Here is a 142,767-nt window from a genome sequence, read left to right as displayed (position 1 = left end):
AAAAAAAAAATACTGTTTTAATTGAGGTTGTACAACATTTGTAGAATATTTTTATGGAGAATTTTTTATATTACAAAATCAATTCTTCCCATAGCACTCCATTTATTCCCTTCCTCTGCCCCCTTGTCTTCAGACTAGGTTAAGGCATGCATTTTGTGGTTAGTGTTCCTTGTGTCACTACGTGATGCATCTTAGGTGCATGTGAATGAATCTGTGTATATACAAAGCTGAACCACATACACATACCCTTCAGTATAATGAATGTACCATATGATGGGGGAATGCTCCTCTCCCCACCCCACTGAGCGATTTTTTAACTGAGAGTGGATGTTATTTTGTCCAAAGGCTCATTAATAACCTATGGTAATGGCCATATAGCTTTTTCTTTTGACTTATCAATATGGAGAATTAATTAGACCTTCAGGGTTAGTTAAGCCAACCTCTATAACTTGGATAAAACTCAATTGTCCATGGTGTAGTCTTCCTTCAATATACAATTTCTATTTACTAATTTTTTAAAAAAAATTTATATCACTATTCCAAACACAATCTGTACTTTTCTCTTTATTCAATGATACCCATGTTATTCTTTGTAAGAAATGTGAAATGTATTTTGCTTAAATCCAATAAACACCACTTTGAAATTAATGTCACTGGTTTTTAAGCCCTGAAGAATAAAACTTCTCTACAGTTGGGCCCTAAGAGTCAAGTTGAAAATGAGATTACTTCTGCTGAAGATCATAACTCCTAACTGGGCCACAATATCCATTTAAAATGTGCATTATAGAATCTATTCTCAGAAATGTCAACTCTCCTTTGATGACTACTGTGATAAAATTACCTTTCTCTAGTCATTCTTGTGCACATACACAAACTGGCAAACATCCCAATAACAGAAGCCTGTGATCGAAAGACTACCTGCAGGCTTGGGCTACATGAATGCAGCAGATTTAATCACAGTTCCTAAAACATAATTCATGAGGGACAAACCTGAAGTTTACTGCTATGTACAGACAGACACAGGGCTTCTCAGGTGGCTCAGTGGTAAGGAATCCACCTGCCAATGCAGGAGACTCAAGAGACGCAAGTTTGATCCCCCGGTTGGGAAGATCCCCTGGAGAAGGAAATGGCAACCCACTCCAGTATTCTTGCCTGGAAAATCCTGTGGACAGAGGAGCCTGGCAGGCTCCAGTTCATGGGGTCACAGAAGAGTCGGACACGACTGAGCGACTGAGCACACACACAGACGGATATAACCTGTTTAAACAAACAAGGCTTGGGGTCACACCTGGGCCTGTGACCTGTGTCCAAGCCACACACATGGGAGGAGGAAGACGTAGGAAGCCTGTCCATGGTTTGCAGGACATCTGTTCCCAGGATGGCCAAATGGGCCAACAAGTGGTCATTAGAACAACCCTGCAAGCATTTTATGCCTCTAATTTTATTTGATTCCTGATTTCTCAGTTTACTATTTTATGTGCTGCCCCATGATCCCTGCTTGCTGGCAGGCCATACTGCGAGTGAAGGGGGAAGGAAAATGTTCAGAAAGCGGGGAAGGGAAACAGCTCCTGGAAAACCAGAGGATTTTCAGAGCTTTCTGGGCCCCTAGGGTGAGAAAACATCAAAGAAGGGTGAAGGGGCAGGTCCTTTTCACATCCCCTCCATCACAGAAGTTTTGAGTACCTTCACCTTGTGATTGTCTGAACAACCAGGGTCCTTATCATCTAAATGGAAGTTTATACACCTGTGCACCGAAATATGCACATGAGTGACACCCTTGGAGGCAGATTCCAGAACCCAGTCCTGCTTTCAGAAGAAAGGAGCCACGTGTAACAGCTGGATGCCAATTTATGATACCCCGACCTAGGGGTCAGCAGGCTCATCTAGACTGGACAGCATTCCTGACACACAGAAACAGTGTGAGGTGATATATATTTATTGTTCTAAGACATTAATTTTCTCAATAATTTGTTATGAAGCAGCAGTTAACTAGTACAGGCTGTTCAAGGGAGAGCAGGCCCACTAGGTCACCTGTAAGGGGAACGGGGCTGGTGGGGTGGTGAAGCTAGCCTGACCTAGGCAGGTGGAGTACACCTGGGGTCAGGGGAAACAGACAAGCAGGCTGACGTCACAAGGACACGGGCCACACGTGTGAGAGAAGCAGGGGCTCAGCCAGAGCTAGAGTCTTACTTGAGAACACGTGGACAGAGGGCGGGCTGCTCAGTGCAGCCTCAGAAAGAGCAGGAACTTTTACACAAAGAAGAAACCACTTGGAAGATGGACTAAGTAAGACCTAGTGGAGAGGTCATGACCCCACCCCTGACCTTGGTGCTCACAGAAATGGCTCTGACAGTAAATAAAAGCGGACCTCACATGGCATGACTGTGTACACACAGGTCTCATCCTTAACATCTCCAGACCCTTCCCATGATAACTTAAGAGCCTTGATCAAGAGTCTCTTCTAAGGAAAAGAACTTTTGTGTCCCGATTCTTATAATACTTGGTAAACAAGCATGGTTTGCTCCATGCTCATTTATTCAGGAAAAGTCACTTTCTTAGTCTTTTGGAATAAAATCGTATCTATCTTTGATGCTTCTCAGGACCACAAGCTACCTTTTTATTTCTTTATTCTTCTTACAGTCTCATGGCTTCCAGGCCTTTGGGAACCTGGCACTCCAGGGACATGTGGGCCCGGCCTCTCTCTGGGCTGAGAAACAGCACACTCACCTGAGATTCACGGTGAGATGTACTGTCCTCCCTGAGTCCATCAGCACACGGAGGACCCCACCTCTGCCACTCGGCCGCCAGGCCGCGGTGCTCTCATCAGCCTCCTGGGCCATCACAGAACCTGCCACCCCTCTGTCCCTCCAGGCTCTGAGAAGGCATCTTCCCCAGAACCCCCAGCCCCCACCTCCCTGCAGATACACCAACAATACTGTCCCCATCCTACACACCAACTTCAGTTGCTTCGATGGTTTTCACACCTGCAACTTTCCACTTTTCATTTCCACAAAAAGGTCTGAATTGTCTCCTGTTGCCGGAGGCCTGCTCCAGCTGGTCCAGGGGTTTCCTCAGGAAGGACGGCGTGGGCGAGGCGAATGAGAAGACACAGCAAGTCTTAGCGTCTCATAGTGTCTCCTGACTTTATTGTTTTCAAGACAGCTTTTATATCTTTAGTTGTACATAGAAACAAATGTGAAGTGTAGAGTCATGCCAAATCAGCTCAAGGGGTCAGCAGTTTTTGACCCTTATCGGAACCAGGATACTGTTTTGCATATCTTAGTTACAAAAGTTTCAAGTTGTTTACATCATCTTCTGGAGTGGAGGCCTGCTAACATCTTGTGACTCTTTACTGATAAGGATTGATCAGCCAAAACACTTTTGTATCAGGCACGGAGCGTATTAGAGTTACATTTTTTAAAGAATACAGGCACAGCAGATTATGACAAAGAAAGAATTCATCAACAGAAAGTTTCAAAGTAAAACCTGTTTCCTGTAATCTATCTTTTGCCTTGAGCTTAAGGAAAAAGAATATGGTCCCATAAAGTCATGGTATAGCAAGCTGAAACAATGTAGCGTAAAGGTCAGTTCTTAGCAAAAATCACCAGCTAAATTAACAATTGTCTTATTATTTGTATTAAAGCTAAACTTCTATTTATATAAATCTCTAACTATTATGCTTTCATTATATAGGCTAAATACGTTAAGAGCAAAAACATAGTGAGTAAATATAGACTAAGTAACAGTTTCATAAAGCAATATTTCTTATATTTCCTAATAAGCCTTTTTTCCTATGAAGGGCTCTGTGCCCATTGGGGCTTTCTGTGCGGAGGCTCTCAATACTGTTTTATTGTTAAGGAGCAGTCATACACATTAGCTCCAAAGGCACAGGCACACTTGTTAAACAGACTAAAATGCTAGCAAGGGAAGTTTAGATTAAAATACTCTATATCCTAGATAATCTAATAGGGTGCCACCGTCAGGGGCTATGTCGATTAAAGTTTTCAGATTGATCTATTTGGGAAGAGATCAGGAAAGGCCTTCTACTTAAGTCACAGAAAATAAGAAGAGGTTTATTAGAAAGACAGATATCATTTTTAAGGTGAGCGCTGAGGCAGCCTTCCGAGAATCCCTGAGGCCTGAGTTGCTCTGCTCGTCAGGTCTTCTCCTCATGACTCTGTCATGGGTGGGATCTCGTGACCTGGCTCCCGGCATCCTGTGACCAAGGCACCTTAAAGACCATAAAACTTGGCTATACTTCCCAGAAAGGGAAAGGGGAAATGTATTTTCATTCCTTTGTGAATGACTCCACAACAACGAAAAAGGATGAGCCGCTAATTTATCAGTAATACGGTACGGTTCTTTTTGTCATTCTGTACAGTGAATGTTTACTAGACTGCATTCCCATCTCCTCTCTTCCTAAAAATTGCAAGAATGTGCATCTTCTTGGTAACGTGTTAATAAGAGAAAAATATTAGTACGAGTGTGCATGTCCTAGCACACACTTTAGGTAGGTTTTAAAATGAAGCCAGGATTTACAAGTTACTGCCTAGGTGCAGCCTGGCGCAGACAGAAAAAACACCTGGTGCCTCCTGAGTAATTCACTATTAATACGGCAATAAAATCTGTTCAAACGTTGAGATGAAGCTTGGGTCATATGGTTAGCATCCACTCATCTTAAAATGAAGGAGGAGGAGAGAGTGGGGGAGAAGGGGGAGGGGAGGAGATTGCTACTGCATTCATTGTCCACTGGCCTTTGTAACCACCAGCCGCCTTGCTCTCAGCAACTCTTTCCTTAACTAAGGTAACACCCTGGAGAGGTCACAACATTTTGATTCCTATCATCTCTTTCACTTGCACTTTGCCACTGGACACAACAGAGGTTTTCTTTAATTTTAGATCATGACATATTTAGACACCAGAAGTACAGATATTCATGTCACAGACACAACAATGCCAAGCTGTATCGAATGTGACTGTTTTTCCACATTCCCATCATTCCTCTGTTCCAGAAATAGGACACAATCCAAGCCCCTGTTCTTTCCCCCCACCCAGCTCCCTGAAATTTTTCTCTGCGTCTCACCCTTTCCTTCTGCTGTGTCGTGGTCCCGGTCCTGGGGACTGTCTTATACACTCCAGAGAACACAGCTCCTGTCCTCTCCAAGGGTTAAGGGTGGTCTGGGATGTGGAAACTGCCGCAGGTCTGACTGTTCAGTGGGGGTTCTTTCAGTCAAATCCCTGTCTCAGCGCTGGTCCGCTCCAGCAACACCAAGACTTGCCAATTACGACGATGTTCAGGGTGGGGCCAGGTGCCTCCAATTCCAGTCTTTCTGTAATTCTGAACAAATCACTGCTTCCCCAAGGCACCTCCTCCTGCAGGCACTTAACTTCCCAATTTAATGTTAGCCCATTCATCTGTGTATTAGCCATTTCCCAGACATTCTGTCCATTTCTAGAATCTTCTACTGTCTTCTCTCCCAACTCTTTTCCTTCTAGGTCTTTACTATTATCTTAAGGGTTTTAGTAAGAAGAAGACATAAACACTTTTGTTTTTACCAGCCCCCCCGCCCCCACACCCACCTCAAGGCATTGAAACAGCCCAGGCATGTGCCTGTTTTCAAGGACTGATTAGAAAGGACCACAACTGCCTGTAAAGGAAACTTTAAGAGCAGCCCTTTCTAAGTGTTCCACCATCAGAAAAAAATTTCTTTAAAAGCAAATATCTCCCAATAAAAATGTTTTAAAGTTTTTAAAAAATAAAACATTTTTATAAAGAAAAGAAAAAATGTATCTAGATAAGAACATGCATCGACTAGAACAATATTATCCAGACAAAGGAAGAAGTGGCCCTTCATTTCCAAAGTTACTGCACCAGGAGTTTTTGTGTAATTGTTTTCTGCCCCTTCTATTTGACTCTGCTGCCTGACCTTGGAACAGAAAAGCTTTCTGTTTTGTTCCTTGAAAGTTCAAAATATTAGAATATGTTACAATGTGATGTTACAGAATAAGTAATGAGACATTGTTTTACAAGTGTAAGAGAGTTCAGACTTGTCCTGAACAATATCTGTTCGACTATCTATTTATTCCATCAACAGATACTTGCCAGATGGTGAGGATGTGCGCAGCCCTGGACTGAGTGCTCAACACTGCACTGTGTGTAAGATTCAGGCTCTGGTGTGTTCATGTCTATTTCATATCTATTTAATCCTGCGGTAGACTCTGTCCTGCACACTCACAAAGTCATACCATAATTTTTAATTAATAAATTGAAGTGAGAGATCAGTGGGGCTCTCCACTCCATTTGACAGGTGCCTTAATTTCTAAATAGTTACTGGATATTTTAGGATAATGGCTGTCTGAGGAGGCCTTACAGATAGCTGGGAAGAGAAGAGAAGCGAAAAGCCAAGGAGAAAAGGAAAGATATTCCCATCCGAATGCAGAGTTCCAAAGAATAGCAAGGAGAGATAAGAAAGTCTTCCTCAGCAATCAGTGCAAAGAAATAGAGGAAAACAACAGATTGGGAAAGACTGGAGATCTCTTCAAGAAAATTAGAGATACCAAAGGAACATTTCCTGCAAAGATAGGCTCGATAAAGGACAGAAATGGTATGGACCTAACAGAAGCAGAAGATATTAAGAAGAGGTGGCAAGAACACACAGAAGAACTGTACAAAAAAGATCTTCACGACCCAGATAATCACGATGGTGTGATCACTCACCTAGAGCCAAACATCCTGGAATGTGAAGTCAAGTGGGCCTTAGAAAGCATCACTACGAACAAAAATAGTAGAGGTGATGGAATTCCAGTTGAGATATTTCAAATCCTCAAAGGTGGTGCTGTGAAAGTGCTGCACTCTATATGCCAGCAAATTTGGAAAACTCAGCAGTGGCCACAGGACTGGAAAAGGTCAGTTTTCATTGCAATGCCAAAGAATGCTCAAACTACCGCACAATTGCACTCATCTCACACACTAGTAAAGTAATGCTCAAAATTCTCCAAGCCAGTCTTCAGCAATATGTGAACCGTGAACTTCCAGATGTTCAAGCCGGTTTTAGAAAAGGCAGAGGAACCAGAGATCAAATTGCCAATATCCGCTGGTCATTGAAAAAGCAAGAGAGTACCAGAAAAACGTCTGTTTCTGCTTTATTGACTATGCCAAAGCCTTTGACTATGTGGATCACAATAAACTGTGGACAATTCTGAAAGAGATGGGAATACCAGGCCATCTGACCTGTCTCTTGAGAAACCTGTATGCAGGTCAGGAAGCAACAGTTAGAACTGGACATGGAACAACAGACTGGTTCCAAATAGGAAAAGGAGGACGTCAAGGCTGTATATTGTCACCCTGCTTATTTAACTTATATGCAGAGTACATGATGAGAAACGCTGGGCTGGAAGAAACACAAGCTGGAATCAAGATTGCTGGGAGAAATATCAATAACCTCAGATATGCAGATGACACCACCCTTATGGCAGAAAGTGAAGAAGAACTAAAGAGCCTCTTGATGAAAGTGAAAGAGGAGAGTGAAAAAGTTGGCTTAAAGCTCAATGTTCAGAAAACTAAGATCATGGCATCTGGTCCTATCACTTCATGGGAAATAGATGGGGAAACAGTGGAAACAGTGTCAGACTTTATGTTTTTGGGCTCCAAAATCACTGCTGATGGTGATTGCCGCCATGAAATTAAAAGACGCTTACTCCTTCGAAGGAAGGTTATGGCCAACCTAGATAGCAGATTCAAAAGCAGAGACATTACTTTGCCAACAAAAGTCTGTCTAGTCAAGGCTATGGTTTTTCCGGTGGTCATGTATGGATGTGAGAGTTGGATGGTGAAGAAAGCTGAGCGCCACAGAATTGATGCTTTTGAACTGTGGTGTTGGAGAAGACTCTTGAGAGTCCCTTGGACTGCAAGAAGATCCAATCAGTCCATCCTAAAAGAGATCAATCCTGGCTGTTCTTTGGAAGGACTGATGTTGAAGATGAAACTCCAATACTTTGGCCACCTCATGTGGAGAGTTGACTCATTGGTAAAGACCCTAATGTTGGGTAGGATTGGGGGCAGGAGGAGAAGGGGACGACAGAGGATGAGATATTTGGATGGCATCACTGACTCGATGGACATGGGTTTGGGTAGACTCCAGGAGTTGGTGATGGACAGAGAGGTCTGGCGTGCTGCAATTCATGGGGTCGCAGAGAGTCGGACACGACTGAGTGACTGAACTGAACTGAACCATGTGACTAAGTTAAATGCACAGAGCAGATTATAGTCAGAAGAGCCTTCCTTAAGAGTGTTGCTTTTTCTCCTTAGATTCACACATTGCACATTTTAATTGATTGAGAATATGTTTAAAAGATAGGTGGTGAATTCCAGTCACAAGGTCAGAGAGTAGAGGAACACGTGTAAGTCCCATGTTTTTTAGATCCATAAATATAGTTCCCTCTACACCTAGAGCCTTTAATTTCTAAGAACCCAGCCCTCAGTGCTGGGCTGCTGGAATCCCTGGCCAGGGCCGTCTGCGGAAACATGAGTTCAGTTACCAAATACAGCTGAGTGGAGGACGAGGACAGATGGGATCTGAGGCCACAGTTGCCTCAAAGTGACCACGGACCAAGCAGTGTGTCACGAAGAGACGAGGCCACCTCCGCTCCTCCGGCAAAGAAGAAACGCTCCTCTGAGATCCATCACCTTTGGCGAGATCCTCGAGGAGCCAAGGATTGAAAAGGTCTGTAAAATGTGTCTTAATGTACTAACTAGTAACGCAATATTTTTAAACTCTTTATTAAATGCTAAAAACATTATAGTCATTTTCCAGAAGATATAGCACTGTTTAGAAGATGTCTCGATTTCTCTTTTATTTGGAGAGAAAAAGGAATGGGAATTCTGTACTTGTCTCAAGAACAGAGACCATATAAGATTCACCTGCAGGCTTTGTTTCTACCTATGCTGTCAGAGAGCTGCCTTGTCTGTAATAATCTTAAACTAAATTGGTGCTATTCATTCCACAAGGATCAAATGTAACGATGGAGCCAACATTTATCAAGTCTGTGTCTGTGTTTTGTTTTACAGAAAGTAAGAATGCTGTTAATTTGAAACTTGCCTATACTTAAGCTAACTACAAATGGCTTCAAATGGTATAGTTTAGGTTGTAGTAACATTTTAAGTTGTTAATTTCACTTTCAGAGAACTTTTTAAATTTTGAGAGTAAAGGCAGACATTTTAAATTCTATCTATGCACAAAGGTTGCCTTTTTTTTTTTTAAAGATAAAGCTTATCAAGGGAAACTATAGTACAGTCAAATTTAAGCTTTACAGTAAAATTTTATATCATGTTGTTGTAAGTTAGACCTGAAATTGTCTGGAATCCAATAGATGAGGTTGATACAGAACGATTTCAGGCTCGTGTTACTTTTTCAACATTTGCTAAAAATACTAATTACCTTCCAGTATGAATAACGTGTCCACACCCAGAGCCCATTGCCTGACAATATAACACTGACCAAGTTCCCTCAATCATGAATGTGCAGAAATGACATCCTTATTACAGGGTAGATAAGCTTTCCAATATACTTTTTCCTCAAAGACAGAACCCACCTCCATTACTCAGATTTTAAACATCAGAGTCTATCTGACAAATTATTACAAATAGCCCATCCCTATGTGTGCTCAGTGGGGTCTAACTCTTTGGGACCCCAGGGACTGAAGCCCACCAGGCTCCTCTGTCCATGGGATTCTCCAGGCAAGTATACTGGAGTGGGTTGTCATTCCCGCCTCCATTATGAACAGCAGACAAGGCCTAAGAGAGTCATTAAGGCAATATGTGCTCTGTGAATACATGATTACATTTTCCTAGAACACAGATCTGTCCTTCTGCATTCCCACGTCTAGTATGACTTAGGGTCCCCATCTCAGCTCTGTCCAAACCACGGTGTGTTGCTAAAGCTGAAAGAGTCAGAGCATACTTAACAGTAGAAGAGAAATCTGGATTACATGGGACAGTTACAATCACTCTGATTTCTTTACCTCATTTTTTTTAATGTAGAGGGTAGAATTAGTCAAGATTCAAAATAAATCTGACACATACTTAAAGAGATAGCAGCTGAAATCTCCAAGGCCAAGACAAGAGCCTGCACTTCACTGATACATGTGTGTGTGGGTGTGTGTGACATCAAAGGGAACTGTGATATCTGAGCTCTAGCCAGTAACTCAGACATCTGGAGGCGATGGCCATGCCCCAGTTAAATTCCAGTAGAGCAGCTCCCACAGATTCAATACGGTGAATAAGATGATATCTGAAGAGGAACCAGTAACTGCAAACACTTCCTCAGGAAACACTTCATATAACTCTTGTGGGCATGAAATCAGCTGTTATGTTATGTCTCTCAAATTAAGATACAATCTACTGTCTGGGAGCATTTAAAGCTGGAGAAAAAATATGCCATGCCTCCCTGTGACCTCAACCTTCTTAAAGATTAGACAAGAGTGGAATCCACATGTGTTTATTGAGAAATAGTTGATAAAATTGTTGTGCATTTTTTTGCATCAAACAGGATTTAATAAAGTTTTCATATTTGCCTTTTGTCCTGTAGGGCCCTTGGTAAAAAGAATATTACAAAGAAAGGAAGGAAGGAAGGGAGGATTGATTTTAAAATGATGATCACATAGCTGATTCACTTTGTTGTACAGCAGAAACTAACACAACATTGTGAAGCAATTATGTGCAGAGGTGTGTGTGCACTCAGTCGTGTCCAACCCTTGGCGACCCCACGGACTATAGCCCATAAGGCTCCTCTGTCCAAGGGATTTTCCAGGCAAGAATACTGGAGTGCGTTGCCATTTCCTTCTCCAGGGGATCCTCCTGACCCAGGGATGGAACCTGCATCTCTTACGTCTCCTGCATTGGTAGGCAGATTCTTTACCACTTAGCGCCACGTGGGAAGCCCCAATAAAATAAAAACTTCTTTAAATACTTGGAGAAATTAAAAAACAAATAACTGATGATTAAGAGGACAACTGAGGTAACATAAACACACTTTGTTTAACCCTTCATGAAGTGTGGACAGCCTCTTTTGGAAGAGCTGCACCCTGAGGAGGAAGGCGCGAAGCTTTACAGGAAAAGAACAGGGAAGAGAAAAGTGGAAATAACTTGATTGGCTGGGGTTGTAGAGTCACTGTTGTTTGGGGTGAGACAAGCAAGGAGATAAATTGGGAAGCCAGCGCTGGCCTGGCTTGGGGCTGGCTGGCCGCATGCTAATATTTCAAGCAGATTGTCCCTGGTAGCTCAGCTGATAAAGAATCTGCCTGCAATGCAGGAGACCTGGTTCGATTCCTGGGTCAGGAAGTTCCCCTGGCGAAGAGATAGGCTACCAACTCCAGTAGTCTTGGGCTTCCCTGGTGGCTCAGATGGCAAAGAACCCAATGCAGGAGATATTAGAGACATGGATTTGATTCCTGGGTCGGGAAGATCCTCTGGAGAAGGGAATGGAAACCCTCTCCAGTATTCTTGCCTGGGAAATCCCATGGACAGAGGAGCCTGGCGGAATACAGTCCATGGCGTCGCAGACAGTTGGACACGACTGAGTGACTAAGGAGAGAGTGTCCTTAAGGACACAGAAGTTCCCCACGGTTCGGTTTGCTGACATGGGCCCCAGGCAGGAGCAGCTCTTTAGGTTATGTTGCACCTAACCTAAAAAAGTTAATTCAACAGAAGGAAGAAATTTCATATAGAAACTGCATGTGCTTCCAAAACAAGAAAAAAAGTGTTTTAAAGCTTTTTCAAATTTGGTTGTTATAGTTTGGGGTTTATTTTTAAACATTTTTAGTCCTGAATCTTTGTACCAATAGTTTTTAATACTTTTAGTCATTGTTGAAATAGGAAAATAAACAGAAAGCAAAATGCTAAATTAAATATTGAAATCACTCCGAATTTTCACTCCCACCCCAAAGAAAACAGCAACCAAAGATTCCCCTAACTGCATGACTCCTTACCCACCACAGACGTAATCGGCGTCCACTGCCTGGTTCCCAATCTTGCAACCTCCCTGTGTATTTATATCTAAGTATATATGCACTTTTAAATGCCCTGTGAGATGTTGCCGCCATTGTCTGCACTCTCTTAAGGACCTGGCCCCTGTGGTTCAGAATACTGAGTGATCCCTGCTGCCTGTCAATCTTTTTCTAACATCAAAGACTTTTCCCCTTCAAAATTGTAGTAGCTTATCGATACCTGCACACTATTCCATAAACTACTGCAAAAGTGCCCCCTTTATCTAAATTATTCAAGTAAACATCCGTAATGTGCTCACCGGGAAAAGACCATGTGGCAGTTCCATGCAGGTTTCAACTGTAAGTCTCCTTTTTCTTGCTGGTTCAACTTTGGCCAAACAATTGGGTGTTTTTATGCCATAGGTTGGATAATCAAAATAATCAAAAGAAAAACAGTGTTTACCCTATTATTCTCAGGATCCAATTGTTCACTACAGATTCTCCTGGACTTACATGGGGCTCCCTCCCGGCACACCCATCCCAAGTTGAAAATGCCTTGAATACACCTCACTTACCTACCAGCCCAGCCCACCTTCATTCCTAACCAGGGCTCTTGGCCTCCTTAATCAATAGAAATTGATCAGAGGCCTGAGGAGAAATTCAGACAAGGCTTTACTAGGGCCTCTGCTGCAGTAGCAGGGATCAAGAACAAACAACAGGTTCCCTTGCTCCCTTGCTCCCTAAGGGGGGGTGGTCAAGCTGCTCCGTTATACGGGGTGAGGGTAGTGGTGTGTCCAGGGGTCGAGCTGGAAGGGTGCCTGAGGTGGTTTGCCCACCCCTCTGGTGTTGGTGTCTGCAGAGGGCATGTGCAGTACCTGCTTTTGTTTCAAATGCTTCAGAAGTGGCAGTTGGGCTTTATGGTGTCTTTGTATCTTGCCATCCATAACTTAGGGCTTCCCAGGTAGCACTAGTGGTAAAGAACCTGCCTTCCAATGTAGGAGATGTAAGAGAAGTGGGTTCCGTCCCTGGGTCAGGAAGATCCCCTGGAGGAGGGCAAGGCAACCCACTCCAGTATTCTTGCCTGGAGAATTCCATGGACGGAGGAGCCTGGTGGGCTATGGTTCATAAGGTCATAAAGAGTCAGACATGACTGAGTGACTGAGCATTCACGTCCATAACTTGCCCCACCCCCACCCGCTCATGCAGTTATTTTGAGGCCCTTATAGCTTGTTTGTGTTTTGTTGCTGGAGGAGACGATTGTCCAGGGGCAAGCACTGCAGCAGAGGGTCCCAGGGTCCGGCCTGTCTCAGCTTCGGTGCCAAGAGCACTGCCATCAGCCTGCAGTTGGACAAAACCATCTAACACAAAGCCTGCTTTTCAAGAAAGTGTTGATAATTTTGTAAGTGATTGACTAGTGAACTGACAGTGAAAAGCAGAGGAGTTGTCTGGGTCCAGAAGGGTTGTAAGTATATCAGTTGTGCACCCTCATGATCATGGGGCTGTCTGGGCACAGTGGCCACTTCCCAGCATCTCCAGGGATTATGTCACTGGCCTGGGGAAAGAAACAAGTTCAAAATCCCAAGTACAATTTCTACTGAAGGCCTATCACTTTCATAGCACTGTAAAGCTGATTTGGCCAACCACTGCAAGTCGGATCACCAGTATGGGAAAGCCTTCAGCTCAAATCTTGGAAATGACATTCCTTGGGAAGGCGAGCTTTTATTGTGTGCAACTGAATTCTTCTCCCTCCAAGACTCTGTTGCTTCTCATGAGGTGCTTTGTCTCCCTCAACCTCTCAGTCAGGGAATTTTTTTATCAATACATTTCAACAGCCAATGTGCCTTGCCTCTGGAGACGGTGCAGGGGGTGTCCACAAGTGTTTCCTGACCCACAAAATAGAGGGTTATCCTGGATAGCATAGATCTTGTTTTCAGATAATTATCCCCCAAGGTCAGCAACTCTAAACACAAATGTTATTCATAAGGTTAAAATCTATCTTTCTGTCTTTTCTATTAGTTGTATATTCATCTGTGAATCATATACATTTATATGTCTATTACATATTGAGGAACTCAAAAATAAATGTTTTCCCAAACACCAAGACAGCAATGCTGAGACAATTTAAGAAGATAAAAATTGCTTATGTCAGAATGTGATATGCATAAGAAATATTAAACGTTCAGTGAAAACTTACTTATAGGCTCTATATTTCATAGTGGAATATGGGTCCAAAAGACCAGACAATGTGAACTTAGGGAGAATTTGTGCACCATAAAATTAACAGTGAGAAATAATCTATAAATTGAGTGGCATGAAATTCCTTAAGAATGGATGAAATATGCACAGGGATGTAACGACACAGGTGACCGTGGGGGTTAGCATCCGACAGCAATGCTTCCTTGGGATACACCAGATGTGGACAGCTGCCTGCCGAAGGTCAAGACAGACAGGCAGCTATGATGCCTCCTAGTATTTTCAGACCCTCCCAAAACTCTGCTTTACCAAATGTTTGTTCATGGCTGAGAGTTTGGCATCACATGTGACTATCATCATCACCGGCTGGAGGAGGGCGCCTGCAGCCCCTCCACTGCACAGGTCAAGAGTCTGAAGCACCACTGGCCTGAGGTGTCCTCCTGCTGTCACTGTCTCCCCCTCCCACTCACAGTGGGAACAGCCACGGTCTGTGGACACCAAGGGCAGCCTGCAAACACCCATCCACCCCGTCCCACTTCACTTGTTCCCTAACAACTTTGAAAGATGATCTGAGGGATAAAACCACATTACAATTTCCCAAGATCAACTAACAAAAGATTGACGACCAAACCAAGCCTAAGAAAGCAGAACCTGACATTTTCTGTTTCCTAGTTTTTGCCTGTGTGTCCAGTCACGCAATCATGTCTGACTCTTTGCAAGCCCATAGACTGTAGCCCCCCAGGCCCCTCTGTCCATGGAATTCTCCAGGCAAGAATACTGGAGTGGGTTGCCATTCCCTCCTCCAGGGGATCTTCCCAACCCAGTGATTGAACTTGGGTCTCCTGCATTGCAGGCAGATTCTTTACTGTCTGAGCCAACAGTGGAGCCCTTCCACTTTGTATTTTTCCCTATTAAAATGGCAGCTCCTTAGGGCAGAAAAGCCCCCTTTCCTCACGGCTGTGTCGCCAGCCTGCAAAAGAGGCATGTAGTAGGCACTCAAGAGAATCATTGCTGATGAATAAGAAATTAAGACAGAAACATGCTTTGACTAAAAACATTTGTATTTCTATGACTCAGAATTTAACTCTGAACTTGCTGGGACCCATGATGAAGGGTATCAACATTCACAGAATTTCCCTCATCTAATAGTAGAGATGCCAGAAAAGGAGCGTCTGTCTGGTTCTGAATATTTTCACAACAAACTTTTCTTGATGGTAATGAAAACCACAAAAATCACTGTCTCTATAGTTAAGGCTTTTGTTTCAGACCTACCACTTTCGTTTTTGTACAGTAACACCTATATATATTTTGTGTGTACTCATTAATGGCTATGAACACGCAACACTGATGACTTTATCAAGTCCTTCTCAGAAAGCAGAGCCCAGGCGTTGAGTGACCACTGATAAGACAGGTGACAAACCCAGGCAAAGAGCAGAACGCCTCCTCACTGAAGAGATCCCAGCCCGGGGAGGAGCGTGGGGCCAGGGGCTGAGAGCAAGAGGAGGTCACAGACAGGTCTGCATCTGCCGTGGCCATGTGGCTCCCTCTCCCGTCAAATCCCACTCAGGACTCAAACCCAGCTCAAACACCAGGTTGGTTCTTCCTCAACTGCCATGATCGTGACCCACACCCTGCCAGATGTCCGCCACACAGAGGCTGTCACACACTTGCTTTCCTGACCTTCACGGGGCTCTTAACTCATAGTTCAATAAAAGGAGTGTATAGAAAAATACCTGCAAAGACGCTTGTTGTTGAGTCCCTCAGTCATGTCCTGACTCTTTGCAACCGTGGGGACCGTAGTCCTCCAGGCTCCTCTATCCATGGGATTCTCAGCATACTGGAGTGGGTTGCCACTGCCTTCTCCAGGGGATCTTCCTATCACAGGGATCAAACCTGTAAGTCCTGCATTGGCAGGTGGACTCTTTACCACTGAGCCACCAGGGAAGCCCTCAGAAGAAGGAGTGAATTTGGTTGACTGGGCAGTCACCAACAAAAAGTGAAATTAAGTACAGTTTTCAAGGAGCTGGAGTTGGAAACACAGAACAGACAGGAAGGGCAAAGAAGCTGCATGTGCAGAGCGAGGGGATATGGAAGAGCCCCGCAGTTCACAGCAGCGAGTGGACAGCCGGACCTGTCCGGGGACGTGGGGCCTGAGACCCGAGAATCCACGTTTCACTGACCATCCCGGAGTGCGCACGGAGCCTGCCTCCTACATGTGGACCTCCTCTTACCGGGGCGGGGGCCCCACTGGGGGAAAAGGAGCAAAGGAGTGACACGGCCAAACTTGCATGATTTCTCCCACCGTCAGATCTCCTGGGGCAACAGCCATCATCGCGTCCTTCCCTCCTCCTCTTTGGGTTTCTCTGACCTTGTCTACTCCCTCTTCCTGGATCAAGGTTCCTGACAGAGGAGGAACCTTGCCTGGCTCATCTTCTTCTTTGTGTAGTGAGTGAGGAACAAACAGTTGTCAACAGAATTCATGCCCGCCTCTCACTCCGGGAAAGGCGGAGTGACCAAAACCGGCAGGAGACGGTTCTCCCCCTGAGGCGGCTGGACCCACAGGCTCTCAAGGAAAACAAGCGACTAAACCACTGACAGGGAAGACACGAAGGAGAGGGAGGGGAAGCGGAGGGAACTTGAGGAGATTCTGCTTCCCTCAGAGAGGAGAACAGAGGCGGGCAGAGACGTACAGATGTGCGGGAGCCTCACCCAGACTTGCCCGCCATCACGCTGCCGGCCGCAGCGGACACTCACCTCGCGCCCTCTTGACTTGCTTTTCAGTGAGCTGCATTTTCTTTCCGTGTTTTCCCGCATAAAGTCGCTTTATTTTGATTCGCAGTAAACCAAGGGGGAGAGAAGAGGTGGCTCCAGGTCAGTGTGTCGACTCCGCGCGGGGCCCCGAGTCTCGGGCGGCCTGGGCCGGGGAGAGCCGTCCGGCCTGCGCAGCGAGCACTGCGGCTGCTCACGCGGGGCGGGGCCCCTCACCGTCCTGCCCCAACACTTGCCCGACAGCCGGTGGGGCCCTCCGAGGGCCAGCAGCGTCCGTCACCATTAGCGGCGTGCTCAGGGCTGCCCGTGCCCGGCTCTGTTACACCTCTTCTGCCCGTCCTCCCTGTGACCTCTCAGCCCCTGACCGAGCTGTGCACTCCAACGTCTACCAGCCTGGGCACGTGTGCGTCTCCGTCCTCCACCCCAGAGCGGGCGCGGCCCTCGGAGCGGTGCGACCCCACACAGAAAGCACACCGGGTCCAGGTCCGGCCGCTTGAGCACCACCTCCCTCCTCCGCGAGCCCAACACCACTTCACCCGCCAACTCCTCCACAACGTAGTGGACGCAGGAGGAGGGAAAAGGCAAGGGCCGTGAGCACACGCCATCATCTGAAAGCAGGCCCGGAGTCGCAGGTGTGAAGGGACCCAGGCCGGTCAGTGAGCAACCCTCAGTGGCCCATTCAGCCAACCGTCAGGGGAGGTGGTCGTCAGGCTGAGCAGTGAGCTAAGAGGCGGATCTGGTCTTCTCTCCCAGCCTCAGGCCAGCAGGTGAGCTGGGGGCCCAGAAACAGTCTGGGGGCTGTGTCCTGAGGGCTCCGGAGCCTCAGCAAAGCCGCTGCTGGCCAAGCCCAGGCCCCCAGGTGGCAGCAACCCTCCCCCCATCCCCGCCTCTGTGATCTGATGGCATCGCCCATCTGCATGGGACCTGCCCCCACTGTCTGGGCGTCCTGAGGAGCCTGAGGGCCAGCTGGGTCCTAGGTGCCCGGCTCCCTCAGCCGTGACTGCTGGACAGGTCTGGGGACCTGGCCCTGAGGAACCACCGGCTGAGCTCTGCCTTCTCTTGGCCAGGACTGGGACATGGGAGGGTGACAGCTGTGCCTGGGGACCTGGCCTTTCTTGTCAGATCAGAGAGGAATGTTGCTTTGGTGGAGATTGACAAGAGCATTGTGAGGGTGCTCTGCCTCAAAAACAGAGGCTCTGACACCAAGACATTCGCCACAACTCACCACACCCTCCTTCCCCTTTCCAAGATATGGGCTCTGCTGAGAACTTTTGGAGTTTGGAGTTTTTAAGGCAGAAGCCACGCGTCACCTTACAGGACCTGCAATAAACCTTTCTCTGCTCCAAACTTCAAACGTTTTATGTTTTTCTGCCTCATTGTGGGTCAGGCACAGGGATCACAGAAGGGGCTCTTGACATGCCTTGAAGTAGCTGCCCCTGTAGTAGGTGTTGGGGGTCCTGAAGATGCCCACCTCCCAGTTGTAGGTCACCCTCATCCACCAGGGCACCGAGAGGCCCACCCCAGCTCCTCCTGCAGCTCCTTGAGTGGCAGCAGCAGCGCCTCCTGCGAGCTGGGCACCTGCCCCCTCCGTGTGCCCCCAGCACTCGTGGTGTGTTGCATTTTCTGTGTCTTCTCACCAACACACAATTGCCAGAAGCACTGTGGGGAATAAGCCATGAAACCTCAGGACTATAATGGAGATGTCTGCAGTTGTATGTCTTTGCTTACAGCCTCTTAATTTGGGGGTTGGTTGAATAACACTGAAATCTCTGAGGCATACTTCTCTGGTGAGTTTGGGACACGTAGAAACCGCTCCTTCCATCCACCCCATTATGAGCGCTTTCCTGAGTCCTGTGCATGTTTTAGCAGCAATATTGGGGTCACAGATGAAACCTGGACCATATATGCCCTCCTGCTATTATTTTCTCTTTCATTCTGCAAGCAGTTTATAAGCGACACCTGATTCAGACAACTGGATCCCGTCAGATGGCACCTCTTTAAAACCACAAGTGTTGAGACAAACAGTGTGGGCTCTGGGGTCATCATATGTGGTGGAGTCTTGGCTCCCCCCTCAGTTTTTTTCTTTCTAAACCGGGGCTGCCAGTTTTGAGGTCTTCTGTTTGGGGTGTTGGTTTTTTTTAATTTTTTTTTTTTTTTTTTTAGCTGCACTGGGTCTTCGTTGCGGTGCTTCAGCTTCTCATTGCGGTGGCTTCTCCCGTTGAGGAGTACTGACTCTAGGGCACGAGGGCTTCAGTAGCTGCAGCACGTGTGATCAGTAACTGTGGCTCCCGGACTCTAGAGCACAGGCTCAATAGTTACAGTGAACGGGATTAGTTGCTTCTCAGCATCTGGGATCTTCCCAGATCAGGGATCATCGAAACTGTGTCCCCTGCATTGGCAGGTCGATTCTTAACCAGTGAGGCACCAAGGAAGCCCTAGTTATGCGGTTTTTAAGGGAAATAATCTGTATAATGGCTGTTGGTAAATGTCTCTCCCATGCTGAGCAGTCCAGTGATTATCTGCCCCTTTATGTGGAAGTTTGCTGACTAGAGCACAGCTGTCCCTCTGCACCTGAAATTTAGTAATCGATTTTCAGCTCTGCCTTGAATTAACTAATGAATGAATGAATGAATGTGAATGCACCTACGGACACACCAGGAAAGGAAGAGGTGAAAAGGCTTCAAAAATTTCATCAAAAACTAAACACTAATGAAAACAAATCAAAGTGCATTTTGTGGTTTAGGGTGACATAAGCAGAGTCAGATTTGCTTAAAATATCAACACACTACTATTCTCATAACATCAAAGAAATTAGATCTGTAAGAGAGGTGGGTGGGGGGATGGAGGGAGGCCTGAGAGGCAGAAGCCCTGGACCCCCTCACAGCACCAATGGCAGGGTCAGCCTCCTGAATTATTGAAAGAGCTTTAGTGAGATGCTAGGGCTTCCCCAAGGCGCCAGTTGTAAAGAATCCTCCTTCCAATGCAGGAGATGTGGATTTCATCCCTGCATTGGGAAGCTCCCCTGGAGGAGGGCATGGCAACCCACTCTGGTATTCTTGCCTGGAGAATCCCATGGACAGAGGAGCCTGTCAGGCTGTAGTCCACAGGGTCACAAAGAGTCAAACATGACTGAAGCGACTTGCACAGCACAGCACAGTGAGATGCTTAGTGTTCACTCAGGGGCAAATAGCAAATTAAAATAATGAACAAGGAACTTCCCTGAGGGTCCAGTGGTTAGGACTCTGGGCTTTCACTGCAGGCCGTGCAGGTTCTGTCCCTGGTTCCGGAAGTAAGATCCCACAAACCAGAGAGTCAAATAAATAAAAACAGAATTTAAAAAATTAGGAAAACGGTCAATGATAAACACAGGTATGCTTGACGCTTCTTCCAATTTATAGAGGAAAATGATTTTAAAAGTATGTTTTCCCCTTAATGTTTCTCCCCACTTGTGAATGAGTAGTACCGTGGTCACAGGCGTGCACGCGCGTGCGCGCCCCCCCCCCCCAAACACAGTCGTTCCTACTAACGCAGGTGTGTCTCCTGTCCTTCAGAGCCTGTGTTCAAGACACCGGCCTTCCTGCGGAAGCGGACCGAGTGCATGAGCGCCTCTCGACTGTGTCCGAGACGTCCTCCCACGACTCCTTCTACGACTCGCTCTCGGACCTGCTGGAGGACGGCGAGAATGCGGCCTTCTTGCCGGGGCTGTCGGCCTTCCTCAGCCAGGAGGAGATCCACAGGAGTCTGGACCTGGCCCGCAGAGCCATAGCCAGCTCGGAGACGGACGACTGCGCCTGCGAGGAGGTCCCGCGGCGCTGCAGCCCCTCTCCCAGGAGCCGCCGGAAGCCGCCGGCCCCTCTGGAGGCCCGATCGGGCGAGCGTGCGTCCCTAGGGACACCTGGGGACCGCAGGCGGGCACCTGCCGCGCCTCCGCCAGCGGAGCAAGCCGAGCGCATCTCCTCTCCCGCGTCGCGGAGGAAGCCCGGAGTCTCGCCCCTGCTGGCCAGGCCCAGCTACATCCGGAGCCTGCGCAAGGCTGGGAAGTAGGGGGCCAAGGCCCCCGGCGCCAGCGCCAAGCCCAGGGCCGCGCGCCCTGGAAGGGCCGGCCCCCACAGCCCGCTGAAAGACAAGGCGGCCACCCTCATCGAGGAGCTGACCTCCATCTTCCGAGAAGCCGCCAAGCCCAGAATCAGGAGCCCCGACGGGGAGTCTTCGTCTCCGGACAGCGGGTACCTGTCCCCTAAGAACCAGTCTTCAGACCCGAGGAGCGCCTCGGCCAGCCGGAGCCCCACCCGGGACCAACATGACCTGGAGGCCGGGGCCAGGCCCCCGACGCCCGGGCATCACCCCACCCGGAACCAGCAGGACGTGGAGGCCGGGGCCAGGCGCCTGGCACCTGGGCATCACCTCCCGGTGGCCAAGGATGTGGCCCAGCCCAGCCGCAGCCCCTCGTCCCCATCGCCCCCCAGCGCCTGCCACCCCCAGCTGCTCCCCGGTTCATCCAGAAGCTGCGGAGCCAAGAAGTAGCAGAAGGTAGTCGGGTCTACCTGGAATGCAGAGTCGCTGGGAACCCACCTCCTCGGGTCAGGTAGGACTCTGGTTGCAGAGATGCGATGCTTTGCATGGACTTCCACTTGCACTTTAGTGTGAGAGAAGAGATTTCTGTTACAAGTCAAGGGCTTGGCTCCCCAAGCGCACAGAAGCAAGCATTATGGCCCTGGCTTTTGAGGGAAGGAAAAGCTCCATTGCTAGTTGGACCAGCAGGGAGACAGGAGGCAAGGCTCAAATCCGGTTCTCGATCCAGGGATCAGGGTGCAACTTAAGGTTTTAGGAAATTTCAAGCTTGGAAGCTGCCTTGATGATAGTCCACAGTTAGCACCTCGTGCTGGAGCCGGGTTGTCCTCACTGAGGGGACTCCTGACTTTGTAAAGCGCAAGTGTGGCAGCTTCTCTATGCTCCTATATCTGCAGACTGAAAATGCTGGGTTTGTGGTCATCCTGAAGATGGCTAGGGAGCAGGGGGGTGGGGGGGCCCATCTTGTACTTGCCCAGCGCTGTCTCCCTACAATAACTGCAGGTTTCCTCAATACACCTATGTAAGGAGCCCTGTCCTTTTAAGCTAGGTGATGTTTTACGTGCTTTTTCGTTGTTCGTTCCTCAGTCTCGAGGGAAGTAGGGGGAGAGGGCCTCTGCTAGCTGCTTCCTGCTGATGAAGGACGTGGGTTTGTATAAGAGGAATGAAATTGTTTTGCACTTACCTATCAATATTTGCGAGTCTCACCTTAAACTCTGAAGTCTCAGGCAATCATCCTGTGAGTCTGGGGGTGGGGGGTGGGGCTCTTTAAATGTACGAGGTGGACAATGAGGACAGAATTTGATGAGTAAGAGGATTAACCCTGAGATACACAGAACTATGGCTCCTAACTTTAACAGTCCTTCAAAACAGACCTTATTTCTTTGGGAATCCATGAAAACCTGTTTTTAACATTTTAGTGATTGAATTTGAATTTGTGTAGGCCTGTACCAGACTCTTAAGTCAAAATCGTCTGCTTTTGAGATGCTACTGTCTTCTCGTCTTGGCCAGGTGGAGCCTTAGCTGTCTGTTTCCTTTTGAAGAGTTACTTAAAGTACCTGGGAGTGGGGCAGCCAGGGTGTGACTACTTTTAGCTTTCCTGGAGGATGTATAACCAGGAGGATTTCACATGCCTGCACGGGTTCTCACTGTATGGGTTTGTCCGAGTTTGAGGAGGATGCGGTCCTGGGGCTTGTGCAGTGCAAGGGGATGTCCGTGGGAAACCCTAAAGGGCTAGACACGTATTTATGTATAGAAGACAAGATGGCACTGAGAAGCTGTACACATTTTATCAAATTTAATGCTGTTACCACATGAGACCTTCAGGAAGATCTCCCGTAGAACATTGCATACAGGCTAAATAGGAGCTTGTTTTTAGGGGCCACTCTGACCCTCAGCAGGGGAGCTGGTCAGACCTTATCCCAGGTTACTCTGGTTTCTTGGCTTGTCTTGGTGACTGTCTTTTTGAAGGAATGATTCATTGTTTCCCTATGGACTGAGGTCTCCAAGAACTATGAACTTCATCATGTTCCAAGGGCCTTGACACCTTTGAGTCACCTCAGCTATGAGAGCTCCTCTGTTGTCACTTTGAATCGGAAGAGGCAACCCCAGACAAGGTATTATTTCTTGGAGGAAGGCCTTTGTTACTGCAGAAGCTTTCTCTGTCCTATGCGGAAAAGCTTTGCCACCGTGATGGCATCACCGGCATCTAGACATATCTACAGTGTCCCTGGCACTTGATGCAACAGTGAAGTCTATTTAGCAACCATCCCCTGGTTCTGTCCTGCGGGCATGCATCCCTTCTATCATCAGGGTGGCCCAGTTTTAGGATTGTTTCTGGTGCAGATCAGCAATTTGGATTACCTTTCGGATGCTCATTTGCATTTATGGACGAACAATGAACTGCTGGAGTCCATGACATGTCTCAGCCCTCCCATCATGGGTTCCTTGGTGTAGATGAGTAATAATTCTGTCCATTAAATGTTTGGGATAAACTCTTCATAAACCCAGCCTCTGTGGCTGTTCGTCCTGATCGCCATCTAAGTCCCCAGAGTCTGCATGAACTCCCCGTGCATCTGCTCTCTGGATGATCGATTTCCAGATCCGAGGCTACAACAAGGATGGTCCACACTCAGAATTAGTGATAGGGTCTCTGGATCTGGGTCTTTGGTTCTGGACGCTTGTTGTGCCACCGAGTCCACCTAATTATTTCCTTTAGTTAAGTGATGATCCGTTTTGGGTGACCCAGGCAGCACGCACTGGCTACTCTTCCTGGCATTTTAACAGCATTTATTAATAATAAGGCTGGTGTCTCCTCTGTGTGTTCCACTTCTCTCCTTCCTGACATCAGTGGGCCTCTCTTTCCAGGTGGCGCCATGCACACATACAACAGAGAAGGCAGACTTGGAGTCAGTGTGTGTGGTCACTGTCTCTTAGCTCCTAGGCTCAGGGTGTGATGAGGGCAGTGAGCTCTGGGCAGATGGACCCAGATGATGGCTTCTGCTTCCAGGGATTCCTGATGACCTACATCTGCACACACACCCTTGTTTGTGAAACTGGTCCCATCCGTGAGTATTTCTAAAGGCTGACCAGCCAGGTCAGGTCTTCAGGTATTTGTATACAATTGAGAGCAGGCTCTCCGTTGTCCTGGGGAGCAGAGTGGCTGGGCTTAGAGTAGATACTGCCTGTGAGGTGACGTTTAGGATGTCAAGTGGTGTGCCCTGGTATCTGCCCCATCTGCCCGAAGTAAGCCCGCATCTCCTGTTCTGTGCTAGTAAAAGCAGTGCATGATGTGGGTGGGGTGTGCTGAGGGTTCATTTTTCAGCCTCTTGTGAAAGGCTGCAATCACAGCCCAGAGGCAAACTGGCAATCCTTGATGTAGCTGCGCAATTATTTAAAAAAGTACGCTACAGGCTTCTGATGGTATCTAAGTGTTGAGTTAGCTCCAAGACTCACGCCCTGTCTTTGATGCACAAAATACCTGGACAACCAAATGCTGGGCTCTTAGAAGTTTCTCCTTGGTGGTGTGGAACACATTATGACAGCTCAGAGTCCAGCTTCATGGTTTATTGTCATTTCCTTTAAGGGCCTCATGTTTGTGTTTGGCCGAGTCCAAGACCAGGAGTCCAAAGACGACAATACTCAGCCGTTCCTAAAAATCCTCACAACCGCCTTCTGGTGGTGGCTGCCGTCACCCTAGTTAATGCCTCTCTTCCACCTGGCAGTAAATTTCTTTGTCCTTTTGATACTTCAAACCCTAACTAATTTAGAGTTGGTTGAGAAATTGTGTGCTCTTCCCTTGCAAACTTTATCTAATTGTATTTTGGTCTTAAGCTTCCTTAGTTCTGCTAGCAGTTATTGAGTCACATACTGGAGTAAGACTCCTTCATTTAACTGGAAATCCCTGAAGTCCACGGTGAAAGCTTCCCTGCAGATGGGGGAGGTGTTCTTACATCCTGTGGGAGTTCCATCCTGCAGTGTCGTTGTTTCCCATCAGTCTCGGGATCGTCCCATTCAAAGGCAACGCCCCAGGACTCAGGACTTAGCGGTATTCAGTAAAAGGCATCTTTTTTCAAGTCCAGAACTATAAACCAGCAAAAGTCTCCAGATACAGTTGTAAGGAACATCTACGGATTTGACATCACCACATTATTTCCTCTACAATTTGGTTAATAGCCTTCAAATCCTGAAAAGAGCAGTTACCTCTGATCCTGCGTTTTTGTATGGATGGGATGGAAGTGTTACATGAAGATCAATAAGGCCTGAATAATTGATATTTTAAGAAGGTGATTGTCAGAGGCTTTACACCTTCCTTCATGTGCCTCTTTAGATGCCTGTTGCTTTATATTTGGACTTCCTTGATGGCTCATAGGGTAAAGAATCCGCCTGCAATTCAGGAGACCTGGGTTCAATTCCTGGGTTGGAAGCTCCCCTGGAGAAGGGAATGCTTACCCACTCCAGTATTCTTGCCTGGGAAATCCCATGGACAGAGGAGCCTGGTGGATTACAGTTCATGGGGCGGCAAAGAGTAAGACATGACTGAATGACTGATACTTACTTACTTACTTACTTACTTAAATTTGGAACCTTGTCCCCTGGACAGAGTGTTATTGCTACTGGGGCAGCTGTCTTGGCTCTTTCTGGCCTTCCATCATTCCAAACATCGCTCTTAGCTTTTGCAGAATTTGTTCAGGACATCTAGGTGAGGCTTGGTCTTCCAACTGTAAAGGTGAAGCTTGGAGGGCAGAGGCTTGACCTGGGAGTGCACTTAATGTTCCCAACAAAGGGACAGGGCATCGGGGCAGGTCCAGCTGGGTGTTCCACATCCCCATCAGTATATCGTCTGTCAGCCTTCAGCCCTCTCAGGGAAGATGGGGAGTTCCCCTGGGCCCTTGCTGTACTCCCTGGATCTCAGTCAAGCTGTTTTGTTCAGGACCCCTGTTGAGGTCTGGTTATTAAACATTTCTTGATGATGGTTCAGCCTTGCTCAATCCCCTTGGGTCACTGGGGTGCCTTCTGGGTCAGCTCCAGGCGTGGTCCATGCCTCCCAAGTCCTGATTGGACGATTTGGTTGTGATCCAGGCTGCTGCTGCTAAGTCGCTGCAGTCACGTCCGACTCTGTGCAACCCCATAGATAGCAGCCCTCCAGGCTCCCCTGTCCCTGGGATTCTCCAGGCAAGAACACTACAGTGGGCTGCCATTTCCTTCTCCAATGCATGCATGCATACTACGTTGCTTCAGTCGTGTCTGACTCTGTGCAACCCTATAGACAACAGCCCTCCAGGCTCCTCTGTCCCTAGGCTTCTCCAGGCAAGAACACTGTAGTGGGTTGCCATTGCCTTCTCCCGTGTGATTCAGGCAGGCTTCCCTAATACCATCCTGTGCTTCTCCACAGGAGGGTGTTCATGAAGGCCTGCATGCAGCCCAGTTAAGGTGATGACGAGCAAAACATGTAAAGAGATTCTCTGTTTTCTGAGGGTCACCTCAGTAAGATGGCTTATTATTTCTCCAATTCAATCAGTTCAAGCTGAAACTTGTGTTGGCCTTGGTCATCTAAGCCTTCTGGGACCTGCCCTAATAGAAATGGCCTGCCTGGGGTAGAGTGCTCCCTGGTGGGAACGGGGAGGCAAGAGTGTTCCTTTATGATGATTGGATAAGGGCAGCCCTAGGAGGGTTGTTGGCACCGTCTGCACTGCTCACAGGAAGACACCCTTCATGGGCGGGGGAGCCATGCAAGGGGCTGCTGGAGGGGCGTCTGGATGTAGTCGGTCATTGTCAGGCTTTGACTCGATGGACACAGGCTTTTTCTGAGGTTCTTCCCGCTGAACCACAATCTTACATCTCTTCTGCAAATTCTTATTCCAATATAAAGGCATAAATGATTGTATGATGGGATTAACCCCATTTTTCCTCTCGCTAACAAAACAGGTCTAATTTTAAAATAGTATCATAGATCATAGACCCATTCTCTGGCCATTTTCCCTGAGATTCCACCTAATACCAGGGCCAGGCAGTGTTACAGAGAAAATAATTTTCTTCTTTTCCATTGGCTTATAGCTAAACATTGACCAGTTCTGCAAGAATACATGCCAAGGGACTACAGTCAGCTGTGCTATGAACATTCCCCATTTGAAAGGTTGTTCTCAGGATGACTGGAGCAAAAGGATCCCACGGAGGTGTCTTGGGTGGAAATTCCTCTCTCCCAGGCACAGGGCATGTTCTTCTGGGATGGACTCCTGTGAAACCACTACAGGTCACGGGGGCAACGACTGGCAGTCAGGGAGCAGTGTCTTCTGTCTCCTGAGTCGGAAGGTCCTCATTAAATCAGGTTTAAAAGATTTCCTTCAGTCATCCAACAGCCTCCCTCTATTAGCCAATGCTAACAAACAAGGCCCATCTAGTCCAAACTATGGTTTTTCCAGTAGTCGTGTATGAATATGAGAGTTGGACTATAGAGAAAGCCGAGCGCCGAAGAATTGATGCTTTAGAACTATGGTGTTGAAGAAAACTCTAGAGAGTCCCTTGGACTGCAAGGAGATCCAACCAGTCAATCCTAAAGGAGATCAGTCCTGAATGTTCATTGGAAGGACTGATGCTGAAGCTGAAACTCCAATACTTTGGGCACCTGATGCGAAGAACAGACTCATTGGAAAAGACCCTAATGAGGGAAAGATTGAAGGCAAGAGGAGAAGGGGACGACAGAGGATGAGATGGTTGGATGGCATCACCGACTCGATGGACATGAGTTTGAGCTAGTTCTGGGAGTTGGTGATGGACAGGGAAGCCTGGCGTGCTGCAATCCATGGGGTCGCAAACTCAGACACAACTGAACGACTGAACTGAACTGAACAGACTTAAACCAACCTGAACAAAGAAATCCAAGGCTCTGGAACTTTAACCCAGGGTTCAGGACTCTAACTTGAACTTTAAAAAAAAATTGGGGGGTACAGTTACACTGTTGTCTTAGTCTCAGGTGTACATCAAAGTGATTCAGTTATTGTTGTTCAGTCGCTAAGTCATGTCTGACTCTTTGCGACCCCATGAACTGCAGCACACCAGATTCAGTTATACATGTACGTATATCCAGCCTTCTTCAGAGTCTTTTCCCGTTTGGGTTATTTCAGAATATTGAGTAGTGTTCCCTGTGCTATACAGTAGGTCCTTGCTGTTTGTCTGTTTTCTTATGTACTACTGTGTGTGTGTTAATGCCCAGCTCCTAAGTATATTCCGTACGTGGGTGATACCATATGATATGTCTTTCTCTGACTTGCTTCATTTAGAATGATGATCTCTAGGCTTAACCATGTTGCTGCAAATGGCATTATTTCATTCGTTTTTATGGCTGAGGAGTGTTCCACTGTGTGTATGCACCACATCGTTATCCATTCAGCTGTCAGTGGGCATTTAGATTGCTCTCCTGCTTGACTATTGACAATAGTGCTGCAATGAACACTGAGATGCACGTATCTTTTTGAATTATGGCTTTCTCTGGATATATGTCCAGGAGTGGGATTGCTGGGTCATATGGTAGTTCTGTTTTTAGTTTTTTACGGAAACTCCATACTATTCTCCATAGTGACTGCAACAATTTACATTCCTCCCAATGGTGTGGGAGGGTTCACTTTTCTCCACAGCCTTTCTAGTATTTATTATTTTTAGACTTTTTGATGATGGCCATTCTGAACACTGTGAGGTGATAGCTCATTGTAGTTTGGATGTGCATTTCTTTGATAATTAGTGATATTGAGAATTTTTTCACTGCTTTTTGGTCATCTGTATGTCTTCTTTAGAGAAATGTCTGTTTATATCTTCTGCCCATTTTTTTTTATTATTGTTTTTTTCTTTTTACATTGAGCTGTTTGAGCTGTTTGTATATTTTGGCAGGTTAATCCCTTGTCAGTCAATTCATTTGCAAATATTTTCTTCTATTCTGTGTGTTGTCTTTTCGTTTATGGTTTCCTTTGCTGCGCAAAAGCTTTTAAGTTTAATTAGTCCCATTTGCTTACTTTTGTTTTTATTTTCAGTACTCTAGGAGGGGGGTCAAAAAAAGATAGTGCTGCAGTTTATGTCTAACCAGAACTTTTGAGGACTTTTTATATTTCTCCCCAGGGTGGGGCTCTAACCCACGATCCTGATGAGTTCTTAGACAGTTCAGGCACAGGCATGTTTCAGCAAGATTACTGACCAGAAAGACATCTGACCCCAAAGCAGCCCAAGGAGCCCGAGTCCGGAGGTGGGAGGCAGGACACTGACACCCGCTCCTGCAGACAAGTGCGGTCAAGGTGGCCACTCAACGTCAGGGCTGAGGGCCCACACACCCGGGGCTGCAGGGCCATGGCAGGGGTCACAACACCCGGGTCCCTTCGTGGTCACCAAAACTGGTTGCCAAGCAAGGGCCGGCTGCCAGACATGCACAGGAGCCAATACGGTAGCCCTAGGAAGCACTTCTTCTGAGGAAAGAAAGTGCTTCATTGTGAGGTCGACCAGCAAGGAGACAGGAGGCACGGCTCAAGTCTGTTTACTAGCTCCAGGGATCAGGGCAAAATTTAAGGGGTTCAGGTAGTTTCCAACTTGGAAGCTGATTTGCTAATCAGTGCGTGTAAGCCCCTGGAGCTGGGAGTCAGGTTTTCCTCACTGCAGGGCTCCTCGCTTTGTGAAGGGCTCTGATGGTAGTGTTTGCATGCTCAGTTCCACAGACTGAAGACACTCAGTTGGGGCCATCCTGGAGATGCGGGTTTCCCTCTTACACATGTATGTGCAGTGCTGCCACCTAAGGAGGCAAATGAATTCCAGCTAGTCAGTGTTTCATTTCCTGCACAGTGAGCCCCCTGGAGCATGAGGTCATGTTTTCAAGGACCCGCAAGGCAGAGGCATCTCGTCATGGCAGACATCAGTACATGGTAGACATCAATACTAGCTGCGCTCTTGTCCCTGGCAGGTGGATCTGCTGTCCTGAACCAGTGCTGCTAAGGGGGGTGGGGGGGGAAGGATGGGGCAAGCAGACAGCAGAACAGCACGTTGCTATAGGGGGCCCAAGAATTAAGGTAGCCAGTAAGATGCCCAACTGGTATAGTCAAGTACTGGGCATAATTTGAATATTTACTGGAGATGGTTCAAGTGTGGCTAAAACCAGAAGTTGTCTGGCAGATGAAAGGCACAGGGTCAGCCCCAAGTGTGTCCAGTCTGAGTGTGGGGTCCATGGGCACGTGCTCACTATGCTGAGCGCACCACACCTTCAACGTGGCGGAACTTACCCATGAAGACAGAGACACCAGGCAGGGTGTGGACAGGCCTGTTGTCCATGCCCGGGCTTCGGCCATGAGAGGGCGGACAGCAGACAAACAGCAGGTGAGGAGTGTGCAGTTGATGGGAATCGCTAATCACCAACACCACCATGGCCACTGTGATCTCTCTACATTCTTCTATATGCACAGAAGGTAGAGCATCTGTACCTTCTGTGCAAAGAGGTTAAGAGGAGTGACCCTGGGGTCAGACTCCAGGGTCTCCCATCACGACTCTACTTTTCACCAAATGTGTACCTAGACAAGTCATTTTGTGATTCAGTTTATTCATCAGTGAAGTGGGAATTATGATACCCACTCCCATTGTGTTTTGTGACTAAATAAAATAGCATGTGAAAAAATAAAACAGTGCCTTGCATCTACTGACCGTTGCTTTACTGTTACCTTTTATTGCTACTACTTCTCATTTCTTAATTTCATATGCCAACCTGAAAATAACAATTCAAGTCAGGATTATGCTATGGAAAATAAACCACTAATGCATTCATTTGGAAAGTTCTGATTTTATTAATGAAGAATGTTTTACCTAAATTACATAAATATAAAAATTAATTCAAAATTAAGAAAGTCAGCAAAAAGGTAAGGAAGACATTACTGGTTACAAGCTGCAAGGCTGGTACTTACTAGTGTAGCATTTCACAAATCACAAACTACTGCTCACCAACATCCACTGACACACACTTTGCTGCAGCTGGTTCCTTGGGCTGACAGACCATTACTCACAGACATGAAGGAAATCAGCATCACTGGCAGGAACTGATGGAGTTAGAGGCAAAGAATTTTTTTTTTCAAACCAGTTTGTTCAACTAATTCACCTTGAGTCAGTTTTTACACAGTTTGCGTGCATGCTAAGTGGCTTTAATCGTGTCCTGCTCTTTGTGACCCCATGGACTGTAGCCTGCCAGGCTCCTCTGTCCGTGGGATTTCCCAGACAAGAATACTGGAGTGGGTTGCCATTGCTTTCCTCCAGGGGATCTTCCCAACCCAGGGATGGAATTGGCAGGCGGGTTCTTTACCACTAGCGCCACCTGGGAAGCCCTTTTACATGGTTTACATCTCTTTTAGAAGCTGACAGCAGGGGGCAGCAAAAAACTTCCTAATGAGTTTACTTAATTAAATATCTCATCCTAAATTCTGCATTGGGCTTCGCTTGTGGCTCAGCTGGTAAAGAATCCGCCTGCAGTGCAGGAGACCTGAGTTTGATCCCTGGGTAGGGAAGATCCCCTGGAGAAGGGAAAGGCTACCCACTCCAGTATTCTGGCCTGGAGAATTCCATGGACTCTGTAGAGTCCATTATTTATCTCTTCTACAAAAAATGTCTTATCACTTTGCTTGTGATAGAAGTGAACTATTTCTTTTGGATTCTATTTAGATGTCTTTAACCCACTAACCGTGGGAACAAATAATTGTTAGAAATGCATTCATGTGTCACTCAAAACAGTTCCACAGGTTTTCAGACTGCACACGGCTCCACTGACGTTTCCTCCAAAAGAGCCCCTTCCAAATGTATTCAAAGTGCACGCTGCTCCACTGACATTGACTCCAAAATAGCCCCTTCTAAACATATTCTTAACAACAGTAATCCAATTACGCATCAAAGGATTAATTCAAGTGAGCCTACCATAACTTCTGTGTTCAAGTTCACTTAACCATTTCATAATTTGGGGGCCGTCCAGTTCAGGCTTCTGCCTTTTCTCCTTAGGGGGAGGGGAGAATTAATTTAGTTAGTAACTACAGGATTATTAACTAGTTTCTCTTGTCATCTCCCAGGCTGCTAAAGCCCATGACCAATGTTAGTCATTAAAGTTGTACCCTTCTAGAGTAAGTTTCTGATGAGAATGCACCATTTTTTAAAGTTAGCCGGGTTGTTTTGTTATCCTTTGAGGGGTTTTTTTAGGGGGAAAGTGTAAATGTAGATTGAAGTTTCTTTTTTTCTATTAATTTATTTATTTTAGTTGGAAACTAATTACTTTACAATATTGTAGTGGGTTCTGCCATACATCGATATGAATCAGCCATGGGTTTACCTGTGTTCCCCATCCTGAACCCCCATCCCACCTCCCTCCCCACATTGAAGTTTCTTAATCTCTGTTCCAAAGATCTTGGTCCCTCTGACGTGCATTTGCAAATGCACCATATGCCTAAAACCTTTGAGCTCCTTTCCCCCATGAGAATTGGAGATCCTGAAGAGGAAACCTTCTTGGAAGGGAATTTTGTATAAGGAAGACATGTTAATAAAGAGTTGCCTGAACTGGGGCAGTTTAGAACCCGGCTCCCACTGAGTCCGTCCGGGGGTCTCTGAACCCAACGCTGGGCAGGCCTGGTGGGCGGTGGGCCACCTCCCAGGGCCCCGGAGCAGGTGACAGAAGTTGTGGAGAGCAGAGATCCAGGACCTGGGCCCAGCACAGACAGTGGCCCAGAGACGCACAGGGCTGGGAAATGGGTGACGGGTCTGGAGGTGCAGGGTGGTGGCTCCAGGCGGAGTTAAAGGCAGGCACCCCAGGAAAGCAGGGCAGTGGGGACCAGGGACCAGACCCAGGGGTTGTGCCTGGGGAGCAGGTCTGCCCTTCAGGACTCGAGTCATTAAAACAGGGACTCAGACGGGGCTGAGTGAGGACCACGTCCATGACCAACTCCCGCAGGCTCCAGGAGGGGACAAATGGCCAGACCTGCCTGTGGGTCACCAAACTGCAGGCCTGGAGCTTCTTAGCTTTGGTCCAAGTAGAGCCATCTGGACCTGGGCCCTGGACCAGTGAGATGTACAGAGTCGGACAAAGGGGCCCAGCTCCAGGGAGGACTGAAGGATGCACAGTTGAATGCATTACCTCATCACATCCAGTCACTTCACCCCATCCTTGTCAAGTATAACCTTGTCAAGTACCCGCTATAATCACAACCAGGACTGAAAAATCTCGTTTTCCTTCTTTACTTTTCCACAGTTCCACCAAAACCCCAGCAAAGCAGAGAAAAGCTGATGGAACTAAAGCTTATCTACAATAACTGAAGTTACATACGATTTAGATACAACTTCAGTTATGTGCAAATTATGTGTCAACAATTTGAATTATTACCTCACATCAGATGGTCCCTATTTCTCATGCACAGCTCACAACAGGACAAAGACACGATCCCTCACCTCCCTGACCCCCTCCCCCTCCCCTCTCAACTTTTCAGAGTTGGCGAAAACTTCATGAAGAATTTTAGTTCAACTAAATTGAACTAAACCAGCCCTCTGGTATTATGCAAATGAGGCCTTACATTTTCACTTTATACTTGAAAAATATTTCATCATGGCAACCATTTTTAAACCATGTAAACACAAAGAAACTAAGAAAGCTAGGAAATTTATTACCTAGGAACAGAAAAAGAATCAATTGGTCCTAGAGAACAGAACCCAGGTCCTGAATTCCTGGCCATGCACTGTCATGACTCACCTTGAATATCTTCAGCTTTGGAATTCAGACTTCACCTATCTTTAAACAAAATGGTACCCTAATGATTTCTGCAGTATTGATCTATATTTTTAAAACATAGCTATTCCTGGTTATTCTCTCTTTTATTTTGCATTCAGTTAATACTGTTAAATAAGTCAATGAACATAAACCAAAACGCGTTTAAAGACAGGGAAGGAAGATACTGTCTATCAACTACAAACAGAGCAAGTTATTCCCAGTTTCTGAACAGTATTCCAAACCATCCTCACATTCGAGTTACATTGTAAGCTAAATGTGTGCAAACTCATAAGGAAAAAAGCCAGTTTTAGACACCCACTTAACTGCAGTGAAAGTAGAATCCAGCAATAGTCCAGAAATAGTCACTCTTCTAGGGCAATGACTCATACCTGCCCATAATCATAAGATCCCTGTTAGGTCATTATTAGCCTAATAAAGTTTCGATTAATATACATAATTAAAAGTAATTAAATTCCTTTTTTTGACAGTCCAACCCCAGCACCCGCAGTACCTCCAATTAGTTTATATTAGCGAAACTTTGATCATCATCAAAGCCGAAACAAGGGATTAGCTCTGGCAAACCTATGCAGTGCCATTGGCTGCTCAGTCACTCAGTTGTGTCCGATTTTGCGACCTCATGGATTGTAGCCCGCCAGACTCCTCTCTGCATGGGGTTTTCCAGGCGAGAATACTGGAGTAGATTGCCATTCCCTTCTCCAGGGGATCTTCTTGACCTAGGGGTCCAACCCGTGTCTCTTACATCTCCTGCATTGGCAGGTGGATTCTTTACCACTAGCGCCACCTGGGAAGCCCAACACGATTGGTAGAAATTCCCACCTTCTCCAAGGAAAGCAGACATGGAAACAAGCTCGCTTTTCACTCGAAGGGGTTCAGGTTGCAATGTGTCCCCTTTATTGGCCACTTTAGTTGAGAAAAACGTGGCCGGCAGGGAGTGAGGCTGCAGTGCTTGTAAAGTCACGATCCACACAGCTTAGCCCAGGGTTGCTGCTTCTGTTGAAGACGGTTGTCAACATCGACAGCAGGCTGTACCCTCAGAGGAGCTGCGTGACAACTGACCACTCAGGTGTCGCTGCACTGTGACATGTGAGTGGGCACAGACACCATGGGGCTGATGCTAGGGCACACAGGGAGTTAAAGAAGCATCCTCTGGATTTTGTGCAGTACCCACCCAGAAGTCTGCCGGCATCTCTGCTTGGGTACCTGACAGGTGCCTCTCGGTGATGTAGCCACAAGGGGATCCCGCGTCTCGGCTCCTCCAAGCCCTCCCTTCCTCGCTCTTCTCCAGGCCAGCAAACCACAGCCGTCCTGCCAGCTTTTCCAGGACAAAACCTCGACCTGTCTCCCTCCCACCTCACATCTCCCAGTCCACCTGGCGAGTGCAGTGCACGCCCCCTTCCACACCCGGAACCCGACCGCCTTGTGCCTGCTCCCCGAGAGAGGCTCTGTTCAGCCGCCACCCTCTCCTCCCACCCTGGGCATCTGCACCACCTTCCTCATCTGCTCACTCTTTCCACTCAGCCATCACAGGCAACACTGCACCTGGCTTGGTTCTTTTTCATGGGCTTATGATCACAGCACAGTGCAAAGCTGTCTGGTGCCTGCTGCTTGCTCTCAGAGTAAAACAGCCCTGTACGCAGGGAAAAGGCCCCGTCTCTCCAACACCACCCGTGATTCTCAGCCCTGCCCTCATCCACTGCAGCCGCAGCGGCATCTTTGTTGGACTCTGCATGCCCAGGGCCACCACACCTGTTGTTCTTTCTGCTTGCGATGTTCATCCCCAGGCGCACGCAGGCCTGGACCCTCCATCTCTCTCCTCGAATGTTGCATCAAAGCCAGCCTTCTATGACTGACTTGGGGAAAAGAACAGGCCTGCCCACTCTACTCATTTTGTTTTGCTTAGTTGAAGTAGAGTTAATTTACATTGTTAATTTCAGGTGTTCGGTAAAGTGATTCAGTTATATATATACATTCAGCTGTGTATATAGAGAGATTCTTTTTCAGATTCTTTTCTCTTACAGGTTATTACAAAATATTAAGTGCTATATAGCAGGTCCTTGTTGGTTATCTGTTTTATACATAAAATAGATATAAAATAGTCTGTGTATGTTATATATATAAACTGAAAGTGTTACTTGCTTATTCATGTCTGACTCTTTGCCACCCCATGGACTATACAGTCCACAGAATTCTCCAGGCCAGAATACTGGAGTGGGTAGCCTTTCCCTTCTCAAGGGGATCTTTCGAACCCAGGAATTGAACCCAGGTCTTCTGCACTGAGGGCGGGTTCTTTACCCTCTGAGCCATCAGGCAAGCCCGTATATAAAGTAGTCTGTATATGTTAATCCCAAACTCCTAATTTTTCCTTCCTCTCCTTTCCCCTTTGGGAACCTTGTTTCCTGAGAGTCTATTTCTGTTTTGTAAATAAGGTCATTTGTATCATTTTTTAGATTCCATTTTGGTTTTCTCCATAGAACTTACTGATACACTCGACACTTGTTTTGTTTATTTTATTGTTTGTCTCCTTTAGTAAAATATAAACCCCTGGAGTGTTAGGACCTCCAGCTGATTCTCACTGTTATGTCCCTGGACCTAGAATGGTGTCTGTAGGTAACAGGTGCTCAGTGAGCATGTGCTGAGTAAATGAATGAATGGACCTCTCCCAGGTGTGTGTTTATACCTGGAGGAGGTGACCATATGGGTAAGGATGCACGGATATGAATGGTCATAGCAGCATAGTTTCCAAAACCTGAAAAGGACCTAAACAGTCATCCAAGATAGTGGACCTGTCTATGAGAGAGTGACTTCTTCTCCTTCAGTTAAGTGCCAGGAGCGGGACTCTCGCTAACGTCGGTGTCCTATCTGTTGTGTTTTGTGGCACTGCCATGCTGTTTCAGGTTCCAAAGAAGACGGGGAAGGAGGGCCCAGGGGCCGTGATCCTGCGGCAACGTCCTGTGTCCAGGTGGGCAGGGGAGACACGGGTGTAAATTACCTTACTCTTTACTCACTGAAAAGTGTGGACTTTGTATCCCCTCCACTCTCTCAATTATGTATTGGTACTTTCTACAGCGGTGTTTCTGACGGATGGCACGTGTGTCCCACAGGCACATCCAGAAAATGCCTCGAGTCTGGGTGTTAAACAGTGAGAATTAAATACATTGGTGCTTATCCGTTTGCCCTCATGAGATACGAGTTTTTCTGGCTTGTTTTAGTTATATTTTAGAGCTTTTGAAAATCTTATTTTAAATTCATGGTGTTCCTCAAAATACTACATGTATTTGCTCTTATGCCAAAGATCTTTTATGGTGTCATCCACACAGTTTACTGGCTGCCGAGAGTACAAAAACTTGTCTGTGATCCTCTTATTCTTAAGAATGTGCATGTTTAGACACAAATACACACACACAGTACCGTTTTAGAATTAGCAGATGTCTGAAGATTAATGAGAATTGCAAAAACCAACTGTCTCCCCGCCACCATCTTATTTGGGTGACAAGAGCAAGCAGAATGGGACAGAACCCAAGGGAAATGACACCACTTAGTTGTAGTTTCCTATTGTCCCATTCTTAATGATCATTTCCTTTCATTCTTTCCATCTTCTTCCTTTCTCTGTACATTTGCGCTGAATTGAAAATTTTCATCTTTTACATTTTATCAGTACAATACATGTTCTCTGGGACACTGAACTGCCAGGGAACCAGAAGCCAAAAGAGGTGAGGCAACAGGGCAGCATCTTGAGTTTCACCGCAAAGACACAGACTTATCTCTGAGTCCTGCATTCCAAGAGCTAATAAATGACCAGGATACAACTTGCCATGCTGTTTGTCCTCTTCTCCAGTCTCTGTATTCTTTCTCAATCCCTGATTCCCCCCAGGATCGGCCCCCTTGTAATCTCACTTGAAAAGTTAGTCCTACCTCTGCAAGCCTTCACGCACTTGAAGACATCAGTACTAATCCTTCTGTGGACCTGTATGAACTCCTTAGCCCAAAAAACACTGCCCACGTTGTGTGGAGCAAGCCAGGCCTCCCTGTCCATCACCAACTCCCGGAGTTTACCCAAACCCACGTCCATCGAGTCGGTGATGCCATCCAACCATCTCATCCTCTGTCGTCCCCTTCTCCTCCCGCCTTCACTCTTTCCCAGCAGCAGAGTCTTTTCCAATGAGTCAGCTCTTCGCATCAGGTGGCCAAAGTATTGGAGTTTCAGCTGCAGCATCAGTCCTTCCAATGAACACCCAGGACTGATCTCCTTTAGGATGGACTGGTTGGATCTCCTTGCAGTCCAAGGGACTCTCAAGAGTCTTCTCCAACACCACAGTTCAAAAGCATCAATTCTTTGGTGCTCAGCTTTCTTTATATTCCAACTCTCACATCCATACATGACCACTGGAAAAACCATAGCCTTGACTAGACGGACCTTTGTTGGCAAAGTAATGTCTCTGCTTTTAAATAGGCTGTCTAGTTTGGTCATAACTTTGCTTCCAAGGAGTAAGTGTCTTTTAATTTCATGGCTGCAGTCACCACCTGCAGTGATTTTGGAGCCCAGAAAAATAAAGTCAGCCACTGTTTCCACTGTTTCCCCATCTATTTGCCATGAAGTGATGGGACTGGATGCCATGATCTTAGTTTTCTGAATGTTGAGCTTTAAGCCAACATTTTCACTCTCCTCTTTCACTTTCATCAAGAGGCTCTTTAGTTCTTCTTCACGTTCTGCCATAAGGGTGGTGTCATCTGCATATCTGAGGTTATTGATATTTCTCCTGGCGATCTTGATTCCAGCTGGTGCTTCCTCCAGTCCACCATTTCTCATGAAGTCCTCTGCATATAAGTTAAATAAGTAGGGTGACAATATCCAGCCTTGACGTACTATTTGGAACCAGTCTGTTGTTCCATGTACAGTTCTAACTGTTGCTTCCTGACCTGCACACAGGTTTCTCAAGAGGCAGGTCAGGTGGTCTGGTATTCTCATCTCTTTCAGAATTTTCCACAGTTGATTGGGATCCACACAGTCAAAGGCTCTGGCATAGTCAATAAAGCAGAAATAGATGTTTTTCTGGAACTCTCCTGCTTTTTCAATGATCCATCGGATGTTGGCAATTTGATCTCTGGTTCCTCTGCCTTTTCTAAAACCAGCGTGAACATCTGGAAGTTCATGGTTCATGTATTGCTGAAGCCTGGCTTGGAGAATTTTGAGCATTACTTTACTAGTGTGTGAGATGAGTGCAATTGTGCGGTAGTTTGAGCATTCTTTGGCATTGCCTTTCTTTGGGATTGGAATGAAAACTGACCTTTTCCAGTCCTGTGGCCACTGCTGAGTTTTCCAGATTTGCTGGAATATTGAGTGCAGCACTTTCACAGCATCATCTTTCAGGATTTGAAATAGCTAAACTGGAATTCTATCACCTCCACTAGCTTTGTTCGTAGTGCTGCTTCCTAAGGCCCACTTGACTTCACCTTCCAGGATGTCTGGCTCTAGGTGAGTGATCACACCATCGTGATTATCTGGGTTGTGAAGATCTTTTTGTACAGTTCTTCTGCTTATTCTTGCCACCTCTTCTTAATATCTTCTGCTTCTGTTAGGTCCCTACCATTTCTGTCCTTTATTGAGCCCATCGTTGCGTGAAATGTTCCCTTGGTATCTCTAATTTTCTTGAAGAGCTCTCTAGTCTTTCCCATTCTATTGTTTTCCTCTATTTCTTTGCATTGATTGCTGATATACAGTATAATCCAACATAAAAGTGGCTTAAGCAAAAATGGAGTTACATTTCTCTCCTGTAGGTATTTGTCTGTGGGCAGTCCAGATCTGATGTAGGCAGGCTGGAATGGCATCTCCACCCAGTCCTGCCAGCACCATCATCCTGGGATGTGGCTTTGATCCAAAGTGACTGTTTAAGGGCCAACCACTCTGTCCCCAACCCAGTAGAGGAAGAATACAGGTGTACCCCTTGCTTTTAAGGGGTACCCATCACTTCTGCTTACATCTCATCAGCCAAAACTTATTCAGTCACACAGCTACAGCCAGCTGAAGGGAAGGAGGGAAATGCAGTGAAAAACTGCCCAGGTAGAACTGAGGTCCTGGTACTGAAGACATCCGAGTGGCTACAGGAGACAGCTGTGCTACGTACCGTGATGGGCTGAGTTGTGTCCCCTGGAAATTCACACGTTGTGTCCTAACCCCCAGCACCTCAGAATGTGACTGTAGTTGGAAAAAGGGTCTTTAATGGTGTGATTAAGATAAAATGAAGTCATGATGGTGGGCCCTAATCCATATGACCATTGTCCTTACAAGAAAAGAAGATTAGGACCCAGACATGCATGAAAGGGGGCTTCCCAGGTGGCTCAGCCGTAAAGAATCTGCCAATGCAGGAGATGTGGGCTCGATCCTTAAGTCGGGAAGATTCCCTGGACAAGGAAATGGCAGCCTACTCCAGTATTCTTGCTTGGAATATCCTATGGACAGAGGAGCCTGCTGGGCTACGGTCCGTGAAGTCTCAAAAGAGTCGGATGGGTCTCAGCGACTAAACAACAAAAACAACAATGCATAGAAGGAAGAACACGTGAGGACGCACGGAGAAGACGGCCGTCCACACAGCAAGGAGAGAGGCCTCAGGAGGAACTAGCCTGCTCACACCTTGGTCTTGGAGTTCAGCCTCCTCAAGGGTGAGAAGATAAATTCCTGCTGTTGGAGCCTCCCAGTCTGTGGGGCTTGGTTATAGCAGCCCTAGCAAATGAATACGCTTATCTGTTGCCAGTTACATGGTGGCTTAACCACATACGATATGATAGTTGTTGTGGATCAGGAATCTGGGCACAGCTTAACGAGGTCCTTCACTCCCTGGTCTCCTGAAAGCCTGCCTTCCAGTATCATCTGCCTCTCACCTGAAAGCTGGACGGTGCAGGGATCTGCGTCCAAGCTCCTGTGACGTTGGCAGATTTAGTCCTCCCTGGGCTGCTGGCCACCTGGGCCTCCCACCCTGGCAGCTGGCTTCAAGAACATGTGCAAGCCAAGGGGGTATGGACGCCAGCTGCAAGGAAGGCTCAGTCCTCTGTAACGTAAACCCAGGAGCGCCACCTTTGCCCATTACACTGTTAGAGGTGTCAGTGAAAATTCAATTAAGTTAAAAAAGAATTTTATTCAAGCTAGGGGATATATGTATACCTATGGCTGATTCACGTTGCGGTCTGACAGAAAACAACACAGTTCTGTAAAGCAATAATCCTTCAATTAAAATTTTTTTTAAAAAAATTGAAAAAAAATAAAGTGAAGATTATAACCCGGGAGACAAACTCTCAGACGCTTTGAGAGAGCCTGTTAAAAGCCCAAGGCATGATCCCATACAGTTTTGAGATAAAGGATTATACATCAAAGCTCACTAAGGATATAGATCAACTCAAGCAAACTGAGCAGTAAGTCATTACGACCCCCTACAGAGCTGGCCAAGAATGCTAATCTTGTAAGACATTGCACTGCTAGGTCAGAAGGAAGGAAGGTGGATCTTTGCAGGCCAGGCGTCTCTCCAGTCTTTGACGTCTGGTTAATGGGGAAGGAAGGCAGACAGCACAGAGAACTTTCCATTTAACTTCTTTTGTCTGACCTTAGTATGTAAACTTTAATCAGAAGCAAGCCACCAGTGACAGCCCACACTCGGGATACTGCCAACCACAGTACCTGACCGCCTGGAGCCCGGCCACTGTGGCCTGTCCTGTGGAGAAGGGCTGTTATCTTATACACAACATCAGGGAACCGGGGCCCCAAGGCTGGCGGCATGTTTCTCCGAGGTCCTTGCCCTGAAGGGGGTCGTTGCTGTTCCCGTGGGGACACGGTTTCCTGTGGCGGTGCTGGGTTTCCACTCACCTGGCTGCTTGGGGAAAACAGGCTCTGGAATCAGGTGGAGATGTGGCTTGTGGCCCAGAACCGGGGACTTCTCCTGGGGGCCACCCACGTGCCGCCCCTCAGCTTGCTCAGGGCCCCCCCTCCAGGTGCTGAGGCTCTGGAGCCCCGGGCCCGCCCACGCAGCCGGCCTCGGTCAAGGAGGGGGACACCCTTGGGTCAAGCGGTCATGCGGGTGAGGGACCTCTGGGGCCAAAGCTGCTGCTCGCTATACCAGCCACGGCCTCTCGCGACAGCAGGCGCAGACCAGGCAGGTTCTGACCAGCCGTGCCAGCCCCAAGCCCCTTGGTTCTTCCTCGGGCTGCGCAGTGACCCTCCAGGGATGTGCTCGTCTCGGGGACCCCACCTGGGCTCCACCTGAGAGTGCCCTGACTCCGCCTGAGGCGCACCACTCCCCGCTCCCTTCTCTGCAGGGCTGTCCCGTGAGCTCTCCCTCCGCCCGGGACGCTGAGTGGGCAGGCTCCCCCGCGGGGTCTCAGGCTCCGAGCCCGTGGCCGGCCCGCCCTTCCAACCGCGGGCGTCACTCGGGGGCTCCTCTCCTAGTGGCTCGTTCGCCAGCGAGCCGGCGGCTCAGTGCCGCCGCGCCGCGCCCCTCCGCGCCGCGCCGCGCCGTCGCGCGCCGCGCCGCGCCGTCGCGCCCCCGCCCCTCGGCGCCGCGCCCCGGCCCCTCCGCGCCCCGCCCCCTCGCCGCGCCCCGCCCCTCGCCGCGCCCCGCCCCCCGCCGCGCCCCGCCCCCGTGCCGCGCCGCGCCCCGCCCCCGAGACGCGCCCCCGCCCCTCCGCGACGCGCCCCGCCCCTTCTCGCGGCGTCACGCCGTCGCGCCCCAGCCCCTCCGCGCCCGCCCCGCCCTCTCGCCGCGCTCCCCCGCCTCCGCACGGCCCACCTCGTTCTTTCCTGGGAGGAGCGCGCTGATGTCTTTGGCCTCGGCAGCTCCAGGAGGCGAGACGGCGGACGCGTAGAGCCGGGCGGGCGCCGCGTCTGGCCTTTTGCGGAGGCCGCCTCCTCCGGCTGTCAATCCCGCCGGCCTGGCCCCGCCCCGCCCAACGGCGGAGCGTCGCGGGGCGTAAGGCCGAGGGGGCTGCCGGGACGGACCCAAGATGGCCGGGCGCCTGTGTTCCGTTCCTGTCCTCGGCCCGAACCTCATTCATTGCCGTGCTGCTGAGCGGAGCCGCGAGCCATCCCGAGGGCTCCGGGCGTTGTTCCCGCGGGGCCGCAGGCCGCCATGGCGACCCTGGAAAAGCTGATGAAGGCCTTCGCGTCCCTTAAGTCCTTCCAGCAGCAGCAGCCGCCGCCGCCGCTATGCCCGGCCGTGGCCGAGGAGCCGCTGCACCGACCGTGAGTACTGACCCGCCGCAGCTCGGCCCCAGCCCTCCCCGGCCTTCGCCAGCCTCCCGCGGAGGCACGGAGGCGGCCCCGGCCCTCTGCCCTCCCGGCTGCCCAGTTTGGGGAGGAACCGAGCCGAGGCCGCGTCCAGCCCCCACTCTTCTGCTCTGAGGGGAGCAGGGCCGCGCGGGCGCTGGACGCTCCCCGAGGAGCCGGGAATTGGGAGCCCGAGTGATGCGGGGACAGTGGTGACCTCATGCCCGGGGACGTCGGGCTGGAGGGCGGGGGAGCGCGCGCGTTCCAATGGGGAGCCTCTGGCGGGGCCCCCTTTAAACAGGCTGGGAGTCAGTCGGGCCTGTCTTCCCGTAGCCTCAGGGCTTTTCGTTTAGTTCGGGGGTCGCGGCAGAAGACTGAAGTGTTGGAAAGAGACCGGCTTGTCTCAGTTCAAGGCGGTCTGCAGGCCCCTTAAATGAGCGGTGGTCGCCCCGTAAGTGTGAACTTAGCCCAGATGGTTGTTACTAACACACAAGAAACAATAAAACGGCCTTCAATAGTGGGAAGAGTGGGCTGAAGTTTATTACTTGTCTGCAGTTGGAAATAAATCACATCTTGCTGAGGGAGAGGTTAATCGTCGGGGCGAGTGATGTCCATTTCACGGGCATCGCAGTCACGCTGGCCAGAACCTGGATGGGTGTCTGCGGACAGTCTCCTGTGGCAGACATCCTGGTACTGTTCGGAAGTAGGGGGTCTCGGTTGCTTGTGCTAGGGAACTTTTCGAAACAGAAGAAGAGAGACCATTTGATGTCACCTTCTTACAGAGCCCAAGTACTTTTCCTTGAAGTCTTGGGTGTTCCGCAGAGGTCAGGGCGTGCTCTGCTACAGTTCTGGCCTTTCTTTCATGTGCGGGCGTTTTCTTTCTCATCTGGATTTGTACAAGACGGCATTTAATGAGGACAGTTTTTGGGAAGCCGCCCCTTTAAGAAGTTCACCTTAATGTTAAGATGGATTCATTTTCAGGAATGTTTTCATCTTGGTTTCTGATATGATTCCTTGCTGTGTCCTGAGGTTTAATCAGGAAATGAGTATTTGGGGAGTCATTTTGGCTTATCTGTGAAAATGTAGCAGTAAAGCGCTTTTTCTGCTAAAAGGTGAAAAACTTGTTTGGATACTTTGAGAAAAAAGAATCTTTTTTTAAACAATTTGACGTTTCTCCGCAGCAAATAACTTGTAACCATGACCCATTCCAGACTTAGCATAGTGCTTCTCCGTGGAGGTAGAAGTCAGAGAAGTTCATGCATCTCAGCGTCTCTTGGATCTTGTGTACAAACAGGAAGCACCAGGCAGGCTCTGGGTGGGAAGGAACGTCTTAACTGCCGTCCCTGTCTGTTGTCCAGCACTTGGTCTGTCATCTTTGCATAAACAATACATTGCTGCTGCTACTGCTAAGTCGCTTCAGTCGTGTCCGACTCTGCGACCCCAGAGACGGCCGCCCACCAGGCTCCCCCGTCCCTGGGATTCTCCAGGCAAGAGTACTGCAGTGGGTTGCCATTTCCTTCTCCAGGGGATCTTCTTTCCCCAGAGATGAAACCACAGCTGTTGCTTCTCCTGGGTTAACAGGCGAATTCTTTACCACTAGCGCCACCTAGTCATTATTGTTTGAATTTTAATATAAGATCAGTCACCACTGAAGACCGTCCATCTACCTGAAGAATTTTATGATTTTAGAGCTACCTATTGAGTGCAGAAAAGACTAAAATTTAATCAGGGCAGATGTTTTCCCCCTCAAATCGGTGTGGATTGCTGGGAAGTGACTTTGGATGAGTTAGAAGAGAGTTCTGAACCATGCGCTTTCTTCGTAGCTGACCGTGATGGGACGTGTACTCACTCTTTCTGGCAGTAAAGCTGTGACAGTCAGGGTCACAGAAGGGCCGTCACTGACGTCTTGGTCACACCTGAGGGCTGCAGCTCGGACTCCACAAGCTGCTTGAGCTCAGTCGTGTGGGACTGCTCTTCAGGGTCTCTCTTTTTTTAAGCTTTGCTGTTTCTACTTCTCTTTCCATCTCTTGGTGTTAGAAACTCAAGGTTAACATAATTATCATTTATCTTCCGAAACCTGTTGGAAAGATTGACTGAAGACTTTTGAGTCAGTTTTACTGTGTATTGAACCTACTCCTTTGGTCTTCCCTTGTGGCTCAGCCAGTAGACTGCCTGCAGTGCGGGAGACCTGGGTTTGATCCCTGGGTTGGGCAGATCCCCTGGAGAAGGGAAAGGCTACCCACTCCAGTATTCTGGCCTGGAGAATTCCATGGACTAAGTCCACGGGGTTGCAAAGAGTCAGACACGACTGAGCGACTTTCATTTTCTTTCACTTTCAACCTACTCTTGTACGGCAAGCACTTGCCCACTCCTTTGTTGTCTGGGAAACACCTGTCCAGTGTAGGTGCTGGGCTGAGTGCCCGTGAGAGGCACGCGCTTGTTCTCAGTGAGTCTGTCATCCCTGGAGAGTAACCGTGGGAACCGTTCCTTCCAGAGTGTGGTGCTGGCTCATGGCAGGGCCTGGGGCAGGAGCCCTGAGGGAATAGGGCAGGCTTCCCCAATGGCTCAGCAGTAAAGAATCTGCCTGCAATGCAAGAGAGGGAGATGCAGGTTTGATCCCTGGGTCAGGAAGTTCCCTTGGAGACAGGGGATGGCTGTCCGCTCCAGTATTCTTGTCTGGAAAACCCCGTGGGCAAAGGAACCTGGTGAGCTACAGTCCATGGGGTTGCAAAGAGTCGGACACCACACACACACACACACACACAGACACGTATCTTTCACTCTATCCCCACAGGGAGCTCAGAGGAGGAGCTAGACCCAAGCAGACAACACAGGAGTGTGCTTTTATTTTGATGGGTGAAATTGGTATTCGGTCTTTGATTTTTTGCTTGTTTCATAAATTTTGCTCAAATTCTAGCATGGGGCCTCGGGTGCAGCACATGTGAGCCTTAAGGAAATCAGGCAGCAGGTTCAGAAAGTGGTATCATTTTTTGTTACCTGTATTCTTGTGGCCTAGTCCACATACGAGGAGAGAGACACAGTTCTTTTTAAAGCTTATATTTGTATTGATCACTTTTCTGTTGTGACCCTCTTAGGTAGCGAGGTGCACTCAATTTAGTGTTTGTCAGCTTTTTCTGATGGCCATCCCCCCAGGAGTTGTTTTAGACCCTAGGGTAAGAGGCTGCCCACAGAGGGGTCACTGCCTGGAGAGCTGGGAGACCGGGTGTGTGAATGCAGCTCATTTAAGGCCTTTGTGGGTTTTCACTTTGGAAGGGAACCATACAGAAGAGAGTTCGTTTGCCTCCTAACTTGTTGGGAGAGGTCAGTGTTCTTTAATTTTCTTGATGACTTAAGGTCTTCAACTAGGTGAGCTGCTGTAATCGAGACTTTAATGTGGTGGCTCAAAGAAGAGAGCATTTAAACTCTCATAGTACTTTCTGTTCATGATCTGAGCCACAGTCTGCTCCTGGTCTTGTTTTTGCTGACTGTATAGAGCTTCTCCATCTTTGGCTGCAAAGAATATAATCAATCTGATTTCGGTGTTGACCATCCGGTGATGTCCACGTGTAGAGTCTTCTCTTGTGTTGTTGGAATAGGGTGTTTGCTATTACCAGTGTGTTCTCGTGGCAAAACTCGATTAGCCTTTGCCCTGCTTCATTCTGTACTCCAAGGCCAAACTTGCCTGTTACGCCAGGTGTTTCTTGACTTCCTACTTTTGCATTCCAGTCCCCTATAATGAAAAGGACATCTTTTTTGGGTGTTAGTTCTAGAAGGTTTTGTAGGTCTTCATAGAACCGTTCAACTTCAGCTTCTTCGGCATTACTGGTTGGGGCATAGACTTGGATTACCGTGATATTGAATGGTTTGCCTTGGAAACGAACAGAGATCATTCTGTCGTTTTTGAGATTGCATGCAAGTACTGCATTTCGGACTCTTGTTGACCATGATGGCTACTCCATTTCTTCTAAGGGATTCTTGCCCACAGTAGTAGATATAATGGTCATCTGAGTTAAATTCATCCATTCCAGTCCATCTTAGTTGGCTGATTCCTAGAATGTCAACGTTCACTCTTGCCATCTCCTGTTTGACCACTTCCAGTTTGCCTTGATTCATAGACCTAACATTCCAGGTTCCTATGCAATATTGCTCTTTACAGCATCGGACTTTGCATCTATCACCAGTCACATCCACAGTTGGGTATCGTTTTTGCTTTGGCTCCATCCCATCATTCTTTCTGGAGTTATTTCTCCACTGATCTCCATTAGCATATTGGGCACCTACTGACCTGGGGAGTTCATCTTTCAGGGTCCTATCCTTTTGCCTTTTCATACTGTTCATGGGGTTCTCAAGGCAAGAATACTGAAGTGGTTTGCCATGCCCTTCTCCAGTGGACCACAATCTGTCAGACCTCTCCACCATGACCCATCCGTCTTGGGTGGCCCTACACGGCATGGCTTAGTTTCATTGAGATAGACAAGGCTGTGGTCCGTGTGATCAGATTATCTAGTTTTCTGTAGTTTTAGTTTTAGTGTGTCTGCCCTCTGATGCCCTCTCGCAACACTTACCTTTTTATTTGGGTTTCTCTTACCTTGGGCCTTGGGTAATTCCTCTTGCCGCCGCCGGCCCCAGCCCCCAGCCTGGCCTAGCCCCTCTCGCCTGCCGCCCCCGGACCCCCGCCCCCGGCCTAGGCCCTGTCAGCCGCTGCCCCCGGCCCCCGGCCCGGCCTAGCCCCTGTCGGCCGCCGCCCCCAGCTCCCGGCCCCCGGCCCGGCCTAGCCCCTGTCGGCCGCCGCCCCCGGCCCCCCTGCCCCCGGCCCGGCCTAGCCCTGTCGGCCGCCGCCCCCGGCCCCCGGCCCGGCCTAGACTCTGTCGGCCCCCGGCCCGGCCTAGGCCCTGTCAGCCGCCGCCCCTGGCCCCCGGCCCGGCCTAGCCCCTCGCGGCCGCCGCCCCCGGCCCCCGGCCCGGCCTAGCCCCTCTCGGCCGCCGCCCCCGGCCCCCAGGCCCCGGCCCGGCCTAGCCCCTCTCGGCCGCCGCCCCCGGCCCGGCCTGGCCTATCCCCTCTCGGCCGCCGCCCCCGGCCCCCGTCCCCGGCCCCCGGCCCGGCCTAGCCCCTCTCGGCCGCCGCCCCGGGCCCCGGCCCGGCCTAGCCCCTGTCGCCCGCCGCCCCCGGCCCCCGGTCCCCGGCCCGGCCTAGCCCCTGTCGGCCGCCGCCCCCGGGCCCCGGCCCGGCCTAGCCCCTGTCGCCCGCCGCCCCCGGCCCCCGGTCCCCGGCCCGGCCTAGCCCCTCTCGGCCGCCGCCCCGGGCCCCGGCCCGGCCTAGCCCCTGTCGCCCGCCGCCCCCGGCCCCCGGTCCCCGGCCCGGCCTAGCCCCTGTCGCCCGCCGCTCCCGGCCCCCGGCCCGTCCTAGGCCCTCTCGGCCGCCGCCCCCGGACCCGGGCCCCGGCCCCCGGCCCGGCCTAGCTCCTCTCGGCCACGCTTCTGCGCCGAGCCGTCGCAGCCGCCTCGCTTCTGCGCCGAGCCGTCGCAGCCGTCGCAGCCGTCTTATGGCAGAAAGTGAAGAACGAACTAAAGAGCCTCTTGATGAAGGTGAAGGAGGAGAGTGAAAAAGTTGGCTTAAAGCTCAACGTTCAGAAAACTAAGATCATGGCATCTGGTCCCATCACTCCATGGGAAATAGATGGGGAAACAGTGTCAGACTTTACTTTTTTGGGCTCCAGAATCACTGCTGATGGTGACTGCAGCCATGAAATTAAAAGACGCTTACTCCTTGGAAGGAAGGTTATGGCCGACCTAGATAGCCTGTTTAAAAGCAGAGACATTACTTTGCCAACAAAAGTCCGTCTAGTCAAGGCTATGGTTTTTCCAGTGGTCATGTATGGATGTGAGAGTTGGACGGTGAAGAAAGCTAAGCGCCGCAGAATTGATGCTTTTGAACTGTGGTGTTGGAGAAGACTCTTGAGAGTCCCTTGGACTGCAAGGAGATCCAATCAATCCATCCTAAAAGAGATCAATCCTGGGTGTTCATTGGAAGGTTTGATGTTGAAGCTGAAACTCCAATACTTTGGCCACCTCATGCGAAGGGTTGACTCACTGGAAAAGACCCTAATGCTGGGAAGGATTGGGGGCGGGAGGAGAAGGGGACGACAGAGGATGAGATGGTTGGATGGCATCACCGACTCGATGAACATGGGTTTGGGTAGACTCCGGGAGTTGGTGATGGACAGAGAGGCCTGGCGTGCTGCAATTCATGGGGTCGCAGAGAGTCGGACACGACTGAGCGACTGAACTGAACTGAGTACTTTCTGTTTCAAACTGAGGTCTAATATACACATACATACACACACACACACACACATATATCTATATAGTTGCTGTTGTTCACTCCTTCAGTCATGTCTGACTCATTGCAACCCCATGGACTGCAGCACCCCGGGCTTCCCTGTCCTTCACAATCTGCCAGAGTTTGTTTGCTCAAACTCATGTCCATTGAGTCAGTGGTACAATCCAACCATCTCATCCTCTGTCACCCCCTTCTCCACCTGCCTTCAATCTTTCTCAGCATCAGGGTCTTTTCTTAAGAGTCAGCTCTTCACATCATGTGGCCAAAGTATTGGCGCTTCAGCATCAGTTCAGTTCAGTTGCTCAGTTGTATCCCACTCTTTGCAACCCCATGGACTGCAGCATGCCAGGCCTCCCTGTCCATCACCAACTCGCAGTTTACTCAGACTCATGTCCATTGAGTCGGTGATGCCATCCAAACATCTCAGCCTCTGTTGTCCCCTTCTCCTCCTGCCGTCAGTCTTCCCCAGTCTTTCCTGAGTCTCTCCCATCAGGAAGCTTCCATAAGCCTCTTATCCTTCTCCATCAGAGGGCAGACAGAATGAAAACCACAGTCGCAGAAAACTAACCAGTCTGATCCCATGGACCAGAGCCGTGTCTAACTCAGTGAGCTATGCGTCATGCTGTGTAGGGCCACCCAGGACAGACGGGTCATAGTGGAGAGCTCTGACAAAACGTGGTCCTCTGGAGAAGGGAAGGGCAAACCGCTTCAGTGTTCTTGCCTTGAGAACCCATGAACAGTATGAAAAGGCAGCTTTAGCGTCGGTCCTTCTTCCAGTGAATCTTCAGAGTTGATTTCCTTTAGGATTGACTGGTTGGATCTCCTTGCGGTCCAAGGGACTCTCAAGAGTCTTTTCCAGCACCACAGTTGAGAAGCATCAGTTCTTTGGCGCTCATCCTTCTTCACAGTCCAACTCTCACATCCATACCTGCCTACTGGAAAAACCATAGCCTTGACTAGATAGACCTTTGTCAGGAAAGTAATGTCTCTGCTTTTTAATACGCTGTCTAGGTTTTTCATAGCTTTTCTTCCAAGGAGCAAGCGTCTTTTAATTTCATGGCTGCAGTCACCATCTGCAGTGATTTTGGAGCCCAAGAAAATAAAGTCTGTCACTGTTTCCACTGTTTCCCCATCTATTTGCCATGAAGTGATGGGAGCGGATGCTGTGATCTTAGTTTTTTGAATGTTGAGTTTTAAGCCAGCTTTTCACTCTCCTCTTTAACCTTCATCACGGGGCTCTTGAGTTCCTCTTCACTTTCTGCCATTAGGTTGGTGTCACCTGCATATCTGAGGTTATTTATATTTTTCCTGGCAATCTTGATTCCAGTTTGTGCTTCATCCAGCTTGGCATTTCGGATGATGTACTCTGCATAGATGTGAAATAACCAGGGTGACAATATATAGTCTTGACGTACTCCTTTCCCAGTTTTGAATCCAGTTCACTCATCGGTACCTCTTTTAGTGTACTCCTCCCCTGCCAGGCCCCTGTAAATTTCAGACCACTTTACATTCCCTTAAAGGTAAAGACTGTGGCATAAATTGAATCATCCCTGTGTACCTTGAAGCGGATGCATTGAAATTCATCCTTGTGTGTGTCAGTCGTTTGCTTCTTTCACTGCCAAGCAGTATTCCGTTACTCCATGGCAGCTGTTTATCCATCCACTGAGACATTTGGGTTGTTTCCATCCCAGCACTTTTGAAGTGAGTGACTCAGGTGGGCGGGAGGTGAAAGGCCTCTGCCTCCTCCTGCCACTCAGGACCCAGGCTCCTTCCATCCTGTCACCCTGCAGCCTTTTTGTTGTCTTTGTCTGTATGTTCAGAAACTGGGTGTTAGAAGCGTCTGTTCCAGTTGGGGGAAGCTAAAAGGAGGGGGTGGTGCCCTGGGCAAGCCACAGGCAGAAGCTCCGCTCGCTGCTGTGTTCCCGTTTCATCTGTGTGAACAGTCACTTGTGTGTGCCTGGCTGCAGGGAAGCCGGGCTGTGGGACTTGTCAGCAGGAAGCTCGTGTCTGAGAAGGGAAGCACGGTGTTTTGGTGGGTGCCTAGCAGCCCACAGCACAGCTCATCAGCGAGTCTCTTTTAGGAAGGAGACCAGTGGGGGACATGGTCACCTGTCCATGTGGTGAGAGACTTACTGGCTGCTGACTGGGAGCCCCTCTCTGCACACCATGGACTTGGCCTCTCATCCAGGCCTGTCTTTCCTTCTCCCGGGCCCTGACTTTCCGCTCGGGAGACTCTTCCTTGTCCATGTTCTTCCCTGGCCACGTCTGAACTGCTTTTTGAGGGTGTGTCTTTCTTGGTTTGCACAATTGCAAGAGTCTGTTCCTTCACATGTAGTTTTTTGGAGCCTGCAGTTGCTGCTGCTGCTACTGCTGCTGAGTCGCTTCAGTCGTGTCCGACTCTGTGCGACCCCATAGACGGCAGCCCACCAGGCTCCGCCGTCCCTGGGATTCTCCAGGCAAGAATACTGGAGTGGGTTGCCATTTACTTCTCTAGTGCGTGAAAGTGAAGTCGCTCAGTCGTGTCCGACTCTTAGCGACCCCATGGACTGGAGCCTACCAGGCTCCTCCGTCCATGGGATTTTCCAAGCAAGAGTACTGGAGTGGGGTGCCGTTGCCTTCTCCGGCCTGCAGTTGCATTAGGGCTTAAACGGAGGTGTTGGTCAGTTAGTATTTTAATCTCTTTGGTACTCTTTATAGAATTCCCTCAAAAACGTAGTAGTCTTCTGGTCTCACTGTTTCTAGTTAGTACCGTGTCCTGGTAGCTGTCAGACACTCGGATCCTTTTTTGGATGTAATCATCAAGCCTGATTTCTTTTTCGCTTCCTCTTTGGATCATCCCTGTCTTCTGTATTTCTCCGGTGCCTACTTCAGAGACCTCTGAAGTCATAGGTTTGGGTGAGAAGCAGGCACCTTTTATCTCATCTTCTTGACCAGTCTGTCTCCTTTTTACAATTTTGACTGAAAAGTCTCACTAGGAGGCTTTTGAGAAAGGCTCTGGGCAGGGTACTTGTTTGTAGCCATTCAGAGATCTAGGAGCAATTAACCATTGTGTTAATACATTCTCTCATACTTCATCGTGTGAGGCCTGTGTGGGGCTGACTCGTCAGTCCGTGTGGTTTTGCGAGGGGGCCGCTGTGGAGAGTAGGTGTTATACTATTGCGTTGAATTGAAGCTCCCTCTGTCCACGCGATCCTGGGCCAGCCCTGTTGGCGCTGCAGTTTCTTCTCTCTGCAGCAGAGAAGGCAGGCGTGTTAGTGACGCCCCCTGAGTTTTCTGTGGAGCCCAGTCCTGGAGGGGACCCGGGGTTCGGCCCACCCCACCTCTCTGACCTCAGAGCACCCTGCCCCGGCACGGTTTTACTCCTTGGAGTCAAAGAAGCTGTGTTGAATGAATGAATGAATGAATGCCACGTAGAAATAGATGGAGTGGACAACACTAACTTCCTTTACTCTTTTTTTCCCCCTTTTAGAAAGAAAGAACTCTCAGCCACCAAGAAAGACCGTGTGAATCATTGTCTGACAATACGTGAAAACATAGTGGCACAGTCTCTCAGGTAACTGCACTTTGAACTTTCCAGTGAAAATAGAACACTTCTGTGTTTTCATCGTCGCCCTAGTTGTTTTGAAACCTTGACGGGACCCCTCCCCCTTCTGGCGGTGGATATGGAGGATTTCCAGACACCGTAATGAGTAATGCTTCCTTCTTGTAATCTTACACCGTGTCGGTGTAACCATTTGGATAACTGAACAGCATGTTTGTATTTTCCTTATTGCGGTGTGGGAACAAGAGCCTGCGCAATTACTGGGATCTCGTGGTTGCTTTTCTTCTGCGCTCTGCCCTGTCCGCCCTGTGGGGGTGCTCCCTGCTCATCACAGCTTTGGGATGGTGGGCTCATGGGCGTTAACCGGAGGCCCACCTCCCTGGCTCAGGCTTTCCTGTGGGGTGAGCAGGCAGCACCTTCTTGTATCGCTTTTTTGCTGATTGTCCTCATTCTCCTTGCTTTTTACTGTCTGTCTCTCTTTCTGAGTACTGTTCCTTGTATCTGTGGGTGGTAGTTATTTTAAGCCTGTCTCTAAATGAGTGAGTAGGAAACAGATGTGCTTATGGTTTCTGAACTCCGTTCCTCGGATGGGACGTGTGAAATACTTCTCTTGGAGTAAGTACTTTCTCTTGGAGTAAATCATTCATGTTCTTCTCCTGTTGGGAAGGGCTCTTTGTAATCTATTAGAAAAACCTCTAAGAATAATCACCTTGGTTTTCGTACTGACAGAAATTTGGTGATTCATTTATTTTTCGTGGCACATTGCCACTTGTATTTTATACTTGCCGCTTGTATTTTATGCTTTCAAAGTGATTTCATGTAGACTATTTCATTTTAGTTGAACTCAATGCCATTTTGAAAGACAGTGTATGATTACTGTTTTTATCTAATTTGTAGAAATATCGTGGGAAGAAATGAAGTGACAAGTGAGAATATGTGCTGAAACTAAGAATACAAAAATTCTAAGTTAGCATGCTCTTGTAGACAACAGTACTAAGTAAAAGTAGGGGAGAAGGTTTGCATTCTGTCTCCGCTCCGAATAAGCCAGGCAGCTTCAGACAAGGCCAACTTGTTGGAGTCCCTGTGGCCTCGTCTTTGATGTGTAAACTCAGTGTGCAGAGCTCTTGTGGGAGGAGCGACACCCGTGGGACGCTGTTGAGAGCTGCGTGAAAGTGCTCATGAGCTCCTGAGAGGCAGAAATCCATCCTGTGGTGGCGCACGTTGTCCTGCAAGCCCCCATGACTCTTGTGTGAATGGACGTTAGATGCCTGGCAGAGCCCCGGGGCCTGCTGCTTCCTTAGCACAGCTGTGCTCATCAGACTTCCAGCATCCAGGTCTCAGGAAGGAACACCTCACATCGAAAGCTTATGGACCCAGAAAATAGACCTTTTCCATTCTGAGTGCTTCATGCCTTACGCTTACTTTGTTTCTTGATAATACCCAGTGGACTTGATGGACTGTTGGCTTAGATTCACACCTGTGTGTGGGGGTGTGTGTGTGTGTGTGTGTGTGTGAGTGAGTGTGTGTTCAATTGCTCAGTCACGTTTGACTCTTTGCAGCCCCATGGACTGCGGCCCACCAGGCTCCTCTTATCCATGTAATTTTTCAGGCAGGAATACTGGAGTAGATGCCATTTCCCTCCTCCAGTGGATCTTCCCCACCCAGGAATTGAACCTGCATCTCTTGTGTCTTCTGCATTCAGGCAGATTCTTGACCACTAGCGCCACCTGGGAAGTACGTTGAGATATGTTAAGACTGGTTTGTGGTTCACTTTGCCATCGTAAATCATGGTAATCGCTGTTAATAGGTTCTCCATTCCTGTGTCTGTTCGGTTTTTATGGAGTAATGCTAATGGTCTTTGCGGTGCTTGTTCTACGTAGGATCAGATGAATGGGATATGTTTTGGAGCCAGAGAGGTTGTCTTTGGTCGCATCAGATCAAAGAACGTGTTTGTTTTAAGATGTTCTCCATACTTTTCAGAAATGTCGAGTTGTAGAGCTGCAGTGGATCTTTTATACACAGGTAATGATTTAGGAAGTCTTCGTGGCTGGCATTTCCTGTGGTCTCTCCTCTAATGTACCTGATCTCTGGTACGTTCTTCAGCTTCTGTCAGGTACTGATCTTATCTCTCGGGGCTTATTTCAGGCAGCTTCTCGAGTCCTTGAGGTGTGTTGTGACTCAGCCTACTTCAGCTCTCAATTTGGTGGTCTGTCCTGCTGCTTCCTACATACGCATGAACATCAGAATCACCCCGAAAATTTGTTAGAAATACAGGAACGAAGATAACCTCACTGCCCTCTTTCCCCAGCACTCTGATGTTTTCTGTCCAGTGGAGGGTGAGGATTCATTTGTAACTCGTTTCCTTTTGGGAGGACCTCAACACCCTCGTCTAAGCAAGTGGACCTGATAAGGTGATTGGGTAAAAATAAGTGTACAGGAATCTATAGATTTCCCATTCCCATATATTAGCTTAAATCTGTTAGAAAATATAATGCTTCAAGATCCAATTCATAGTAGCACCAACATATACTATTTCAAGAAATTGACAAGAGATATGCAGAAACTATGGAAGGACTGTATGGACTTCCCTGAAAGGGACAGATGACTACTTCCTGCTTTTTCAACGTGGGAACAGTTCCTTATCATAAAGTTAAACTTTCTCTAAATTAATCCATAAATTTAAAATGAGCTTGATCAGAATTCTAGTAGAGATATTTTTGAACTTGTTCATCTGCAAGAATAAATACATCAGTTTTAACAAACAAAATCTGAAACCATCAGTAATTGGTGAGACCTGGTGTTCATGACATTAAAATAGCTCTTAGACATTAAAGAAGGTACAGAATAGGAAGTGGGAAAGTGTATGTGTGTATGTGCAGATACGAATTTCCGATAAAGGTAACATCTTGTATTAGTGTGGAAATGATGGATTATTGAACCAGTTGAGTATTTAGGGGAATATTCTTCATATTGCAGGCAAACGTAAATGCCAGATTAATTACCTAAATGTAAGAGAGTGAAGTCATTACTACAAAAAGAACATTTAATCTTAGTCTGTGGAATGCTTAACAATATAAAGGAAGAAAGTGTTTAATCTAGAATATAGTTCAGTATGTCAAAATCTACTTGCAACTGAAACTTAAATGCAACTTGGGGCAAGTATTGATGGTATATGTATCAAAGGTTTACTAGCTTCTTTAGAGAGAAATTGTAAACCGTTAAGAAAAAGGCTGTCTTTCTAATAGGAAAACAAGCAAAACTATGAATGGGCAGTTTGGAAAAGAAGAAATGTAACTGAGCCAGTAGACGTAATAGCTAACACTTATTTCATGCTTCCTGTGGAGAAATGTTCAGATTTACTAGTAATCACTGGAATGAGACGAAAACAAAAATGAGAACATTTCTTTTTTACCTGTCAACTTTACAGACATTAAGCAATACTCAGGATTTTGTCAGAGATGATGCAACTTTTTTAAAAGGCAACTTGGGGAATTTCACGGTCCAGGGGCTAAGACTTTGTGCTGCCGATGCAGGGGGCCCAGGTTCGATTCCTGGTCAGGGAACTAGATCCCGTGTGCGGCAACTAAGACCCGGCGCAGCCAAATAAATAAATATTTTAAAAAATGAAAGGCAGTTTGGCCTGTTTGATTTGGCCATTTCGCTTCAGGAGTTGATCCTTAGGAAAGTGTCTGGTGATCCTGGTGCAATGCTAGTCATCCCGTTAAAGAATGAAAAATAATCTTGATGACTTACCTACAGGGGAATTGAACTTGATACATTTATGGAAAGGAATATTAGTTAACTTTATTAAAGATGATTTCTAGATCTGTGACTAGGTGATATAATAATATGATAAAGATTAAATTAAAAAATTATGAAGGATTTTTGCTTCTGACTCAGATGGTTAGATAGCATCACCGACTCAACGGACATGAGTTTGAGCAAACTCTGGGAGACAGTGGAGGACAGGGGAGCCTGGCGTGCTGCAGTCCATGGGGTGGCAGAGTCAGACATGACTGAGCGACTGAACAACAAGATAAGTGACAAGGACAGGGTTTGCCTTCCTGCCCAAAGCAGTTGATAATGGATACAATGCATTAAGTGTGGTTTTCAAGGCCTCAGGTATTAGGCATCTCTGGGAAAATGGAAGCTAATGCTATGAGCCTGAGGATTTCCCCAGATGACTGCCTGGAGGGGGTTTCCCAGTGAGGACGGGAGGAGGGAAACCCGGGAGAGCCCATGGTTGCTGGGACAGAGTTGATGGCCTCAGGAGGCAGGGTGGCTGGGACCATGGGGGGAAGATCAGAGAGGGACAAGCTGCACAGAGAGACCTGGAGACCCGCGAGGGCTCTCAGGTCTCAGCTGAGTCTTGCTGCAGACAGTGGCCTGGAGCTGCGGGTAGAGTCACCTGAAGGGGCTGGAGGGAGCAGGTGCTGAAACTCCAAGTGCGGGAAGAGCTCCTCTCACCAGCCAGAGGGGGAACCTCATCCTTCTGGCGCTTTGGGTCAGCTGCTCAGAAGGGTTTGCCTTCACAGCAGGGGTGACTCACTTCAGCCCTAGATGAGATGCTGTTCTGATCCTGCCTGCAGGTGGAGCCCAGGGCGGCCCTAGTCCTTCAGAATAACACAGTTGCATTCCAGGGCAAGCTTCAAGAATGTCGGAATTCAGAAGTGTATAGTGCCCAACAAGATAGAAGGTATAAGGTCTGGCATCTGATGAGAAATGGTCAGGAATGCCAAGAAGCAGGAAAACATGAGCAACGGTGAGAAAAATAACTGAAGCTGACCCAAACAATATTTAACCCAGAAGAAGGCAGGGAAGAGGGCCAATAGAGAGCATATGGACCAAATAGGGAAGTCGCAGTACAGTGGCAGATTCAAACCTACTTTTAGGGACTTTTCTGGTGGTCTGGTGATGAAGAATCCGCCTTCTAGTGCAGGGGACATGGGTTCAATCCCTGGTCAAGAAGCTGGGATCCCACATGTTGCAGGACAGCTGAGCCTGAGTGCCACAGTGAAGAGCCTGGGCGTTGCAGCTGAGACCCGTTGAGGCCAAAAAATAAAAAATAAACCTAGTTATATCAATAATGACATGAAATGCAAAAGATTTTTCAGATCAAATGAGAAGCAAGACCCAGTCTCTGCTGCCTACAAGAAATCCATTTTAAATATAAAGATTCATATAGGTTAACAGGAAGACAATGGAAAGAGGTTCACCATGTTGGCCCTGAACAGATGGAAGCTGATATTACCATCAAGTGGAAGTGAAAGTCACTCAGTTGTGTCTGACTCTTTGTGGCCCCATGGACGATACAGTCCATGGGATTCTCCAGGCCAGAATATTGGAGTGGGTAGCCTTTCCCTTGTCCAGGGGATCTTCCCAACGCAGGGATCAAACCTAGGTCTCCCACATTGCAGGTGGATTCTTTACCAGCTGAGCCACCAGGGGAGCCCTGTTATCATCGAAGTGGGTCTCTAATCCAAGGCCATGACCTGGAATAGGATCATCATTTCATAACAACAGTAAAGGCATCAGTTCATCAAGTGGGCATGACAGCCCTAAATGTGTATGTACTTAAGTCCAGAGCTTCAGAAACACATGAAGCAAAACCTGATGGAATTGCAAGGAGAAATAGACAACCCCACAGTTACAGGCAGATGTCAGTGGCCTCTCAGAAATTCTTAAAATCTGGATCTAGAAAACTGCAAACACTGTCCCACTGTGTGCTGATCGACATTTACAGAAGCTCCATGCAGGAGAGCAGAAGACTCCTTCCTTTTGAGTGCCCACAGGACACGTGCCAAGGAAGACTGACGGGGCCGTAAGCGGGTCTGTGGACGTAAATCACTGAACGTCACACAAAGCGTGCTCTCCGACCTCAGTGTAGGTGTCTGGGACTCTACTGCTGAAAGGCAGTCTTGAAAAGCCCCCACTATGTGGAAATCAAATAGCACATTTCCACGTGACCCATGGGTCAAAGAGGAAGTCAAAAGGGAAATTTGAAAATATTTTGAACTGAGTGAAAATAAAAAGAAAGGATTAAAAAACTTGTAATATGCTGCTATAGCATTTTAAAGGGGCATTTATAGCATTAAACGTCTATTTTCTAAAAGAAGAAAGGTCTGAGACCTTCAGTAACCTCAGTATACCTTAGAAAACTAAAAAGCAAATGAGACCCAAATTGAGCAGAAGGATGGCCATACTAAAAATAACAAAAGTCAGTAAAATTCAAAACAGAAGTGTATAGAAAAGTCAATAAAACGAAAAGTGTGTTCTTTGAGAATGTCAGTAAGAGGAATAAGACTGATCAGGAAAAAGTGAAGTCACAAGTTTCTAATGTCTGGAAAAGGGAAATGGTGTCAGTGTAGGTTGTACAGATATTAAAAGGATAGCAAGGAAATATGAATTTTATGCCAGTAAATTCAACCACTTAGATGATGGGCACGTTTCTTTTTCGAAAAGCACTGTTTATTCTGTTTGGCGGTGCTGGGTCTTCGTTGCTGCGCACGGGCTTTCTGTAGTTGCAGCCAGCGGGGGCTGCTCTCCGTTGCGATCGGTAGGCCTCTCATTGCAGTGGCTTCTCTCGCTGTGGAGCACAGGCTGTAGGCCCACGGGCTTCAGTGGTTTTGGCTGTCAGGCTCTAGAGCACAGGCTCAACATCTGTGGGGTACGGGTTTAGTTGCTCCGTGGCATGTGAGGTCTTTGTGGACCAGGGATCAAACCCATGTCCCCTGCACTGGCAGACGGATTCCTGTCGGCTGTAGCATCAGGCAAGTGCGATGGACAAGTTTCTTGCAAGACCAACTTCTAAAGCTCTCTCAAGCAGAAATAGATAGCCTGACTAGCCCCGTGTCTCGTTGTTGTTGTGTTTTTGGGGCGTGCTGTGCAGCTCACAGAATGTGTTCCCCCGCCAGGGGTCGAACCTGGGGCCACAGCAGCAAGAGCTCAAGAGTGCTAACCACTAGGCACCAGGGACTCCCCTAAGTCCTCTATCTATTTTATTAAATTAAAATTTAAAAACAGTATTTGATTTCGTTATTGGAGAGCTTCTTAAAAGCATGGTTAGAAGTAGTATGTAAACCTACTTTTTGTCTTTTTTAAAAATTGAGAGAGAATGGGCCCACAACACTGGTGGTTTGCTTCCCTTGTATAATGCACTGCGGCAACCTAGTGTTAGCCAGCACCTCTGTCGTATCATTGTCATTCCTTTTTGTGTGTTGAGAGCACTAAAGAGCTCGTCTCTTAGCAACTTTGAAGTTTAAAATGCAGTATTGCTGACTGCAATCACTAGGCTGTGCTTCCGAGTTCCAGGTTATCTACTAATTACAAGTCAGCCTGCTTTTTCAGCTGTGAATTGTATGGAATCTCTATACACGTATTTCTGTCTCCCCCCCCCTCTCTCTTTTAAAGGTTTATCTAATGACTTGTTTTGGGCTGTGCTGGGTCTTCGCTCCTTCTCGGGCTTCCTCTAGTTGCAGCAGGCGGGGGGTGCTCTGATGGCGGTGTGCGGGCTCAGTATTGTGCCCGGGCTTAGCTGTCCCCACAGCACGTGGGAGCCTGCCAGTCTTCGCAGACCAGGGAGCGAGCCTGTGTCCCACCACTGGACCACCACGGAAGCCCCCAAATAAAATAGTTCTGATGAAAATTTTGTGTCTGAATTCAGATGTGCTGTAAAAGAGGTTGTTCCATAGCACAGTAATTTCTTCATGTTGATTACACGTTGAAGTAATATTTTGGATACATTGGGTTAAATGAAATATATTATTGAGATGAATTTTACCTGTAACGTAAATGTAACGTCCTTTTTCTCTTCCAGAATCCCACACAGGATACCAGAAACCTAACTGCGTTTCATCATCGTGTGTTCTCTGGGCTGTGACAGTCTCTCTTCTCTTTTCATTTAGAAATTCTCCAGAATTCCAGAAACTTCTGGGCATCGCTATGGAACTTTTTCTGCTGTGCAGTGATGACGCGGAGTCAGATGTCAGGATGGTGGCTGACGAATGCCTCAACAAAGTCATAAAAGTAAGAACCCTCTGGATGGTGTTCTCTGAGATACGATCACTGTAGCTAAGGGAAGAAGCCGTGACTTGGTGTTCTTTTGTTTTGAGTAGCCAAGTCCTTTAGGTCGTCTGCACTTTTTTAATCGAATAGTGTGTGGTTTGGAGGGACTCTAGTGTCTGCCAGGGTACTGGCTGTACCTGCCCAGTCAGAGGGAACGGGTTTCCCCTCATGCCTGCGTGGGGCGTAGGTCAGGGATGGGCGCTGGCAGTGACCTCTGGGGGCTCTTGGACCGAGTGTCACTCTGTCGAGAAACCAAGACGCCCCGAGAAGGCAAGGGGACGGGCGGTGGAATCCGCCGTTGATGTCTTCGTCTCCCGAGTCCTGGGTCGGGCAGGACTGTTCACAGGTAAGGACGTGCCTTCTCTGGTAGCTTGGCTGGAGTTCTGGCTGGAGTTGGTGTGACGTGACTGGGGAGATAGGAGTTCCCAGAAAAGGTTGGTGAAGCCAGAGCCACCTGGGTGGGAGGTGAGGTGAGGAGCGCGGGGGACACAGGTCCTCTTTGCTCAGGCTTTCCCAGTGCAGAGTTTGTACCCAAGATCAGTGTAGCTTTAATCCACTTTTCCCTTTTCCTGTTTTCTGCTGCCATTGAAGATGAAGTTCTTTCATAATTGTTACTATCTTGGAAAACTGCCTTTGTTTTTCTCATTCTGCCCTTCTCCTTGTTTGTATCCCCAGCCATCCTGGGGTTTCAGCTGACAGTGTGCTCCTGCCTTCGGATGATGTACAGTCTCAGATGGGGAGCATGTTTGTTCAGAAATGCCTGAACGCATGGTGTAAGTTCTGAGTTCTGGGAGATGTTGGCAGCTCATCATTGCAGTCTGGAGGTGGAGGTGATTTCTGTGTGGGGAGGCAGAGCAGGCTCCCCGGAGGTGGTGGCAGTTAGGTGAACGAGAAGATTTAGGACCTTCTCTTTTTTTGGCTCCCTGTGTGGCATGTGGGATCTGGGTTTCCCCCACCAGGGATCGAACCCGGGCCCCAGTGCAGTGGAAGCAAGGAGTGCTCTAGGGACGTCCCTTAGGACCTTCTTAACGCTTGCAGACTCACAGAGGAGGGGGACTCTACCAGAGAATGGGAGATGTTGAGGATCAGTTCAAGGGGTTTGCACTTTATTTGGTAGAGAATGAAGAAAGGGAAGAGCTCTCGAGGATTTGTAACCTGGTAGTTGAAGTATCCTGGTGGTGCCTTGTATCCTGCCTTGGACAGAAGAGAGACTTTGTGCCCAGAATCCATGAGGGAGGCTAAGTGTCCAGGGAAGAGAGGCGGGGCCCTGAGCCAGGAGGAGGTGCTGGGGTGCCAGTGAGGAGCAGAGGTTGGGCTGTCACGGACTGGACCTGGCGGCTGTGTGTCCACCCCGGTGTGGAGGTGGAGGCGGGAGCAGGGGGGGCTCAGGTGGCGCATTAGCATCGCCTGTGGCTGTGAGCACCCATTCAGTGCTATTTCTCGGCTTTGAAGTTTACTTTTCTCCTGTAATAAAATACATTTGACATTAGTTTATAAAACATTTATGAAGTGAAACAAAACTTGGATATGCCTTCTAGTTTTACTGGCCAAGCCGTGTTTTACTATATACTTGTCCGTTTTGATGTGCTTGTTTGAGGGACTGTAGTCCAAACTGAAATAGTAGAATTAGAATTTTAAAATATCCTAGGCATGATTCAGAACCTCCCAGAATGTGACCGTGTTTTGATTTTCAAGCTCGCTGAGCCTCTGTGGGTTTGCTAAGACCAGCTTGGTTTCTAGCTGTCACGTGCTTATATCACAGGAAAGGAAGAGGTCTTTTCTGTGGAGGCTTGGTTATATCTTCCCTCTCTTCTTGTGGACAAGCCATTGGCAGTACCGTTCGGAGGAGAGGGTTCTCATGGCTGAGAGCGGGGCCCAGAGATCTTTCCGTCTTGGGAAGCCATCTCCAGCGTGGACTTTGTGTCCTTGCTGGTGGTTGCCATCTGCCATTATTCCTGGGTTGAAGTTGCCCGTGTGGCCATTTCGGTTTGACTTGTAATCGAGCAAGAGGGTCAGGGCTCTGAGGAGCCTGTGGTTCCAGCAGGTTCGTGTGTCGCTGGGGCCCTGAGGTGGGGAGCACGTGTGCCTCACGGGCGGACCAGACCTTTGGGAAGGGTGCGGCTTCTGCGTGGAGCGGCGTGTTCCCACGCCAGAATCAGGGCTCTGCCCTTGGGTGTCCACCTCCTGTCCCACTTGCTCTGCAGACTCCAGGGAATTGCTGATGTTGGATCATCATTAAAAACGATGGTTAAAGAATGTGCTTTAATGACTAAAAATGATTAAAGTATGTACTTGAATTGAATATAAGAGCTTTAGAGTGAATTTGAACTATCTACCATTTAATTTTGATATTATGTAGTGTTTGATTGTAATGAATATTCTTTTCCTTCCTTTTTTAAATATTATGGTGAATGACCTGTATCTAGTTGGTAACTTCCTGCATACATATACTTCTTTCTTAATGAACAGGTTTTCAATTTAGTTGCTATTATATTCTCCTTCGCATCAACATTGAAGTTTTAGTTGCCCTTCAGATTCCTTTAGAACTGCTTCGTGGTTGTTGTTCAGTCGCTCAGTCGTGTCCAACTCTTTGCGGCCCCGTGGACTGCAGCACGCCAGGCTTCCCTGTCCTTCATCACTCTTAGAACTGCTAGTAAGTAGAATGTATCTTCTCTGAACAAATCTCTTGTGTTTTGTTGTAGGCTTTGATGGATTCCAATCTTCCGAGGTTGCAGCTGGAACTCTATAAGGAAATTAAAAAGGTGGGTTTTTATTTTTCCTTATTGAAACAAGTCTATTGATCCACTGTATTGAGTAATGTATGAAATTTTCTTGTATTTGATAAGTAAAAATGTTAGAAGGAAGCAAATGCTGTTGGATAAAGTAGACTCTATTGTTTTACTTCTTCTCAGAATGTTGTTCTTCATTATTTATTGGATGAGATGGGAATTAAAATGGGAGTTTTTAAAAAAATTCTGTATAATTTCGTCCCATTAAACCTTAAAATTTCAAAAGTAGTTGCACACTTAAATGGCCTTTTCTCTAAAATTAGAAATTAGTGAAAAGAGCTCTTTTGTTTATCTGAAGTCCTGTTGATGACCGGTGTCTGTGACTCCTCCGGGTAACACACCGCTCCTTCACTCCCTGAGAACGGCGCTCCTCGGAGCCTGCGCGCTGCCCTGTGGAGGTTTGCCGAGCTGGCTCACCTGGTTCGGCCTCAGAAATGCAGGTGAAGTGGGTGCTGTGGGTCGTCACTGTTGCTGTTATTTTGGTCGGGAGGCCAGCTCCTGTGGACTCTTTCTGTCTCAGCTCAAAAGTCGTTTGTCTGAAGGTCTCCCCTCCCCCCCATCTGAAGCCAGCCCCCTCCTCCCGTCCCACTGCAGTCCGTGCCGTCCGCTTCCTCTCCCTCACAGCAGCGTGGCTCAGAAACGCTCTCACACACCTGTTCGCTTTCTGCCCCCCCCGCCCCTCAAGGCACGTGCGTCCCAGGACAGGGGGCGTCCCTGTCGGCCTGCTGTAGCCCAGCACTGCGGACGGTGTCTGCCCGGGGGCTCGCCAAGGAGATGCTTGTCAGGTGGTCAAAGACTGCGTGCCACCTCACTGTTGCTCACCGTAGGGATTATAGAAAACTCTTGTCTGTCTGTTACATGGGTTAAAAGTAGGAAGTGTGAGGAAAGTTTTGACTGATTGAAACAGTTGTATCTTTTTAATTTCTTTTAATTGGAGGATAATTTCCTTATGGTGTGGTGGTGGTTTTTGCCATGAATCACCCATGGGTGCACATGTGTCCCCCATCCTGAACCCCCCTCCCGCCTCCCTCCCCACCCCACCCCTTGGGTTGTCCCAGAGCACCGGCTTTGAGTGCCCCGCTTCATGCGTCGAACTTGCACTGGTCATCTCTTTTACATATGGTGATATTCATGTTTCCGTGCTGTTCTCTCAAATCATCCTGTCACCAAGATTTTCCAGGCAAGAGTACTGGAGTGGGTTGCCGTTGCCTCCTCCGTTTTTTCCTCAATTAACCATCCTTAATGATTGAATGCAGACCCTTGCGTACAGGAACGTGAAACATGAGTGGATCGGCAACAAGTGGCTGCCCAGTCTGGGCCTCCCGCAGAACCGTAGCTATTTCATGGAGTGCCTTGTGCACGCGCGGATGCTGGACCACTTGACCAAGAAAGCCCTTCGTGGACAACTGAAAATGATTGATAGTTTTCACAGGTCAGTCGGTGCAAGAAGTTCTCACTAGCCTGCTGAGAGATGTTTGCCTGCGGCCAGGTCTAAATTTTTTCTTTTTCTCTTGGAAACAGAAACAGTTTGCAGTGTGGAATTGTGTGCCTGCGAAGGTTGAATTATGACCGAAAAGGACTGGAAAGGAAAAGAGAAGAACGCCAGAATGACCTGAAAGGCTAGTACAGTCCTATTTCTTGCTTCCCAGTGTATAAGCAGCCTCAGTGATTTCCTATTTGAAAGAAAACTTCAGGAAATGCTTTCCTTGGAGAAAACACACCTCGCATCATGACAGAGGAGGGAGGGATGGAAAGGACTGTTTTTGAGGTCGTCCTCTGTGGCCAGAGAACCTGTGCTCTGTCCTGGGGCTCACATGGGTGAGCTCAGCCGTGTCCGACTCTTTGCGACCCCATGAACTGTAGCCTACCAGGATCCTCCGTCCATGGGATTGTTTAGGCAAGAGTACTGGAGTGGGTTGCCATTTCCTTCTCCAGGGGATCTTCCCGACCCAGGGATGGAACCCAGGTCTCCCGCCTGGTAGGCAGATGCTTTACCGCCTGAGCCACCAGGGAAGTTCCAAACACCCATGAAAAACACTAATTCTTTCATTGAAACAGCAACAAACAGCAAAACCTTATCTTTGGTCTCTAGGAGAAGAAGAAAAAAACCGCTGCACCTCCACCAAGGACACTGAGTGTCAGTGCAAACCTGGCACTTTCCGTGGAGAAGATGCACCTGAGTTCTGTCAAAAATGCAGCACCGGGTGAGACACAGGAGCCTAGGGGGCTTCCAACCCACAGGAGACCCCAGTTTCCTTGTACCCATGTCTCTCTCCTGCTTCTGTGAAGCCCCTCCCACCTCTCAGAGCTCCCCTGTGCCTGTGGGGTCTCCTGAGCCTGCAGCGGCGCTCCCCACCACCCCCGTTTGTCCTGCACGGCTTTCCCAGTGGCCCCTTCCCACGTCTCCTCAGGAGGGGCCTAGAAAGACCGAAGTGCTGACAGCAGACAGAAGTCATCATGAGGCCACGTGTGTGCTCCTTCAAGGTTCCTATAAAACCGGAGCCAACTCGCCAGGCCTCACACCCAGCCCTTGCTCCCCAGTAGCACCTGAATCTTTCCTGTTGGGGGGCTCGGTGGCCAATAGTAATTCACTGTCCTCTGACGCTCCAGTGTTGGCTGAGATTGGTAGGAAGAGTCAACAGGTGGATGAGAGGGCCTCGTATTTAAGTTTGACTGGAAGATGAGTCAGACTTGTGCCCATACCCTTCTGACCCTTGACCTGGATGAGGCCCCCCTCTCACAGAGCTCTTGAAGAACAGCTCTGAACACTCAGCAGGAGCCCGGGGGCCACAATACACAATCCTGGATCCTTCTCCTGCCCAGTGAGGGGAAGTGAGGGGACCCTGCCCTGCAGATAGCAGGAGCCTGTCCCCTCTCCAGTCTTGTCAGGGGACCCAGGACAGGAGGCTACCCCCTCTTTCTCCTCATGCAGCTAGCTGTCCCTGATGAGTCCCCCTGTATCTGTACCCAGGTGCCCTGATGGGAAGGTCATGGTCATGGACTGTACGCCTTGGAGCAACATCAAGTGTGTGGACCAAGAATCAAGTACCCTGGCCCATGGGGAGGTCCTGGTTCCTGGAGAGCGAGCAACCATGAGCCAGAGACTACCCATCACTCCCTCTCCCTCCTCATGCACTTCACTGGTGATGAAAATGGTAACTGGACTTGGAGTCAGCACTGTCCTAATCCTAATCGGATGTGCTGTATGCTGGTACTTTAAAGGTGAGGTTCTAGAAGGGAAGGAGGAGGTGCTGGCTCCCTCCTCCATCTCCCCAATCCTCCTGTTCCTCCTGGCTTGTCTCTGATCTTCTTCCCCAGGAAACCCCTCCTCCTCCCACCTCACCAGGTCCTACCAAACCGTGATCACATCGGTCCCCCCAACTCAGCTGACGGTCCCCTCTTCCCCCTGGCCGAGTCTGGTGGGAGGAGGCAGGAGAAGAAGGTGGTTCAGGAGCGCTGCACAGAGATTTTCCACGGGTTTCATTTTATTTCCTTTTCTCCCTTCTCTTCTCTTCCCTGAGGGTTCTCCAGACTCGGAATGTCCCGCTTGCCGTCACAGGCCCGGGGCTCTGTTCAGTGTCTGAGCCCCCAGCCTGTACCCTGTCCCTAGGGAGGGAGGTGTGGCAAGAGGGCTGTCCCCACCACTCAGCGGATGTCTCTTCTCTTCTAGGTCGCTTGAGTGAGTGTTGCCACGAGGTGAGTCGGTTTCTCCAGCATCTGGCAGCATCAGACCCTCAGTCACTGCTTTCCCCCCACAACAAAGCCCAGGGTGGACACGGTCCCTGGTTTGTCCTCTACTGTTGTCGCTGACTCTCTCAACTGGCCTGGGGGCTCTAGGCTGAATGTAGGAGGGAGACGGGCCTGTTGAGAGCTGTCCTAAGGCCGGTTGGCAGCCCCGGCCCTGTCCTTACTGTTTGAGACACCCTCACTCTGTAACCCTGGACCCAGAGGCATGGGGGGTGTCAGGCAGGGGTGCTCAGATCCCCTTAGCATCACATCCGAGTCTGGGTGCCATCAGCAGAGCCCAGATGTGCTGAGTCTATGCCCACTTGGGGGGCAAAGCACAGGAGTAGGTGGGAAGGCAGAACCCACTGTGTCCCCCCAGATACTGTAGGGGTTTGTGGGTTTGTGACTCCTGGGTCAGCGCCTTGCTTTCTCAAGGCCCTTTTCTGGTGCTTATGTGTCCCCCAAGAGGGTCTGGGACTCGGGACCATGCCCACAACAATACGCTGACCAATGGAGATTCCCTTTCTCTTCTGGTCCCTTGGCAGGAAAAGCTGACAGAAGACAACGCCCAGTCCCAAGATGAAGCAAGCAGTCTGTCTGTTGGTGAGTGTGGGGCTCTGGCCCTTCTGCTTGCTCGGACTGTGGTAGAGACAGGGAGAGGCAATGCTGGTCAGGTCTCCTCTCCTCTGGGGAGGTGGTGATGGAGGGAGACCAGGGCATGGAGGGAAGGGAGCCCCACTCCCTGCTCTGGAGAGAGACCAGGGCATGGAGGGGAAGGGAGCCCAAGCCCTGTTCTGGTCCACTGGCAGCTCTGATGCTGTTGATCCTCTGTCTTGTTCTCACCACATCCCTGGTCTAGAACAGGGCAGCCGAAGGGTGATGACTCCTCCCATGACTGACCCAGTGATGGAGTCAGAGCTACCTAATATTTGTCTGTGTGATTGTTACAGCCTTTTAAGCCATTCCTCATCATAGTAGGAATTTCACATTTATTTCAAAAGTATGATTAAGTTGAATCTACTTGAAGTAAAATTTCTTTGTCAACATATAGAAGTATTTTCACTGTGGATATGTGTGTGTGTGGGGCATGGCAACCCACTCCAGTATTCTTGCCTGGAGAATCCCCATGGACAGAGGAGCCCAGCAGGCTACAGTCCACGGGGTCGCAAAGAATCAGATATGACTGAGTGACTAAAGACATATATATAATATATATGTATACATATATGCACACACACACATACAGTGACATCTACAGTTTGGAGTCCTATCACTTCAATAGCTTTGAGGTTTTTGAGTATTACCTTAATTTATAAATTAATCTAGAAGGAATTGAGATCTTTCAGGTGTTCTATATTTTTCTTATGAAAAGATTTAGCATTTTAAGTTAAGCGTTTTATAATCCCTCAACTCCATGTGTGTTTTTCTTTGGTAAATTTCTCATTTCTTGTTGAGGATGTATCTTTGTATTACAGTGTTCTGTAACCTTATGAGTTTATCCAACTCATAATTCATTATAGAATTTATTGCCTGTTATAATTTTTAACATTCATCCATCCATACATTCACATTTAGGTATTAGTGTTGAACCATTCGAGTTTGATAAGAATACAACCATATATACAATAATGACTCTTTTGTCCACTCCCTTCAAAGATCCTGCATTGGTTTTGTTTTGCTTATGGCTGCATCTGCCAGAATTTCAGAACAATGTTTACTAGGCTCAGTTCTGTAATCTAGGATCCTCGATGAAGACCAAGGCTGCTCTCCATTGTGTTTTACAGAAACCAGCAGCCCCTGAAGGATCTCAGAGGAGAAGATGGCTGCTGGTTCCAAGAGACGCCACTGAAAGTGAGTGTTTTTCTCCTGGGCAGTGGATCAGGAGTGGAGGGAGGAGTGACAGAATTAGTGGCCTAATTTCTGTCTCCATAGCTGTTAGGGCAACTCAGAGAGGGGACGGCTTGTCCCTGGACCATCAGGACTCGAATTCCCTCCCTGCACCCCTTTGTCCTCTACCAGTGGCCCCTAACACCTCCCTGTCCTTCCCTCCTCCACCATCCTCTCTCCTCCCTGGTTGCTCAGGGCCAGGTTGACCCACCCTGAGACATCTGAGAGGTTGTGCTGCCCAGCAGGGCACCCACTGGCCCAGGGAGGCTGTGGAGCACCTGTCTATGCGTGCTCAGTGGCTTGAATCATGTCCAACTCTTTGCAACCCCATGGCCTGAGGAGCCTGCCAGGCTCCTCAGTCCATGGGAATCTCCAGGCAAGAATACTGGAGTGGGTTACCATGCCCTCCTCTAGGGATCATTCCAACCCAGGGATCGAACCCACATCTCTTCCATCTCCTGCACTAGCAGAGCCCCAACTGCCCCAGGCTGACCTCACGCCGCTCCCACTGCTGTATCCTGAGCGGCTGGTGGTGGAGGAGAAGGCTGAGGAGGAAGGGGTTCGGTGACGTGTATTCTGTGACGTGGTCACATGCGGGTTTGCTTTTTCAGTTTGAAAATATGACTGCTTTTAGTCTTCCCTCCAGTTTCACGTGAAGGTTGAAAATGAAGATTTGATTCTTAAATTTGAGCAGTGATTTTACAGTCTTTTTGAAAGCAACAGTTGAGGTTTTCAAAAGACATCTCAGAAAACTCCAGTAGATAAAGCCAAAAAACCCAGAATGTGTTGAGGGTGAACTGCGGGCGGCACCCCAAACTGTCCTGTGTCTCTCCCAGAGTCTGTAATTGCTGAGATGGGTGGATATAGGACCCCAAGCACCCTCGGGACTGAGGTCTTCAAGTGACAGCAGAGGTCCCGGCTGAGCCAGGAGCAGTGTGGCCTGTGCCCCGGTGAGTGGGGAGCCGTGAGGGTGGGCGTGGAGCCGGGAGAGGGGCGTGGGGGACTCGGGGGCGGAGGAAGGGGCAGCACCTGGCGGGGCCTGGGAGGGGCTGGCTGTCGGGGCTCGAGGCAGGGACACCCCTGAACCTCCACCATGCAGCCCTCACAGGGCAGAGTTGTCTGACCGCCCAGGGTCGAAGTTAAGAGAGCGAGTTCGCAGCAGGTTGAGTGAACCCCTGTACCCACTGTGGGTTCATTTTAAGTGCCTGGAGTGAGGTTGGTCAAGCCCTTGCTGAGCTCGATTGAGAGAGTCAGTCAGGGAGGACCGAGCTCAGGGTGAGAGTGAGGGGCAGCTAGTGTGGTGAGTCCTCCTCACCTGGGTGGGTTCTGGGGACGCCCTTGAGTTCAGGGGTGCCCTTTCACTAGCCTCCCTGGAGGCTTGTTTAGCGGGTGGAGGGGCAGAAGTCCACTTAGAAGATATGCTCATTCCTAGTGGTGGTGGTTTCTGAAGCAGTTCATCCTGTTCGGTTCGACTGTGAACCAGTACCTTGCAGGATCATGTTTGACGGTAGGCCTGAGCTGTGGGCACGGCCTTCCTTCTCCCGCACCCCACACTCACCTGCCGTCTTTTTGGCAGCCCCTCCCCCTTCTCTGCGCCCTTGCTGGTGGGCCTGAGGCCAGCCCCCCTGTTACCACGGAGCCCCTTGTGACTCAGTGGGTTCCAGGTTCCGGGCTCCAGGGAGACGTGCTGGAGGCAGAGCCTCCGTGCCATTTCTTCTTGAGACACCGGTGCTGGTGGACGTAGTGTGAGAGCAGTGGTCATAGTGTGAGAGCTGTGTGTGTGAGAGTGGGGTGGTTGTAGTGTGAATAGCGGTGGTCATTGTGTGAGATCGGTGGTGATAGCTCAGGTGCTGAGGCATCTGATTGTGAATCAGCAGTTGCCCCCTAGTGGGGGGCTGCCCCCATCCGCGAGGATGGGTCGCAGAAAGACCCGCCTTTGGGGGCTTTTCCAGTGCTGCAAGCCCAAGGCAAAGGCCAAGAGGAGGAAGAACTTGGCCTCGGCCCAAGTCCTGGAAGCAGAGTGGCCTGAGGTGAGAGCAGCCGGGGTCTGGGCCCATTAGATTGGCCCTCAGCCGGCAAAGCGTTGGCTTTGTGTTTGATTTTGTTAGCACGGTTGTGGGCCTTGCCGGCCAGGGCGTTTGGCCTTAGTGGGCAGGATGGACCCCAGCAGGTGGACCTTGTAAGAGGTTGTGCAGGTGCTGCGTGGAGGATGGGCGGGGGCCCCACAAGAAGGGCAACACTGGCTGGAGGAGTCACTGGGGCACGTGGACTGAGCTATGGAGTCAGTCCTTGAAGCAGAAAGGCGAAGCCCCTTATTATCTCCCCTCTTCCAAAGAAGGGATATACTGGCTGGAGGAGTCTCTGGGGCCTGTGGATCGAGCTAGAGAGTCAGTCCTTGAAGCAGAAATGCTAAGCCCCTTAACGTCTCCCATCTTACAAAGCACAGACGAGTGGGTCCAGTATTTTAATGACTGGTACCTACTGCTTTACGTGTATAACATACACCCTCATAGCTTCACATGTCTACTACATGCCTCTCACAAGAGTTGGGCACTGTTCTGGGTGCTGAATACTCAGTATGTAGTAGGGGGTACATAGCCCAGGATTTTTGTATTTCTGCAAAGAAAAACAGAAGAATGAAAGACTCCGTGTGGTTTAGTTAGAGCAAGTTCAGCACGTGGACGGCCCCGTGTGCACGCAAATTGTGGTAAAATACATATAACGTGAATTTAACATTTTAACCAGTTTATTGAATGAGTGGGTGACTTCAGTGGAGTCAGGCTAACGGATGGCCTTGGGGTGCCATCAGCCTTTTTCCCAGAGGAACACTCCAAAGCCTGGTGGCCTTGTAGACCTTACCTTTGTTCTTCACTCTCCCCAGTGGTTCCAGGTCACTTGTCTGGGTGTCATTTAAGAATCTCTTTATCCACTTTGTTGTTAGGATTTGTGTTTAGGAAAGTTTCTCAGACGTCCCTGGGTCTTGAGAAGGCAGGCTTGGATTCCGGGTTCTCCCCTGCCGCGTGCCTGCCAGGTCGAGGTGGAGGCTGCAGGCCGGTCTGAGTTGTGGTGGTCTGTGTGGTCTGGGGGTCAAGGGGACCCCCTCTTCTCTGGAGGGACAAGGAGATCCTTTGTGTGGAGCCTGGAGAGACTTGACAGGGTCAATGTTCAGCGGCTCGCTCTCTTTTTAATTTGTGTTTGCATTTAGTTACTTACTCATTTCACTGTCTTCTAGGAGTTTATAGAACTTACTAAAGAACTAAATGTATGCAGGCAGCAGCTGCTTGAACGAGAAGAAGAAATTGCTGAGCTGAAAGCGGAAAGGAGCAACACCAGGGTCAGTAGGGGGATTCTCACGTGTTGCCATTTGCCCCGCGGGGGTCACCACTGGGCTCTGTGTTGCTGTCTTTAAACTCGGTGTGGTTTTCAAGTCATTTTTCACATCTTCCCACTGAGCAGACCAAGGGGGATCAGTTCGGGGTTCTCATACCTTGCTTCAAATTTATGATGAGAGCTAATGTAATTTTAGTACGTTTGAGGGGAGAATTCTCTTAACTTACATTTTTGTCCATGCTCCACTTTGTGTGGGATCTTAGTTCCCCGACCAGGGATTAAAACCTATGTCCCCTGCCGAAGTGCGGAGTCTTAACTACTGGGCCACTGGGGAAGTCCACTCTAACTTGAGACTGAACTGGCAGGATTCCGACTTGCCTTAGCGTGGTTTCAGCTTTAGCGTGTGGCTGAGAGGAGTTATTGGCCCTGAGTTCAAGAATGAGGTTGACGGCGCTCCTTTGGCCCCACCCTGCAGCTGCTGCTGGAGCACCTGGAGCGCCTGGTTTCCCGGTACGTGCCGTCCCTCCGCACGTCCCCAGCCGGCATGACCAGCGAGGTGGAGGTGCTCAGGGCACTGAAGTCACTCTTCGAGCACCACAAGGCCCTGGGCGAGAAGGTACCAGCCACCCGGCCGTCCTGGATTTGTACACTTGCTGCCTTGTTAGGTGGATGATGCACGTATTTATGTAACTAGTTGACTTTTGAGCTTCTTGAATTTTTGTAAATACATTTTTTCTGTACGAAGTCAGAGTTTTATATGGTTAAAAAGCGTTGCCTGCGTACGTGCTCAGTCATGTCCGAGTCCTTGTGACCCTGTGGACTGTAGCCCACCACACTCCTGACTCCTGAGGTCCTGACTTCATGCCAGATACCTTTCCTCCTGGAATTCTTGCAATAACAGGGTAGTTTAGTATACTTTTTGTTTGCTGTTTGGGTTTATTATATAGAAAAGAAGCTTGATAAACCGAGTGGCCAGACAGAACGTTAAGACAGATGGGTGCCAGTCGTGGCAAATGTGACATTTGAAGTAGGCACGTTTCTGCTCAAGTCTGAGAAAAGGGCCCTGTCTAGGAGTTTAATTTTGAGGATGCCAACTTTATGTGTGATTTGAGACTTAGGATTTAGTCCAAATGTTTTACTCTTAAGTGTATTGGAGTGTTGTGTGATAATGACTTACCTTTTCTACTCTGCAATGCCCGCTATAGGCCATGGCCCAGAACACGGACATGGAGGCGAGAATCACTACCCTTGAGAAACGCTACCTCGCCACACAGCGTGAAGCCACCTCTGTGCACGACCTCAGTGATAAAGTTGAAAATGAAATCGCAAATAAGGATTCTATGCATCGACAGGTAATGGCTTTTACTGAACTGTGTCTGACTTTTATAGTAGTGAATTCCTGAGGGAGGAAGGAAGGTAAAGACCTTTTCATGTGACTCCCACGTTGGAAATCAAGTCCCAGTGTAAAGCTCTTATGCCCCTAAAATACTGCGTTCAAAAGTGTGGATGTACATCATGGTAAAAAAGCGGTACTGGAAGGAAATCCATTTTTTAAAAATTGGGGGTGACTGCAACTTACAGGTTTGAATTATTTGGGATTTGGTGTAACCATTTTGTGGAATTCCACTCCTGACTCTTTAGTTTTACTTGAACGTGAATCTGTTGGCTTGTTAGCGTTTTTCCTAAAAGAGCAGAGTTCAGTTCAGTCGCTCAGTTGTGTCCAACTCTCTGCGACCCCATGAACTGCAACACTCCAGGCCTCTGTCCATCACCAACTCCCGGAGTCTACCCAAACCCATGTTCATTGAGTCGGTGATGCCATCCAACCATCTCATCCTCTGTCGTCCCCTTCTCCTCCCGCCCCCAATCCTACCCAGCATTAGGGTCTTTTCCAATGAGTCAACCCTTCGCATGAGGTGGCCAAAGTATTGGAGTTTCAGCTTCAACATCAGACCTTCCAATGAACACCCAGGATTGATCTCTTTTAGGATGGACTGATTGGAGCTCCTTGCAGTCCAAGGGACTCTCAAGAGTCTTCTCCAACACCACAGTTCAAAAGCATCAATTCTGTGGCGCTCAGCTTTCTTCACCGTCCAACTCTCACATCCATATATGACCACTGGAAAAACCATAGCCTTGACTAGACGGACTTTTGTTGGCAAAGTAATGTCTCTGCTTTTAAACATGCTATCTAGGTTGGCCATAACCTTCCTTCCAAGGAGTAAGCGTCTTTTAATTTCATGGCTGCAGTCACCATCAGCAGTGATTCTGGAGCCCAAAACAGTAAAGTCTGACACTGTTTCCACTGTTTCCCCATCTATTTCCCATGGAGTGATGGGACCAGATGCCATGATCTTAGTTTTCTGAACGTTGAGCTTTAAGCCAATTTTTTCACTCTCCTTCACCTTCATCCAGAGGCTCTTTAGTTCTTCTTCACTTTCTGCCATAAGGGTGATGTCATCCGCATATCTGAGATTATTGATATTTCTCCCGGCAATCTTTGATTCCAGCTTGTGTTTCTTCCAGCCCAGCGTTTCTCATGATGTACTCTGCATATAAGTTAAATAAGCAGGGTGACAATATACAGCCTTGACGTACTCCTTTTCCTATTTGGAGCCAGTCTGTTGTTCCATGTCCAGTTCTAACTGTTGCTTCCTGACCTGCATACAGGTTTCTCAAGAGACAGGTCAGGTGGTCTGGTATTCCCATCTCTTTCAGAATTTTCCACAGTTTATTGTGATCCACACAGTCAAAGGCTTTGGCATAGTCAATAAAGCAGAAATAGATGTTTTTCTGGAACTCTCTTGCTTTTTCGATGATCCAGCGGATATTGGCAATTTGATCTCTGGTTCCTCTGCCTTTTCTAAAACCAGCTTGAACATCTGGAAGTTCACAGTTCACGTATTGCTGAAGCCTGGCTTGGAGAATTTTGAGCATTACTTTACTAGCATGTGAGATGAGTACAATTGTGCGGTAGTTCGAGCATTCTTTGGCATTGCCTTTCTTTGGTATTGGAAGGAAAACTGACCTTTTCCAGTCCTGTGGCCACTGCTGAGTTTTCCAAATTTGCTGGCATATCGAGTGCAGCACTTTCACAGCATCACCTTTGAGGATTTGAAATAGCTCAACTGGAATTCCATCACCTCCACTAGCTTTGTTCGTAGTGATGCTTTCTTTTTTTTTTTTTTTTTTAATAAATTTATTTATTTTAGTTGGGGGCTAATTACTTTACAATATTGTAATAGTTTTTGCCATACATTGACATGAATCAGCCATGGGTTTACATGTGTTCCCCTTCCCGGACCCCCCACCCACCTCCCTCCCCATCCCATCCTTCTGGATCATCCCATTGCCCCGGCCCTGAGCCCTTGTCACATGCATCGAACATGGAGTGGTGCTCTGTTTCACATATGACAATACACATGTCTCAATGCCATTCTCCCAGAACGTCCCACCCTCACCTTCTCCCTCAGAGTCCATAAAATTGTTCCATGCATCTGTGTCTCTTATTCTGTCTCGCATATAGGGTTATCGTTACCATCTTTCAAATTCCATATATATGCATTAGTATACTGTATTGTTGTTTTTCTTTCTGGCTTACTTCACTCTGTATAATGGGCTCCAGTTTCATCCATCTCAGTAGAACCGATTCAAATGTATTTTTTTTAATGGCTGAGTAATATTCCATTGTGTATATGTACCACAGCTTCCTTATCCATTCGTCTGCTGATGGACATCTAGGTTGCTTCCATGTCCTGGCTATTGTAAACAGTGCTGCGATGAACATTGGGGTACACGCGTCTCTTTCAATTCTGGTTTCCTCGGTGTATATGCCCAGCAGTGGGATTGCTGGGTCATATGGCAGTTCTATTCCCAGTTTTTTAAGGAATCTCCACACTGTTCTCCATAGTGGCTGTACTAGTTTGCATTCCCACCAACAGTGTAAGAGGGTTCCCTTTTCTCCACACCCTCTCCAGCATTTATTGCTTGTAGACTTTTGGATAGCAGCCATTCTGACTGGTGTGAAATGATACCTCATTGAGGTTTTGATTTGCATTTCTCTAATAATGAGTGATGTTGAGCATCTTTTCATGTGTTTGTTAGCCATCTGTATGTCTTCTTTGGAGAAATGTCTGTTTAGTTCTTTGGCCCATTTTTTGATCGGGTCGTTTATTTTTCGGGAATACAGCTGCAGAAGTTGCTTGTATATTTTTGAGATTAATTGTTTGTCTGTTGCTTCATTTGCTATTATTTTCTCCCATTCTGAAGGCTGTCTTTTCACCTTGTTTATAGTTTCCTTTGTTGTGCAAAAGCTTTTAATTTTAATTAGGTCCCATTTGTTTATTTTTGCTTTTATTTCCAATATTCTGGGAGGTGGGTCATGGAGGATCCTGCTGTGATTTATGTCGGAGAGTGTTTTGCCTATGTTTTCCTCTAGGAGTTTTATTGTTTCTGGTCTTACGTTTAGATCTTTAATCCATTTTGAGTTTATTTTTGTGTACGGTGTTAGGAAGTGTTCTAGTTTCATTCTTTTACAAGTGGTTGACCAGTTTTCCCAGCACCACTTGTTAAAGAGATTGTCTTTTCTCCATTGTATATTCTTGCCTCCTTTGTCGAAGATAAGGTGTCCATATGTGCGTGGGTTTATCTCTGGGCTTTCTATTTTGTTCCATTGATCTATATTTCTATCTTTGTGCCAATACCATACTGTCTTGATGACTGTGGCTTTGTAGTAGAGCCTGAAGTCAGGCAGGTTGATTCCTCCAGTTCCATTCTTCTTCCTCAAGATTGCTTTGGCTATTCGAGGTTTCTTATATTTCCATACAAATTGTGAGATGATTTGTTCTAGTTCTGTGAAAAATACCATTGGTAGCTTGATAGGGATTGCATTGAATCTGTAGATTGCTTTGGGTAGAATACTCATTTTCACTATATTAATTCTTCCAATCCATGAACACGGTATATTTCTCCATCTGTTTGTGTCCTCTTTGATTTCTTTCATCAGTGTTTTATAGTTTTCTATATATAAGTCTTTTGTTTCTTTAGGTAGATATATTCCTAAGTATTTTATTCTTTTTGATGCAGTGGTGAATGGTATTGTTTCCTTAATTTCTCTTTCTGTTTTCTCAATATTGGAGTATAGGAATGCAAGGGATTTCTGTGTGTTAATTTTATATCCTGCAACTTTACTATATTCATTGATCAACTCTAGTAATTTTCTAGTAGAGTCTTTAGGGTTTTCTATGTAGAGGATCATGTCATCTGCAAACAGTGAGAGTTTTACTTCTTCTTTTCCTATCTGTATTCCTTTTATTTCTTTTTCAGCTCTGATTGCTGTGGCCAAAACTTCCAAAACTATGTTGAATAGTAGTGGTGAAAGTGGGCATCCTTGCCTTGTTCCTGACTTCAGGGGAAATGCTTTCAATTTTTCACCATTGAGGATAATGTTTGCTGTGGGTTTGTCATATATAGCTTTTATTATGTTGAGATATGTTCCTTCTATTCCTGCTTTCTGGAGGGTTTTAATCATAAATGGATGCTGAATTTTGTCAAAGGCTTTTTCTGCATCTATTGAGATAACCATATGGTTTTTTTCTTTCAATTTGTTAATGTGGTGTATTACATTGATTGATTTGCGGATGTTAAAAAAACCTTGCATTCCTGGGATAAAGCCCACTTGGTCATGATGTATGATCTTTTTAATATGATGTTGGATTCTGTTTGCTAGAATTTTATTAAGGATTTTTGCATCTATGTTCATCAGTGATATTGGCCTGTAGTTTTCCTTTTTTGTGACATCTTTGTCTGGTTTTGGAATTAGGGTGATGGTGGCCTCATAGAATGAGTTTGGAAGTTTACCATCTTCTGCACTTTTCTGGAAGAGTTTGAGTAGGATAGGTGTTAGCTCTTCTCTAAATTTTTGGTAGAATTCCGCTGTGAAGCCGTCTGGTCCTGGGCTTTTGTTTGCTGGAAGATTTCTGATTACAGTTTCGATTTCCGTGCTTGTGATGGGTCTGTTAAGATCTTCTATTTCTTCCTGGTTCAGTTTTGGAAAGTTATACTTTTCTAAGAATTTGTCCATTTCTTCCAAGTTGTCCATTTTATTGGCATATAGCTGTTGGTAGTAGTCTCTTATGATCCTTTGTATTTCTGTGGAGTCTGTTGTGATCTCTCCATTTTCATTTCTAATTTTGTTGATCTGATTCTTCTCCCGGTGTTTCTTGATGAGTCTGGCTAATGGCTTATCAATTTTGTTTATCTTCTCGAAAAACCAGCTTTTAGTTTTGTTGATTTTTGCTATGGTCTCTTTTGTTTCTTTTGCATTTATTTCTGCCCTAATTTTTAAGATTTCTTTCCTTCTACTGACCCTGGGGTTTTTCATTTCTTCCTTCTCTAGTTGCTTTAGGTGTAGAGTTAGTTGATTTATTTGATTTTTTTCTTGTTTCTTGAGGTACGCCTGTATTGCTATGAACCTTCCCCTTAGTATTGCTTTTACAGTGTCCCATAGGTTTTGGGTTGTTGTGCTTTCATTTTCATTCGTTTCTATGCATAATTTTATTTCTTTTTTGATTTCTTCTGTGATTTGTTGGTTATTCAGAAGCGTGTTGTTTAGCCTCCATATGTTGGAACTTTTAATAGTTTTTTTCCTGTAATTGAGGTCTAATCTTACTGCATTGTGGTCAGAGAAGATGGCTGGGATGATTTCACGTAGTGATGCTTTCTAAGGCCCACTTGACTTCACATTCCAGGATGTCTGGCTCTAGGTGAGTGATCACACCACCGTGATTATCTGGGTCGTGAAGATCTTTTTTGTACAGTTCTTCTGTGTATTCTTGCCACCTCTTCTTAATATCTTCTGCTTCTGTTAGGTCCATACCATTTCTGTCCTTTATCGAGCCTATCTTTGCATGAAAAGTTCCTTTGGTATCTCTAATTTTCTTGAAGAGGTCTCTAGCCTTTCCCAATCTGTTGTTTTCCTCTATTTGTTTGCATTGATCGCTGAGGAAGGCTTTCTTATCTCTCTTTGCTATTCTTTGGAACTCTGCATTCAGATGAGAATATCTTTCCTTTTCTCCTTTGCTTTTCGCTTCTCTTCTCTTCCCAGCTATCTGTAAGGCCTCCTCAGACAGCCGTTTTGCTTTTTTGCATTTCTTTTCCATGGGGATTTTCTTGATCCCTGTCTCCTGTACAGTGTCACGAACCTCTGTCCATAGTTCATCAGGCACTCTGTCTGTCAGGTCTAGTCCCTTAAATCTGTTTGTCACTTCCACTGTATAGTCATAAGGGATTTGATCTAGGTCATACCTGAATGGTCTAGTGGTTTTCCCTACTTTCTTCAATTTAAGTCTGAATTTGGCAATAAGCAGTTCATGATCTGAGCCACGGTCTGCTCCTGGTCTTGTTTTTGCTGACTGTATAGAGCTTCTCCATCTTTGGCTGCAAAGAATATAATGAATCTGATTTCGGTGTTGACCATCTGGTGATGTCCACGTGTAGAGTCTTCTCTTGTGTTGTTGGAATAGGGTGTTTGCTATCACCAGTGCGTTCTCGTGGCAAAACTCGATTAGCCTTTGCCCTGCTTCATTCTGTACTCCAAGGCCAAACTTGCCTGTTACGCCAGGTGTTTCTTGACTTCCTACTTTTGCATTCCAGTCCCCTATAATGAAAAGGACATCTTTTTTGGGTGTTAGTTCTAGAAGGTCTTGTAGGTCTTCATAGAACCGTTCAACTTCAGCTTCTTCGGCGTTACTGGTCGGGGCATAGACTTGGATTACCGTGATATTGAATGGTTTGCCTTGGAAACGAACAGAGATCATTCTGTCTTTTTTGAGATTGCATCCAAGTACTGCATTTCGGACTCGTTTGTTGACCATGATGGCTACTCCATTTCTTCTACGGGATTCTTGCCCACAGTAGTAGATATAATGGTCATCTGAGTTAAATTCACCCATTCCAGTCCATCTTAGTTCGCTGATTCCTAGAATGTCAACGTTCACTCTTGCCATCTCCTGTTTGACCACTTCCAGTTTGCCTTGATTCATGGACCTAACATTCCAGGTTCCTATGCAATATTGCTCTTTACAGCATTGGACTTTGCGTCTATCACCAGTCACATCCACAGTTGGGTATCGTTTTTGCTTTGGCTCCATCCCATCATTCTTTCTGGAGTTATTTCTCCACTGATCTCCATTAGCATATTGGGCACCTACTGACCTGGGGAGTTCATCTTTCAGGGTCCTATCCTTTTGCCTTTTCATACTGTTCATGGGGTTCTCAAGGCAAGAATACTGAAGTGGTTTGCCATGCCCTTCTCCAGTGGACCACAATCTGTCAGACCTCTCCACCATGACCCATCTGTCTTGGGTGGCCCCACACGGCATGGCTTAGTTTCATTGAGATAGACAAGGCTGTGGTCCGTGTGATCAGATTAGCTAGTTTTCTGTAGTTTTAGTTTTAGTGTGTCTGCCCTGTGATGCCCTCTCGCAACACTTACCGTCTTACTTGGGTTTCTCTTACCTTGGGCCTTGGGTAATTCCTCTTGCCGCCACCACCTCCGCCGCCGGCCCCAGCTCCCGGCCTGTTCTAGCCCCTGTCGGCCGCCGCCCCCGGCCCCCGGCCCGGCCTAGGCCATCTCGGCCGCCGCCCCCGGGCCCCGGCCCGGCCTAGACCCTGTCGGCCGCCGCCCCCGGGCCCCGGCCCGGCCTAGGCCATCTCGGCCGCCGCCCCCAGCCCCCGGGCCCCGACCCGGCCTAGCCCCTCTCGGCCACCGCCCCCGGCCCCTGGCCCCCGGACCCCGGCCCGGCCTAGCCCCTCTCGGCCGCCGTCCCCAGCCCCCGGGCCCCGACCCGGCCTAGCCCCTCTCGGCCACCGCCCCCGGCCCCCGGCCCCCGGCCCGGCCTAGCCCCTCTCGCCCCCCGGCCCCCGGCCCGGCCTAGCCGCTGTCGGCCGCCGCCCCCGGCCCGTCCTAGCCCCTCTTGGCCGCCGCCCCCAGCCCCCGGGCCCCGACCCGGCCTAGGCCCTGTTGGCCGCCGGCCCCGGCCTCCGGCCCGGCCTAGCCCCTGTCGGCCGCCGCCCCCGGGCCCCGGCCGGGCCTAGGCCCTCTCGGCCGCCGCCCCCAGCCCCCGGCCCCCGGCCCGGCCTAGCCCCTGTCGGCCGCCGCCCCCGGCTCCCGGCCCGGCCTAGCCCCTCTCGGCCGCCGCCCCCAGCCCCCGGGCCCCGACCCGGCTTAGCCCCTGTTGGCCACCGCCCCTGGCCCCCGGCCCCCGGCCCCCGGCCCGGCCTAGCCCCTGTCGGCCGCCGCTCCCGGCCCGGCCTAGCCCCTCTCGGCCGCCGCCCTGGCCCCCGGCCCGGCCTAGCCCCTGTCGGTTGCCGCCCCCAGCTCCCGGCCCCCGGCCCCCGGCCCCCAGCCCGGCCCGGCCTAGCTCCTCTTGGCCACGCTTCTGCGCTCGTTTGTGGACTGAGCAGCGTGGGCAGGGGCACGGAGGGACAGCACAGGAACAGGAGCCAGTAAGCCTCAGCAAACCACAGCAAGTACAAACCCTAATCAGCAGCAGGGAACTTCACGGCAGCCTGTTGTGAACTGGGGTCACTGTGACAAAAGGCAGGGTTAGAGCTCCAGTCTGATTAGGGTTTGTACTTGCTGTGGTTTGCTGAGGCTTACTGGCTCCTGTTCCTGCGCTGTCCCTCCGTGCCCCTGCCCATGCTGCTCAGTCCACAAACGAGCGCAGACGCGGGGGTCGTGCTGCCCGTCCGAGATGGGAGTGCTCCCTGAGTGTCAGACAATCCCCGCTTGTGTGTCATCCATACGTTCATTTCCCTCCAGTTTTGTCCTGTGTTCTGTGTGTCCCCAGGACACTTCAGCTCCGAGTCACTGCTGCTCAGAGTTCAGTCAGCAACTCAAATCCTAGCAGGATAGAGACCTAGAAAAATGCCATTCTCGTTGAAGAGATGGCTTAAATAGCTCTGCAGTGAACACAGCTTTAAGTCTTTATTCATACACTTGCTGAAGACGTCAGAGCGGGGCATGTGCAGACCAGGGGCCCCACTCCCAGCTCGCCGTCCCCGGAAGCCGGAGGGTGAGAGGCCGCGTCCCGGAGATGTGGCGCTGCTGGGGGCATTGTCCCCACAGCCAGCCAGCCAGCCACCCCGTCCTTCTGGCAGGAAAGGCGTGGCCCTGCGCTGCCGGCGGGCACTGTCTGGGCACGGAGAAGCGGGCTGGGCCTGTTGTGGCGCGGCTGTGGGAGCGTTGCCCGGAGCTCAGTGAGCGGCAGAGGGGCCGGCCGGTCGCGGGAAGCCGGCGGTGGGGCTGCTGGCAAACCCCCCAGAGCAGGGTCAGTAACAGGCGCAAGGGGAGCGCCCTTCTGCCTGTGATCTTCCTCTCAAGGCTGGCTTCTTCTCTCCGCTGGCATCTGTGCTGTCTGTCCCCGGTCGGCCTCGTAGTCTGACCTTTTGTCTTCCAGAAGCTCTGCCATAAGGAGGCTAAACTGTTGGAACTTACCTTCCAGCTTAGGAAGGCAGAACGCATGCCCTCATGCGTCCCGTGCTTGCCGCTGCCTGCTGCCCACGCTGGCTCGCCACAGGCAGTCTGAGGAGGGGGCACAGCGGCCGCGGTTGTGGGGCCCGGGGTGGGGGGGGCGCACGTCTCCTCTCACGAGCCGGTCACCAGCACCCTGCGTCACCCACGTGTCACACGTGAAGCTGTGCAGGCTGCGTGAGCCGGCGTGCGGGCGTGTCCCCCGCGAACCCGGGGCCAGTGGTCCACCCAGAGCATGGCCCGCTTGCCGCCCCTGTGGTCACAGCCCGCATGTCGTCAGGACAGTGTTGTTGCGAGCGTTACTGACGCTGTTCTTGGCCGACAGGCGGAGGAGGGATACGGCAACATCGAGGAGAGGCTGCGCCAGATGGAGGCCCAACTGGAGGAGAAGGACAAGGAGCTGCAGCCGGTGCGTGTGCTGACGGGGAGGCCGTGTCTGGGCCGGACATGCGGCTTGGGCGGGGGCCGGCGCTGCCGTTCTCCGCTGCTCCCGTCTCTGCCGCGGAGTGTGTGCGTGTGTGGCCCGTCTGCTGATCCGGGCACCCACCTCCTCGAGAGCAAGGCCAGAGGTGGTCGCCCATAGGCGGTGGGCAGGGGCCAGGGCGTCCCCACGTTCAAGGAGGCTGCTTGTTGCTCTGACCAGCCAGTCCGGCGAGCTGCTCGGGATACAGGTGGACCTCCCGACTGCCCCGCAAACAAAGCTGAGGGTGCCAGCCCAGGGCTCATGAAACTGAAGGCATGGCGCCCAGATGTGGAGCTGCTTGCCTCAGACGTGGCGCTGAAGTCCCATATGCCAAACTGCTGGTCCAGACAGGGTGTGTGTGTAGGATGGCTGCTCCTAGGCAGGAGGAGAACCGTAGTTGTGCTGGGACAGAAGGCGCATCAGGAAAGGGCGATGGTGGAGGCTCGCATGAGCGAGTCCTGAGGGAGGTTTCCGAGAAGGGTTGTCCACACGGCGATACAGACCATCTAGGAAATGGAGTGGGGATCCCAGGTCCAGCCTCAGGGGTCAGTACGGTCCCCACCATACCAGTGTTCTTGGGCCTGGACTGCAGAGCCTCACACGCGGGCTCCCAGGGGGCAGTGGTTCTGACTCCCATCAGGAGACCCGCAGTGAGGCGCTCTCCCCGCCTCGGCAGAGAGCTCAGTGTCTCCCGATCAGGGGTGTACTTCCTTACTTTCAGAACTGCTGCTCAGAGGCTGTTGAGATTGGGATGCTGTTTATGACTAAGCCAATTCAAAGTCAACTTTTGTTTTGCTTTAAAAATATTTGAATGCCGATGCCTTATTGTGGAAGTTGTGACAGGTTTTATTTCCGTGGGCTCAAAAATCACTGCAGCCATGAGATTCAAAAAAAATGCTTGCTCCCTGGAAAACGATGACAAACCTAGACAGCATATTAAAAAGCGGAGACGTCACTTTGCCGACAAGGGTCCATGGAGTCAAAGCTATCGTTTTTCCAGTAGTCACGTATGGATGTGAGAGTTGGACCACGAAGAAGGCTGAACACTGAAGAATTGATGCTTTCGAATTGTGTTGCTGGAGAAGACTCTGTTTTAACAGACAATATTTAACAGAAAAGAACCTGTTTTTTAAGTTTTTACGATGGAAAATTTCAAACATGCACAAACGTGGATGCAGTAGGATAATAAATACCCATGACCCGTCAATCAGCCTCAGCAATTTCTAACACAGGGCCAGTCTCAAATATATCATTCTTGTGTCTTCTCTGCATTTTTTTTTTATACAGTAGGTCCTAAAACAGCTTTCTAAACCGTGAAATTGATGCTCATTTTATAAAACACAGATTTGCCAACTTTGTTATTACATTTAAAAATTGCTTGAGGTAATTATTTCCAGTGTTTTCATATGAATTTTCAAATTGGAAAAGACCCTGATGCTGGGAAAGATTGAAGGCAGGAAGAGAGTGGATGACAGAGGATGAGATGGTTGGATGGCATCACCCACTCAGTGGACATGAGTTTGAGCAAGTTCTGGGAGTTGGTGATGGACAGGGAAGCCTGGCATGCTGCAGTCCGTGGGATCGCACAGTCAGACATGACTGAGCAAGTGGACTGAATTGAATATGAATTATCATTGGAAGCAAAGCTATGACCAAGCTAGACAGCATATTAAAAAGCAGAGACATTACGTTGCCATCAAAGGAACACCTAGTTAAAGCTATGGTTTTTGCCGTAGTCATGTATGGACGTGAGAGTTGGACCGTAGAGAAGACTGAGCGTCAAAGAATCGATGCTTTTGAACTGAGGTGTTGGAGAAGACTCTTGAGAGTCCCCTGGACTTCACTGAGATCAAACCAGTCAATCCTAAAGGAAATCAGTCCTGAATATTCATTGGAAGGACTGATGCTGAAGCTGAAGCTTCCATACTTTGGCCACCTGATGCAAAGAACTGACTCATTGGAAAAGACACTGATGCTGGGAAAGATCGAAGGCAGGAGGAGTAGGTGCGACAGAGGACGAGATGGTTGGATGGCATCACTCACTCGATGGATGTGAGTTTGAGCAACTTCTGGGAGATAGTGAAGGACAGGGAAGCCTAGCGTGCTGCAGTCCGTGGGCTCACAAAGAGTCAGACACAACTGAGCCGCTGAAGAGCAGCAATCATTACAAAGAAGGCAAGTGATGTTGCATATAAAGAAAAATTAGTGAAAGTCTATCTCCACTGACTTTTTTCCCAAAATGAATTTTCTCACCTTTTACTTTACCAATTGAATTCATTTTACCCCCTTAATCCAGACTCAAGCTTCTGTTTATGTACTGAGAAATTCCTTCACCTACGTGTGTGTAAGCCGATCGCCTTTAAAGTCTCCTTGTTTCTGAGTGTAAATGTGCTTGCCTTCGGAGCCCCTTCGACAGGAAATGGCTAGTGACACTAAGGTCCCCCAGGTGCTGTGCCGAAGAGAAGCGTTGGGAGTGACCTTTGACAAGCGAAGTCCCAGCCTCCCTCTGCACCTGCCCGTCTGCTCTGGTGATGCTCAAGAGCCCACCAGGGGTGGCCGTGGGAGGGGTCCGCCTCGGGAACCGGGGCATAGGCCGCTCACGTCGCGGCTCCCCAGTGCTTTTTTAAAAGAACGACCGTAGTTGCTCTTGCAGTTTATGAGTTTTTGTGTTTCCTGTTTTAGGTGAGGCAGAGAGAAAACATGCATGAAGAACATACTGAGGATAATCTTCTGTCGGGATCAGATGAGAGGCTTCAGCTTCATCTGAAGGAGAGAATGGCGGCTCCGGAGGATAAGGTGAGCCAGCCCCACGGCCTCTTTACAAAGAGGCGCATCTGGCCTGGCCCGGCCTAGTCTGTGTGTGGGGGGGGATCTCCAGGACAGGAGTCGGAAAACTGTTCCCATAGAGGGCCCCAGAGTGAGTGTCTTTCATGGTTACGAATAATTGAGTAGCAGCATTTCATGCTAGTCAATAAGCGTGACAGCTTCCACAGGCAAGTGTGTACAGGAACAGACCTAGATGTGTGCCCACAACCCTTAGAGAAAGCATCAGGGAGCTGGATCCACCGACGGCCCCGGTGTTGCCAGCCACCGTGTGAGAACTTTCTTCTATATCCACCCTCACCCCTTCGTTTCTTTCTTAGAAGTTGATTTCTGTGGCTTTGCTGGCAGTCCAGTGGCTGAGAGCCTGCCTTGCAAGGTCAGGGATGCAGGTTCGATCCCTGGTTGGGGAGCTAAGATCCCACGTGCCAGGCGGCAGTCTCGTCAAAGGAGTCCTGCGTGATGCAGCTAAGGCCCGACGCAGCCAAATCAAGAAGTTTAGTTCGGGATCTTTTATATAATGTGATAGAAAAGAATGAAGCAAGTAAACGCAAGCTTTCTCATATGCCAGCTCCAGCCTCCTCTCGTTTCATTTGCTTTGGAAAGTGTCTGAGAAGCTCCATCAGAGCAGCTCAGTGGGCAACAGTCGGGTTCAGTCTTGGTGAAAACCTGTCCCAGCTGCACCAGTGCCCTAAAGACAAGGCCCAGAACCTTCCCCGAGGTCGGCGCTTGGGCGACGCTTGTCTGAGAGGGACCCATGGTCACTACAAGTGCTACGGCACGTTTTTCCCCCACAAAACCCAAGGTGACACACACCTCACCAGAGACCACACAGGGCTCCCCTCACGTCACCCTGACCTGTGGGCTGGGCCTGAGGTGGGGAGAGTTTTGTCTCAGGTTTGAATTTGGCATATGTACCCTGCGCCTGTTTCCTGAGTGACCACTGAACTGCAAGAGCTGAAAGCAAGTATAAAGCAGTTTCACTTAGCCCAGGGACCTGGTGTCCTTGTATCTCGAAGATCAGTCGGGGAAGCAGGAGATTGTCTGTGTACAAGTGAGCGTTAAAAGTTGTCATCCGGCCTCGTGCCAGCACTTCACTCTGCCGCTCCTCCCGAGGTGCTTTTCGCTTTCAGACGGAAGAGGAGCCCTCCGCAGTCCACGCGATGTCTGTGACTATTGACTCTAAAGCACTGTGTGTGTCTTTTTCAGAATTCTTTCCAACGGAGTGTTGAAAACGCGATAAAGGAATTAGAAGAAATGCAAAACTACCAGGTACTTAAATCTCTAAATCCTTCAGAAATGTGTTAAGAGCTGAATTGAGCTGGGTTCATTGTTACAGTTACTACAGATGCTTAGTGGAAGTCGAGTTACCTTTTCCTCCTGGCCAGTCTACTGCTGTAACACGTATAGCATTTCTGGTTTTGAACATTGAATGTGTTTGCATTATAGGTGGATTTAGAGTGTGTGGCCGTTGTGTGTGGTTCAGAATTCTGAGTAGTCCTTTCTGGGTTCACCCGAAAGCTGAGACAAAGCGTGAGCCTTTCCCGTGGACAGTGCTGTCCGTCAGAAAGATAATACGAGCCACACACACAGTCTAAACTTTCCTAAAAACGAACGAGCTACTTCAATACTTTTTTCACTGCGAGTCTTGAAATCTGTGTGATTTCCACATCGAGCTTTGCACCGGCCTGTGTCTCGTCCTCAGTGGCTGCACGAGGTGATTGACTGCCGTGGCCGACAGCACAGAGCTGCCAGGTTGAGTCGAGTGACTCGGAAACTTGGCCCGTTTGACTTGTTTTACCCCGTGAGGAAGTGAAGTGGGGTGTAGAGGAATGAATGTGAGCTCCATGGAAACACTTTAAAGCAGTGAGAGGAGCGAGGGCAATAGAGTGAGTCCTGTCCCCCCGACCCGAGCCCCCGCCCCAAGTCCAGCTTCTCTCTACAGCCTTCATTGTTGTTCATGGCTTGCCATGATACCTCCAGAAGCTTTTCTACACCTGAGATGTAACTTCTAATTCATTATGGTTTATAAGGGTTACTATTGTTCTGAGTGTTTACATTTGCTCTGGGACGCTTAGAGTACATTTCCTCAGAATTAAAATGTTCGGAGTTGATAACGACTAACGTAACCTGTTACGCACATTTTGGTGCAAGTCATTTTACATCCGGAAAGCAAGCGGTGCAGGCTGTGTCATTTGCTCTCTCGTAGGACCAGCTGATTAAAAACCTGGAAACCCTGAGAGCCGAAGTGGACCAGATGATCCTGGGAGGGGCTCCCCTCCACCACGGGTAGGGCCCTCCCCTGGGCAGCTCCCCTCAGCACTGTCGAATGTGACACGGGCCTGTCTGGTGTGTGGACAGTATGACTGGGTGTCGCTCATGGTCGCACCTCAAGGAGCCTGTAGCTTCGTGGCCAGCGAGAGGGAAGAGACAAGCATCGTTCCTCAGGGTCGAACTTGGTACCGGGGAGAGTGGTGGTCACAGTATTGACAAAACTCAAAACCACAGGCGGAGGTTTGGAAGTAGGGGGCGGCCCAGTTGATATATGGGTGTATTCATTTGAGGGACCTGACAGACTGTGACACTGATGTTTCTTTAAAGTCGCAGAAGGTTAATGACCTGTAGTCTTTTCTACGTGAATGGAGACTGAGACGTGACTTGGCCATTGGCTGCGGTGGGAGGAATCACCTGGCTTGTGAATGAGGCAAGCAGATTACTGAGCATCCTGATTTTTTCTTCCTCGTTGTTGTAGCGGCAGTAATTCTTATTAAGTATTTAAATGTTTCTTTGGCTTCTGCATGGAAAATGGTCACAAGTAAGAGAGAAACTTGAGCAAAGGTTATTGAAGTGCTTAACTGGTGACATTCATTCATATGTAGGAAATCGACTGCTGCTTGAATCCCGATTTAGGAGACAGTCTGGAGCCCACACGCATATTTCTGTGTTTGTGTGCTTAGGGGATCCTCGCGGTCCAGGGCCCCTGCCCAGCCTTCTTCTAGAGTAAGGGGATGTCATTTGAGACAAAGGCAGAGCCAGAAAGGCTGGTGCAAGGGAGGGGTGTGTCCAGGAGGCAGCTCTCAAGGGCTCATGCAGGGACTTGGCAGCACAGGGGGGCCTTGGAACAGGGCTTGCGGGCAGTGTGGACTGGGTAGGGGGCACTATGCTGGCTCAGGAGGGAGGGAGTGGGGACAGAAAAGCTGGCTCACAGTCAGGGCAGGCTCGGCGTATTTGGCAGGACCTCCCAGTGGAAATGGTCACCTTGTCTCTGAGACCTTCTCCCAGAGGAAAGAGCCTCGGGTGAAGAGGGAGAGAGAGATGGAGGCTGCACTCCACGAGGGGACTGGGAGGTGATGGTTGGGGGGCGACACACCCAGAGACCTTTGTGGCCTTCAGAGGACCCTCGAGTGTCCGCAGTCCACAGCGGGACTGTGTCGTACCTCCCACCCAGTTCCCAAGTGTGGTCTGGCCCCGGGCCCTTGGGTAGAAGTCGAGCAGAGAAAGGAGTGTTTCCCTCAGGAGGTGGGGGAGCCGGGAGGGAAGACAGGTGTGGCTCGGGGAGAGTCCAGATTTCCATCTCAGCGCAGCACAGTTTTCCTCGCAAAACTGTTGAGCAGAGCAGCGTGTGAACCCGAGCAGGCTGACCGGTGGTTGGCCTGGCCGCTCTGCAGACGTATGGGGTGTCCTGTCCTCGGAGGAGGGCTCTGTCTCCCGGGTTTAGGGACTCCTGCAGGTGAAGGCGCCACCCTCTTCCCAGAGACAAGACTGAGCAGACCCCGGGCGGTCCTGCAGTGTAGGCGGCTCACAGTCAAAGCGGGGCCGCACCGTCTCTCAGCAGGCCCCTCCTGAGTGAGCTCCTGGCACCAGCAGGCCCAAGTCTTAGTGCTCAGGGCCTGAGCATCTGTGCTGGGCCTTGTTCCGCCCAGAGTGTGGTGACATGCTCATCTCTGCTTTTGATGGGAGACACCAGTGCGGCTCAGCTCGGAGCTGTGGGTCTCAGGGCTTTCTGCTGCTGGTTGTCTGAGGCACCTTTAGAAGCGCTGAGAGCGGTGCAGAAAATGTTCCAGGTAGACGGGTGATTGTGATCCACGGACATGACGCGGGAGAGGGAGGTCAGAGCAGGCGCGGGCCGGAGGGGAGGTGCGGGTGCCAAGGAGAAAGCAGAGAAGGTGCAGGCCCCGCCCTAGGACCTGAGGGTGGGCTCCGAGGGGACCACGGACGCCCCAGCCCCAGACAGCTGATCCCGTCCTAGTCAGCTCCACACCCTCGCGTCAGCACTGCCTTCCCCCCATATGGGAGTTTTGCAGATGGTGGGCTGAGCCCTGAGTGGTTGCGGGGCAGCAGGTGGCCTGTTCCTGTTGGAGCCAGGAGGGCAGTGCCCTCCCGGGGGCCCTTTTCTCTGAAATTGCCGATTTTCCAAATTGACAGGCTCTGGCTTGACTGACAGAGTGAACTCTCGTTCCTTCTAACAGCGCTCTTGTCTCCCGTGTGTTTCAGCCAACCCCACTTGGACAGCGCCCTGGACTTCAGGTTCCCTGTGGCGGATGGGCCGGCAGACTCCTCCGGCAGCAGGGCGGTGCTGCGGTGCCCCCAGAAAGGCCGGCTGGCCGCGCTGCGTGACGAGCCGTCCAAGGCAAGGACCCCCCCGCCCCCTGCCCGTCCCTGGTGGGCACCTTGTGAGGCACCTGCACCCTCACACTGCGGTCCTGAGATGGGTTTGGAACAAAGCGTTGATAGATCGCTTTATGTCTTCCCATTTTCCTTTTTCTGGCTAAGAGTTTACTTTGAAGACATGCTTTTTTTTTCTTAAAAGAACCAATTCTGATAACTTGTGGCCTACTGCGAGGCCCAGCATGGTACTAATTAGCACAGTTTTGAAATCGTCCTACGAGTAACTGGATACACATATCCATCATCTTATAGTGAGAAGAATTCTCATTGGAAGTTTAAGTGCCTTTATCTTTTTGCCTCATTCATGGCATGAATTTTTTCATACATGTCTGTGTTTGAGCTTCCATATTCAGTGAGCAGCTAGTTGGGGCCAGACATCGTCAGAAGAAGGACTCCAGCAGTGAATTAAAACCCGTGTGCATTCTTGATCCACTGCGACGTAAGGAATCACTGCAAAGCTTAGTGACGTCCCAGTGAGCAGGTCACAGAGCACCGTTTCTGTGCATTGTTGCAGGTGGGCCTGGTTCAGGGCCTCCTGAGGGCACAGACATGGGAAGGCCCCCCAGGGCTGGATGGCAGGCTTTCAGACTCACCTGGCTGGTAGGGAGAGGCCCAGGTCCCTGCTGTGTGGACCTCTTCATGGCCTGGCTTTCCTCAGAACACCCTCTGAGAGCGAGAGCGCGGGATGTAGCCCGGGGCCTTTTGCGCCCCGGTCTCGGAAGCCGCAGACCTTCAGTTCTGTTTGCGAGAGTGAGCTGCGAAGTCCTGCCTCGCTCGGGCTGAGCAGGAGTTGCCCCCCTCTGCCTCTTGAAGGGAAGAGGATGGAAGAATTTGTGGACCCATTTTTAAACCCACGCAGCCTGTCGGACAGTAATGAGCAGGGAAAGGAGACCAGAGTGCCTGAGTTGTCTGAGGAGGGGGGACGATCGTGTGTGAACAGGGTGGCCAGCGAGGTGACACCAGGAGGGTGACCTTGAACAGAGACCCGGAGGATGGAAGAGAAGTAGCCACTCGGAGATAGATAAAAGGGTCTTGTCAAGAAGCTAGGATAACGGAGAGAGAGGGCCGCATCAGGGAGGACCCCGGACTCAGGCCTGAGCAGCTCGAGGCCGGAGCCTGTTTCCTGAGGTGAGGAGGGCACTGGGGTGGGGAGCTGAGAGCCGACCTCAGCCCTGTTCAAGTGGACGAGCCCGTCAGATGTCCAGGGGACGTGTCAGGTCAGCAGCTGAGTGTTCCGGCCTGGATCCGGGAGAGGACTCAGGGTCGTGGGCATACAGATGGCATTTAAAGGCACGAGCACGGTAAAGTCACCAGGCATATGCTGGTGGAGAGAGATGGGGTACAAGAGTAGAGCCGTGGGGTGCCCCACATTCCAAGGTTGAGAAGGGGCACGAGGGACTGAGGAATAACCCCAGAGAGGGAGGGGCCTGGAGCCCAGGGAGAGACATGCTGCGGGGGCAAGGAGGGGAGGGGGCTTGATAACATGGGTTCCTTGTCGCCCCCGGGGAACTGCCCTGCGGGGTGGGGCACACCACCTGCTTGCAGAGAGCTGGAGACTGGGTGGGGCAGGGGACAGTAGAGGCCGCTCCCAGGGAGCTTTCAGAGAGCTGCAGTGGGTGCTGCAGGGAGCCCTGGAGGAGGAATCTGCTGGTTCCCATTGTGTGATTTTAAGGTGAGAAAAGGGAGAGGACGTGCTGACCGGGCTGATGGGGGTGAACCCATAGGCAGCTGGTTCACTGGAGCGGAGCAGGAATGATGGCAGGAGGTGCTGGAGCCAGCGAAGGGGGTGGCCCAGCCCTGGGGAGGGATTGTGACGAAGAGAGAGGGCGAGGGCACAGACAACGGGGGATAGGGAGCCGTCGAACCAGCCCCTGAAGGCTGCCCCTCGGTTGCTTTGAGGTCATGTCTGGGAAAAGAAGGCAGGACCTGGGTTGAGAGTGGGGCAGGGGGGAGATTTGCAGAGAGAAGGGTGTGAGGTGTGAGAGTGGAAGAGCGGCATGGGGCCCAGCAGGCACTCTCCCGGGCATCTGTGATGACAGCCGCCCCTGCGGTGTGAGGGGCCGTCCCCCAGAACAGCCCAAGTGCCTGTGTCCCGAGAGGAGAGCCGCGGGTGGCTGGCCCTCCCGTCCCCTGGCTGCCCCTGCTCACTCCTGTCTGAGGTGTTCAGACCAGCCTGGAAAACGGAGGGCTGGGAACCTGCGAGGACTGCACTCCTCGGTGAACTAGTACAAGTGATGATGGCTGAGGTGGACCCAGCGGCTGCGGAGCTGAAGGATTTTTTTTTTCTTTTCCTTCAGCCTGGCTGAAGAAAGCATGGATGTATTTTTTTTAATTTTTGGTTTTTGTCTCTGACTCCATCAGCCCACCCTTACGAAAAACCTCACAGGATTGCCTTCCGTCCATGCTAAGACCTGAATGTCACCAGGCCATCTAGGAACTGGATTCTCCTCCTGCCCGTTTCTTCAGTGCTGCTCGCTGAATAGATGGCAGTGTCTCATAAGCATGGCCCGTTTATCCAAAGTCAGGGCTTCCATGTAAAATCGTGGTCACTGATGAGACGTGGTCCTCTCGTGCCCAGGTGCAGACCCCGAAGAAACAGGACTGCGAGCGCGCCAAGGAAGCCAGCGTGCCGGCCAGCGTGGCCCAGGCGTTCGAGAGTGACGTGGACGTGTCTGACGGCGAGGGCGACAGGGCCACCCTCTTCAGCTCGGCTGCTCTGCTGTCGCCCAGCGGGCAGGGCGATGCCGAGACTCTGACTGCGATGCTTCAGGAGCAGCTGGACGGCATCAGCGAAGAGATCCGGTGGGTGCGCCCGAGCCCAGCTTCCTGGAAACTTGGTTTCTCTGAGGAGCTGTTCTCCTTAGACAAGTCTGAGTGTTCCCTAGTAAGAAAACTGACTTCAGGTCTGCTTCAAGAATTTTCAGTTCCGAGATCACCCTTGATTATAGAGCTCAGTCAGCCAGGGCGTTCGGTCCACAGTGTGGTGTCAGCACTCTGTGGGGAGGCGCCGTGGGCTGTTCCCCTCTCAGCTCTGAGCCCCAAGGTGGGTGAGGTGCCAAGGCGGTGTCCCCCTGTGGCCCGTGCACCCTCCGGCACCGAGGGTTCGCCCTCCTGTGTCCTTCGGAGCCGCCCACATTCTGGTGAAAAGCCACCTAGAACAGAAAAGCTGGGGTTTGGGGGTTGGCAAATTCCCACTCAGATCTGCATTTTCCTTTTAAAGTTAATACAGTGTGAAGATCGGCTTGTTGTAAGTAAGACAGTGGTCCAAGGACATGTGTTTGAGTTTTTCTCATCTCATCAGTATATTGAAGATGTTTTCCTTAGACACCGTCTTGGCAGTTATAACAATTTACAAGACGGGCTAGAATCCAAAGGCCGGCCTCGTGGTGAACAGGGGGCCTTGGGTCTGGGTGCAGCCGGGTGGCTGGGGGCCCCGAGATCTGCCTGGTACCACACCCGCACAGCCGTGCCTCCTGTCCCGAGTCCACGTTCAGAGTTGGTCGCAGGCCGGTGACTCTGCACAGGACCTGGCAGAGCCGCTGCTCAGATTGTTCTTGTCACGTCAGCCCAGGCCGAGGTGCCTGTTCCTGTCGGCCGAGCACGGGGGACCCGGGGGAAAGGCGGGGGTGACGGCCAACCAGCAAACGCAGGTGGTGCCGCCTGCACTTCTGACGCCGTAGACAGACTGCTCTGTGGGCCAGCTTTGAGCACAGACAGCTCAGAAAGATTGTCTTTCCCCGTCCCCGCAGGTAATCTGGAACGGTTATATATTAATATTTTTATTTTTACAGCACGTTGTCAGGTAAAGGTGATTTTTCCTTATGCCACAAGTTAACTTGATGTAAATGGCAAATGCTGTCCATCAACTTGTTATCAATGGTGAAAAACTTCCAGTATGTATAAGCAGAAGTGAAACTGGAGAGGTTACGACCTGTAAGAATCTTGTAGTTAAATTTGAAAATCATTTTATTTGCATAATCGAGTATTTAAACTGCTATATAAAATCATCCACGACACATTAGGGGAGAAAAGCAGTAACCATGAATTATAGGTTAATGCAGCACATTGACATGAATCCAGAAACTCACACAAAGCTGGTGGAGAACTGCATCAAGTGATGCGTTTGTATGTATAGAACCTTAAAAAAAAAAAAATCAACTCAGCACTTCATCTGGTCTGGAGACTTGTGTTTAGAAACTCCAGCTTGTTCGTGAATTGCTGTTTGATTATACAGAGTTCCCGATTCCCAGTGGAAAAGACTTCAGGCACTGCCGTGCATCTCTGCCCTGAGAGCAGGGAAGGTGAAGGTTGTCAACTTCAGGTATCTCCTCACAGGGAGAGAGGCGCCACCCAGGCCCCGTCAGAATGTTAGAGTAAATAAGTCAAATCAAACGTGAATGATCAGGGGCCACTTTGTAAGACTCAATGATAATTATTCTAAGTTTGAGACTATTGAAAAGAGGGAAAGTCCTACCTTTTTGCTGAGATGTTAGTTGAGCAACTGTTCCTGGAATTTGCTAATCGTGACACAATGCAAGCCCAAATTTGTTGTCCAGACACGTTCCTCTGCTGACAAAGGCAGGTGAAGAGTTTTATTCTATTTTAGGTTGATCCAAGAAGAGAAGGAGAACACGGAGCAGCGGGTCGAGGAGATTGAGAGCAGAGTGTGCAGGGGGAGCTTAGGCAACCTTCGTCGTCGTAAATCTGTGAGCTCCCTCAACCTGTGTCCCACCTCCTCGCTTGCCGACTCCTGCCCGCCCAGCAGTGGGCGCTCCAAGCCCCAAAGGAGGCTGCACAGCCCGGAGCAAGAGGTGGACAAGCTGGACATCAAGACTCTGGCCTCCCTGCTGCGTCCCTCCCCAAGCACACTGGTTTTGTTTTGTTTTTGTTTGCTTTTTGTTTTTTTCTCTTTTTACCCAGAATAAAATCAGATACATTTGCTACACTCAGAGGTCTAAGATTTTTAAAACTGGCTAGTCTTTAATCATTCCGTAATCACACAGCGACAAGTGAGTCTTGATATTTGGACCACCGGCTTAGCCACATCATCATGAACTCAGCCAGAGCCTGCCTCTGTAACGTTGGGCCTGGCCTGTGCTGGGTACAGCAGCTGCAGGGAAGTTTCTGTTCTCAGGGAGCAGACAGCTTCGTGAAAGTAACCATAGGCAGGTCTTATGGTGTGTGAAAACCGTGCAGCACATTTTCCATTGGGGATGCCTGGCTGCAGGGTGCAGGGCATGCGGTGGGAACAAAACCAAGAAGCTAAACTGGTCTGCTTGCTGCTGGACCTGGCCGCACGCTCAGGCCAGCTCTGCGTGTGAAACCAGGTTAAAAGCCCAGGGCCCCAGGGAAGAAGTTGGGCTTCCTCACTCTTCCGAGTCTAAAAATGGGATGACGACCTAGGGCTTTTGGTGACAGAGTGTGCGGCTCTAAAGCACATGTTCCAGCTTTCTTGCGTGTTTAGGTTAGGTTTTGTGAGTGCATTGCTGTTTACCCCATGAAATCATGTCTGCAACACTCTGCTTTGTAACTGCACTTGTACTATCACTTTTTTTTGTTACCACCCGTTTCATTGTAGCTGCATTGTTAGTTAGCATATAATTAAATTAACGGTGAATCATTTTAGCTGCAGATGAAGTGGTAACTCGTCCATTTTGTGGTCTCTTGACACACTGTTTTTATAATTTGCATCACTGGCTAATTAGTTGGTATTTAAAATTCTTTGAAATTTCTCTGTGGTTTCATGTTTGATTTCTTTCCGAGTATTTGCAAAAGAACAGTTCTGTATATTTTTTCCTTGTTGTTGGAGCTCTCTGACGGTGTGTCTGCTTTCATCATTGGTTTTGATTTCCTGTCTCATACTGTTGTCTGCTTAGTCGTCGTCAGTCCAGACCCCAGCCTCCCATCCCCCCACCCGGAGGCTGTAGTTTACCCATCCGTCTCCCCTCCCTCGCCCTCCCACTTGCTCTGGTCATAGCAGTGCTGTGGTCCACAGCGTGTGTCCCTTTTCGTCGGGTTTGTGCTTTGTCTTCATGTCTCATTAAATGATGTTCTTCCCCCACAGCAGGAAGTTTGAATTATTGTATCACTATGCAGTTACAAGCAGAATGTAGATGGATAGTACACTACGTAACGTGTGATTCATAAATGAGATTATGCTTACCTAAAGAAATGATCCTCTAAGTGTAGAATTAATGGACTTTTGACACAATATCCTTTCTGTGTTGGTGCTTGTACTTAAGACTGTAAATCTCATCAGCTTTTGCACGGTTAATGTCTCTACTAGACTCTTTTAAAATGTATCTTCTATGGTTCATAAAATGTAAAGACTCCACCTGCTATTATTCTAGCTTTCATTCTTATATATTTTCACAGGGTACCTGCTTTAATGAATTTATTTTGAGAAGTTTGAAATCAGATTCTATGTAAAGATATTACATTAACGTCCAATAGGTGGTTAGATTTGTTCAGTGTTAAAAAAGGTATTATGGTAACTTCCTCATCTGTTAAATTACTATTTTAAAGTATAACATGTTATTTATTAAGAGAAACTAAGTTATAGAGAAGTTTGGCTGAGAATAGAAAACTCAGGCCCTCTGTTAAGGCCCTTTGTTGTACAGAATGCTGTGCTTTAACAAATCATGATGTTGGAATAGAATTGTATCTTCCTGAGGAATAATGTATAGTGTTTCTCTAGTAAATCCTGAATAGCTTATTTAACTTCTGTGGTCAAAGAAAATGTTCTGTTTCCAGTTACATGTTCTCTAAATCTTCATCTCACTTATATGTTTGCTGTCATTTTTGCTTTACTGTCTTTGCCTATACGGATTCTTGGATTTTTAGCTTCAAAGTCGCAATAAATCTGGTTTCTCTTCATTTCTTTGCATGCATCTATCAGCCTAGTGATTTAAGGAAGCATCGTCGAAAGGTAAACTATTTAGTAATTTAGCATGCCTTTGTTTCTCGATGAAGTATTAAAGAGTCTTTATCGTTTTACATGAATGAACGCTATGTGGTTATGTACTGGTGAATAATTGACATTTTAATGGAAGTGATGAAACTCACCCACCACTTAAAATATGCTGATGGTTTTGTTGCAAATGGGTCATTCCTTGGGAAAATTGTAACAGTTTGCCTTTCTCCCACTTGTTTGCCTTCTAATCATATCATGCTTATTTATAATGGACATAGTATTATTTATTATTTTTAAAATTTTATTTACTTATTTATTTTGGCCATGCTGCACAGCTTACGGGATCTTAGTTTCCCAACCAGGGATCAGATTTGTGTCCGGGCAGTGAAAGTGCCTCTGGACCTAACCTCTGGACCACCATGGAATTTCCACTTAGTGGTTTTTTAAAAGAAATGACTGAATCAGAACCATAGATGTTAGAATTGGGGGAAACCAATTTAATGACGGTGGGTAGCAGTGTGCAGGAGACTCTGTGCGCCAGGCACCCCGAAGAGTGCTTTCTGAGCCTGTCATCTAATCCCACAGACACCCAGGTGAGGTCCAGGCTGCTGTTATCCCCATTCAGCAGACATGGACACTGAGGCTTAGAGAGGCTGGGCGCCATGCCCAGGCTTGCACACCCAGCAGTGCGGTGGGGACTGGTCTGATCAGAGCCTGGACACTTAGCTGTGGTGCCGTCCAGCCCGCTTTCCTCCAGAGGCTCTCGTGTCCATCATGGCATCCCTGATGGAGGGAGCATCAGGAGGGAGCTCGGTGCCTCTCCCCTCGGGTCACTTGGATGAGCCCCTGTTGTTGGAGTCCAGTGCCCCGAGGGCTGGCCTTCCTTGTCCCTCTCTCGCTTCCAGCCTGCTAATCGAGCACTCCTGTGGCCTTCCCGCAGGACTCAGGCAGCCGCTCTCCAGTTCAGGCAGCGCAGTGCCCAGGAACCCTTCTGCCGGGCACAGCAGAGCAGCACCGTCACCCTGGGGTTTGTGACCTGGGTGTACGGCTCGCCCGCTTTGTGGCCTGCTTTGCCCTCTTGTTAAGTGAGGACACGGTACTGCCCGTCCTAGTCACGTGGGCACCCGTGGGGCGGGCTCCCATCCTGGGGGAGGGCAGCCAGGCTGGGGACCCAGAGGCCTGCCTTAGGAGGAGGCCTGGGGGAAGGGCCTGACCGTGGTCCCTGACTCTGAGGCAGGTGTTTTTCTCCATGGAGTCTATAGTCAACCCAGGTGTGTCACTTCCTTGGTCTGTTCTTTGTTGTTTTCTGATTTTTATGAATGCTTCTTTTAACTTGAATTTGAGATTGATCCCTGTTCAGTTCCATGTGGATAATTTCTAGCCTTTTAGCCTTCTGTTGTCTGAGGGTGGTGGTTAGAGATCAGGGGAGGGTGCACGGTTTATCCAACTGCTGTTAAATGAGTTCAGCTGTATTTTGCACTAAGTCACTTTGTTGTCACCAAGCTCCTGTGGGGCTGCAGTGGATCAGTATTCTTTACAGAATCTCATTAAAAAGGCACAGGTTAGTTGGTTAGAACAGCGCACTCATTGTTTATAAAAATACTTGGCCGTGCATATTTCCTAAAACCTCTCCTGGCTGAACCACACGCGCAAAGGTATAAGTGAGACCCGTCTGGACCCTGAAGGGGTTAGCTGTTCCCCACACTGTTGCCACCACTGTTTCCTGTCCTCAGACCCAGGACCAGTGGAAAAGCTGGGAGTCCAGGAGAGATCATCTATTTTTTTTTAATTAGTTTATTTTTTAATTGAAGGATAATTGCTTTACAGAATTTTGTTCTTTTCTGTCAAACCGCAACATGAATCAGCCACAGGTACACATATAGACCCTCTCTTTTGAACCTCCCTCCCATCTCACTTCCCATCCCACCCCTCTAGGTTGATACAAGATTATCTCTTAGTGAAGACTTCTTTTCAGTTCAGTCGCTCAGTCGTGTCCGAATCTTTGCAACCCCATGAATTGCAGCACGCCAGGCCTCCCTGTCCATCACCAACTCCCGGAGTCCACCCAAACCCATGTCCATCGAGTCGATGATGCCATCCAGCCATCTCATCCTCTGTCGTCCCCTTCTCCTCTTGCCCCCAATTCTTCCCAACATCAGGGGCTTTTCCAATGAGTCAACTCTTCGCATGAGGTAGCCAAAGTATTGGAGTTTGAGCTTCAACATCAGTCCTTCCAATGAACACGCAGGACTGTTCTCCTTTGGGATAGACTGGATGGATCTTCTTGCAGTCCAAGGGACTCTCAAGAGTCTTCTCCAACACCACAGTTCAAAAGCATCAATTCTTTGGCACTCAGCTTTCTTCACTGTCCAACTCGCACATCCATACATGACTACTCGAAAAACCATAGCCTGGACTAGACGGATCTTGGTTAGCACAGTAATGTCTCTGCTTTTAAATATGCCATCTAAGTTGGTCATAACTTTCCTTCCAAGGAATAGGTGTCTTTTAATTTCATGGCTGCAATCACCATCTGCAGTGATTTTGGAGCCCCCCAAAATAAAGTCTGACACTGTTTCCACTCTTTCCTTACCTATTTGCCATGAAGTGATGGGACCAGATGCCATGATCTCAGTTTTCTGACTGATGAGCTTTAAGTCAACTTTTTTTTTTTTTGTCCTTTTTTTTTTCCCCCCATAATAGTGAAAATAACTCATTTCTTTTATTTTTTATTTATTTATTTATTTTTTAGTTGGGGGCTAATTACTTTACAATATTGTAATAGTTTTTGCCATACATTGACATGAATCAGCCATGGGTTTACATGAGTTCCCCTTCCTGGACCCCCCACCCACCTCCCTCCCCATCCCATCCCTCTGGGTCATCCCATTGCCCTGGCCCTGAGCCCTTGTCTCATGCATCGAACATGGAATGGTGTTCTGTTTCACATATGATAATATACATGTTTCAATGCTATTCTCCCAGAACGTCCCACCCTCACCTTCTCCCTCAGAGTCCATAAAATTGTTCTATGCATCTGTGTCTCTTATTCTGTCTCACATAAAGGGTTATCGTTACCATCTTTCAAATTCCATATATATGCATTAGTATACTGTATTGTTGTTTTTCTTTCTGGCTTACTTCACTCTGTATAATGGGCTCCAGTTTCATCCATCTCAGTAGAACCGATTCAAATGTATTTTTTTTTTAATGGCTGAGTAATATTCCATTGTGTATGTGTACCACAGCTTCCTTATCCATTCGTCTGCTGATGGACATCTAGGTTGCTTCCATGTCCTGGCTATTGTAAACAGTGCTGCGATGAACATTGGGGTACACGCGTCTCTTTCAATTCTGGTTTCCTCGGTGTATATGCCCAGCAGTGGGATTGCTGGGTCATATGGCAGTTCTATTCCCAGTTTTTTAAACTAGTACAGCCACTATGGAGAACAGTGTGGAGATTCCTTAAGTCAACTTTTTCACTCTCCTCTTTCACTTTCATCAAGAGACTTTTTAGATCCTCTTCACTTTCTGCCATAAGGGTGGTGTCATCTGCATATCTGAGGTTATTGATATTTCTCCCGGAAATCTTAATTCCAGCTTGTGCTTCCTCCAGCCCAGCGTTTCTCATGATGTACTCCGCATAGAAGTTAAATAAGCAGGGTGACAATATACAGCCTTGACGTACTCCTTTTCCTATTTGGAACCAGTCTGTTGTTCCATGTCCAGTTCTAACTGTTCCTTCTTGACCTGCATACAGGTTTCTCAAGAGTCAGGTCAGGTGGTCTGGTATTCCCATCTCTTGGTGAATTTTCCACAGTTTATTGTGATCCACACAGTCAAAGGTTTTGGCATAATCAATAAAGCAGAAATAGATGTTTTTTGGAACTCTCTTGCTTTTTCAGTGGTCCAGCAGATGTTGGCAATTTGATCTCTGGTTCCTCTGCCTTTTCTAAAACCAGCTTGAACATCTGGAAGTTCACGGTTCACGTATCACTGGAGCCTGGCTTGGAGAATTTTGAGCATTTACTAGCGTGTGAGATGAGTGCAGTTGTGCAGTAGTTTGAGCATTCTTTGGCATTGCCTTTCTTTGGGATTGGAATGAAAACTGACCTTTTCCAGTCCTCTGGCCACTGCTGAGTTTTCCAAATTTGCTGGCATATTGAGTGCAGCACTTTCACAGCATCACGGGGGTTGGGGGCGGGGGCGTATTATGGGACCTCATCAGGAGGATGTTCAGGAGGCTGGTGTTCCCCCCGGGTCCTCCATTTCCCTGTGGACTCTTGAACGGATGTCACTGAGTGGTCCCTTTCCTGTGACACTATCAGAGGGTGCCACGTGGCATGGATGGTAGACGGTCATTGACCATCTAGAGGAGGGGTCCTCAGTCTCCAGGCTGTGGTTCAGTACCTCCTGTCATCATCAGTAGTGGGGTTAGATTAAAAATAAAGTGCACAGTAAATGGAAAGCTTGAATCATCCTGAAAACACCCCTCATTCCCGGCTGGGGGAAGAATTGTCTTCCACAAAATTGGTCTCTGATGCCAGAAAGGTTGGGAACCACTGATCAAGATGACCAGCCTGTGTTCCATCTAGAAAACAGTGCTCTGCTGACATGCTGATGGCATTACACTAACTGAAGAGGTCAAAGAAAAGCCCGCTGTGGGCAGAGGTAAGCACTGTTCCTTCCTTTCACCGTCAGAGGAAATTGCCAACAGCAGAAGTGGCTTTTGCCCGTTGTTGGGGATGAGCCAGTGGGCCTCTGATGCGGTCTGGAAAATGGGCCTGAGACACCTGAAGGGAAAAGAAGCCCAAAGTGGGGGCTGCATCATGAAACTGCTTACTGCATCGCGGGCGGGTGTCCCACTGCAGCAGTTTCAGACTAACCCCAGGCAACTCCCACAGCAACCAGGAACTGCTGGTGCAGGTGAGTCAGCCTGGCTTGGCTGCATAACCAGAGACAGATCTCACTGGAAGCGTCTAGCAAAGTCTCCCAAAGCAACACACATCCACAGGTGATGGTCCCATCTGTGGGTGTCGCATCCTCCCATGTGGGGGGCCTCGATGGCAAGCCCATGGTTTGCCTGGACTCTCCTGCCTGCCGCTCCAGGTCCTTATCTTTACTAAAACCTCACACAAGGATGCTCCACAGAGCATCAACCATCTGAATCTCATTTTCCATATATTCAACCTCAACTATATTATGGAGAAATAATAAAGCCTACTTCATAGGCTTGTTTACAGGGACAAATTAAAACTATTTAAAGTGTTTAGAACAAAGCTGGCACATTTGGTGCTGAAAAATACTCACTTTTATCACTGAAACAAGGGCATCACTGCCATCATTAATAATCTCCCAAGGCAAACAACAATACATGCCTGGATATGTAAATTCCAGCTTGTCTATTTCTTAAATACTTCACAGTCACACATCAAAATGAAATATTATTTTGCAAAAACTATATTTGCTATTTCAATGGATAAGACTAGTGTGTGTGCTCAGTCGCTCAGTCGTGTCCGACTCTTTGCAACCCCATGGACTGTAGCCCACCAGGCTCCTTTGTCCATGGGATTTCCCAGGTAAGAATGCTGGAGTGGGTTGCCATTTCCTACACCAGGGGATCTTCCTGACCCAGGAATCCAATCAATGTCTCCTGCACTGCAGGTGGATTCTTGACTGCTTGAGCCACCAGGGAAGGATTTTTATATGATGACATGAACTTTATTTACTGATTTCAAGAAAAGTTAAGTCATGGTTATGGCTCTGCTTTGTTCACATCTGCTCCGTGAGAACTGATGCTCCTTCCTAGGACCAGCTCCAGCCTTCACATGGGAGTCAGACGCATCTTGTGTTTCAATTTGAAAACAAACAAATAAATTCGCCTGCCAATGCAGGAGACGAGGATTCAGTCCCTGGTCCGGGAAGATCCCGCCTGCCCCAGAACAACTAAGCCCGTGTGCCCCAACTACTGAGCCTGTGCTCCAGAGCCCGGGCTGCAACAAGAGAAGCCCCTGTAAAGCGAAGTCTGCATTCTGCAACGGAGAGGAGCCCCCGCTCTGCACAGCTCGAGAAAAGCCTGTGCAGCGACGAGACCCAGCACAGTCAAATAAATAAAAAACAATTTTTAAAATGGTATTGACAAACCAAAAGGAAAATATCCTCCAGAAACACCTGATACCTCTTTTCAATACACATTGCTTTTAATGTTAATTTCATATGAGACCCATTTACCATCATAAGTATTTCTCCTTCTTTAATGAGAATGATTCTCTGACTTCTAATCTCTCTGAAATATATGAAAATTACTATTCCAGAAATATGAACTTTGTTTCAAATTAACATATATAACTAATGTACTAGAATCTAACTTTTAAAGTGGTGAAAATAATTTTGTAGTGTGTTACTTTTTTCTTTGAGTTTTAACTAAATTTCTTATAAGGTTTGGAGTCTCTGACTTGAAAAATAATTTAAAACAGGTTATTTTTATTCATGAATTCTGTTGCTACAAAATGGAAAGGGTGAATGCAAATTTCCAATTAGAGGCAGCCTTAAATGGGCTTTTGAATCTCAGTCTATGTCCAAAGTGCAGAGATAAAGATAATTTTTAAAATCATATTTTTTCATTTATGCATGACATAGATAGCTACTGTATATTCTATGTGAATTCTCTCAAAAAATTGCTTTAGATTGAAGAGCAATACTCTGTCGATATACGAAATTGACAGTCACATTTAGAGTTGGACAAATGTGGCTTATACAAGGAAAATCTATTCTTATAATTGATAAGCAACACAATTCAGGAAAGCTAACATTTCCTATTTCGCTTCGGAGAGAGTCTTGAGGTTTACAAAGATGGAGGTTTCAGGGATTGCTGGCTAGGATGACCAGTGATAACATTTTTAAAGTCTTGGAAAAGAATATTTCTGAAAAGTAGATGAATTTGGATGACTGGTAACTTTGGTTGTTACACTAACAGGTGACCCGAATATGCCATACAGGGTGAGAGCACGGCCACACGGGGAGGTCCAGGGGCCCACCAACATGACCGCCTGCCTTGCCCTCGGTTCCAAATCCTTAGAAAAACCAATTCATTCATTCAAACTATTTTGGGTGCTTTATATATATCATATATAACTATATATGAGCTTCCCTTGTGGCTCAGATGGTAAAGAGTCTGCTTGCAATGCAGGAGACCCGGGTTTGATCCCTGAGTTGGGAAGATTCCCTGGAGGAGGGCATGGCAATCGACTGCAACATTCTCACCTGGAGAATCCCCATGGACAGAGGAGCCTGGAGGGCTACAATTCATGTGGTCACAAAGAGTCAGACACGACGGAGCCACTAAGCACAGAACAGCACAAGCTTTATATAGAGGATGGGTAAACAACAAAGTCCTACTGTACAGCAAAGGGAATTGCATTTACTATCCTGTGATAAGCCATAATGGAAAAGAATATAAATAAAAGGTATATGTATGTGTGTGTATATATATATGTATATGTAGCAATCACTTTTCTGTACAGAAGTAATTAGCACACTATGAATCAACGCAGAAAAGTGAAAGTGTTAGTCATTCAGTCATGGCTGACTCTTTGGGATCCCATGGACTATAGCCTGCCAGACTCCACTGTTCCATGGGATTTTTCAGACGAGAAGACTGGAGTAGGTAGCCATTTCTTTCTCCAGGGGATCTTCCCAACCCAGGGATCGAACCTGGGTATCTTGCATTGCAGGCGGATTCTTTACTGTCTGAATTGTACTCATTATTATACTACTTCAGTTTTAAAAAATCAAATTAAAAAAAAAGAACAGGTTGGCCAGGTTAAGATATTATGAGGAAGCAATGTTCAAGCAGAGGTCTCAATAAGAAGAAAGAGCCACGCTTGCCAAATATGGGCACAGGGGTCCACATAAATGAAGAGCAGGTTTACATGTCACGTTAAGGTTCTGAGCAGGAGCCGAGTTTGCTGTCCACAAGCCCTCAAGGAGACGGCCTTTGGTCTGGAAGGAAAGGCAGGTGAGCAGGCAGAAAGGCTCAGGGCAAGGCCAGGGCTGAGCACAGCCTGGCGAGACTGGGGCAGAAGATGGGTTTTATCTGAACTGTCAGTCAGTGAAGGATGTTAGAGGGGTGAGAGACAGATCCAACTCTCTCTGGTTCAGCCTGCAGACCGGACACTGCAGAGCAGAGCAGGTCATCAAAGCTGCTCTGTGAGGACGAGGGAGCAGAGGTCGAGCTGGCGTGAGAGGAGACGCTGACCCAGGTCAGGACACACCGCAAGGCAGTGTCACAGGACCTTCTGGTGGTTCAGGGTACACAAAGGCTCTGAGGGGTGAGACCCAGATTCCTGGTTTGAGCAGCTGGTTGGGTCGTGGGAGGAATGTGGTGGCTTTGACTCACATGGGAGGGTGGGCTGCATTGAGGTGAATAAAAATGTCTGGTCCTTCTTGATACATTAAAAAATTTTTTCTTGGCGTCTAGTTGCTTTACAATGTTGTGCTAGTTTTTGCTATACAGCAAAATGAATCAGCTATACGTATACACATATCCCCTCTTTTTTGAATTTCCTTCCCCTTTAGGTCACCATGGGCTTCCCTGGTGGCTCTGACAGTAAAGAATCTGCCTGCAATGCGGGAGACCTGGGTTAAATCCTGTGTCGGGAAGATCCCTGGAGAAGGGAATGGCAACCCACTCGAGTATGCTTGCCTGTAGAATTCCATGTACAGAGGAGCCTGGGGGGCTACAGTCCATGGGGTTGCAAAGAGTCGGACACGATTGCATGACTAACACTCTTACTAGGTCACAGAGCACTGAGTAGAGGTCCCTGAGCTATACGGTACCTTCTCATTCGTTACCTGCTTCATACATAGTGTCAATAATACATGTGTGTCAATCCCGATCTCTCAATTCATCCTCTCTCCCTCTCCTTGGTGTCTATACATTTGTTCATTTGTTCCCTATGTCTGAATGTATATTTCTGCTTTGTAAATAAGATAATCTATATCAATTTTTTCGAATTCCATATATATGCATTAACACATGATATTTGTTTTTCTCTTTGTAGACATTCAAGTGAGGGTGTTGAATAAACATTTTGGAGCTCGGGGCCAATCCAAAAATTGGGACTCCTAAGTAGATAGACGGTTTCAAAGTTCAGGAATTAAATGAGATAAATTAGGACAAGTGTTTACACAGAAACAGAAAAGGACCTAATACGAATCAGGGGATATTTCCAAATAGGGAGGTGGGGAAGAGAAAGCGTTCACAGAGCAGGAGACTGAGACAGTGTGACCTGTGCAGTCAGAGTAAGGCAAAGGACCCCTCACTGCAGTCAGGGAGTCATGCCTAGGATTTAGGAAAACCAGCTTCGTTGGGTTAAGATTAATTACATTCTTGCAGATGTTCACTGCTGTTCAAATTCTGCAAAAGTCTGAATTGTACACTGAATTGTTTTCAAACACTGTATTTAGCTACTAATACATCTAGTATTTCCACAGCGTCTGATTTCTGTCCAATTTTCAAGTACTTTCAAGGGATTTAAAGAGAACCAAGAAAATTAAGCATTGTTATATAGGTCTTTGATACCAGGTGACAATTTGAGTAAAAACTTTCCTATTTGTAGCATCGTGTTTCCCCAGTTATGTTCGATTTTAACTCTGACAACAAGATGTATCTAAGAAAGTAAGAAGAGCAAACTTAATAGTCATTAGGGAGGTTGTGCTTTTCAGTGTTTTTATTAGAAACTGAGATGATGATAATAATGATTGAAGAGAAAATCTTTCTGAACCAAATTTGTCAACTTGTAAACTGATAAATGTTTCAATGAGACATTTACAATGTTCATATTACTCAGAGCTTCACAGAAGTGAATTACGTTCTTGTAAACAAACAAACAAACTTCTCTTGTTCCTACCGCAATACTGATCTGAATATGCTTTGCAAAGCTAACCCTCTTTTAAAACACCGGAAGGCTTGCTGGTTTACTATTACTCTCCCATTCCAGCTACCAGCAACATTCACCCACAGGGATTTGAGAAAAATCATTTATTTATCTCATTATAATACAATATATCTGAAAAATGTTTATATTTTTGACCAATTGTGCACTAATACTCTAAGGAAATCTCTTTAAAGAAAGAAAAATTTTAATACTTAGAAGATTATGTTCACAGGATTTTTACTAATTACATTTTATGCATAAAGAGAGAACAACCAGGACTTCCCTGGTGGTCCAGTGGTTAAGAATCCACCTGCCAATGCAGGTGACACAGGTTCAATCCCTGGTCTGGAAGGATTCCACATGCTTCAGAGCAACTAAGCCTGGAGCCACAACTACTAAGCCTGTGCTCTAGAGCCCAGGAGCCACAACAAGAGAAGCCACTGAAATGAGAAACTCACACACCACGACTTCAGAATAGACCCTGCTCACCACCCTTAGAGAAAAGCCGATGCAGCAACAAAGACCCAGAACAGCCAAACATAAATAAATAGATGTTAGTTTTTAACAGAGAGACAGAGAGAGAATGTCAAGAAATGTTGTTCAAGTAAAATGGCTGTGTAGACTCAACCAGTGTAGATAAAAAATTATACTAGATAACAATTATAGAGCCAGACGAAATAAAAAGTTGAAAATGTAAAGGCAGTAGAAATTATCCAAAATCAGATAGAGGCTACAGGAAATTTTGCTCTTAAAAAAAAAACAGTTCTTAAGAGTAAGAAATGTGTTTGCAACAAAAAGAATAAAATACCTAGGAATAAGCCTACCTAAAGACACATAAGACCTGTATGCAGAAAATGGTAAGACACTGATGAAAGAAATCAAAGACTACACCAACAGATGGAAAGACATACCATGTTCCTGGACTGGAAGAATAAATACTGTGAAAATGACTAGACTACCTAAAGCAAACTACAGATTCAATGCAATCCTTATAAATTACCAAAGGCATTTTTTTTCACAGACCTAGAACAAATCATTTTACAATTTGTTTGGAAGCACAAAAGACCCCAAATAGCCAAAGCAATCTTAAGAAAGGAAAACGGAGCTGGAGGAATCAACCTTCCTGGCTTCAGATATACTACAAAGCTACAGTCATTGAAACAATATGGTACTGGCACAAAAACAGAAATACGGATCAATGGAACAAGGTAGAAAGCCCAGAGATAAACTCATGCACATATTGGCACCTTCTCTTTGACAAAGGAGACAAGAATATACAATGAAGAAAAGACAGCCTCTTCAATAAGTGGTGCTGAGAAAACTGGACAGCTATATGTAAAAGAATGACATTAGGACACTTCCTAACACCATACACAAAAATAAACTCAAAACAGATTAAAGATCTGAACGTAAGACCAGAAACAATAAAACTCTTAGAGTGAAACATAGGTAGAACGCTGCATGACATACATCACAGTAAGATCCTCTATGACCCACCTCCCAGAGTAATGCAAATAAAAACAAAAATAAACATATGGAGCCTAATAAAACTTAAAAACTTTTGCACAGCAAGGGAAACTACAAACGAGATGAAAAGGGAACCCTCAGAATGAGAGAAAATAATTGCAAATGAAGCAACTGACAAAGGATTAATCTCCAAAATATACAAGCAGCTCATGCAGCTCCATATTGGAAAAACAAACCCAACCAAAAAATGGGCAGAAGACCTAAACAGACATTTGTCCAAGGAAGACGTACAGATGACCAATAAACACATGAAAAGATACTCAACATCACTCATTATTAGAGCAATTAAAATTAAAACTATATGAGGTATCACGTCACATGGCTACAATGAACGTTTTAGTCACTCAGTCAGGTCCAACTGTGACTCCATGGACCCCTAACCCACCAGGTTTCTCTGTCCATGGGATTCTCCAGGCGAGAATACTGGAGTAGGTTGCCATTTCCTTCTCCAAGGGATCTTCCCAACCCAGGGATTGAACCTGGGACTCCTGCACTGCAGGCAGATTCTTTACTGTCTGAGCCATCAGGGAAGCCCTCGGTTAGAATGAAGTGAAGTGAAGTGAAAGTCGATCAGTCATATGTGACTCTTTGCAACCCCATGGACTATACTGTCCATGGAATTCTCCAGGCCAGAATACTGGAGTGGGTAGCCTTTCCCTTCTCCAGGAGATCTCCCCAATCCAGGGATCAAACCCAGGTCTCTTGCATTGCAGGCAGATTCTTTACCAGCTGAGCCACAAGGGAAGCCCAAGAATACTGGAGTGGGTAGCCTGTCCCTTCTCCAGTGGATCTTCCCGACTCAGGAATCGAACTGGGGTCTTCTGCATTGAAGGCAGGTTCTTACCAACTGAGCTATCAGGGAAGCCCTCGGTTAGAATGGCCATCATCAAAAAAAATCTACAAACAATAAATGCTGGAGAGGATGTGGAGAAAAGGGAGCCCTTTTGCACTGTTGGCGGGAATGTAAATTGATACAGCCACTATGAAGAACAGTATGGCTCTATAACCCTGGATACTCATATTTGTAGAAAACAAACCATAAAAGAATATAAAGATAGTGAAAACAAAGAGTCATAGAAATGCAAGTAGGGAGCAATATTTTTATTAGACAACTCAAGCTACAGCATATTTATAAGACATACAGTACAGGTTGTAACATTTAAGATGATTTATGTGGTAGGAAATGGCAACCCACTCCAGTATTCTTGCCTGGAGAATCCCAGGGATGGCGGAGCCTGGTGGGCTGCCGTCTACGGGGTCGCACAGAGTCGGACACGACTGAAGTGACTTAGCAGTAGCAGCATGCGGTAGATAACATGGCATTCATTGTAAACTAAATGTTCAATACCTTCCTATGAGTGGTAGTTTTACTGATGTATACATGTTTTGAAAAATTGTGCATTTAAAATTAGTATACTTTATGTTATGTACTTAGAATTAATAAAGTAATCCTTTAAAGAAAATACAAAAAAAAAAAAAAACTAGGAATAAATCGACAACATGACCCAGCAATCCCTGGGCATATACCCTGAGAAAAGCACAATTCAAAAATACACATGTACCTCAATGTTCACTGCAGCATTATTTACAATAATGCTGGACATAGAAGCAACCTAGATGTCCATCAACAGCTGAATGGATAAAGAAGATGTGTTACATATATACAATGGAATATTACTCAGTCATGAAAAGGAAGGAATTTGTCAGTTATAGTGAAGTGGATGAACGCAGAGTTTGTTATACAGAGTGAAGCAAGTCAAAAGAAGTATTGTATATGTGTGTGTCAATCAGTTGTGTCTGACCCTTTGCGACCCCATGGTCTGTATGTAGCCTGCCAGGCTCCTCTGTCCATGGGATTTCTCCAGCCGGAATACTGGAGTGGGTTGCCATATCCTGCTCAAGGGGATCTTCCTGACCCAGGAATCACACTTGTGTCTCATTCTGAGCCACCCAGGAATATGAAAGCATATAGAGAGAATCTAGAAAAATGGCACCGATGAGCCTCGTGGACAACAGGCTTGTGGATACAGGGGAGGAGGGAGAGGGTGGGACCCATTGGGAGAGGAGCACTGACACACACACACCGCCACGTGTAAAACAGCTCGTGGGAAGCTGCGGTGTAGCACAGGGAGCTCAGCTCCATGCTCTGTGATGACCTAGCAGGGTGGGATGTAGGGGTGGGAGGGAGGCTCAAGAGAGAGAGGATATATATATAATTATCAGTTATTTGCATTGTTCGAAAACCAACAAAACGTTGTAAAGCAATTTCCGCCAGGGGAAAAAAAAAAAGTGAATTTGAGGCTTTCAGACCTGAATGTGTGGATTTTTGATTCCTGATCTTCTCAACCCCCATAGCTACAATGATGCAGATCAGCAGAAGAAAACGATGGTATCAAGGGACAGCAAGGGAATTCCAGAAAAACATCTACCTCTGCTTCACTGACTACACTAAAGCCTTTGACTGCATGGATCACAACAAACTGTGGAAAATTCTTCAAGAGATGGGAATACCAGACCATCTTACCTGTCTCCTGAGAAACCTGTATGCAGGTCAATACACAATAGTTAGAACCTTGTATGGAACAACTGACTAGTTCAGAATTGAGAAAGGAGTATACTAAAGATGTTTATTGTCACCCTGTTTACTTAACTTAGATGTTAAGTACATCATATGAAATGCCAGGCTGGATGAGTTACAAGCTGGAATCAAGATTGCCGGGAGAAACATCAACCACCTCAGATATGTGGATGATACCACTTGGCAGAAAGTGAAGAGGAACTAAAGAGCCTCTTGATGAGGGTGGAGGAGAGTGAAAGAGCCAGCTTAAAACTCATTATTAAAAAAACTAAGATCATGGCATCTGGTCCCATCACTTCATGGCAAATAGAAGGGTAAATAGAAAGGGCAAAATAGAAGGGCAAATAGAAAGGTAGGAACAGGGACAGATTTCCTCTTCTTAGGTTCTAAAATCACTGCTGATGGTGACTGCAGCCAAGAAATTAGAAGACAGTTGCTTCTTGGCAGGAAAGCTGTAACAAACCTAGACAGTGTGTTAAAGAGCAAAGACATCACTTTGCCGACAAAGGTACGACTAGTCAAAGCTATAGTTTTTCCAGTGGTCATGTACAGATGTGAGAGTTGGACCATAAAGAAGGCTAAGGACTGAAGAATTGATGCTTTTGAACTGCGGTGCTGGAGAGGACTCTTGAGAGTCCCTTTGACAGCAAGGAGATCAAACGAGTTCATCTTCAAGGAAATCAAGCCTGAATATTCATTGGAAATGCTGATACTGAAGCTCCACCACGTGTGCCACCTGATGGGAAGAGCCGACTCATTGGAAAAGATCCTGATGCTAGGAAAGATTGAAGGCAGAAGGAGAAGGGGGCAACAGAAGATGAGATGGTTGGATGGCATCACCAATGCAATGGACATGAACTTGGGTAAACTCCAGGAGATGGCAGGGGACAGGGAAGCCTGGCATGCTGCAGTCCATGGGGTCTCGGCGAGTCAGACAGGACTTGGTGACTGACCCACAACAACAACAAATGAACACTGGATTGTTCACTAAGTGCCAAGTAGCAGTAAAATGCTATAATACACATTTATTTTGTGATTTGGGAGAAATAATGTATGAAACATACGTTTACAAATATATTGGACTTTGAAGCTGTTTTTAAAATGTTTCCTCAAAATGTAATAAGGCTAAATCCTAAGATAATGTATGTACATACAAAAGTGTACAAATGAAAGTCACTCAGTCGTGTGTGACTCTTTGCAGCCCCATGGATTATACATGGAATTCTCCAGGCCGGAATACTGTAGTGGGTAGCCTTTCTCTTCTCCAGGGATCGAACCCAGGTCTCCCACATTGCAGGCAGATTCGTTACCAGCTGAGACACAAAGGAAGCGCAAGAACACCACATTGGGTAGCCTACCCCTTCTCCAGCAGATCTTCCCAACCCAGGAATCAAACCGGGGTCTCCGGCATTGCAGGCAGATTCTTTACCAACCGAGCTATGAGGGAAGCCCAAGTGTACCAAAGATGGTGCACATATATGATTTCTCCAAAACGTCCCTGTTGGGTAATCATTTCTTTCGTAAATAAACTATTTTTTAACATAAGACACATAACAGTTTAATATATTTAGTGAATAGTATGTGGGTTAGTCGCTCAGTCATGTGGAACTCTTTGCAACCCCATTGACCGTAGCCTGCCAGGCTCCTCCATCCACAGGATTTTCCAGGGAAGAATACTGGAGTGGGTTGCCATTTCCTTCTCCAAGTGAATGGTATAGATGCATATAAAACCTAGCCACGTGAAGCATGAAGCTAGAGGCTGGAGGAGCAGAAAAAGTCTGAGTGTTAAAAACGACAAAGCAGAAAATAAATCATTAACCATGTGTTAATCAACCCACTTTCCACAAGTCACCAGCTTTCTCAAAAGATTACACTGCTTTCATAGGTTCTCTAATTAATGTTTCTTAAATCAACACAGAGCCAGGGGTTAGGCTACCGGTTCTGTTTGTTTTGTGCATTAATTCTGCCTGTGACTGGTGGCTCAGTATATTAATAAATGCTTGTCCATAACTGACCCTGTGTTTTTTTGCTTGAGAAACCAAAGCGGAGAGTGGACATACTTAAATTGGATTGAACGGTGAACTTCAGTTCTTTCAAGGGACACCGTGAAACAAGTCTATTCAACTGACCACACACTAAACACCTTTTGATCTGCCCTGAAGTTAAACACTATCATCAAAATGTTTTGCGGAGACTATGTGAGTATAATGGCTATTTTCATAAAACTTGACAGTTTTTCGAGATGTGAACCTTGTTGATAAAATTTCATTTGTGGTTCTTGACATTTTCAACAAGAAATACTGGTGTTTTAATTTATCTTCATTAAAGTTTCAATGAGTAGGTGTTCAATGTAACTATTAAACCAAGTTTGTGTTATTAAATATCAAATTCATGCTAATTTTGAAATAATGTATTATTCTCTAGAGGCAATTCAGTGATCCCTACTTTCTAAACTTACCTGACTCAGAATTCTAACTGAAGTGTAATAAGCTCTTTTTGTCTCCATACTTACGTCTCTCTATAAGAAACTAAAAGTAAACCTGACTGCTAATTTTTATTTAAAATCTATGGTATGTTCAGAAAATACAGTTTATTTTTTAACAATTATTTTGAATTTAAACAAATGTAAGACTTAGTTTAGTCATTCTATGTTTTTCCTTGTCTGAGCCACTTTGATCCAATTGCTCTAATAGTCCATGAACTTTGGAAGAGCCTATAGAGACGCTGAGTTATTTAAATGTACATCATTTGAAAAGATATCCACTTCACACAGCCTCGGAAATTATATATACCTTTGTTGAGGATTTTCTAAAAATCTGTATCGTTAAAAATGCTTTCCAGAAGCCTATTATTTTTAGTGCAAAAATGTTATGCAAGAAAAGAAAACAAGTATTTGGTTAAACTCTGGCACAAAAATGATGTTATTTACCCATTTACAAAGTATTGATCCCTAGAAATTTTTATTTACTTATATTGTTTTTCAAATTAAATATTGAATGGGACCTCAACTGTAGCTACTTTCCATCACTGTTGGTTCATGAATCTTAATTTTACCTTGAGATTTCAGGATCTTATTTGCAGTTGAAACTTCCTTCATCATCTTATTAATTGTAAGGCAGTTACATTCTACTAAAGAAACAGAAGTTGTTATGTAATTTAGGCCAGCACAGTAAATGATTTAATTTGTAAAAGAAGTTGTTTTCTCCCGATTATTACTTTCAAATAATTGTACTTGGATGAATAGAAGATTTCTCCCTTTTTGTTCATTCAAGTACAATTATTTGGAAGTAATTAAAACTATATTCTGTGGGTACATATGGTGTTATATTAACATTTATATGCCCATCTATCAAAAGATATATTCATAGAATATTTAAATTACATTTCAGAGACTACTAAAAGTTACCAATGATAACAAGCTTTTAAAGAACTGCAATGGTTTGCCATGCTTCTGTAGATAAAGAAGAACATCAGAGATTAAAGAGTTGGATTTCAGCAGACCCAAACTTTCATTTTAAGTGTTCTGATCATCTATTTCAGAGATAAATATTAGGTTTTATGAATTATCTCAGAAAATGAGACATGGTTTTACATAATCATGTGATTATATTTATAGTCTTTAGGATATATATTTATACATCCTGTTATATATATATATATATCCTTAAGATTTATGGACTAACTGGGAAGAATTGGCTATTAAAGAGGCCAATATATGAGGTCAAGTTCACCTGTTTGATCTCCATTCTGGGTGTGTGTCCTTCAGCAAAAGGCAGACTTTTGCATAATAAGCAAAAGTCTTCAAGTCATAGGGGAGATAGTTACTGACTGGGTTGCTTATTAAACTATTGAGTTTACATTAAAATTAAATTATCGACTGAGCCTTCTTCTCAGCAGCTCTGATTGAATGACACCTGAATTCACCCCCTTGGTATAAACACATGACTGTCTTTAGAGCCACCAAAAGAATGCATTATGTCAGTTACAAAACATAGAAAATTTAAACAGCAATCAAGCAAGAGGCAAGAATTAGAGAAAAGCAGTTATATTTCTATGGGAAAGAAGCATATGCACTCCTTGAAGATTCCTTTCCAGAATTTTGGAGTTCGAGGACCCTCAGGGATTAAAGTAATTCAAGTGGGTTAATTACACCAAGAAGGTAAATTCACCTTCCTGTAAGTATTTTACAGGTGTAAGTATTTTACAGGTGTGCTTGACTGTAAAACTGTCAAAAGCAAGCTTTAATGAAATGACGTTGGCGAGCCTCGAATTGTTTTGATTCACTATTTAGCCAGATATAAATCACCCGTCAGGAAGATGGTATTATAACATGTCTCTTCGAGTGGAAAAAATTTCACTGCAGAGCACTGCCAAAAACCTGCCCAGGATCAGTATCTAAACCAGGTCTCTCTCTGCCACCGTAACTCAAGCTCTTATCCACAGCAAAACACTGTCTCTTCCACATACATCGCCCTGATTCTTCTGCCAAAACTGTTGGCTGTTTTTGTCCTGTTTTGTCATCAACTGATTCCCCCGTTTTGTGTGCGTGCTCAGTCACTAAGTCGTGTCTGACTCTTCTGTGACTCCACGGACTGTAGCCCACCAGGCCCCTCTGTCCACGGGATTTCCAAGGCAAGAATAGTGGGTTGGGTTATCATTTCCTCCTCCATCATTTTGTACAGTAGCATTTTCTTTATTATAGACTCCTTTACTTGGGAACACTCTTCCCTTTTGCCTCAAAGGAAATTATAGTCCTTTTCCTTTCCTTTTGACAACTTTCCTATTTCTACCACATTTATTGACTCTGAAAAAAGTTAATCATAGGAAGATCACAAGCAATAGAATATGTCGAGCACACATTCCATACCTGAATTTACATTTTATTTTACACAGAGAGAAGTTATCACTATTACAAGTTCCGAGTCGGTGATAAACAGCAGGAGCTTTGCGTGCGTTGTCTGATGGAACAGTCACTGTGAATCTTTTTACAAGAATACTCCTGGACACGCAAAGGTCCTTCCGTTCTTCTTGGAGGCTCCAGACATCCTGCTCAGTGGTTTTAAATATATTGCTTTTAGGCTTCACAACCTTCATGGAAAATTTTATCTACCAGTTTCCATATGAATATACTGAGGCTTAGAGAAGTTAAATAATTTTTCCAGGAATGGAAAGGCAGGAAGTGGCGAAACAGAATGTAGCTCCAAAACTGTATCCATCACACGTACACAGTTAGAGGGTAAACACGTCTAAGTGTGACTGCTGTGTGTTAGTCACTCAGTCATGTCCGACTCTCTGCAGCCCCATGGACTGTCGCCCGCCAGACTCCTCTGTCCATGGGATTCTCCAGGTTAAGAATACTGGAGTGGGTTGCCATGCCCTCCTCCAGGGGATCTTCCCAACCCAGGTCTCCTGCACTGCAGGTGGATTCTTTACCAGCTGAGTTACCAGGGAAGCCCCTAAGTGTGATGATCCTACATAATTCGAGGTTATGTTATGAAGGAAAGAGCAGACCCTTTGTCAGTCCAATTGAGAGAGGAAATTAGCAGCAGTATTTTCACAGAGATGCTGTTACTCATAGATTTGCTTCCAGAATGGCCTGAGAACAGTCTGACAACAGCAGCTGAGCTAACGTCTAGAATGGGCGACAAGGCATTCTACATTTCAGCTCAACGAACACAAAACAAGGCTCAGTATTAAAGAACCCACCTGCCAAGGCGGGAGGCACAGACTTGGGTTTGATCCGTAGGTGGAGATGCCCTGGAGGAGGAAATGGCAACCCACTCTAATATTCTTGCCTGGGAAATCCCATGGACAGGCAAGCCTGGCGCATGACAGTCCGTGGGGTCAAAAACAGTCGCACATGACTGAGGACCGAATAACAACAACATGAATTAAACGCATGGCTGCTCAGGTGCGAATGGCCGGTGAGGAAGGCAAACAGGCAGGAAGTCAGAAGCAAGTCCGGGCTTTCAGTCTGGGAGGGTCTGCGGGCTGAGAAGGCCTCCCTCCCCTGGGGGTAGAAGCTGGGAAGGGCAAGATCTTTTGTAAAACATGTTTATTGGAGTACAGTGGATTCAAAGGCAAAATCGTTTGAAAAGCAGATTTTTCCTATAGAAAGGGATTCCTGAGAGAAACATTCCAAGCATGAAATGTGATTTGGATTGCTTATCTACAGTATGACTTACTGAACAAATAATAAGAAAAGATTATTCGTACTGCGATTGCATTTTACTGTCACAGGACTGCATTGTCTGAACTTGACACTCTGGAATTTAACAAAACTCATGACTCGTGGGTGAGGGCCTCCACTGCAACTGAAGCTTCTGTTGAACTCATACATACTGGACTGGAAAATTCGATGCAGGCACGTTTTCCTTGTAGTCATACACAAGCATATTGCTAATAAGTATTATTATTATTGCTAATAATATTTCAAAACTTCTGTAACAGCTGTGGATTGCTTTACTGCAAGAGCAGGGCAAACATAACTGTAGGATCACTACTGCACGAGCACTCAGGGCCAGCTTTACCTCCAGGGCTCTGTGCTGAGGACCATTTACTCAAGCTTTGTCGTTGTTTAGTCACTCAGTTGTGTCCGACTCTTTTCGACCCCATGAACTGTAGCCCGCCAGGCTTCTCTGTCCATGGAATTTCCCAGGCAAGAATACTCGAGTGGGCTGCCATTTCCTCCTCCAGGGGATCTTCCCCACCCAGGGATTGAACCCGCATCTCCTGGTTTGGCAGGCGGGTTCTTTACCACTGAGCGCCACCTGGGAAGCCCTTACTTAAGCTTTCTGCATCTCAATTTTCCTACCTGTGAGATGGGCGATATGGGCTTCCCAGGTGGTGCAAGTGGTAAAGAACCCACCTGCCAATGAAGATTAGACATAAGAGACGTGGATTCCTTCCTTGAGTCAGGAAGATCCCCTGGGGGACGCCGTGGAAACCCCCTTCAGTATTCTTGCCTGGAGAATCCTGTGGACAGAGGGCAGAATCCCATGGCTGCCGGCAGTGGGATCGCAAAGAGCTGGGTATGACTGAGCAACTGAGCACAGCACACAGCACACAGCACAGCAGAATGGGTGGCATAACAGCACCTGTGTTAGAGGAGTCTCTCGAGGATCACTTGGCAGGTAAAGCTCTGAGAAGACCTGGAGCACAAAACACATCTGGGAAAGTGAACTATTATTAGCAGCTTTATTAAGTAGCTGTGCCAGAGTTTGAACCCAGCTAATGCAGAAGCCCTGGCTCTCAACATCCCAGCACATGGCTTCTAGAGAGGAGGTTACACATAGACACACACACACACACACACACACATATGTATATTCGTATATGTGTGTGTAAGTATTCATAACATTTATGAGCAAATTTGAATACCAGCAAAAGTTCCATGGGTAGAAATAGAAATATATTCTCGTATGTGAATACATTTTCTTTATCTGTAAACAGCTTCTACTGTGCTGAAAAGTTTTTCACAATCCCACTTTCTTCGCCAGTTATTGCAAACTCTGTTTCTTATGGCACAAGTCCTCCAAAGTGTATTGTACTTGTGTTATCCTGCTCCTCACCTCTGAATCTCCCTGGCTGCATCCTACCTGGGCTGTCACCCACCCCCTCTACCTGCTGGGTCCTGTGGAGGTTGGCAGTGACCTCCATGACCTGACCTATACCCCATTCTCTGCCTTCTCTTGCAGATATATGGGTGAGGTCTTGCCGGAGTTCTGCTCCAGCTGGTCCAGGGGTTCCTTCAGGAAGGCCGGCGTCAGCCATGCGAAATGAGAAGACACAGCGAATCTTAGAGTCTCCAAGTGTCTCCTGACTTTATTGTTTTCAAGACAGCTTTTATATTTTTAGTGGTACATAGAAACAAATGTAACGTGTAGAGTCATACCAAATCAGCTTAATGGCTCAGCAGTTTTGACCCTTATGGACACCGTTTGCATATCTTAGTTACAAAAAGTTTCATTTTGTTTACATCATCTTCTGGCCTGGGGGCCTGCTAACATCTTGTGACTCTATTGATAAGGGTTGATCAGCCAGAACACTTTTGTATCAGGCACAGCAGGAAAGAATTCATCAACAGAAAGTTTCAAAGTAAAACCTGTTTTCGGTAATCTATCCTAGCCTTGAGCCTAACAGAAAAGAATGTGGTCCCATAAAATCATAGAACAGCAAGCTGAAACAATGTAGGGCAAAGGTCATTTCTTAGCAAAAATCACCAGCTGAATTAACAATTGTCTTATTATTTGTATTAAGGCTAAGCTTTTATTTTTATAATTCTTAAACTATTATATTTTTATTATGTAGGCTAAATATGTTAAGAGGAAAAATATAGCAAGTAAATATAGACTAAGTAACAGTTTCATAAAGCAGTGTTTCTTATGTTTTCTAATAAGCCCTTTCCTACGAAGGGCTCTGTGCCCATTGGGGCTCTCTGTGCGGAGGCTCTTAATGCTGTTTATTGTTAAGGAGCAGTCATGCACATTAGCTCCAAAGGCACAGGTATTTTTATCAAGCAAACTAATATACTAGTAAGAGAAGTGTCAATTAAAATACTCTATATCCTAGATACTCTTATAAGGAACTACCGTTCAGGGGCCGCAAAGTTTTCAGATTGATCTATTTGAGAAGAGATCAGGAAAGGCCTTCTACCTAAGCCGCAGAAAATAAGAGGTTTATTAGAAAGATAGATATCATCTTTAAGGTGAGCGCTGAGGCAGCCTTCCGAGAATGCCCTGAGGCCTGAGTTGCTCTGCTCATCAGGTCTTCTCCTCATGACTCTGTCATGGTGGGATCTCGTGAGCTGGCTCCCGGCACCCGTGGACTGTAGCCCGCCAGCCTCCTCTGTCCGTGGGATTCTCCAGGCAAGGACACTGCAGTGAGTTGCCATTTCCTTCTCCAGGGATCTTCCCGACGCAGGGATGCAATCCATGTCTCCTTTGTCTCTCACATTGGCACGTAGATTCTTTACCACTGAGCCACATGGGAAGCTCATTGCTATTAACAGTGATTCTCAATAATAAAGTTAATAGTTATTCTCTTTTTAGTTTTATTACTTCGCTATATTTTGCTATATAATGTTTTTTCTTTCATGTGGGATCTTAGTTCCCTGACTGGGGATCAAACCCACGCTCCCTGAATTGGAAGGCCGAGTCTTAACCATTGGGCCACCAGAAAACTCTCTACTATAGGCTGTTTTTGACGAGGCTTCTTATCATTATAAATACAGAATTGTGAGATCTTAGATTGAAAGGGTTAGAAAATGTAAACGCCATGAAGACAGGCCCAGTGGCCTTAACCCCAGCCTCAGCCCCAAGCTCCTTTGTCTGACCAAGGTCTAACAGAGCTGCTTTGTCAGTGCACATTGGGTGCCTACCCCTCCCTCTGCTGAGTGAGCACTCAGACTCTGTCTGGACCCTAGTGATGCTGAATCTGTTCTTTTCAGAGTGGTCTCCCCACAGTCATCTATTTATTCTGAATATTTGAAATATCCATCTAGGATATCTCCCATTTACTGGTATCTTAGTTTAATAATCTTTCATAGTAAATAATCTTACTTAATCAGTTTTTTAAAAACATAACTTTATCTCTTTATTTTTGGCCCCCCGTGGGCTTTCTCTGCTTGCGGGGAGTGGGGACGGCTCTTCATTGCAGGGCTCAGGTGTGGCTGTGATGGCGCCTCTCGCTTCAGAGCACAGGCTGCAGGCGTGTGGGCTCCAGCGGACGCAGCCTCTAGAGAGCGGGCTCAGCAGCTGTGGCTCCCAGGCTTAGTTGCTCTGGGGCATGTGGGATCTTCCTGGACCAGGGATTGAACACGTGTCCTCTGCATTGGCAGTCAGATTCTTACCAACTGCACCAACAGGGAAATCCCAATAGTAAATAATCTTAGAATTCTAGAATGATAAATAGAAGGTGACCTTCCTTATGATTTTACTTGATGATGACGTTTAACTCCAAAAGAGAGTATCCATTCCCACCCCACCCATGAATTTGTTTAAAAAAGTGAAAAAGTGAACTGAGTTTTTTGAGAAATCAGAGCAATTCAAATTCTTATTCTAGTTGCTGCTGCATTAGGTAGAGTGTTTCCCAATGAATTCCAAAAAGGTATTCCTAGCACTGGAATTTAGATGTAAAATCATGAGGGTCATTTCCCTGGCTTTTGTCTAATCTGGAAGGAGGACAACTGACAGAAGTTTAAGGGAGATTCTTTGTGCAATTAGTCTTCAACATGAAAGACTATTATATCTTCCTTTTTCTGAGAAGTGGCCTCAAACAGGAATCTTCTCCGGTGCTGGAGGAATTCTTGCTGACACACTCAGAAAGGCTAGGCAAGCAACTTGCTGGCATAATTGGCAAGGATGTTACATCTCATCCCACTTAATATAATTAAATCTGATTATATAGAATGACTCCCTTCCACGGAAGAAGTTTCCTTGAAAGGTTAAAAACACTGATGGCTGGGAGTGGAGATTTCACTTTCCCATGTTGACCACAGGTAGAAATAATAATCTGTTGAACTCCCGTATCCAACATACTTATTCAAATATATATTCCTTTTCCCTCCTCAAATGCATTTAACTTCTCACCAAAGAACTATAATCAGGATGACTCGGTCCCAAAACAGAACCACATTTTCCTGTAAAAACCCCACATTCTTTCTCCGGGTTTCCCTGGTAGCTCAGATGGTAAAGAGCCTGCCTGCAATGCAGGAGACTCGAGTTCCTTCTCTGGGTCAGGAAGATGGCCAGGAGAAGGATATGGCCACCAACTCCAGTGTTCTTGCCTGGAGAATCCCATGAACAGAGGAGCCTGGCAGACTATACAGTCCATGGAGTCACAAGGAGTCAGACAGGACTGAGCCAGTAACACTCACTTTCTTTCGCTATTACTTTTATCTTCCTATTCTCTTAACATGTAACTTAACTTGATTCTAATAAATAACAAGAGGTGACTAAACTCATTGAAAAACTTTGGCGTTGAAATTTTGTTGGGTAAAGTAAGCAAAAGGGGAAAACTAGAGCAACAATTAAGTGGTCAAAACAACGTTTTCCTGACTTCCCACCAACCTTTCCCCAGTTCTTCCTCCTTTAATCTCTCAGAGATGTGTCTGCTTTCCTGACTATGAAGTAGGTAGAGTCATCTTTAAGCTCTTAAGCAATAGCTGCCCATCAAAGAGAAAAAGCCCATGTCCTCACAGGGACTCAGGGTCCATTCATTTGGCTTTATTTTCCTCTGGCTTTTGTTTTAACTTCCTGCCTCCTGAGTCCTTCTTTGCGATCCTATGACATACCAGTCAGCCTCCTATTAAAGAGCCGTTGCTTGGGACTTCCCTGGTGGTCCAGTGGCCAAGAATCTGCCTTCCAAGGCAGGGAATGTGGTTTGATCACTGGTCGGGGACCTAAGATCCCACGTGCTGTGGGGCACCTAGTCCCGTTCACCCAGAAAGGCACGGCTTTATTCTTCCTGAGATGCTCTGTCTACATGGCTTCTCTTCCATCTTTCACTTCTCTACTTTGTTTTCTGTTCTCCCAGGAAAAAAGGAAGCAGGTTGACCATTGCTTATTTCTCTCCTCATTTACAACTGATAGCACCTAGATTATCTTGTAGTTCCGTATTATGTTCTGAGAAAGCCAAGCAAAATAGAAACAAATTAATATTTAGGTTTATTGATGATTACCTTTTCTACCATCATCATGAGATTAATTTTTATTTTCACAATAAGCCATAACATAAGCAAAATAAATAACTGGAAAATAACTTTTAGTAAAATTCTTAATAAAATACATACCTCCTTAACAAAATTAAGGAAAAGCACTGCCCTTGATGTATATGATAATTGCATTCCTGGAAAATTCACTATTGTTAAAAATTACCCCCACATACATGATTTCTATATATTCAATGTCGTTGTTGTTTAGCTGCTAAGTTGTATCCAACTCCTTGTGACCCTTTGGACTGTAGCGCACCAGATTTCTCTGTCCATGGTATTTCCCAGCAAGAGTACTGGAATGGACTGTCATTTCCTTCTCCAGGGGATCTTCCTGACCCAGGGATCAATCCTACATCTCCTGCATTGGCAGGTGGGTTCTGGATTCTTTACCACTGAGCCATCACAGAAGCCCAAATATTCAGTGGGAGTCTTTCAAAAGTCATGTGGGTATGAAATGTCCTTTTTTTCTCTTTTCTTGGTCAGGACTGTCCAGTGAATTTCAGAGAATTTCTGGTATCCTTGACCTACTCACTAAATGCTAGCAGCGCTCCTAGATATTACAACAATAAAAGTGCCCCCACCAGATTTCCAAAATGCCCACCTCCAGGAGATGGTGTTACCTTTACTGACAGCCATTGCTCTAAAGGAATTTGGGTGGAGTGTTCCTTCCCTGACTTTGGGGCCAACGGTCCTTCTGAGGAAAACACAATAGTTAGCATCATGTGCTTTGTCCTAAAGGCGTAGGTTGTAAGGGAGCTCAGTTCTTGCCCTTTGTAACTGACGCAGGGTGAGATGAATGTGCCCCCACGTGCAGACATATTAACGGAATCACTGATGCTTTTCCTGCTGACCATGTAGGCTTTATGAGTGTGATTTTCTCCATGTGGAATTTAGGGAGGAAAAACAAAGGGAGAAAAGGCAAAAACAATATTCTTTTGCTACATATGTCTTAGCCCCATTACGTGTGAAAAAGTACTAAATTCACAGGAAGGTCTAAGTAACTGCAAACAAGATGAGGAAAATTTACTCCTAACAGGCAAGGTATAATCTCCCTAAAAGGGACCGTGAAGGAGACTTATTCAGCTGTACATTTAGGGTATTTTGCTGTCAGGAGAAACTAGAGGAAGATTTGAGGGCAAATGTTAACCTGAAATGCACACACAGCTGCGTGCAAATATCTAGGGCACAATTTCGCTTTAGTTAAGTGAAAGACCTTCTTCATCCTTCTTGCAAAGTTGTAGCTCCTGGTAATAAATAAGTTTCTTTCTTAATGATCAGATTCTCCTTCTTTAGTCTTCCCATTTTTTTAGCTTGCCCCCCTCCCCCGAACATTCTTGGCTATCGAATCCTTGTTTATCAGGAGGGCTGAAGATGAATAATTTTCTACAACTGTAACAAGCTATTCCTTGTGGATGCCCCAGACTCTTCATCTATAATATAGGGAAGGAAGTTTGAACAAGACTCTTTAATGGCCCTTCCAACTCGAGAGCTTCGGTTTCAGGGACCTTAATTCTAGCTGAATGACCCTGTATTTAATAGCAAGGATATTCTTCCAATAAATGGGTAAAGTGACTAATTTTTCCAGTAGGAAATTAGGTGACCCCCCCACATTCAAATCACTCTTCTGCCATTGTTTATCTCAGTTTAGTCTCTCATCTCTGCAGTGTATCATCTGGGGTTGAATCTCAGGCGGATTCCTCAGTAGCTGGGTGACCTTGAGGCAGTTACTGAGCATCTCAGAGCCTCAATTTCTGCAAGTGTTGAACAGACAATATTGGTTTCTATAGAGATCTTATGAGGAGTAAATACCTGTGAACATATTAGCTGGTCACCATCATCCCCAGCATATGGTAGGACTCAGCACCATTTGACTTTTTTTAAAAAAACTATTTTAAAAATTTTTTAAGAATTTATTTATTTATTATTTTTGGCTGTGCTGGGCCTTCACCGCTGCATGGGCTTTCTCCAGCTGCGGGAGCGGAGGCTACTCTTGCGGCGGCGCTCAGGCTCCAGGCGCACGAACTGCAGTAGCTGGGGCGCACAGGCTTAGTTGCCCCGTGGCATGTGGGATCTTCTTGGACTAGGGATCAAACTTGTATCCCCTGTGTTGGCAGGTGGATTCTCAACCACTGGACCCCCAGGGGAGCCCTTGACTTGCTATGTGCATCCCTAGTTCGCAGCACGTGGGGGACATGCATTCAAAACTCAATGAACTGAATAAGGTCACTTCCATCCTGGCCATTTCTCCAAACTCACTGTTTCCTATTGCCGGGGCTAGCTGTAAAACATTGTCTCCAGCCTTTCAGAGATCTGGATTTTTAGTGAATTTCTGAAATCATACTGAATCTGGCAGTGTCTGGCTCCCCCAGGTACGGTAGAGCATTTTCCCAGTCTGTCATTTGCGGCTCTGCGGTGGTTCCGCCCACACATTCCGGGAGTTACCCCCGCACAGCTTCACAGCACAGTCATTCCACTTCGTCCATAACCTTGAGAGAGGGGTGCTCAGGGTTCCCATTAAAAGGTAACAAATGAAGGCCCCAGTCTTCCCATCTGCCTCAAATATATGGACTTTTTAACCCTGGGAGGATTTTACGTTTCTGTTATAGAAATGGTAAGTGTGGTGGGCTTCAGGTTTCCCTAAATTGAAAGAGCTCTGCCATATCCTTCAAATGCTAAGGGCTACTCTCTCCCTTCCCAGAACACGTACATTCATACTTAGGGGAATTTCAAACGTGACTCTGCAGCAGGCCAACACTGGAGCTATAGACTGTTTTGTGCACCCTCAAAATCCATATGTTGAAGTCTAACCCCTTCTGGTTTCAGAAGGGTGGAGCACCCCATCAATGAATTAGTGCCATTTACCAAAGAGATGCTGGAGAGCTCCCCTTCCCCCTCTGCCATGTGAGGACATTACAAACAGATGGTAGCCTGTGAACCAGGAAGTGGGCACCCAGGAGACTCCACACCTGCCCATGCCTTGATCTTGGACTTCCCAGCCTCTGGAATGCACAGAAACAAACGTTTGTGGTTATAGTCATCCAGCCTACAGTGTTCTATTACAGCACCCAGAATGGACGAAGGCAGCTAGGGTAAAGGGAATGTGACACTGGCCTTAGGTGCAAAACCCAAGAGGCCACCAAAAAACCTAGTAATCCAGATAAACCATACTTTATTTTATAAAATATTTATATTTATTTATTTGCACTGGGTCTTGGTTGCAGCACGTGAATTCATACTTGTGGCATGTGGGATCTGGTTCCCCGACCAGGGATTGAACCTGGGCCCCCTGCCTTGGGAGCATAGAATCTTAGCCACTGGACCACTAGGGAAGTCCCCAGATAAATGATATTTTAATGCAATAGTCTTAAAAGTCAAAAATAATTTAAAATCCCATGATGGGACTTCCTGATGGTACAGTGGCTAAGAATTCACCTGCCAATGCCAGGGACACGGGTTGGCTCCCTGGCCCAGGAGGATCCTACATGCTCTGGGACAACTAAGCGCATGAGCCATACTGCAGGAGCCCACAGCCCCAGTGCTCAGCAGCGAGAAGCCACTGCAATGAGAAGCCCACGTGCTGGAACACAGAGCAGCCCCACTTGCTGCAGCTAGAGAAAGCTCAGGCAGCAGTGAAGACCCAGTGCAAAAAGAAACAAAAAACGAAAGAAACCCATGATGAATGAAAAATCAAAATTTTAAAGAAAGATTGGGTCAAGAGTAGTGTTAGGGTGAGCCACTAGTTAAAGGAATTAGTAATAGTAATTGTGCATTAAAAATATTTTGTTTATCATGGATGTTTTGGTGTTAATTTTGATTGAAAAATACTACATTATAATGTGATGTACCTGGATAACTGAATGCTTTGGCATTCTGTCTTCCACCCTTAGATTTTGTGTCTGGGCTTGTATTTCTCTTCTCTCATGTTAGTCTTTGCCCTGAAAAGAGGGTCATCCATTCCTCTTTACATTGTGTTCAGGAAACTTCCTTTGCTTATCTTTCGACCACTAAAAAAAAAAAAAATACACTACAGGAATCATTCTTAAGCCTTGGTCAAAGATAAGTAGCAGAAGTATTTGGCACATGGACCACAGTCATTGGCTGACCTCTGCTCTAGGCCAAAGCCAAACTACCCAGCTCTTAGTTATGAGACAATCCGAGAATGTCTTTCAGCAAAATGATTCAAAGTATCTTCTAGAAGCTGATTTAAAAATGTGCGTTTCTTAGATGAGAGTCAGGATTTTTATAAAGAGATGTAGAGAGAGTAGATTAAGAGAACCACAGATTTGTTGTTCTAAATAGCCAAGTTACATTAGGTGCCCCCTCTCAACCTTCTAACATTGTGTAATTCTCTGTATGGAGCATTTACATTGCCTGTAGTTATGTCTGTTTTCTCGTCTGGACTGACAGTCTGTGATGGCAGAGGTTCTTGTACTCTTGACTCCCTGGACAAATTTGGTGCAAAGCAAGGTTATAATGAATGTTTGATGAATGCATAAACACATATTTACATCCCAAGAAATACAGCAGAAATTTCCGTATTTCAGGCTCACCAACAAATACTATGTTTGTCAACATAAGCATAGTTTTGCAGCAATTTATGGAGACATTAATCCATTAAGAAAAATAACATTGTTTCATTCTTCAGAGGAGAGATAGTCTAACATCAATAGTAATAAAATAATCTTTTGTCTGATGTAAGTTATTAACTACTTGCCATAAAATCAAAAATAAAAAGAAAGGCTTAAATGGTTACATCTTGCTTTTAAATGGATAAAAGAAAGTATTTCCAAATTTTCTGAATAAACCAAGAATCTCAAAGTCTAAATTTACTAATAAGCTGATTTTTTACAGTTATCAGTCACTTTGTTAACATAAGGAAAGATCCTGGGTCAGGTAATTCAACTTTAAGATGGATGTTGTTCAATTATTTAGTAATAAATCCTCCTAGAGCAGCATTATACAAGCACTGTGCCTTTAAAAACATAGGATTGGAGAGAGATGAGATGGCAGCTTTTTGATCAGATGAGACTATGCGGGGAGGTGATAAATTTCTGTAGATGCCGGCAACGCTGAATGCCACTAGAAATGATTCTAGTATTTTATCTATACATTAAAAGCTAAATTGCAAAGTATTTGGCATCTTTTCAGCGCAAAAGCCATCTTAGGGAATCCTCATTCCATCTTAGGTAAAATTCTAAGGTCAGTACAGAGGGCAGAAATCATATGCAGGGTGAATTAACTGTGAAAATCTCTTTAGGAGGGCATCCTATTGGAAACTGACATACATTAGGTCAATGATTCAATCTGGCCACTTCTGCTCTTGGGTACAAAGAGATCTCTGTTTTTCTGTGTAAGCATCCCAAGAAGCAGTTGCCTTGTATTTTTAGGCAAGGCTGTAGAAAAGGGAATTCTGCGTCATTAAGCCCCAGCGAGTCTGATGGTTATACGGTGAAAGGCAAAGGAGAAGGGAGATGGAGAAAGAAACAACAGATCTGTGTTTCTTACATGATTCTTACTCTGGAATGATTTACTCACTGGTTGGAGGGGGTAGTTGCTTGCACTGTTGCCGGTATTTCTGACGCTTTGTGAATTGACCTCTACTTGGCCACCTTGCTGGATTAATTAACTCACATGTTCCTTCTGGAAAGCATCCTGACTCCTTATGCCTCCACGCTGAAGACTCCAGGCTGGTAGACTAATCTCTAGTTTTCCTGCACACTTCTATTGAAGCTTGGTGCTTGCCAAGTGTTCAGTTTGTTGTCCTAAATCTGTTCATGGTAATTGTACTTGCTATTATAATTATACCATTTAATTAAGCATTATATAAACTGATAAGTTGTAAGTGTGAAAAGAGAATTATCTCTATGAAAACTAAGTTGAACACCTTGGAAAAAAATGATAAAGGCAATCAGCTAAAAGATGCTATCATATTAGGTGTGAGGGAGACAAATGTTAAGACAGTGAAAATATCATACAAATCTAGAAGTCTGAAATCAAAGTACAGTAAAAGTCTTTTGAGGTCCTGCAGCATTTTCAAGAAACTGCCATTTACCTAGTTAAGTTCCATAAGCTGCATAGGATTGGTCAGCTTGCAGTTGTCAGTCTCTGCACCACAAGAAGAAAGAAGAAATGCTCAGAGACCATCCCCTGAACTCCTAGAGTAGCCACGCTGGAGGGCGTGGCGGTGCCCTTGGTGCTGGAGGTCATGCGAATGGCACCCTCAGAGTTGATCAGTATGCAGCCTGAGGAGCTGTAGATGGCGCTCCTGCTGATGCTTGCCAAAATCAAAACCGCCTCATTAACCAACCATACCCACAGTCCTGGAGGTATGTAGCAAAACAGATAAACTCCCAGATGTGATCGGTGGGAGTGAAAGTTATCTAGTTCTTGAGAAGGGCAGTTCTACCAGAAATTAAACACTATATGCACTTTGAGCAAGGCTTTCTTCTTCTAGGAGGTTATTTTTTAATTAATCGATTTTACTTTTGGCTGCACTGGGTCTCTTGCTCCCCGTGGGCTCTCTCTCGCTGGGGCGAGTTGGGGGCTCCTCCCTCGCTGGGGCGTGCGCACCTCGCCGCGAGAGCGTCGCGTGTCGGGCACCACAGGCTCTCGAGTATGCAGGTGTCTGTAGCTGCCACCCTGGGCTCAGCAGCTGTGGCTCATGGGCTGAGCTGCCTCGTGGCATGTGGCATCCGCAGACCAGGGATTGAAACCAGAGTCCTTTGCATTGCGAGGTGAATTACTGACCAGTGGACACCAGGGAAACCCTAGTAGGTCAGTTTTAAGAAATTCTTGGGGCTTCCCTGGTGGTCCAATGGTTAAGACTGCACACTTTCCCTGCAGGGGGCACAGGTTTGATTCCTGGTTGAGGAACTAAGATCCCACAAGCTGAGTATCAGGGCCCAAGAGAAAAACAGCAATTCTCATTCATGTGCATGGAGATACATGTTCACATGTGTCCATTTTAGCAGTGGAGAAAAACCTAAATGCCCTTCTTCCTCCAATCCTTTGATATTTGAGCACAACCAAAATAGTGTGGCTGATGGAAATTCAGACTGGAAGAGACACACAATGACCCTGACCTCAGGGAGCATGCCTTTCTGTGAGGTTTCAGATAAACAGCCAACAGATGCACAAATAAATATGTATCATGATATCAAAAGGTCAATAAGGCCATGGAGACATTATTTATGATTCATTTTGGAATTCTATTAAGCCATAACAAAAGAATGACATAACCAATTTTTACAGATAAAAAAATTATCAAAACATTTTCAATTCTTTCTCGGAAAATAAGTCACACCGCAGTGCAATGTGAATCATAAGATCACAGCTATGAACAGTCTGTGTCCATGGGCGTACATATGACTCTACTGTACAGAAGACATCTGAGAGTGTACGCATCGGAATAGAATGGAGCTATGTCTGGGGTGGGGGTCTTAGTGCTGGGAGAGGGCGAGTGTGTATATGTGAGGTGGGTGGGGTGGGGAGTGAGAACAAGGGGAGGGTTGATACTCTGTTTTGCCTTATTGCATCTTCCCATTCCACTTTTGTGTTTGAAAAGAAGAAATCTATGAGCACTAATCAGTGCTTCTCTAAAGCTGATAACTGAGTGGGGCAGTGAAGAAAGGAACTCCCCTGTCCTGATGCAGGACTGAAAAATCTAACCTTTCAGAAGGCAAGGTCAACAGCTTTAAAAGCTCAACTTTTTGAAGCAACAATTTGACATCTAGGAATTTAGCCTAGAGAAGTAACTCATGGTGTGGAAAAAAATTTAAATAGAAGAATGTCCATTTCAGGTTTTTTTGCTTAGAAAATTTTAAAAATGATGTCCACATAGAGAAATGGCTAAATAAATTATGACAGTTCCCAAGGGATAAAATATTACACAATTCAAAATCTTCTTTTGGGGATTGTGAACATATAAATGCTCATAATATTGCAAATTTGGGGAAAATAGTAGAAACCAAAAATAGACCACTTGGCATAATCCAATATTGTAATAAAAATAGAATATGCCTTTGAGGAGGACATGGCAGGCCACTCTAGTATCCTTGCCTTTAGAATCCCATGGACAGAGGAGCCTGGCGGGCTACAGTCCATGGAGTTTGCCAAGAGTCGGACACGACTGAGCACACACCACACCCAAATACAGAAACTATAATGCCTGCGAGGTTGGGTTCTGCCGGGAGCCAGCTCACGAGATCCCACCCATGACAGAGTCATGAGGAGAAGACCTGATGAGCAGAGCAACTCAGGCCTCAGGGATTCTCGGAAGGCTGCCTCAGTGCTCACCTTAAAGATGATATCTATCTTTCTAATAAACCTCTTCTTATTTTCTGTGACTTAGGTAGAAGGCCTTTCCTGATCTCTTCTCAAATAGATCAATCTGAAAACTTTACGGCCCCTGAACGGTAGTTCCCTATAAGAGTATCTAGGATATAGAGTATTTTAATTGACACTTCTCTTACTAGTATATTAGTTTGCTTGATAAAAAATACCTGTGCCTTTGGAGCTAATGTGCATGACTGCTCCTTAACAATAAACAGCATTAAGAGCCTCCGCACAGAGAGCCCCAATGGGCACAGAGCCCTTCGTAGGAAAGGGCTTATTAGAAAGCATAAGAAATACTGCTTTATGAAACTGTTACTTAGTCTATATTTACTTGCTGTATTTTTGCTCTTAACATATTTAGCCTACATAATAAAAATATAATAGTTTAAGAATTATAAAAATAAAAGCTTAGCCTTAATACAAATAATAAGACAGTTGTTAATTCAGCTGGTGATTTTTGCTAAGAACTGACCTTTGTGCTACATTGTTTCAGCTTGCTGTTCTATGACTTTATGGGACCACATTCTTTTCTGTTAGGCTCAAGGCCAAGGATAGATTAGGGAAAACAGGTTTTACTTTGAAACTTTCTGTTGATAAATTCTTTCCTGCTGTGCCTGATACAAAAGTGTTCTGGCTGACCAACCCTTATCAATAGAGTCACAAGATGTTAGCAGGCCCCCAGGCCAGAAGATGATGTAAACAAAATGAAACTTTTTGTAACTAAGATATGCAAACGGTGTCCATAAGGGTCAAAACTGCTGAGCCATTAAGCTGATTTGGTATGACTCTACACGTTACATTTGTTTCTATGTACCACTAAAAATATAAAAGCTGTCTTGAAAACAATAAAGTCAGGAGACACTTGGAGACTCTAAGATTCGCTGTGTCTTCTCATTTCGCATGGCTGACGCCGGCCTTCCTGAAGGAACCCCTGGACCAGCTGGAGCAGAACTCCGGCAAGACCTCACCCATATATCTGCAAGAGAAGGCAGAGAATGGGGTATAGGTCAGGTCATGGAGGTCACTGCCAACCTCCACAGGACCCAGCAGGTAGAGGGGGTGGGTGACAGCCCAGGTAGGATGCAGCCAGGGAGATTCAGAGGTGAGGAGCAGGATAACACAAGTACAATACACTTTGGAGGACTTGTGCCATAAGAAACAGAGTTTGCAATAACTGGCGAAGAAAGTGGGATTGTGAAAAACTTTTCAGCACAGTAGAAGCTGTTTACAGATAAAGAAAATGTATTCACATACGAGAATATATTTCTATTTCTACCCATGGAACTTTTGCTGGTATTCAAATTTGCTCATAAATGTTATGAATACTTACACACACATATACGAATATACATATGTGTGTGTGTGTGTGTGTGTGTGTCTATGTGTAACCTCCTCTCTAGAAGCCATGTGCTGGGATGTTGAGAGCCAGGGCTTCTGCATTAGCTGGGTTCAAACTCTGGCACAGCTACTTAATAAAGCTGCTAATAATAGTTCACTTTCCCAGATGTGTTTTGTGCTCCAGGTCTTCTCAGAGCTTTACCTGCCAAGTGATCCTCGAGAGACTCCTCTAACACAGGTGCTGTTATGCCACCCATTCTGCTGTGCTGTGTGCTGTGTGCTGTGCTCAGTTGCTCAGTCATACCCAGCTCTTTGCGATCCCACTGCCGGCAGCCATGGGATTCTGCCCTCTGTCCACAGGATTCTCCAGGCAAGAATACTGAAGGGGGTTTCCACGGCGTCCCCCAGGGGATCTTCCTGACTCAAGGAAGGAATCCACGTCTCTTATGTCTAATCTTCATTGGCAGGTGGGTTCTTTACCACTTGCACCACCTGGGAAGCCCATATCGCCCATCTCACAGGTAGGAAAATTGAGATGCAGAAAGCTTAAGTAAGGGCTTCCCAGGTGGCGCTCAGTGGTAAAGAACCCGCCTGCCAAACCAGGAGATGCGGGTTCAATCCCTGGGTGGGGAAGATCCCCTGGAGGAGGAAATGGCAGCCCACTCGAGTATTCTTGCCTGGGAAATTCCATGGACAGAGAAGCCTGGCGGGCTACAGTTCATGGGGTCGAAAAGAGTCGGACACAACTGAGTGACTAAACAACGACAAAGCTTGAGTAAATGGTCCTCAGCACAGAGCCCTGGAGGTAAAGCTGGCCCTGAGTGCTCGTGCAGTAGTGATCCTACAGTTATGTTTGCCCTGCTCTTGCAGTAAAGCAATCCACAGCTGTTACAGAAGTTTTGAAATATTATTAGCAATAATAATAATACTTATTAGCAATATGCTTGTGTATGACTACAAGGAAAACGTGCCTGCATCGAATTTTCCAGTCCAGTATGTATGAGTTCAACAGAAGCTTCAGTTGCAGTGGAGGCCCTCACCCACGAGTCATGAGTTTTGTTAAATTCCAGAGTGTCAAGTTCAGACAATGCAGTCCTGTGACAGTAAAATGCAATCGCAGTACGAATAATCTTTTCTTATTATTTGTTCAGTAAGTCATACTGTAGATAAGCAATCCAAATCACATTTCATGCTTGGAATGTTTCTCTCAGGAATCCCTTTCTATAGGAAAAATCTGCTTTTCAAACGATTTTGCCTTTGAATCCACTGTACTCCAATAAACATGTTTTACAAAAGATCTTGCCCTTCCCAGCTTCTACCCCCAGGGGAGGGAGGCCTTCTCAGCCCGCAGACCCTCCCAGACTGAAAGCCCGGACTTGCTTCTGACTTCCTGCCTGTTTGCCTTCCTCACCGGCCATTCGCACCTGAGCAGCCATGCGTTTAATTCATGTTGTTGTTATTCGGTCCTCAGTCATGTGCGACTGTTTTTGACCCCACGGACTGTCATGCGCCAGGCTTGCCTGTCCATGGGATTTCCCAGGCAAGAATATTAGAGTGGGTTGCCATTTCCTCCTCCAGGGCATCTCCACCTACGGATCAAACCCAAGTCTGTGCCTCCCGCCTTGGCAGGTGGGTTCTTTAATACTGAGCCTTGTTTTGTGTTCGTTGAGCTGAAATGTAGAATGCCTTGTCGCCCATTCTAGACGTTAGCTCAGCTGCTGTTGTCAGACTGTTCTCAGGCCATTCTGGAAGCAAATCTATGAGTAACAGCATCTCTGTGAAAATACTGCTGCTAATTTCCTCTCTCAATTGGACTGACAAAGGGTCTGCTCTTTCCTTCATAACATAACCTCGAATTATGTAGGATCATCACACTTAGGGGCTTCCCTGGTAACTCAGCTGGTAAAGAATCCACCTGCAGTGCAGGAGACCTGGGTTGGGAAGATCCCCTGGAGGAGGGCATGGCAACCCACTCCAGTATTCTTAACCTGGAGAATCCCATGGACAGAGGAGTCTGGCGGGCGACAGTCCATGGGGCTGCAGAGAGTCGGACATGACTGAGTGACTAACACACAGCAGTCACACTTAGACGTGTTTACCCTCTAACTGTGTACGTGTGATGGATACAGTTTTGGAGCTACATTCTGTTTCGCCACTTCCTGCCTTTCCATTCCTGGAAAAATTATTTAACTTCTCTAAGCCTCAGTATATTCATATGGAAACTGGTAGATAAAATTTTCCATGAAGGTTGTGAAGCCTAAAAGCAATATATTTAAAACCACTGAGCAGGATGTCTGGAGCCTCCAAGAAGAACGGAAGGACCTTTGCGTGTCCAGGAGTATTCTTGTAAAAAGATTCACAGTGACTGTTCCATCAGACAACGCACGCAAAGCTCCTGCTGTTTATCACCGACTCGGAACTTGTAATAGTGATAACTTCTCTCTGTGTAAAATAAAATGTAAATTCAGGTATGGAATGTGTGCTCGACATATTCTATTGCTTGTGATCTTCCTATGATTAACTTTTTTCAGAGTCAATAAATGTGGTAGAAATAGGAAAGTTGTCAAAAGGAAAGGAAAAGGACTATAATTTCCTTTGAGGCAAAAGGGAAGAGTGTTCCCAAGTAAAGGAGTCTATAATAAAGAAAATGCTACTGTACAAAATGATGGAGGAGGAAATGATAACCCAACCCACTATTCTTGCCTTGGAAATCCCGTGGACAGAGGGGCCTGGTGGGCTACAGTCCGTGGAGTCACAGAAGAGTCAGACACGACTTAGTGACTGAGCACGCACACAAAACGGGGGAATCAGTTGATGACAAAACAGGACAAAAACAGCCAACAGTTTTGGCAGAAGAATCAGGGCGATGTATGTGGAAGAGACAGTGTTTTGCTGTGGATAAGAGCTTGAGTTACGGTGGCAGAGAGAGACCTGGTTTAGATACTGATCCTGGGCAGGTTTTTGGCAGTGCTCTGCAGTGAAATTTTTTCCACTCGAAGAGACATGTTATAATACCATCTTCCTGACGGGTGATTTATATCTGGCTAAATAGTGAATCAAAACAATTCGAGGCTCGCCAACGTCATTTCATTAAAGCTTGCTTTTGACAGTTTTACAGTCAAGCACACCTGTAAAATACTTACACCTGTAAAATACTTACAGGAAGGTGAATTTACCTTCTTGGTGTAATTAACCCACTTGAATTACTTTAATCCCTGAGGGTCCTCGAACTCCAAAATTCTGGAAAGGAATCTTCAAGGAGTGCATATGCTTCTTTCCCATAGAAATATAACTGCTTTTCTCTAATTCTTGCCTCTTGCTTGATTGCTGTTTAAATTTTCTATGTTTTGTAACTGACATAATGCATTCTTTTGGTGGCTCTAAAGACAGTCATGTGTTTATACCAAGGGGGTGAATTCAGGTGTCATTCAATCAGAGCTGCTGAGAAGAAGGCTCAGTCGATAATTTAATTTTAATGTAAACTCAATAGTTTAATAAGCAACCCAGTCAGTAACTATCTCCCCTATGACTTGAAGACTTTTGCTTATTATGCAAAAGTCTGCCTTTTGCTGAAGGACACACACCCAGAATGGAGATCAAACAGGTGAACTTGACCTCATATATTGGCCTCTTTAATAGCCAATTCTTCCCAGTTAGTCCATAAATCTTAAGGATATATATATATATATAACAGGATGTATAAATATATATCCTAAAGACTATAAATATAATCACATGATTATGTAAAACCATGTCTCATTTTCTGAGATAATTCATAAAACCTAATATTTATCTCTGAAATAGATGATCAGAACACTTAAAATGAAAGTTTGGGTCTGCTGAAATCCAACTCTTTAATCTCTGATGTTCTTCTTTATCTACAGAAGCATGGCAAACCATTGCAGTTCTTTAAAAGCTTGTTATCATTGGTAACTTTTAGTAGTCTCTGAAATGTAATTTAAATATTCTATGAATATATCTTTTGATAGATGGGCATATAAATGTTAATATAACACCATATGTACCCACAGAATATAGTTTTAATTACTTCCAAATAATTGTACTTGAATGAACAAAAAGGGAGAAATCTTCTATTCATCCAAGTACAATTATTTGAAAGTAATAATCGGGAGAAAACAACTTCTTTTACAAATTAAATCATTTACTGTGCTGGCCTAAATTACATAACAACTTCTGTTTCTTTAGTAGAATGTAACTGCCTTACAATTAATAAGATGATGAAGGAAGTTTCAACTGCAAATAAGATCCTGAAATCTCAAGGTAAAATTAAGATTCATGAACCAACAGTGATGGAAAGTAGCTACAGTTGAGGTCCCATTCAATATTTAATTTGAAAAACAATATAAGTAAATAAAAATTTCTAGGGATCAATACTTTGTAAATGGGTAAATAACATCATTTTTGTGCCAGAGTTTAACCAAATACTTGTTTTCTTTTCTTGCATAACATTTTTGCACTAAAAATAATAGGCTTCTGGAAAGCATTTTTAACGATACAGATTTTTAGAAAATCCTCAACAAAGGTATATATAATTTCCGAGGCTGTGTGAAGTGGATATCTTTTCAAATGATGTACATTTAAATAACTCAGCGTCTCTATAGGCTCTTCCAAAGTTCATGGACTATTAGAGCAATTGGATCAAAGTGGCTCAGACAAGGAAAAACATAGAATGACTAAACTAAGTCTTACATTTGTTTAAATTCAAAATAATTGTTAAAAAATAAACTGTATTTTCTGAACATACCATAGATTTTAAATAAAAATTAGCAGTCAGGTTTACTTTTAGTTTCTTATAGAGAGACGTAAGTATGGAGACAAAAAGAGCTTATTACACTTCAGTTAGAATTCTGAGTCAGGTAAGTTTAGAAAGTAGGGATCACTGAATTGCCTCTAGAGAATAATACATTATTTCAAAATTAGCATGAATTTGATATTTAATAACACAAACTTGGTTTAATAGTTACATTGAACACCTACTCATTGAAACTTTAATGAAGATAAATTAAAACACCAGTATTTCTTGTTGAAAATGTCAAGAACCACAAATGAAATTTTATCAACAAGGTTCACATCTCGAAAAACTGTCAAGTTTTATGAAAATAGCCATTATACTCACATAGTCTCCGCAAAACATTTTGATGATAGTGTTTAACTTCAGGGCAGATCAAAAGGTGTTTAGTGTGTGGTCAGTTGAATAGACTTGTTTCACGGTGTCCCTTGAAAGAACTGAAGTTCACCGTTCAATCCAATTTAAGTATGTCCACTCTCCGCTTTGGTTTCTCAAGCAAAAAAACACAGGGTCAGTTATGGACAAGCATTTATTAATATACTGAGCCACCAGTCACAGGCAGAATTAATGCACAAAACAAACAGAACCGGTAGCCTAACCCCTGGCTCTGTGTTGATTTAAGAAACATTAATTAGAGAACCTATGAAAGCAGTGTAATCTTTTGAGAAAGCTGGTGACTTGTGGAAAGTGGGTTGATTAACACATGGTTAATGATTTATTTTCTGCTTTGTCGTTTTTAACACTCAGACTTTTTCTGCTCCTCCAGCCTCTAGCTTCATGCTTCACGTGGCTAGGTTTTATATGCATCTATACCATTCACTTGGAGAAGGAAATGGCAACCCACTCCAGTATTCTTCCCTGGAAAATCCTGTGGATGGAGGAGCCTGGCAGGCTACGGTCAATGGGGTTGCAAAGAGTTCCACATGACTGAGCGACTAACCCACATACTATTCACTAAATATATTAAACTGTTATGTGTCTTATGTTAAAAAATAGTTTATTTACGAAAGAAATGATTACCCAACAGGGACGTTTTGGAGAAATCATATATGTGCACCATCTTTGGTACACTTGGGCTTCCCTCATAGCTCGGTTGGTAAAGAATCTGCCTGCAATGCCGGAGACCCCGGTTTGATTCCTGGGTTGGGAAGATCTGCTGGAGAAGGGGTAGGCTACCCAATGTGGTGTTCTTGCGCTTCCTTTGTGTCTCAGCTGGTAACGAATCTGCCTGCAATGTGGGAGACCTGGGTTCGATCCCTGGAGAAGAGAAAGGCTACCCACTACAGTATTCCGGCCTGGAGAATTCCATGTATAATCCATGGGGCTGCAAAGAGTCACACACGACTGAGTGACTTTCATTTGTACACTTTTGTATGTACATACATTATCTTAGGATTTAGCCTTATTACATTTTGAGGAAACATTTTAAAAACAGCTTCAAAGTCCAATATATTTGTAAACGTATGTTTCATACATTATTTCTCCCAAATCACAAAATAAATGTGTATTATAGCATTTTACTGCTACTTGGCACTTAGTGAACAATCCAGTGTTCATTTGTTGTTGTTGTGGGTCAGTCACCAAGTCCTGTCTGACTCGCCGAGACCCCATGGACTGCAGCATGCCAGGCTTCCCTGTCCCCTGCCATCTCCTGGAGTTTACCCAAGTTCATGTCCATTGCATTGGTGATGCCATCCAACCATCTCATCTTCTGTTGCCCCCTTCTCCTTCTGCCTTCAATCTTTCCTAGCATCAGGATCTTTTCCAATGAGTCGGCTCTTCCCATCAGGTGGCACACGTGGTGGAGCTTCAGTATCAGCATTTCCAATGAATATTCAGGCTTGATTTCCTTGAAGATGAACTCGTTTGATCTCCTTGCTGTCAAAGGGACTCTCAAGAGTCCTCTCCAGCACCGCAGTTCAAAAGCATCAATTCTTCAGTCCTTAGCCTTCTTTATGGTCCAACTCTCACATCTGTACATGACCACTGGAAAAACTATAGCTTTGACTAGTCGTACCTTTGTCGGCAAAGTGATGTCTTTGCTCTTTAACACACTGTCTAGGTTTGTTACAGCTTTCCTGCCAAGAAGCAACTGTCTTCTAATTTCTTGGCTGCAGTCACCATCAGCAGTGATTTTAGAACCTAAGAAGAGGAAATCTGTCCCTGTTCCTACCTTTCTATTTGCCCTTCTATTTTGCCCTTTCTATTTACCCTTCTATTTGCCATGAAGTGATGGGACCAGATGCCATGATCTTAGTTTTTTTAATAATGAGTTTTAAGCTGGCTCTTTCACTCTCCTCCACCCTCATCAAGAGGCTCTTTAGTTCCTCTTCACTTTCTGCCAAGTGGTATCATCCACATATCTGAGGTGGTTGATGTTTCTCCCGGCAATCTTGATTCCAGCTTGTAACTCATCCAGCCTGGCATTTCATATGATGTACTTAACATCTAAGTTAAGTAAACAGGGTGACAATAAACATCTTTAGTATACTCCTTTCTCAATTCTGAACTAGTCAGTTGTTCCATACAAGGTTCTAACTATTGTGTATTGACCTGCATACAGGTTTCTCAGGAGACAGGTAAGATGGTCTGGTATTCCCATCTCTTGAAGAATTTTCCACAGTTTGTTGTGATCCATGCAGTCAAAGGCTTTAGTGTAGTCAGTGAAGCAGAGGTAGATGTTTTTCTGGAATTCCCTTGCTGTCCCTTGATACCATCGTTTTCTTCTGCTGATCTGCATCATTGTAGCTATGGGGGTTGAGAAGATCAGGAATCAAAAATCCACACATTCAGGTCTGAAAGCCTCAAATTCACTTTTTTTTTTTCCCCTGGCGGAAATTGCTTTACAACGTTTTGTTGGTTTTCGAACAATGCAAATAACTGATAATTATATATATATCCTCTCTCTCTTGAGCCTCCCTCCCACCCCTACATCCCACCCTGCTAGGTCATCACAGAGCATGGAGCTGAGCTCCCTGTGCTACACCGCAGCTTCCCACGAGCTGTTTTACACGTGGCGGTGTGTGTGTGTCAGTGCTCCTCTCCCAATGGGTCCCACCCTCTCCCTCCTCCCCTGTATCCACAAGCCTGTTGTCCACGAGGCTCATCGGTGCCATTTTTCTAGATTCTCTCTATATGCTTTCATATTCCTGGGTGGCTCAGAATGAGACACAAGTGTGATTCCTGGGTCAGGAAGATCCCCTTGAGCAGGATATGGCAACCCACTCCAGTATTCCGGCTGGAGAAATCCCATGGACAGAGGAGCCTGGCAGGCTACATACAGACCATGGGGTCGCAAAGGGTCAGACACAACTGATTGACACACACATATACAATACTTCTTTTGACTTGCTTCACTCTGTATAACAAACTCTGCGTTCATCCACTTCACTATAACTGACAAATTCCTTCCTTTTCATGACTGAGTAATATTCCATTGTATATATGTAACACATCTTCTTTATCCATTCAGCTGTTGATGGACATCTAGGTTGCTTCTATGTCCAGCATTATTGTAAATAATGCTGCAGTGAACATTGAGGTACATGTGTATTTTTGAATTGTGCTTTTCTCAGGGTATATGCCCAGGGATTGCTGGGTCATGTTGTCGATTTATTCCTAGTTTTTTTTTTTTTTTGTATTTTCTTTAAAGGATTACTTTATTAATTCTAAGTACATAACATAAAGTATACTAATTTTAAATGCACAATTTTTCAAAACATGTATACATCAGTAAAACTACCACTCATAGGAAGGTATTGAACATTTAGTTTACAATGAATGCCATGTTATCTACCGCATGCTGCTACTGCTAAGTCACTTCAGTCGTGTCCGACTCTGTGCGACCCCGTAGACGGCAGCCCACCAGGCTCCGCCATCCCTGGGATTCTCCAGGCAAGAATACTGGAGTGGGTTGCCATTTCCTACCACATAAATCATCTTAAATGTTACAACCTGTACTGTATGTCTTATAAATATGCTGTAGCTTGAGTTGTCTAATAAAAATATTGCTCCCTACTTGCATTTCTATGACTCTTTGTTTTCACTATCTTTATATTCTTTTATGGTTTGTTTTCTACAAATATGAGTATCCAGGGTTATAGAGCCATACTGTTCTTCATAGTGGCTGTATCAATTTACATTCCCGCCAACAGTGCAAAAGGGCTCCCTTTTCTCCACATCCTCTCCAGCATTTATTGTTTGTAGATTTTTTTTGATGATGGCCATTCTAACCGAGGGCTTCCCTGATAGCTCAGTTGGTAAGAACCTGCCTTCAATGCAGAAGACCCCAGTTCGATTCCTGAGTCGGGAAGATCCACTGGAGAAGGGACAGGCTACCCACTCCAGTATTCTTGGGCTTCCCTTGTGGCTCAGCTGGTAAAGAATCTGCCTGCAATGCAAGAGACCTGGGTTTGATCCCT

At 46.8% G+C, this 142,767-nt stretch overlaps 2 protein-coding genes and 2 long non-coding RNA genes across 6 annotated transcripts; 2 read left to right on the top strand and 2 right to left on the bottom strand.

Moving 5' to 3' along the window:
• Nucleotides 1-36,283: 36,283 nt before the first annotated feature.
• LOC145507170 (uncharacterized) lies at nt 36,284-42,327 on the bottom strand. The gene is made up of 2 exons (XR_014054631.1): nt 41,640-42,327; nt 36,284-40,302 (listed from the first exon to the last, which is right to left on the bottom strand). It is a non-coding gene; the product is annotated as an uncharacterized LOC145507170 (long non-coding RNA).
• Nucleotides 42,328-42,763: 436 nt separating this feature from the next.
• On the top strand, nt 42,764-69,344 carry LOC145507145 (uncharacterized). Its single transcript, XM_081493083.1, has 12 exons — nt 42,764-43,010; nt 52,843-52,926; nt 60,819-60,939; nt 63,681-63,740; nt 64,128-64,207; nt 65,038-65,199; nt 65,289-65,386; nt 65,860-65,971; nt 66,739-66,989; nt 67,438-67,463; nt 68,039-68,096; nt 69,278-69,344. Exons 1-12 carry the CDS (start codon nt 42,898-42,900, stop codon nt 69,292-69,294), a joined length of 1,182 nt encoding a protein of 393 aa, XP_081349209.1. The 5' UTR covers nt 42,764-42,897; the 3' UTR covers nt 69,295-69,344.
• LOC145507167 (uncharacterized) lies at nt 67,231-70,969 on the bottom strand. 2 transcript variants are annotated; one of them, XR_014054628.1, is made up of 2 exons: nt 69,874-70,969; nt 67,231-68,132 (listed from the first exon to the last, which is right to left on the bottom strand). It is a non-coding gene; the product is annotated as an uncharacterized LOC145507167 (long non-coding RNA). The 2 variants fall into 2 exon arrangements; XR_014054627.1 differs by having other exon boundaries at nt 67,231-67,605.
• On the top strand, nt 70,290-96,140 carry LOC145507142 (liprin-alpha-1-like). Of its 2 annotated transcripts, none has more exons than XM_081493071.1 (11): nt 70,290-70,330; nt 72,613-72,714; nt 73,186-73,326; nt 73,916-74,062; nt 83,570-83,653; nt 86,390-86,503; nt 87,737-87,799; nt 88,737-88,816; nt 91,022-91,157; nt 93,774-93,997; nt 95,802-96,140. In XM_081493071.1, the coding sequence occupies exons 3-11, from the start codon at nt 73,255-73,257 to the stop codon at nt 96,118-96,120; spliced, it is 1,239 nt and encodes a 412-aa protein (XP_081349197.1). In that variant the 5' UTR covers nt 70,290-70,330; nt 72,613-72,714; nt 73,186-73,254; the 3' UTR covers nt 96,121-96,140. The 2 variants fall into 2 exon arrangements, with proteins under 2 accessions (XP_081349197.1, XP_081349186.1); XM_081493060.1 differs by lacking the exon at nt 70,290-70,330 and adding an exon at nt 71,026-71,410.
• Nucleotides 96,141-142,767: the final 46,627 nt, after the last annotated feature.

This window comes from Giraffa tippelskirchi, chromosome 1 (assembly GCF_054371585.1).
Source record: "Giraffa tippelskirchi isolate mGirTip1 chromosome 1, T2T-mGirTip1v1.2.pri, whole genome shotgun sequence".
Lineage (NCBI taxonomy): Eukaryota > Metazoa > Chordata > Mammalia > Artiodactyla > Giraffidae > Giraffa > Giraffa tippelskirchi.
Note: the sequence above shows the minus strand (reverse complement) of the source record. Positions and strands in the feature narration are given on the sequence as shown.

Coding starts and splice junctions, on each gene's coding strand:
- LOC145507142 (XM_081493060.1), top strand. CDS start 71,294: ATGGGTCGCAGAAAGACCCGCCTTTGGGGGCTTTTCCAGTGCTGCAAG. Junction 88,817..91,021: donor GGGGCTCCCCTCCACCACGG/GTAGGGCCCTCC, acceptor CGTGTGTTTCAG/CCAACCCCACTTGGACAGCG. Junction 93,998..95,801: donor GGCATCAGCGAAGAGATCCG/GTGGGTGCGCCC, acceptor ATTCTATTTTAG/GTTGATCCAAGAAGAGAAGG.
- LOC145507145 (XM_081493083.1), top strand. CDS start 42,898: ATGGCGACCCTGGAAAAGCTGATGAAGGCCTTCGCGTCCCTTAAGTCC. Junction 65,200..65,288: donor ATGATTGATAGTTTTCACAG/GTCAGTCGGTGC, acceptor TCTTGGAAACAG/AAACAGTTTGCAGTGTGGAA. Junction 66,990..67,437: donor TGTATGCTGGTACTTTAAAG/GTGAGGTTCTAG, acceptor CTTCTCTTCTAG/GTCGCTTGAGTGAGTGTTGC.